Genomic DNA, 121896 nt, shown 5'->3' on the forward strand with positions numbered 1-121896 from the left:
GGGAGCACTGAATCCAGGATGCTAGACTACTAGGGAGTCCTCAGACACAGGGAAGATTACCTGCAGAGAACTCTCATAGAGCCCTGTATCAGAGTCTAAGACTCGGCTTCGTCTGACTGTCTGCAACTGCCAGTGTTGGACACCTCACACCAAATTACAAACAAGATAGGAACACAAACCCACCCATCAGCACACAGACTATCTAAAGCCATATTAACCTCACAGATACCCTAAAACACACCACGTGACACGGCCCTGCTCATCAGAGAGAAAAGACACAGAGCCACACACCAGAAAGCAGACACCAGACCCCCCCACCAGGAAGCCTACTCAAGACACTGGACACACCCCACTACAGGGGGCAGAGGGCAGAAACAAGAGGAATTACTACTAGGCAGCATAGGGAAAGGAGACAGCAAATCCTATAAATTAGACAAAATGAGAAAACAAAGAAACACCATGCAGGCAAAGGAGCAGAAAAAAACCCCACAAGACCAGATAAATGAAGAGGAAATAGAAAAATTGCCTGAAAAAGAATTCAGAGTAATGATAGTAAAGATGATCCAAAATCTTGACAACAAAATAGAGAAAATACAAGAAACAGTTAATAAGGACTCAGAAGAACTAAAGAGCAAACAGTAATGGACAACAAAATAACCAAAATCAAAAATCCTCTAGATGGTATAAACAGCAGAATAACTGAGGCAGAAGAATGAATAAGTGAGTTGGAAGATAGAATGGGGGAAATAACTGCCACAGAGCAGGAAAGAGAAAAAAGAATAAAAAGAATGGCAGACAGTCTCAGAGACCTTGGTGACAACATTAAGCACACCAACATTCGAATCATAGGCATCCCAGAAGAAGAAGAAAAAAAGAAAGGGTCTGAGAAAATATTTGAAGAGTTTATAGTGGAAAACTTCCCCAACATGGGAAAGGAAATAATTAATCAAGTCCAAGAAGCACAGAGAGTCCCATACAGAATAAACCCAAGGAGAAATACTCCAAGGCACATATTAATCAAACTAATGAAAATTAAACACAAAGAAAAAATATTAAAAGCAGCAAGAGAAAAGCAACAAATAACATATAAGGGAAAACCCATAAGGATAACAGCTGATCTTTCTACAGAAACTCTGCAGGCCAGAAGGGAATGGCAGGATATACTGAAAGTCCTGAAAGGGAAAAACCTACAGCCAAGAATACTCTACCCAGCAAGAATCTCATTCAGATTTAACGGAGAAATCAAAAGCTTTACAGACAAGCAAAAGTGAAGAGAATTCAGTACCACCAAACCAGCCTTACAGCAATTGCTAAAGGAACTTTTCTAGTAGCAAACACAAGAGAAGGAAAACACCTACAAAAACAAACCCAAAACAATTTAAAAAATGGTAATCGGAACACACATGTCAATAATCACCTTAAATGTAACTGAATTAAATGCTCCAACCAAAAGACACAGACTGGCTGAATGGATACAAAAACAAGACCCTTCTATATGCTGCCTACAAGAAATCCACTTCATACCAAGGGACACATATAGACTGAAAGTAAAGGGAGGAAGAAGATATTCCATGCAAATGGAAGTCAAAAGAAAGCTGGAGTAGCAATACTCATATCAGACAAATTAGATTTTAAAGTAAAGACTATTACAAAAGACAAGGAAGGACACTCCATAATGATCAAGGGATCAATCCTAGAAGAACATATAACAATTGTAAATATCTATGCACCCAACATAGGAGCACCTCAATACATAAGGCAAATGCTAACAGCCATAAAAGGGGAAATCGACAGTAACACAATAATAGTGAACACACCACTTACATCAATGGACAGATCATCCAAACAGAAAATAAATAAGGACACACAAGCTTTAAATGACACATTAGACCATCTCGACTTAATTGATATTTATAGGACATTCCATCCAAAAAGTACAGAATACACTTTCTTCTCAAGTGCACATGGAACATTTTCCAGGATAGGTCACACCTTGGGTCACAAATCAAATCTCAGTAAATTCAAGAAAATTGAAATCATATCAGGCATCTTCTCTGATCACAACGCCATGAGACTAGATATCAATTACAGGAAAAAAACTGTAAAAAATACAAACACATGGAGGCTAAACAATATGCTATTAAACAACCAAGAAATCACTAAAGAAATCAAAGAGGAAATCAAAAAATACCTAGAAACAAATGACAATGAAAACAACCCCAAACCTATGGGACGCAGCAAAAGCAGTTCTAAGAGGGAAGTTTATAGGAATACAGTCCTACCTCAAGAAACAAGAAAACTATCGAATAAACAACCTAACCTTACACCTAAAACAATTAGAGAAAGAAGAACAAAGAAACCTCAAAGTGAGCAGAAGGAAAGAAATCATAAAGATGAGATCAGAAATAAATGAAAAAGAAAGAAAGGAAACAATAGCAAAGATCAATGAAACTAAAAGCTGGTTCTTTGAGAAGATAAACAAAATTGATAAACCATTAGCCAGACTCATTAGGAAAAAAAGGGAGAAGACTCAAATCAACAGAATTAGAAATGAAAAAGGAGAAGTAACAACTGACACCGCAGAAATACAAAAGATCATGAGAGACTACTACAAGCAACTATATGCTAATAAATTGGATAACCTGGAAGAAATGGATAAATTCTTAGAAAAGCACAATCTTCCAAGACCGAACCAGGAAGAAATAGAAAATATGAACAGACCAATCACAAGTATGGAAATTGAGACTGTGATTCAAAATCTCCCAACAAACAAAAGCCCAGGGCCAGATGGATTCACAGGCGAATTCTATCAAACATTTAGAGAGGAAGTAACACCTATCCTTCTCAAACTCTTCCAAAATATAGCAGAAGGAGGAACACTCCCAAACTCATTCTACGAGACCACCATCACCCTGATACCAAAACCAGGCAAAGATGTCAAAAAAAAAAAAAAAAAAAGAAAATGACAGGCCAATATCACTGATAAATATAGATGCAAACATCCTGAACAAAATGCTAGCTAACAGACTCCAACAGCACATTAAAAAGATCATACACCATGATCAAGTGGGGTTTATCCCTGGAATGCAAGGATTCTTCAATATACGCAAATTAATCAATGTGATACATTATATCAACAAATTGAAGGATAAAAACCATGATAATCTCAATAGATGTGGAAAAAGCTTTTGACAAAATTCAACATCCATTTATGATTAAAAACTCTCCAGAAAATGGGCATAGAAGGAAATTACCTCAACATAATAAAAGCCATATATGAGAAACCAAAAGCCAACATCATTCTAAATGGTAAAAAACTGAAAGCATTCCCTCTTAGAACAGGAACAAGACAAGGGTGCTCACTCTCACTGTTATTATTCAACATAGTTTTGGAAGCTTTAGCCACAGCAATCAGAGAAGAAGAAGAAATAAAAGGAATCCAAATTGGAAAAGAAGTAAAATTGTCACACTTCGCAGATGACATGATATTATACATAGAAAACCCTAAAGACTCTACCAGAAAACTGCTAGCACTAATTGATGAATTTAGTAAAGTAGCAGGATACAAAATTAATGCACAGAAATCTCTTGCATTCCTATACACTAACAATGAAAAAGTAGAAAGAGAAATTAAGGAAACTCTCCCATTTACCATTGCAACAAAAAGAATAAAATACCTAGGAATAAGCCTGCCTAAGGAGGCAAAAGACCTGTATGCAGGAAACTATAAGACACTGATGAAAGAAATCAAAGGTGATACAAACAGATTGAGAGACATACCATGTTCTTGGTTTGGAATAATCAACATAGTGAAAATGACTATCCAACCCAAAGCAATTTACAGATTCAACGCAATCCCTATCAAATTACCAATGGCATTTTTCACAGAACTAGAACAAGAAATCTTACGATTTGTATGGACAAGCAAAAGACCCCAAATAGCCAAAGCAATCTTGAGAAGGAAAGATGGAGTTGGTGGAATTAGTCTTCCTGACTTCAAACTATACTACAAGGCCACAGTGATCAAGACAGTATGGTACTGGCACAAAAATAGAAAGGAAGATCAATGGAACAGAATAGAGAACTCAGAGGTAAACCCAAGCACATATGGGCTCCTTATCTTTGACAAAGGAGGCAAGGATATACAATGGAAAAAAGACAGCCTCTTCAATAAATGATGCTGGGAAAATTGGACAGCAACATGTGAAAGAATGAAATTAGAACACTTCCTAACACCATACACAAAAATAAACTCCAAATGGATTAAAGATCTACATGTAAGGCCAGACAGTATAAAACTCCTAGAGGAAAACATAGACAGAACACTCTATGACTTCCATCAAAGCAAGATCCTTTTTGATCCACCTCCTAGAATCATGGAAATAAAATCAAGAATAAACGAATGGGATCTAATGAAACTTAAATGTTTTGCACAGTGAAAGAAACCATAAACAAGACAAGAAGACAACCCTCAGAATGGGAGAAAATACCTGCCAATGAAGCAATGGACAAAGGATTAATCTCCAAAATATACAAGCAGCTCAAGCAGCTCATACAAGCAAATAACCCAATCCACAAATGGGCAGAAGACCTAAATAGACATTTCTCCAAAGAAGACATACAGATGGCCAACAAACACATGAAAAGATGCTCAACATCACTAATCATAAGAGAAATGCAAGTCACAGCCACAATGAGGTATCACCTCACACCGATCAGAATGGCCATCATCACAAAATCTGGAAACAACAAATGTTGGAGAGGGTGTGGAGAAAAGGGAACTCTCCTGCACTGTTGGTGGGAATGGAAGTTGGTGCAGCCACTATGGAAAACAGTTTGGAGGATCCTTAAAAAACTAGAAATAGAACTACCCTATGATCCAGTAATCCCACTACTGGGCATATACCCAGAGAAAACCATAATTCAAAAAGAAACATGTACCATAATGTTCATTGCAGCACTATTTACAATAGCCAAGACATGGAAGCAACCTCAGTGTCCATCAACAGATGAATGGATAAAGAAGATGTGGCATATATATACAATGGAATATTACTCAGCTATAAAAAGGGATGAGATGGAGCTATATGTCATGAGGTGGGTAGAACTACAGTCTGTCATACAGAGTGAAGTAAGTCAGAAAGAGAAAGACAAATATTGTATGCTAACTCACATATACGGAATCTAAAAATGGTACTGATGAACTCAGTGACAAGAACAAGGATGCAGATACAGAGAATGGACTGGAGAACTTGAGGTTTGGGAGGGGGCAGGGGGTGAAGGGGAAGCTGAGACGAAGTGAGAGAGTAGCACAGACATATATATACTACCAACTGTAAAATAGATAGTCAGTGGGAAATTGTTGTATAACAGAGGGAGTCCAACTCGAGGATGGAAGATGCCTTAGAGGACTGGGGCGGGGAGGGTGGGGGGGACTCGAGGCGGGGGAGTCAAGGAAGGGAGGGAATATGGGGATATGTGTATAAAAACAGATGATTGAACTTGGTGTACCTCCCCCCCCCCCCAAAAAAAAAAAAAAAGATGTGGCACATATATATGATGGAATACTACTCAGCCATGAAAAGGAATGAAATGGAGCTATATGTAGTGAGGTGGACAGACCTAGAGTCTGTCATACAGAGTAAAGTAAGCCAGAAAGAGAAAAATGAATACTGTATGCTAACTCATATATATGGAATCTAAAAAAAAAAAAAAAGTGGTACCGATGAACCCAGTGACCAGGCAAAAATAAGGATGCAGATGCAGAGAATGGACTGGAGGACATGGGATTGAGGGGGATGGGGGGCGAAGGGGAAGCTGGGACGAAGTGAGAGTGTAGCATAGACATATATACACTACTAACTGTAAAATAGATAGCCAGTGGGAAGTTGCTGTATAACAAAGGGAGATCAACTCGATGATGGGTGATGCCTTAGAGGGCTAGGACAGGCAGAGCGGGAGGGAGTCACGGGAGGGTGGGGGTATAAGGGTATATGTATAAATAAAGCTGATTCACTTCGATGTACCTCAAAAGCTGGTACAAGAGTGTAAAGCAATTATATTCCAATAAAGAGCTTAAAAAAAAAAAAAAAAGCTTGTCTTACCAAGTCCTGCAGCATCTTCTCTGTAATTACCCTATTTTCTCCTAAGGGGGCTCATGGGCTTCCCCAAGACTTGCCCCTTTCCTGGTGGGATGGTATCTGTCAGACACAAAGGCCAACCTCAGGGACCAGCAATTCTCTCTCTCCCTCTTTAGCTCTCTCTCTTTCTTGCTCTCCTGCCTCTGTGCTCCATCTACTTGTTTTGTCTTTGATCCCCTGTGATGAGTTGTGCTCCTGGAAAGCTGCCCTGTGACTTTCTTCTCCTTTGCGTTCCTGATGATAGCATTTCCCTGGAGGCGCTTCAAAGAGGATGGAGTGAATAAAGCATGCCATGCCCTGGCAGTGCCATCCAGGACAGAGCTTGACGGTCGGGCTGAGGCTTTGGGCATGAATCTTTCCTCTTGTAGGACCTCCTTCTGTGCGCACATGTGCAGGTGTGTGTGCACGCACACACACACGCACATTGTATTGTTTAGAACAGGCAGTGATATGACTGAAGCACTGGGTCCTCTGGGCAAGAGGGAGCTCAGTTGTGATTCCCAAGGCTGATTTGCTGTGGGCTTCTCATTGTAGCGTCCTCCGGCAAACTTGGTGTATTTGTTTCCTATGGCTTGCTGTAACAAATAACAACAAAATGAGTGGCTTAAAACAACACGAATTTATTATCTTATAGTTTGGAGGTCAAAAGTCTTAAAATTGAGGTGTTGGCAGGGCTGTGCTGCTTCTGAAGGCTGTATGGGAGATTCTGTTTCCTTGCCTTTTCTGGCTTCTAGAGGCTTCCCTGGCTTGTGGCCCCTTCCTCCATCTTCAAGGCTAATAACAGCTTTGCTTTCTCTCTCAATCCTACACTCCATTATCACTGCTCCTCTCTGACCCTCCTGCCTCCCTTTCCCTTTATAAGAATTTTTGTGATTACATTGGGCCTACCCAGATAACTCAGGGTAATCTCTATCTCAAGATCCTTAACTTAATCACATCTCTAAAGTGCGGGTTTGCCATGTGAGGTAACATGTTCACCACTTTTTTTTTTTTTAAGAACTTTATTTTATTTATTCTTCTTATTATTTTTGGCTGCATTGGGTCTTCATTGCTACGTGCGGGCTTTCTCTAGTTGTAGGCATCGGGGGCTACTCTTCATTGTGCTGCGCAGGCTTCTCCTTGCGGTGGCTTCTCTTGTTGCAGAGCACGGGCTCTAGGCGTGTGGGCTTCAATAGTTGTGGCATGCGGGCTCAGTAGTTGTGGCTTGTGGACTCTAGAGCACAGGCTCAGTAGTTGTGGTGCACGGGCTTAGTTGCTCTGCGGCATGTGGTATCTTCCCTGACCAGGGCTCAAACCCGTGTCCCCTGCATTGGCAGGCAGATTCTTAAGTACTACGCCACCAGGGAAGTCCCTCACCACTTCTGAGGATTAGGATGTGGACATCTTTGGGGGCCATTATTCTGCCCCACTTGCCAAGTGAAATGGGAACATTCTTTCTTTCTGGGCAAATTCAGCACCATTTCTTTGGTAGACAGTAGAGCACACGGGCCCTGAGACAAACTGTTCAAATTCACATCCTGCCCTCCCCTCTCTTCCTAGCTGTATTATCTTAGGCACATCACCTGGCCTCTTTGTGTCTTATTTCCACACCTCTAAGATGGGCAAATAATGTGGTACAACTTCATTTCACTGTTATAAGTCATGAATTGTGCCGGGGTGATAAAACGTGTCACCTAGTGAATCATAAGCGCCCAAATAAGTGGAAGAGGCACTTATAACTAGGATGCCATATAGCATAATAGTTATAAACTTAGAGGACCTTGGTTCAAATCCCAATGCCACCACTTGTGAACTAAAGGGCTAGTTGTTTTAGGCAACTGAGTCTCAGTTTTCTCATTCATAAAATGGAAATAGAACAATTACCATCTTAACACATAGGATTGTTGTGAGGATGAAATAACAGCATGGTGCACACGAATCACCCAGAACGCAGAGGGTAGTTTTTGTTATAATTACCACCACCATCACCCATGCTTGTCTACCCTGGAGGTGATGGAGAGTCCTAATGGGCTGCCTCTGGCCTCAGCAGAACAAGGACAGGACAGGGCAGCTTGCTGAATCCAGGGCCCTGAGAAATCCCTTTGCAGTGCTCCATCCTTGAGAGGATCAGAGCCTGGCTCGGCTCAGCCTTGGGGTATCTGGTTTCCAGGCATCTCCCTGCTGCAGAGCTGTCAAAGCTTACAGAAGCATCTGGTTCTCTGAATGAAGAGTTCTCCAGAAGCTCTCAGGACAGAAGAGGGATTTGGAGATGGTGACCAGGGAGGTGGGATGGCTGGAGGCAAAATCCCCGGAGAAGGAAGAGCTAGTTCCTAGATGGCCTGGTCACCAGGGAAGGTACAGAGCTCCGGTTTCAACCATATTATTATTTTTTAATTTTGCTGCAAAGCTCTGTTCCAATGAAGGCTTGGGCAGATGCCCAGTATGCAAAACATTTAAAAGCACAACTGCTCAGGTTGAAACCAAAGGTGGGGGAGGGGGGATCTCAGGCCTCATTTACACTCCAACAGGGGCCTCTTGGGAGGTGCAGTTTGAGAAAAAACTAAGGGTGGCAAAACTGGGGCCTTGAAGTCAGACCCAGGATTTGCATCCCTGCGTGTGGCACTCCCTACCTTTATGAGCTTCGGGGGTTTACTTTACATGTCTAAGTCTCAGTCTCATTAACTAAAAATAGGACAGTAATAGCACCCACCTCATAGATATGAAGACTGGTGGTAGCAACTGTAAAATGCTTAGCACAGGTGGTAGGTGTCTAGACATTTAGCAGGTGGTAGCTGTTTTCATTCCCTAAGGGCAACCTGAATTCATGACAGACCCTCCCAGAACACGTGGCTATTGCCAGGGGAGCTATGAGTTGTGGGTAGACAGACATTCCTTGGGACTAGAAAACAAAAGGCCTGAGAACCAATCGGATTTTGATTCCACCACCAGCATTCTGTGTGGGCTTCTTGAATCAGTCTTCAGATATTTATTGAGCACCTGTACCTGTACCTGACACTATTCTAGACACTGGAACACAGGCCCTGGCATCTGAAAGACCTGAGTTCCAGACTCAACTCTGCCACTTTCTAGCTCTTGGGCTAGGGGCAATTCACTGTCCCTCTCTGGTCCCCATTTTCTCCATGTGTAAAGTGAGGGCATTGAATCTATGTCATAGGGTCTTCGTAGAAAAGATTCAATGAAGTCCTGCCAAAAAATTGTAGAATGTATTTGAACTTGACTGAGGAGACATTCTGAAGCATGGGCTTTGGAATCATACAACCCTGGGTTTCAATCCTGTGTCTGCCACTTACTGTGTAACCTCATGCAAGAGACTTAACTTTTGAGTCTCAGTTTCCTCATCTGTAAAATGGGGATAATAATAGTTCCCTCAAAAGGTCATGTTGAGGATTCAAGGAGATGATACATGTGAAGTTCCTAGCAGAAGGGCTGGTATGTAGTTGATTCTCAGTAAATGATAGCTGCCATCATCAGTACCACCACCATCATCATCACCATCATCATCACAAGACCAGCACCACCACCATCATCATGATCATCTGTAAAGTGAAGCTCTAAATAGTCTCTAAGATCCTGACATTTTAAGTCCAACTTTTCAAGGGGGGGTGGATTAAGTGACAAATGTCATAGCTCATCCTGGGCCATCTAAGTGGGACCATTTAGAGGAGGGTCCCCAGTAGAGAGTTCATATTTACTTTGCAGAGGAGTTCTAAACAGATCTTGGTCTATTTGATATTTCCTGCCCTTTCCTCACAATAAGCAGGAATAAGACCCTTGAGATCTGGAACACTGGAAGCCATGGGAATCAATTTCTCTTTGTATATTTCTCCTTTTAATAATTTTATTTTCTTGTCCATATAGTGGTTTCACTTCAGAAGATGAATCTGGTTCTTTTGGGGATAAGTCTTTGGCCGTGGCTGAGTTGTCTGATTTAGACCTTCTGTAATCTCCCAACTTCATCCCACTCAGACCACAAGCTGAAAGGTGAGGCTGGGCACATACCATTCTGGATTGACTGTCAATTCCTTTCTCCTTTTGTTGAGACATTTGAGTCACAGGACAGGTTATGAATCATGGGATTAAAGCAGCCCACAACTTGGGTGTTCTTATTATTGCTTTTTAACTTCTTGCTTCCTATCTTTAGGAAAATCAGGGAGTCATATGCTCATTTTGCAGATAAGACTTGGAGATGTTCCGTAACTTTTCCAAGGTTGTATGGGGACTAGACTTGGTTCCAGAAACTTGTCAAGTGCTTATTCAACTAAGCCATTCTTCCCCATAGAAATTTCCATTTCCTAAGCCTCATCTTCCTGCTCTGAATTCCGAGGCACCTGAGGTATAGGTCAGAAATCTGCAGCAATGTGGGTGAGGACAGGTCAACTGGGCTGATCTGGAGGGGGGAGAAGCCACTTGGAGGCTCCCACACTGGGGTCAAACTCTTTTCTGAGCAGAGCTGAGCCGTGAAGGTCTGGGGGCGTCTGTGGGAAAGGGGCTGTGAAGTTAGAGCTTCTTTGCTCCGAGAGTGAGCGACAAGATTAGAACAAGTGTGTGGTAGGTAGGCTGTCACTGACTTCACTGCGTGATGTTGGGAAGTCCCGTCCCCCCACACCTCCCCTGGACTCTCCCGCTTTTCTGCTCTAACCATCCAATAACAACTTCTCAGCCTGAGGGTTCACTTCCCGCTCATCCCCTCCTCCGCCGCATTTTAGCGCTGTCCGCGGTGCTGATCGCCAATCCCCTGATTGCCGTTTAGACCGCCTAGGATCTCTGGTGCGCCCAATCTCTCCTCCCGGCCTCCCACCTCTCTTTCTCCAGGCACCTCATACATAAATCACGGGTGGAAGGCAGGCTTGGTTCCCCCTGCGCCGGGAAGCTGCTGCCCCCTCCCTTGATCACATCGGGTTTTGCAGCAGTGGTGGCAGGCGCCACTGATTCCGGCACTGGGGAAGCAATTGATTCGTCTCTACTGCCGGCAGCTTGGAGTTGCCTACGCGCGGACGACAGAGAGAAAGAGAAAGAGAGAGAAAGGCAGAGAGGAGCGGGAGAGAGGAGAGAGAGAGAGAGAGGGAGAGAGAGGAGAGAGAGAGAGAGGGAGAGAGAGAGAGATTCACGGAGCAAAAACCTTCATCCATGTGGAGGGCAGTCCAAGGAAGCCACTCTCTTTGCCTTGTCCACTGACTGGTCTGAGTTTTCTGCTCTTCTGGCAGTGGTATTTCTTTTCCTCTTGGACCTGCATGATTTAGGAGTTGTGTATGTGCGTGTGTGTGTGTGTGTGTGTGCAGTTGCTTTGATTTTATTTTGGGAAGAGTAGGAGAGTCAAATGAACAATTTTCTTTCAGGCACCTCCGCTGAGCTTTCAAACCGAGTCATCCGGAGTTAGCATCTTCCCACCCGGCAGGGAAGAGAGGAGTTGGCAAGAATTTGGCTCACCCGTTCCCTCTGCAATCCTCTGGTGTCGTGGTAAGTGATATTCTTCTCAATTGTGTAAATGGGCTAGGGGTATTGGAATCCCAGTTGCGATAAGGTGTGTACATGAGCCAGTGGGATAGAGAGTAGGTGGGAGGGGAGGGGTGTTGAGGAATGACCACGTTTGTTTGCCCACATTCTGCAGTATTTGATCACCTAAGCAGTACCCCAAAGCCAAATGAGATTTCGGCTCACTGCCCAGGGTGGGGGTAAAATATGCTCATGTTTTAGGCAATGCGATCAAAATTGTGGCTTCTGCCCAATTTGTCCTCTCCCTTGCAGCAGAAGCTGTTGAAAGTAGCCAGCAGTTCTCTGAGTGAATTAACCCTTTGTGGGGCTGGCCAGCCTGTCATGGAGGGTCTCTGGGTGTTCTGATCTAGTGGGTGGGCACCTTGTCTCTGGATGGGAGAGAGTCACCTAAGGCTGGAGGGTTAACCCTTGCCTAGGTAACCAAGGCATACCAAGTGAGGCTTGCATAGGACCGGGCTCAGATTGTACCATCTTCTAGGGACAGTTGAGTAATTTAATTGTGGAGGTTTTTTGCAAGCTTGGCTGTTCTAATCTTCCTGAGATGAGAGACCTGGGAAACATGAAAGGACCATATTTTGCTTGGAATGAGTGGTCAGGCAGGACAGAGGGGAGTAGCCAGCTATCTGCTGAGCAGCCAATGTTTTATTTTCACAGGTGGCATAACCTGTAAGTGATTGTATAGAGGATACACCAGCCCAGGGAACTTTATCCTTAAGCCTGTCTCACGGTAGGTAAAGAAGGGAACAAGGTTTGTTCAGATTGTGGGGAGGGGTTCCAGGCTCCAGCTTCAGATCTCTTCCAGGGCAGACCATATCCTGCTTTAGTTTCTTTATTCTGATGGGATAAGCCTCACCAACCTGTTAGTGAGTGGGAAGGGGAGGTCCCTTGTAACTGAATCCAAAACTCACATTTAATTTTAAACGCCTTTGCTGCTGATCTGTGACCCATCAAAAGGGGATTTTCTTTGCTTTCTGCTTTGATTACATCTATCTTTCTGGAAATGAATGTCCTTATTTTTAGCATCTTCGCTGTTATCTCATGGGCCACTTCAGCGTTCTGCACCCCCAAGGATTTCCTCTTTCAGTTCTTGTTCTTGGAGGTGGGAGGAATAAACATCAGCCCCAGAGACTGGGAAGCATAAGCAGGGCCCACTCAGTCATTTTCTCCAGCCCCAAAGCCAAGTGGGGACACCCAAATCCCGGGGCATGTGACTGCTCAGGCAGGACATGTGAGGCAGAGGGGGAGGGATGCTTGGTGGTTAGTACTAAAGATTTGGTCCCCAAAATTTTAGGCTTTCCTTGTTGGGTGACCTTGAGGAGAAAGTTGCCTTAGTTTCCTCCCTGGGAAGCCTAAGTGTGAATGATGAATGTGGGGAAATTTGATTCAAATAAGGAGCCACAGGTCTGTCCATGGGTGATACTTAAAATATCGAACTTTGGCACTAACTGGTCAGATTGGACCATGGCTGGGGCCCTGGAGTGGGGGATCTTAGGGGTCTCCTGCTGTGCTGAATGTTAACTCTTTCATTGCTGGATTATGGGGAGGTTTAGGGGGACAGGGGAGTATCAAGGGAACCCCAGGGACCTCAGTGCAATATAACCATTCAGTACAGGAGTGTGTGTGTGTGTGTGTATTAAAAACATGAGTTGATTTACAGTACTGTGTTAGTTTCAGGTGTACAGCAAAGTGATTCAGTTCTACAAATATAGCAACCGGTTCGGCCATGCAGTGCATGCCAGCCCACCTGAGGTAGCTGGGACTGGGTAGTCCCCACATGGGTGCTTTTTGAACACCCACTTGCTGCCTCCCAGCCTTACTTCCTTGGGGGTGGCTAAGATCCAAGAAGCTGCCCTTCCTCCTCCCTCATCACATTTGAATTGGTGCATTGTGGTGCACCAAAGAAAGGGAAACAGAAGCTTCTGGAAAGAGCCTTGGACCTGGATCAGGAGTCCTGGTTTACAGCCCCAGCTCCTCCTCCCCTTTCTGGGCCTCAGTTTCCCCCTCTGTGCTATGAAGAGGTTGCTCTAGGTGACCCCAAGGCCCCTTCCAGCTTTGAGGTTCTATGCCTGTGTGATGAGGGTGCATACCTCCTGCTTCTCAGAAGGGTTAGTGCTGTGTTTGGGAATTTATCATATGTGCTGAAGAGGTTTTGTTCCTGTGAATTGGGATGGGGATTGACTCTTGTGAGAATGTTGCTAGGTTCCTAGAACCCTGTGCTCAGCTGGAGAGGGGTCTTCTTTGTTTATGGCTTCAGTTGCATAGATACCCAGATTTTGCAGCACTTGAAGGCCCTATAGAGATTTATCCCAGTGAGACGCCAAAGGCCCCTTTGAGAACCTCCACTCTGAATAGATGCATATACCCTATAGCCCACCTGAGCACTTCAAGTTCAAAACCTCTGATCTAGTCTGACCCTTCAGGGGGCCCAGAGAGGGAAAGCAACTTGACCAAGACCACACAAGGCATTATGCCCTCATTTCTGGCTCCAGCAGCCCCCACTCCCCCCACCCAGCCAGGGTGCAGGGGGAGGACTTTCAGCAGCTCCTCTCCATCCTGTGCTAGTGATCAAGAAGCATAGCCATGGAGAGAAATGTGGACATTTCATTTCTCACTGGTGGGAGGGCGGCAGTGGCCAGAGATTCTGCAGTCCAAAACGGTGGCCTGGGAATCAGTGGCCCCAGCTTGCTCTGCCTTTTCTCTTTTCTTGCTGCCTGGACACATCTTGGCTACTGGCCTAAAGCTTGTGGGTCTGGTCAAGGTAGCTGCTCTGGAGGTTTATTTACAGGCTGTGGTATTTACTCTTTATTTAACCCTCTTTTTCTTTCTCTTTCTGTGGGTCATAGAGGGTTTGTGACTTTCTAATAAAAATCACCGTGACATAAGGACCTGTCTTCTGCTCTTTATCCCTTTCAAAAGGGGAGCTGGTCATAAATGCAGACAAATCAGGAGTTGAGGTAGAGGAGATGAGAAGCGAACAGCATGGTTTATTTCTGTTAAGTACTGTGGCTGTAACCTGGGATAAAAATAAATCTGGGACCCAGTAGTGGTGGGCTGGAGCCGATGAGCTTAAATTATTCAGCTGCCACCCAGGATGGAGATCCTTGATGTGCTGGGAGAGTGAAGGAGGCACCACAGAAATAGCCCCCTCTCCTTCCTGTTCCCCACTCTGTCTGCTTTAACCAGTCTTTTTAGCCTTCAGGGGCTGCAGTGTGGGACCCTGGGGGCAGCCAGACCTGAGTTTGAATCCTGGCTCGCATGCTTACCTGCTGTGTGACTTCAGGCAAGACCCTAAACCTCTCTGAGCCTTATTTTCCTAAGGTGCAGTAAGGGAACACAGTGTGGTGGTTAAGAGCATAGGCTCCGGAAATAGATCTCTTGAATTTAATTCCTGGTTCTAGCACTTTCCAGTTGTGTCACGTCACCTCTCTGGGCTTCAATTTCTCCATCTTTAAAGTGAGGATAACAAAAGAAATGTGAGAATTTTGAGTTAATGTTTGCAAAGTACTTAGTACAGAGCCTGGCAAGGAGTAAGTGTCCAACAAGTGTGAGTGATGGGGATGGTAACAGTGAAATCATTGTGGCCAAAATAAGACTGGGTTAGGATAGAGGAAGGTGAATCCTTTATGCCAGGCATACAGCTCTGGGACCCAGGAGAGAGGACGTGGCTTGGAGACAGGAGACTTCCAGTCCCACTTACTTTGTGTGTGGTCTTTGTGCAGTTGCCGAGAGTCCCCAGACCTCAGTTTATCCACCCATGTAATGGGCATAATGACCTCCTTTCTTTAAGCCTGTGAAGCCCTGAGGAAACAGGGCAGTTGTGAGTGTGGTGGGCAGGCCCTGGAGGAAGGCGTTCAGGAAGAGAAGCCTTCCTGACTATTCTGAGTCTTTTCTTCCTCCAAATCCTTGGGAGGCTTTTGCTGAATCATCTCAATTCACCAGCTCGGAGCCCAAGGATTTTTCCTAGGAGACCTGAGCTTTCCCTCTCTTCCCTGCTGTGATGCTTTCCCTGCCACGGTGCTCCTGCCTACGGCTCCTGAGATGCTACAAGGAGAGATCCTTACGGGCCAAGGCTGTGCTGTTTTCCTTTTTGGAGTCAGAGTTAGCACACAACAGATGCTCAGCAGTGACTTGCATGAATGAATGAATGAAACCTCAATTGACTAGTTAACTGGTTAATTTGAGGAGGTGCTTTGGCCTATGGCCCAGCCGGAGAGCTGCATGCAGTAGGTGCTTAGTTAGTGTTTGTTGATTATGTTGAGTCATTGGTGAAGAGTTTAAAAGGGCTTGGTTTTCCTCTCAGATCTGCTACAGGCAGAGGACTGGCCTCTCTCTCCTGTCAGTGTTAATTGACATTTATTCATGTATCATATATTTCTTGAGTACTTACAGTATGCCTGGCACCATGGTGGGCGTTGGCTAAAAAGTAGTGACAAAAACATAGTCCCTTTGGGACTTAGATAAAGTGAGTGGCTGCCTACAAAATGTGATCTTTTGAGAGGTTGGTACAAAGAGGCTTCCTTCATCACCCTAAAACACTCAGCTCACTGATATGTGAAATTCCATCATTAAAGTTTCATTTTTTGTCTTTAGGCTTTGCTCTTAGATAAAGAACAGATGCTTTGGGTGGAATAATGCATCCAACCTTATTAGTCACTTACACTTTGGTGAGGAGGAGTTGTAAAATCCTTTCTGAGAAGTTAGGGGAGTGCTTTTTGGGAAAGGGGAGAGGAGTTTGCACATACTAAGCTTGCGGTTTTACCTGAGAGGGCAAAAGGCAGAGAAAGACAAACATTGCCGGATTTACATTTTGCCGTAAAAAGCTCTCAATGCTCAAGAAACTGATTCGCCTGAATTGCGTGGTTCATCTAACTCAGTGGTTCTCAAACTAAAGTCCTCGCCACCTCCCACCCTACCTCCAGCCATATCAGCAGTCACCTGAGAACTTGTTAGAAAGGCAAATTCTTGGGTTGTACTCTGATCTTATCTCATCAGAAACTGAGTGCTGGACACTGGGATCTGTGTTTTCCTAAGCCTCCAGTGCTATAGATAATGGAGTTTTTTGAAATGCAAAACACTTTTACAGGTGTTAGTTATAACAGCTCTAGGTGTGTTGTAAACTTCAGACTTTTTGCCAAGGTCCCCCACCCTCATCATCCCCCAAGGGGCTGAGAACTAGGTCTGTTGCACATGTCATTTACTTTCTGCTACTGGATCCCTTTGTTTCGCATAGAGCGTGAGCTGGACCTAGCAGGGTTGACCCCATTCCCTGCTAACCTGAGTGCTCCAGGGGGCCGCTTCTCTCTCAGGCAGGACCCAGGGACTCAGGGTGGCCCATTGTCAAGCTGGCAGTGATCGGCCCTCCAGCCTGGCCAGGGAGCAGACGTGGTTCCTCTTAGCCCAACGCAGCTTCCCATTTGGGCCAGGGAAATGTGGGAGACCATGGTGCAGTGCTGAGGCACCAGACTGCCGTATGCAATGTCACTATGGTTTCTTTGAAGTAATTGTCTTGCTGTCATTAGTTTTAATGACATTATGCACGTTTAAATCTCATTGTAATGGAGCTGTGTCAGACTCTGGCTTAGGAATCCAGCTAGTGAGCAAGATAACATGCCTCAGGAAGCTGGGGGTTTTGCCCACCCCCCTGCAATTAATCAACAAGAGGAAATGCATCTGACAGCATCATAATGATGTTTGATTTGTGAAGGATTTATTTGGAAAGCAGAAGAAAAAATATCTCTCCGCATCTCTTAATATAAGCTTTAAAGTTCATTCACCTGCCTTTTCCTTTCTCCTCCCTCTCCCTTCCTCCCTTCCTCCCTTTTTCTCTTTCCCTCCTTCCTTCTTTCTTTCCCTCCTTCCTTCTCTCTCTCTTTCTCTTTCTTTCTTTCTTTTCTTCCTCTCTCTCCCTCCTTCCTTCCTTTCTTTTTCTTTCTTTCTTTCTTTCTTTCTTTCTTTCTTTCTTTCTTTCTCTTTCTTTCTTTTTCTTTCTTTCTTTTTCTCTTTCTTTCTTTCTTTCTTTTTCTCTTTCTCTTTCTTTCTTTCTTTCTTTTTCTCTTTCTTTCTTTTTCTCTTTCTTTCTTTCTTTCTTTCTTTCTTTCTTTTTCTCTTTCTTTCTTTCTTTTTCTCTTTCTTTTTCTTTCTTTCTTTCTTTCTTTCTTTCTTTCTTTCTTTCTTTCTTTCTTTCTTTCTTTCTTTTTCTTTCTTCCTCCCTTTTTCTCTCTCTCTCTTCCTCTCTCTCTCTCTTTCTCTTTCTTTCTCTCTCTATTTCTGTCCTTTCTTTCCTCTTGTAACACATCTACATCATGATAAGTAGCAACTTGTGAATGGAAGCAGCTTTCAGCAGAGACTAGATTAGGTAAGCAGGTTTGGTGCCAGCCATTGATGGTGGGGCAGTGTTCTGGCGCTGCTGACAAGAGAGATGATTTCTTAAAGTTTGTCAGGAGACCCTCCACGTGAGACACTGCCAAAAGGCATCTGTGTGGTCCCTTCTGTCCCACAGCCCACACTTGCCCCCCTCCCGTCCTCCTCTACCTGTCAGTTTTTCCTCTGTCACCGTAGCACTGTGTCTCTAAGTCTCTGTCTTTCTCTCTCCCCTTTTCACACCCCACCCCATCCCCTTCCCCATCGTTGCCACCCTTTAAATATTCCCTTTCTTTCTTCCTGTAGTTCATCTTTCCTCCCATTCTTTCCCCCTCATCTGATCTCTCCTGTCTCCCTGCCACTGGCATTTTCTCCCAATCTCTTTCTATATTCCTCTCTTAATTCCTGTCCATCCCCATCCCATCTTTAGTCTCATCCATGCAGATATACCAAACTGACTTGGGAAGGGAATGCATTTATGAATCCTGAGACCCCAAGTCAGGCCTGCAAGTAGGGTGACCAGCTGTCCCAGTTGGCCTGGGACTGAGGGGATTCTTGGCAGGCAGAACTTTCTGTATTAAAACTGGGAGAGGCTCAGGCAAACCAGGATAAGTTGGTCATCTTACTTCTAAGTCAAATGCTTGGGATTTTGTGGAGCTTGCAAAAGGCCAGAGATGTGGCTTTCTGGGCAAGTTGCCTGCCCTCCTGCTCTGGGGAGCGACACAGTGCTCTCTGAAGCCCTCCCTGGCCTTGGTGTGCTCTGCATGGCGCTGGGGCCTGAAGACTACCTGGGCATGCAGAGGCCAGTGGTCAGTCAAGGGCGTATGAGGCCGACTCCTTCCTCCTTCCCAACTTCCATCCCCTGACAAGACTGACCACCCACTCAGTTAATTATGCATTCCTTAGTTACAAGAGAGTATCCGGTGAGAGACTGCAGGTGGTTCTATGACAGACATTCCCGAACTTAAGCCTGTGTCAGAATCCCTTGGAGGGCTGTTAAAACAGAGTTTCTGATTCAATGGGAATAGAGTGGGGCCCAAGAATTGGCACGTCTAACACATCACACCCAGGTGCTATGCATGCTGCTGCTCCAGGAACCCCACTTTGAGAACCACTGCTTTCTGCAAACCACTCCCTTTCATTCATTTATTCCTTCCTTCATTCATTCTCTAATTTTTAAAAAAAATTTATTTATTTATTTATTGGCTGTGTTGGGTCTTTGTTGCTGCACACAGCCTTTCTCTAGTTGCGGCGAGTAGGGGCTACTCTTTGTTGTGGTGCGTGGGCTCCTCATTGCCTTGGTGTTTCCTGTTGCAAGCATGGGCTCTAGGCATGTGGGCTTCAGTGGTTGTGGCACATGGGATCAATAGTTGTGGCTCACCGGCTGTAAAGTGCAGGCTCAATAGTTGTGGCACACGGGCTTAGTTGCTCCGCGGCATGTGGGATCTTCCTGGAGCAGGGATCAAACCCGTGTCCCCTGCATTGGCAGGCGGATTATTAACCACTGCGCCACTGAGGAAGCCCCATTCTCTAATATTTACTGTATACCACCATGTGCTAGGCACTGTGGACTTAGCAGTGAATGAGACAGAGTTCTCTGCCTTCCTAGAGCCTACAGTCTAGTGGGGGACAAAGGCAATAAACGAGGAAACACACAAATAAGATGGTTTCAGAAAAGTGCTATGAAGGAAATAGCATGACATGATTGAGAGTGATAAATGGTGGGTAGGGGGAAGAGAGAGAATTTAGTTATTACAATTTAGCTATAAAAAGAATGGCCAGGGGAGATGGTAAAGTTTGGATTGAGAGCTGAGTTTCTAGAAGGAGCCACAGGGATCCAGACTGGGGGAACAGTAAGTGCAAAGGCAGAGATAACTGTGGTGCTTTGAGGGAACAGCAAGAAGGCCAGTGAGTGGGATGAGGGGAAAGTGAGGGGGACAGGGACAGAGGAGCGTGGGGACTGCAGGACCTGCCAGGGTAGGCAAGGAGTCTGGATTTTATTTCATGAGGAGGGTTAATCAGGAGAGTGACATGACCTAATTTACAATTTTGGTAATGATCATTTTGGTTTCTGAGTGGAGAGTGGACTGCAGGAGGCAGGGGTGGAAGCCAGAAGGCCGGGTGATGGGGAGCAATGATGGGGCCTGGGCCAGGTGGTGGAAGAAGGAGGGTGGTCAGATTTGGCAGCAGGGAGCTTCTGCAGTAGCTCAGTCAGGTTCTACCCATGGATCAGATGTGGGGGCGAGGGAGGAACCAGGGCCCACACCAGGGGACGGGACCATTCTTGGCAGTGGTTCAGCGGTTATGATTCTGGGGACGTGGAGAGGGGCCTGTGGGTTAAAAGGCAAGACCAAGGGAGTGTGCAGAGAGAGGGGCCTTTCAGGGAGGCCTGCCAGTGCCCTTCCCACGCCAGCTAATGTGCACTTGTCCCCCCTCCCCAGAGGAAAAGGCAGCAGCTCAGTGGCCGGGGGCGGGGGGGGCGGGGAGGGGGTTCTCCCATGAGCAGTGGCTGGATTAATCTGTCAGCGTTAAGCAGGATATTGGCGGAACTTTCCGAAGGCGAGGAAGCCTCTGGAAGTGGTTGCCGCCGCCGTGCCAGGCTGGGGCGTAGGGCCAAGTCTCTCTTACAAAGGCCTGGAGATCGGGGGCTTGTGGGAAAGGCTGTTGGACAGGATGGCTGATGCCAGCTTCTGGTGTCTACAGCTTCCCCTCTGATCGTTAAAGACCTACCTGTAACTCACCGGAGCCGGGAACCCAAGCCAGAGGGACTTATCGACACTGAGCATGCGCAGAAGGACCATTGCAGGAAGACCCTCATCCCAGGGCGGGGGAAACGCAACTTTCACACCAATGACATGCCTCCTATGCCTTTCAGAAAGGGATCTGCTGCTGTTTCTTTCGATTTGCTTTTTCTCCTTTTTTTTATCTCTTGGAAGGGCTGATCTGTCCAGGGCCGGCCTGCGTGTGTTCGCTAAAGAGGGGTCTGAGCGCGAGTCCTTCTCCTAACAGTGCGTAAGCTGCTCTGGGGAGAAATCCCCAGGGAAAAATAAATAGTGCTTGTATGTTGGTGATCAGGAGGGGGCTTTGCTTCTGATTATAGTGGGAGGAGAGCTGGCCTCATTCTTAGCCTCTCACTTTTCAACAGAGGACTCATCTGCTTTGCAGATGAGCACGGAATTTTCGTTTTGGCATGAGGTGCTAAGAGTGAAGTTATTCTTCTTTCTCATTTCCTATTACATGACCATCACTGATCCTTGCAGGCTTCTTTCTCAATTTTTCATCATTTATTCTCTTTTATCCCCTTACTCCACTCCCCTCCCTTCATAGGCAACCCTTCTATTCTGTTTAACGATTATCTTGTTGTTTATGCATCTGAAAAACATGTGTTTTTAATTTACATAAATGGTATGGTGCTATAGATCTCATTGTTTCTCACTTTTTTTCACTCAGCACTGTTTTTAAGATGTTGTGAGATGTGCATCTAATCCTTTGCTTCTAACTGTTGCTGTACTCCAAAGTGTAAATCCCTCATATTTTACCCATTTTCTTGAATTATAGTAGTTTCCCTCCAGTTACCCAGAACATTTCTGGAACTTCCCCTGCACTGGCCAGCTGGGATTCTTTCAGGACATAGAGACTCATTTTAATAGAGATTTAATGTCATTTGAAAGGTACAGGTTGATGCTTCACTGTTTTGCTTTTGATTGTTTGTTTAACAAACATTGAGCACCAACTTATAATGCCAGACCTCATGGGTGTGTAGAGGGAAGCAGAGGTCAAGCTGATGGAGTCTGGAGCCAGGGAGATCTGGGTTTGAATCCTGTCTCTGGTACTCACTGGCTGTGTGACCTATGGCAAAGTGACTTTGCCTCCCTGAGCCTTAGTTTCTTCTTCTGTAAAATGGGGATAGTGGTAGTATTCATTTTATAAGTTTGCTTGAGAGTGAAAGAGATTTTGCATGATGTGGTTTGTGTAAGGAAACTTTTCCTTAAATGACACCTTTGGGGAGGGGGGAGGGGGATAAACAGATGTGTATATCCCCTCCGTGTTCTGTGGGTTTAGCCTATGTGTGTGTGGGGGTGGGGTGGGGGTGGGCGGGGTTGGGGTGGGGGAGGTATGTATGTGTTGGGGAGCAGTTCCCTGGCTGAGGCTGAGGCAGTGCCCCCCATTGAGTAGTTATTTCCCCAACTGTATGGAGAGACCTGGGTCCCATTCCAGAGTCAGCCACATGAGCTGCTCTGTGCACTCCCCAGGACCTTGGTTTCTTCCTCTAACACTAATGTGGCCTCTGGAAATAACACTGGTGGCATCAGAAAGGCTCATCTTGGCCCCAAATATGCTCAGAGGGTACAACGCTACAGAAGCTGTTAGTTGGCATCCTCAAGTGGCCATAGAGGCCCCTGGAGCCACCCCAAGGCCCTGGGGTTGGAACAGCCCCCAGCTCTGGAAAATTCTCCCTCTGGTTGTCATGGCAGCAGATCTGGAATGGGAGCCTTTATCCCAATGGGGCAGCACAGGGCTCTGATTTCTGGTTGACACAGACTGTAGAGCAGCCTCCGGTCTCCACTGTAGGGTGGCCTCTGATGCCCTGGGGAGCTCCCCACCTGTTTTCAGTGTTCCATCATCCTCTTGCTAGAAAGATCTCTGAGCTGAAGTCTATCCAATTCGGTTCAAGTCCCAGCTGTGCCATATGGTGGTTATATCCTGGAGCTGCAGTTTCATACAGGAAGCAAATGAATGAGGGGACTAGACAAAACAGTCATGGGGGACTAGGCCTTGTGCTTTTCGTTCACATGAGTGATCACCTTCAATCCTCAGGTAGCCTTGGGAAGGAGGCAGTATTATTCTGCCCATTTTGCAGACTAGGACTCTGAGGCTACAGAAGAGAGAGAGGTCTCATTTCCCCCAAATTCATACATTAAAATGTAGATTCAGTGACTCAAACCCAGATCTTTTGAATATTAAAGTCAAATTTTCATAGCAAAGAAATGAACTTCCCAGGGCCTCATTCTTCTGCTCTGTAAAGTGGGATAATAATCAATTACCACTTCACTTACTATTCAGAACTGTTGCAAAGATCAAGCAACTTAGAAATGCTTTTTAACAGTATAAAATTCTACAGAAATGGATTCTCTAGTCTTCTGCTTCTCCTTGTTTGAATCCAAAGCATGAACCTCATTCTTGTAAAGGACTGGATCACACTGGCCAGTAGGAGGCAGTATTCTCAGTGGTTAAAACACAGCCACTGTCTAGGCTTCTGAATTCAGCTGTGCTACTTGCTGGCCTGTGACCGTGGGCAAATTATTTGGCCTCTCTGGCCTCAGTTTACTCACCTGTAAGATGAGAATAATAATAGCACCTCCCTTGTATAGTTTACGTGAAGATGACATGAATTACACTCAGAACAATGGTTAACTATATAAATGTTAGCTGTTTGTTATTATATAGCACTTACATTTTAAAAATTACTTTTAGGGTCAATGGTGTTTCACAATAACCTTCTGAGGGGGAGAGTTGGAATTACTACTTCTATTTACAGGTAAATGAACTAAGCCCCACAGACGTGAACTAATTTCCTAAGATCACAGGGTAAGTTGGGGACCAGAAAAAGGTTCAGTCATTAGGGATGACAATGGCTAAGCCACAAAGCTCTAAAGCATAGCAGGTCCAGTAGGTCAGTGATACAGCATAAATCCAATAGAATGTGACAAATTGTGGGAAAAAGCCGACGGTTAAAATTGTGGCCTCAGCATCCTTCCTGGTGGGCCCCAGCAGCTGGGGTGGTGAGCACTTCCAGGTGGGTGCTCCAAGTCACAGAACACCTGGCCACCAGCAGGTGGCTGATTCCCATGTGGAGCTGGGAGCCCCAGGGTAAGCACACAGGGCTACTTATGCTTTGGGGGAAATTGGGTATCTCCCCCTCCTGCTTGGCTCAAGCTGGGGGTGTGCATGTACCAGGCATTTGTAAAACCTGACGTGCTTGTGGGATAGCCCAGCAGTTAGAGGCTCAGCACTGAGAGCTAAGACTCTTGGGTTCAAATCCCAAAGAGTCTTCATCCCTTTTTAGCTGTGTAGACTTGGCCAGTTACCAAAGCCCCCTGTATCTCAGTTTTTTTCCAGCTGTAAAATGGGGATGCTGTTAACAACAGCACGTATTTTATAGGGTTCTCAGAAGGATGAAGCAGGTTCACCCAGGCAGAAATCCCAGGACACTATCGTGGTCACCATTGTTGTTATTTCTTAGTAGCTGATGCAAACTCGTTCTCAGTTCTTTGGATCATCCTAGTTCAGGAAGGCTTTTTGAGGTCACTTACTTATGCTAGTGGTTTCCAAACATGGATCTGGCCTGTAATAAAAGTTCCCACTGACCTAGATGAAAGGAAGAAAATTAGGCCTTTACAAATAGGCAAAATATTGCCAACTGAATTTTCCTAGAACAGATTTTCCTTTAGTCTGAGATTGTCTTTTCTGCTCATTTAATGTTAAAATGTATCTTTTTAAAAATGAAATATTGGCAATAGTTGATGGTAGTTTCTTTCTTAAAAAAAAAAAAAACTTTTAGTGCCCTTTCTTGGCAAATTAAAACAACAACAACAGAAGCTGGCAACACTAGGGTGGGCTCCCCTAAAATGTGGAAGAGAATTTTACTCATTTGAGAAATCCAAATGTCTGGGAGCTAATTTTGCTTAGTCATTAACTTTAGGGGTTATCAAATTTTAGTGTATTCAGTAATCTCCTGGGGTATTTTTTTTTTTAATCTCAAGGCCCATCCCTAGAAATTCTGATTCGGAAGATTCGGGTTTATACCCAGGAACCTGCAGGTTCCAAACCTGACTGATTTGGTTGCAGCCGGTCCAGGGTCATTCTGGGAGGAACACCACTCTTTCCCATGAGTGAATCCTCTTCATCACTCCCTGAGCAATGGGCTTGAATACCTCCAGGATGGTTGGCTCAGCACCTACAAATTCATTCGCTACATTGCTGGACAGGTCCAATCAGTGTGGCTGCCCTTCTTGACGTTAACTTAGATCTGACTCCTGTCGCTCCTGATCCTTTTACCTTCCAGTGCCAAATTGAAGGAATAAAAGTCCTAAGACAGAACATGATCCTTAATAGTTAAGTGCACATTAGGAGGTGATTGCAGGAGGCTGTAAATCCGAGTTCGTTTTTGTTAGGGGGATAATTCAGAAATGAATGTCTAGTCTCCTCTGCGTTGAATTTAGGGGCCCTCTCAACCAACATTCAATCATTTATTCATTCAGCGTGCAATTATCAGTATTCAGCTGATAGATATTTATTGACTATCTGCTACCATGTAGGTCAGATGGCCCCAAAGACAAGGTGGACTTTCAATTTCTACATTTTCCCAGTAAAACAAACCCCTCCTGACTCATACAAAATGTTTAGCCAGACTTTAAAACATAACCTATTAGGAGCTGAAAGAAAGAAAACAAAACTTATTAGGGACGTAGATGAAATGGTCAAATGTCCATTTATAGTATTTGATTCATCAAAATATTATACAAACATACTTAAAATCACATATATAAAATAATCAATCCATAAAAACTATTTTTTTCTGCCACTGACACACATTTTAAAAACAATCAACAAACCAGAAAAGTAAGGAAAGTTTTATAACTTTAATAAAAGTCATCTACTGCAAAAACCTTTTGTTGAAGAATGGGAAGAGGAAGAGATACCATTTGGAGCCTGATGGTTGAAAAGTTTAGAAAGAATTTACGTAAACTATTTTATTATTCACAAAAATTAAATTGAGAGAGATAATGAGAGATGCTTAAAGTGTAAAAAAATATTTTAAGAACCCGGATAGAAGGTGAATTTCTATTTTCTGAGGAATATTTGGTTGAGGGATCCTTATCTTCTATTTGGTCATTTGTAGTCTTTGTTGGGCACTGTGCTCACTGTTGGGATATAGTAGAAAACAATTTAAGAGTTGGTACCTTCCCTCAAGCAGGTAGACATAAATCAGTAATGATACAAATGGATGTACAATTAGAACCTGAGGCAAGGGTTCTAAAGAGAGGAGCACAGGTCTATGAAAGCATGTCACAAAGGAATCTGACCTAATCTGGGAGCGCTTCCCTGAGGAAGTGACATTTGACCTGGAAGCCGAAGGATGAATAGGAGTTAAGCGAGTAAAAAGAGAAGAAAAGAATATTCATGGTGGGGAGAACAGCATTTACCAAGGCCCTAAGGTGGTGGTGTTCAAGGATCAAAGAGGACCAGCCTGGCTGGTGCACAGGGTTGGAAGGAGCTCAGCGTGAGATGAGGTTGTCAGTACCTGCAGGGCCATCGTGTGGCAACTTGTCTTTATCCTGAGAGCAATGCAGTTTCACAAGCAAAATGATGACTTCCTCTGATCTGTTTTGAAAAGGGCTCCCTAGCTGCAGCATGGGATTCACAATCAGGGGAGGAAATACTCTAAACTGACCCAGAGTTCCGTGTGTTGGCCAATCCCCCTGTGCCCCACCCTCTTTACAGCACTGATTCCCTAGAAAGGAGGAGGACAGTGGGACCCCAACCAGGGAGAGATTATGTTCTGCGATTAATCATGGTACATGGTCCCTTTCTGAAAATGTGGGGGATGAGAGTGGTGGGAGGAGGTAGGGACAGTTGCCAGTCTGCCTGGGTTTGAATCCTAGCTCTGCTGCTGTGTGACTTTGAGCAAGTAACTAAATCTCCCTGTACCTCAGTGTCCTCATCTGAAAATGGGGATGACAATAACATCTATCTCCTAGGGTTGTCTTGGGAATTTAACAAGTCAATATATATAGTCTCTGATTGAAACAGGCATGAGAGGTGCTCAATAAGCATTAGTTACTGTCTGATTGATTGATTGATTGATTTGTTTTTTAATTGGCTGTGTTGAGTCTTTGTTGCTGCACACGGGCTTTCTCTAGTTGTGGCGGGCAGGAGCCTACTCTTCGCTGCGGTGCACAATTGCGGTGGCTTCTCTTGTTGTGGAGCACAGGCTCTAGGTGCACGGGCTTCAGTAGTGGCACTCAGGCTCAGTAGTTGTTTCTTGCAGGCTCTAGAGCACCGGCTCAGTAGTTGTGGCGCACCAGCTTAAGTTGCTCCGTGGCATGTAGGATCTTCCCGGACCAGGGCTCAAACCCGTGTCCCCTGCATTGGCAGGTGGATTCTCAACCACTGCGCCACCAGGGAAGCCCTTAGTTACTGTTATTTTGATGGTGAAGATGATGAAATCTCAGAGCTCAAAATTCTAGAGAGGCTACTCTTAATCCTTTCCACTCTCTGCCCACTGCCTCACTTCCTTTTAGACTTTGCTTAAACATCGCCTTCTCAGTGAGGACTTTTCTGATCATCTTATTTAAAATTGCACCACCCTCCAGAATTCTACTTCTTCTTTCTTTATTTTATTTTTCTCCCTAGTGCTTAGCACCATGTGACACGTGATTTTACTTATTTATTTCGTTTGCTGTCTGTCTCCCCCCACTAGAATGTCAGCTCCACCAGCGCAGGAATATTTGACTGTTTTATTTATGACTATGAGCTCAGTACACTGTACCCCATAGCGTCTGGCACACAGTAAGTGATCAATAAGTAGTATTTGTTAGATAAATGAGCACTGACAGTGTCAATCTAATGCTCCTTGCTCTTGTTTGAAACTGACCCACTCCCCAGGCTGCTCTAACTCATGCTATGGTTCATTAAACCGTAAAAGCAGTAAAAGAGAAAACAACCTCCATGCCTTGAAAGGGGTGTGGGACAGTCAGGGAAGGTGTTGAGGCAACAGAGATTTTAGTGATAGGAAAGAAAGTGAAGGTCTTTTATAAAACCAGCTCAGCAGCCTGATCTTTGTAACCTGGTTAATCATATTAAGCCTTTGTCAATATCAACATTACCTCAGCCCTGGCTGTGGCAGTCGGTGGAGCAGCAGACTTATTCAATATTTAAGAAGACCTGCATTGCAGGAGAAGAGCTTGGGCCGTGTATGGAAGAACAAGCAGCAAATGCTTAGTGACAGTCTCTTAAGTGGTGGATTATTTTTAAAAGGAGAAAAGCAAGAGAAGAAAAAGACCTCAGCCTCCCCCTGGCCTTCCTTGGTTTCTGGTAACATTTGCTGTGACTCAGAGCAAAGAGAGTGCTGTCAGCAGAAGGGACCAGGAAATTTGGTCTCCTGGGTTCTGTGTTTCTAGCGTTGCATACAAGGGTGGTCCCCAGAGTGTGTGTGGTCTCTAGCCCAGCAGCATAGCATCACCTGGAACTTAGAAATGCAAATTTCCGGGCTCTGTCCCAGACTTCCTGAATCAGAAACTCTGGGGCTGGGAAATAGGCATCGGTCTGCTTTCCTGAGCCTTCCAGGTGACCCTGATGTACATTCAAGTTGAAGGTACCCTGACCAGAGGAAAGGGAGCCTGGAGAGAGTGTGGATAGGGGAACGTGGTTCTAAGCTGGTGGTTCTTAGCCCCGGCTGCACTTTATAATCACCAAGAGGACTTTCAAAAAGTATGATGTGGGTACCCACCATGAGCATCTTCTTTAGCTGGTTTGGTTGGGATTCTGGAATCAGCATTAACTCCTCTCGTCCCCCCACCATGACTCTGGGGTGCATCCGGGGATGTGACACCTTGTTCTAAGGCAGTCCCTCTGTTTACTGCTGATGTGCCTTTGGTGAGTCATCGTACCTCATGTGTCCTCATTTTTGACATATTTAAAGTGGGCCCTAAAAGTCCCATTTTATGTGACCTGCAAGGAAATGATGAAGCTAAGAGGGATGCTACTGTGAAATCTTTGTAGGCTGTTAAGGTGCTGTGCAAATAGGAGAGTTGATGAGGGTCTCCTGGAATATGTCAGTGCCTTTTAACAGTTCTTGACCATTTCCGTCTGGTTGCCCCATCAGCGCCCTTCATCATCTTGGGGATCTAGGGCCAGAGAATGCTCATCCCCAAGATTTTAAATAAGGTCCGTGAGCCTCCTCGATTTGGAGATTACTGCACCTGGGAGAGGAAAGGTCAACACAAGGTGCAATAGGCAAAAATACCCGAGAGGACATGGGTATTTTTCATTGCCAATCACAGCCTGTAAAATTCAAACTTTACAGGCTATGATTGACAATGAAGACTTTGTATTAGGATTATCACTGTTCTGGAACGAGAGCTGCCAGTTACTGAGCATTTAATGTGGGCCAACACCGTGCTGGGAGTACTATGTGTCTGACTTCATCCAATTCTTCCATTAAGCCCCATTTTCTGGACAAGGAAAGTGAGGGGCCATGGAACTTGCCCAAGGTCCTAGGCTAGCAAGGGATGGAGACAGGAGCAGCCCCAGTGAAGTGTCTGGATTTAGATACTTCATATCCAACGAGTCCCTAAACTGAACACAGGTTGGCTTCCTAGGAGAGGTGGTTATTGACCAGAGCTTCTGAAGATGTCCCCAGAAGCACCAGATAAAATGACTGTGGGAGGAGTTGAGCACCACCTCCTTTTCCTCTTGTCTCTAAATTCAGACCCTTAACACAATGCCTCCTGCTGGCTTCAGTTTTACAGCACAAGAGCTTGTTTTTTCACTCAAGGCTTCTCAGTCCCCAGGTCCCACAAAGGCTTGTTGGGGATACTGTTTTCCTTTCTTGATTTTTCTTGCAGCTAGGCCATACAAAAACCAGACCAAAAACTCAAAAATAACTGCAAATCCTTAACTCCTCTATTAGAGAGAAATGACCTTCAAGTTTTCCTTTCTTTCCCAAAGAAGGAGCTGGAAATCAGGGCCAGGAGGGCTCAATCCTCACTTGTCCTCAGCTTTAAAAGATGAGGACCATTCTAGGCCCTCAAATCAGCCCTCATCAGTGACCTACTTTATTGCAGAAGCTGAGTTTGCAGACTGGCTGGAGAGGAACCACTTGCAACTACCCCTGGCTCACTGCAAACCTTCTGCCTGCTCTACGGATGCTAGAGATTGAAAATACACTTATAAATCCATTTGCTTCCAGCCCTGGTTTGTTATCTGATTAGACTCCAGAAAGGCTGTGTACTAGATGATTCCTGCAAGTTTTCTATCCCCAGTGAATCCCCAAGTCAATATGTTCACTCTTGGCTGGTTTCCATTCTTCTGCTTTACCTCATTCTGCCCCAGAAAGGTGATGGCGTAGGAACAGAGTTTGAAATGCACCTTTCGTTTTGCATGGGAGAAATTGGCCAGGAAACAAGCCATAATGCTAGTGCTCTGCAGGTCCTTGGCACTTTTCCTCCCACATTGCCTCTTTGTATTAATTATCTTATTATCTGCTCTTTGCCTCTACCACACTCTGAAAACAGACCAAACTACTAAGCATTTGTCCCAATTAATAGTCCTTATTGTAAGAGCAAAAGTGGAAAGGTAGGAGTGCTTGCTGATTAGTCTAGTATTATACATATATTTACATATAATACACATGTATGTATATGTGATATATAACCTCATTACATTTTATGTATATATTATTTTGTATACATGTGTGTGTATATATGTGTATATATCATATATGTGTGTTTGTGTGTCTATAGATGTATAGGGACACATATATATGTGTCTCTATATATCTCACTAAAATAAAATAGTAGTGTTGATAGCAGGAGAAGGAGGAACAGGTGTCCACTTCCCATCCCCCCATCTGTGTATATGCATACATATATATATGGAGAGAGAGAGTCGATTATCATTATTTGCAGTAGTTATATTCTGTGCAGTCACCATGATCACTGAATTAGCAAATACTCCACCATTGCTCCCAGGGGAAAAACAGGGTTGGGTTCCTGCAAGCTTCTGGTCACACGCATCAACCAATCCATACATATCCTTGTTTTACGTGTTTCTGTTTAAAGACAGCTTATTTAGCATATGCCTTAGTCTGTTCAGGCTACACTGATGGCAGACCTAACCCAAACTAACTCAAGTGATACAAAACGACATCTATCGGCCAATGTAATCAAACACAGCACAACACAGCTGAGGCGTGACTGGATCCCTCAGCTTAACAACAGCTCTAGGACGGAGGGCTGGCCGTCTATTAATTCTGCTTTCCTTTGGGTTAGCCTCAATCTCAGGCAGGCTTTCCCCACCATCACCAGAATCATATGAAAGCTGGAGATGTAGTTATAGGAGAGGGCCTTCTGACCAGAGCTGTGACCTTTGTCACACTGCAGTGAGGGAGCCCTGACCTCACTCTCCTACCTCCATCCAGTCTCCTCTAGCGCTCTCCATGGGAAAAATCAGAATGGAAGCCAGAGGACAAACGAGTTGATTGAAGTAATATATACAAGTCAGCCTTCTGCAGAGTAGAGAAGGGTAGGTAGTAGGTGTGGAGGGGCAAGCAGAAGATATAGCACACTACCAGTATCAGTTAGCTATTGCTGCAAAACAAATCACTCCCAAAGTTCATGGATTAACACACAACCATTGATTTGCTTGTAATTCTGCAATTTGGGCTAGCATCAGTTAGGTGGTACTTTTGTAGGTCTTGCCCAAAGTCACTCACATGGCTACAGTCATCTGAAGGCTTGATAGCTGTATAGTACAAGATGGTCTCACTCACCTGTCTGTTGATTATCTGGGCTCTTGGCTGGAAGCCTTAGTTTTCTTCCATATAGGTAGACTGGATTTCTAATATGGTGGTAGGAACACTCCAGAGGGCAAGTCCCATTAGGCAAGCACTTATCAAAGCTCTGTTTATGTCATATTTATTGGCTTCCCATTGGTGAAAGAAAATCACATGCTAAACCCAGAGTTAATGTGGAAGGGGCTACACAGTGTGGAGGCATGTTCATTGAGGACATCAATTCAACAATATACCATGCTTCCCCAGTACAAATAGAATCGTGGCCAATATTTTACATTTTTGCTGCTGGTTTCATATACTTTTGCCAGTGCATGCAAGTTCCTTACGGTTAAAATAATGATTCCTGGAAAGTTGGATGTTGAGAGGGTGTGTGTGTCCCTGTCTGCCCCTCGTGCAATATAGATGCTTCACTTACTAGAGTGAGTAGCTTTGGAAAGAAGAGAAACTAGACCAGCTTCAGACGTAGTTTTGGTGTAATGTCTCCTCAGAAGGTCTTAAGTCGGGGAATGGACAGTGGCTTATCTGGTGTAGCTTAAGGTAATGTGTGTGTGTGTGTGTGGTGTAGTACACGTATGGTGTACGTATATCTCTGACATCTGGGGTTTGAATACGGGCTCATTGTTTGTGACTTAGGTCTAATACCTAACTTCTCTCTCTACTTCCGTTTCCTGGTATAAGATGGGGTTAATGATTGAGTTGAGGGTTAAGTTAGGTAGTACTGTGTTAAATACCAACATGTGGAAAGCACTTAGCACTGTGCTTAGAACAGGATGAATGCTCTATATTTATTAGGAGTTCAGCGAAGAAAGATGAGAAGGAGGAAGAAGATGGTAGGGGGTGATTTAGAGTCAGTCGGGACTGTGTTTGAAGAAGCACTCCTTCTCACTGGTTCTGATTCAGTCTTGGGGAAAGCCAATTAACCTTATGAAACCTCAATTTTTCTATCTGTAAAATGGACTCAGTGGTGGCTCTTTGCAAGTGTTATATGAGCCAATGTATGTAAATCACTTAGTGTGGTCCCTAGCACACCGTAGATGGTACATACCATTATAGCTGTTATTCTCAGCCTTTATATCTTGGAGATGTGAGAAGGGTAACTTACTTCTCTTTATTTAATTCTGTGTACCAGACACTGTTGTAAGCACTTTACAAGTATTAACTCTTTTAATCCTTCAACATCCCTATGAGGTAGATACTATTATCACTATTATTGTGAAGTTTTTCATATGAGGAAACTGAGGCACAGAGAGGTTTAGGAACTGTCCTAACATCATACAGCTAGAAAGAAGCAGGGCTGGGATTTGAACCCCGGCAGCGTGGCACGTTTCAACCTCTGCACTCCTCTGCCTCCAGTGATGAGGGTCTTAGCACCCACCTGCCTGGGTGATTGTGAAGACCAAGGGCTTTGCTCCATCTCCACTTGATGTGCTAATGTCCGTTTTCATGGGGAGACAGGGAGAGGAACAGGAACTTTGAGGTTCATTCGTGTTTTCTAGCCAACACTGACCAAGATTCATTTTCTTTCCCCGCACCTGGTGTCCGGAGGGCCTGGGCAGGAGAGAGACTAGATAGAGTCAAGTCTTCAAGATTTATTATTCAGGGGAACGAAGAGAAGCTCTTTGTTCTTTCTGATGTGGTCTCAGATTTCTTAGAATCCACATCCCAGGGAAGTAGCCATGGCTGAACTGTATGAGGCAAGAAGTATCCTTGCTGGCCAGAGACCCTATAACCTATGTTATTTTGGAGGGTGGGGATTCTGCAAGAGCCCTTGGGTAACACCTAGTGCAGCTTTGCCCTGTACCAGCACTAGCCTTGATACTCTGCACGGCTGTATTTTCCACTCCAACCTCTCAGCAACCCTATGAAGTAGGTGCTGTAACAGCCCCCATTTTATAGACAAGAAAATTGATGCTCTGAAATGTTAAGTAATTTGCCCAGGCTCACCCAGTTTGACTTTAGCTGGGGGTTGAATCCAGGTCCTTGTGACTCCAAAGCCTGAGCTCTTGATGGGAGATACTGTCATGAAATTTACACCATGGGTGAAAATGAGGGTGGGGTGTGTGTGTGTGTGTGTGTGTGTGTGTCTGTCTGTCTGTCTGTTTTGGAACCGAGGGTGATTGGGGTATAGGTGCAGTGGGTATGGGGGTGACTGGCATAGATGTGGGTGTATTGTGGGTGGGGATGGTTCTGGGGGTATGGGAGGAAAGGTTGAGTAGGAGCATGTGGAGTGTGTATGGTAGAGGGTGTGTGGATGTGTAGCGTGAGTGCAGGTGGGAATAAGTGCAGGAGAATGTGTTGTCAGTGGGAATGGGTGGGTGTAGGTGTGTGGTGTGGGTGGGTAGGAAGGGAGCTGTAGCGTGGGTGTGGGTGGGTGTTGGTGGACAGTAGTGGAAGGTATGGGGGTGTGGGTGGAGGTGAGTGTGAGAGCGGGTATGTGTGTTTGTGTGTGTGTGTGCGTGCACATGTGTGCTGAGGTGAGAAGACAAGTAAAGCTCTTCCCTGGGCTCTAATTGCCTCTTCTTCAAGGATGAAGTGAAATATGCATTTTCCCAGGGCAGGGAGCATCTAAGGCCAGCGTATTTAATCTTTCTGTCTTGTAACCTGAGACTGGCTCTGCTTGCTTGAAAAGAGAGTCAGACCAAGTCAAATATGAGGAGTTTTGCCCACATATGAGAGAAAAGTCTATGAGCTTGAATTTGGAACGTTGCTTTCCAAATGCAGAAAGAGGCCATTTCAGAAAAGCACATTGCCCCTTTTACGACAGCCCCAACAAGTAGTTTTGCTGTTTGTGCTTGATTACCTCCAGTGACTGGAAACTCATTACTTCTCAAAGTAGCGTATCCTCCTTTTGATACCTCTGATGGTTAGAGAGCTGTTCTTTACCGTAAGCCAGACTTTCCCTTACTGTACTTTTCACCTGTTGGTGCCAGGTCTGCCCAGGCAGCTGTTTTATGAGAGTCGGTGCTCAGAGTAGTGTTCAAGAGTGTTGGTATCAAGGGGAGACACACCTGGATTTATAACCTGGTTGGCTCCATCATTCCTGGCTGGGACCTTGGGCACGTTAGTTCTCCCTTCTGAGTCTCAGGAGTGGAAATAACCTCATAGGATCGTGTTGAGGATGAAATGAGGTGGTGTATGGAAATTGCCCGCCTGAAGCCTTCTGATGTTGATTTCTCCACTACCCCACCTTTGCTAAATACAGACCCTCAGGGCGGGAGAGTGAGTTGGTCAAGAGCACAGGCTCTGGAACCACACTGCCAGGATTCCAAATGTGGCCCCATCATTCACTAGCTGTGTAACCTGGGGGAAGCTACCCAACCTCTCTGTACTCCAGTTGAAAAGGGAATAATCTAATCATTAGATCATTGTGAGGATTAGGTGATTCAGTACCCAGAACAGTGCCTGGCGTATAGAAGGCACTCAAATTCGTCACATACCCAGAGGAGTAAATGAAAGGAGTTTAATTGAGACTATTTATAGTCATGTGAACAAACCAGCAAGGTCAAGGGAAACCAGGGTGCTGAAACACCCCAGCATCCATCAAAGGAAGCCATCGCCATCTGCAGGCCTGGAGAGGCAGCGGAAGGAATGCTTAAGGACCCAGAAGAGAAAGGCTTATATGGAGAGGTCCTCCTGACAAGAGTTATGACCTTTCGTGTAGGGCCGCAGCCAGTCCGTGGTGAGCAGCAGGGGCGTCCGGGGAATGAATATCCCAGCCTCTTGCTCTTTCCTCCCTTCAGTCATCTGCAGTCCCTCCAATTAGACAAATCCAACCAGAAACCAGAGGGTAAGGGAGCCCTGATGCTGTCCACACAGGCCAGCCTCTGGGTACAGAGTAGGGTGGAAGGGTGAACAGATCTGGAAAGTAAATAGAAAATATCCAGCAGGACTTCCCTGGTGGCTCACTGGTTAAGAATCCGCCTGCCCATGCCAGGGACACGGGTTCAAGCCCTGATCCAGGAAGATCCCACATGCCATGGAGCAACTAAGCCCGTGCAACGCAACTACTGAGCCTGCGCTCTAGAGCCCACAAGCCACAACTACTGAGCCCATACACCACAACTACTGAAGCCTGCGTGCCTAGAACCTGTGCTCTGCAACAAGAGAAGCCACCGCACTGAGAAGCCTGCGCACTGCAACAAAGAGTAGCTCCCGCTCACCACAACTAGAGAAAGCCCACGTGCAGCAGTGAAGACCCAACGCAGCCAATAAATAAATAAATAAATAAATTTATTAAAAATTAGTTTGGCATAGTGCTGCCACTTTTAACCATATTTGCCATATAAAACCAGCAAATTAATATGCTTAACCAAATATTATATTATTTGCACCAACAGTCAAGATGGCAGGGTGGTCAGAAGACTCATTTATACAAGACCCAGATCAGGAGTATCTTTGGATATATTCCACCTGCTACCATGTGACCTTGGCAAACCAGGGCCTCAGTTTCCTTATCTGTAAAATGGGAGTGCTGTCTCTCCCATCTGTGATTTGTGAAAATGCTCCTCAGATGAGAGGATGCCATATTTTTAAGGGATAAACACCCCTCTCGACTCTATTTCATCCCTGAGGCAGAGGAGGGATCAGGGTGACACTTGTGGTCTCTGTGGCATGAGAGGGCTGCCGATAAGTCAGTTCCAATTGAGTTTTAATCGGAATGAGTGTCACTGCAACTTGAGCCTGAGTGGCAGCCAGAAGCCATTAACCTAAATGACTTGTTTTAATACGCAGACCTGTCTAATCACATTTTCCTGTTTGAGGCCGCGTGTATCTGTGCATGCTTGCGCAAGTGCAGAAATCAATCTTGAGCTTTTCCTCTTCTCCTTACTCGTCACAATGTAGTTGTAGCAGAGATAAGCTCAATTAACAACACAACAAAGGCAAGCTCTTCCACATTATCAAGGAATCAGGTAATTGGCTGGACTGTGCAGGGAGCCCTGGAGAGTGTTCTGTTAACAATGTCTACCTTTGTGTTTTGTTGTTTAGTATTTGGGTCTGTAGACTTAGGGCTCAGAGGGACTCATAAACCAGGGGAAGAAGGAAATGTTGATGGGTACCTGTGTCCAGCAGGAGACATTCTCCCTAGGAAAATCAATTCTGGGTGTTCTTCCCTGCCTTCGATGTGTGTCATCTGTTTTCTGCTGTGGACTCATTTTGAATGCATGCACTGTTATGACTTACTGGCTGTGTGTCCTTGGACAAATGACCTTACCTCTCTGGGCTTCAGTTTCCTGATCTGTAAAACTGGGTAATAAAAGATCCTATTTTCTAGGGTTGTTATGAAGTTCCAACAAGATGTTGCATGCCAAATGCTTAGTGCAGTTCCTGGCCCACAGTGAGCACAGACAAGATGGGTTAAGTTGTGCTCCAGTAACAAACAATCCTCAGAGTTTCAGGAACTGAAACAACAGAGGTTTGTTTCTCACTCACGCTGCCTGGATATGGTGGGTTGGCAGGGGGTGTCTGCTCTGCATTTGACCTCACACAGGGATCCAGACTGAGCAGGGGCTTCATCCTCAGACATCCATGATTGTCAAGACAGGAAAAGGAGAAAGTGGTGAAGTGGGCACCAGTTTTAGAGTTTCCACCTGGAAAATTTTATTGGCCAAAAAGGTCCTGTGACCACTCCCAGCTTTCCAGGGAGGGGGAAGGGCAATCCTATCACATGGTAGAAAGCCAGAAATATTTAGTTATCAGCACTAATGACAGCCACAGCACTCTCAAATGACCCTTGCTATAGTACAAGTATATTGTTATTATTATAACAACAGAATACATTTTGTTGCTGTTGTTTTTATTTCTGCCATTCATCATTGTCATGCTTCATGTACTTAATCTGGCTTCAAGAATCCTGAGACATTTCCTTCTACTGCTGACATTGGGTTCCCATCTCTTTAGGAAAACATAACTGAGATTATTATTAATAATAACATAAGTTAATGATAGCTCCCCCATGACAAGGGGGTGATTTGTGTCAGGCCCCAGAACAACGACTTCACATATACCATCTCATTTAATCCTCACAGTTCTATTTTGAGTTGGGTCCTATTATTGTCCCCACTCTACAGAGGGGGAAACTGAAGTTCAGGAAGGTGAATCTACTTGTCAGGCTCATAAATGGCAGGATGGCCTTGGCCCCCAAACCCATACCCTAAGTCACCTTGCTGAACTGTCTGCTAAGAATATGTGGTCTTAACCTCTGGATCTTTAAATGGGGAAGCAGCGGTTGTCTGGGTGGAGAGTGCTGGAGATGCTATGTACTGTCATTCTTGACCCACAGAAACAAGGGTTCATCACTGGGACCTATTCACTCTTTTCTGTCCTGTGTTCCCCTCTTCCCAGCCCTGCAATCACCCCAGGCTCCACCCTCATGAATTCCTCCATTTCCTAAATATTCCACGTCCATTGACACCTCTGAGCCTTTGCTCACTCAGTTCCCTCATCCTTTCCTGCATCCTTCATGTCTTGCACACCCCAGCTCATCCTTCAGGGACCAGCCCCAATTTTCCCACTTTGGGGGAGACTCACCCCACCCCCACCCCCACCCCCAAGCAGAGCCAATCCCATGACCTGTTTAAACATTTTCTAGACACTCTCTCTCTCTCTCTCTCTCTCTCAGCCACTCACAATACAGTCTTTTTAGAGGAGGGAAGAAATTAGTCTTTGTTTTTAATTAATGCCAGCTCTCTCATCCTGACTTTTAATACTGCCACCTCATTTGTCTTATTAAGCACTTAGTTTTGCTTTTAATTAGTGCTGTTTATTGTCACTGAATTTTAATTGTCAGTGCAGGGTCTCGGCAGGCCTTGGTGAGAGTGCATTACAAATGTTTCTTGTCCTCCTGCACCACCTCAGCTTGGGTGGCATTGCCTCTGAAGTAAAGGAGGGGGGATTTTGTGGGGTGGCTGAAGGTGGGTATATTTTTTCCAGACTTCAGCCAATTCTGGTTGCCTTTGAGATCCCTGTTTGCTCCAAGGTAGCTGGTTTATGAAGATACAGAGAGAGAGATTAGGAGGGTTGCAATGGCAGAAATTCAATTCAAATTTGCCTTTAGGAGGAAAAAAAAGGAACATATTGGCTCATATGTTCAACATACGGTAGCCAAAAGACCATGACAGATTCAGGTATGGCTGGATCCAGCATTTCAACAGCATCATCAGGAATCAGTCCCTCTCCATCTCTCAGCTCCACTTTCATCCCTTGAGAGACCTTTCCCATCTGGTGGTGAAAGTGACCAATAACAGCTCCAGGCTTCTGTTCTACCAGTTTAACATCCCAATGGAAAAAGAATGCTTTTTTCCACATAGTTCCAGCAGAAGTCTTAGGGCATGCCTTCACTGGTCCAGACTGGGACATGTGCCTATCCCTGAACCCATGGGGCGTCATACACTGATTTGTCAAAGATTGATTATTGGCCCACCTCTAGGGACCAGGTTTGGGTGCCCCCCATCTGAGCCACACAGATTGATGCTAAGAGAGGGATGGTTTCCCAAAGGAAAATTGGAGTGCTGTTCTTCAGAAAAAGAAGGAATAAGTGCTGGACAGGCAAAACCAAGAAATCTTTACCCCAGGTATCACTACAGCAGGGGTCCCCAACCCCCTGTCCATGGCCTGTTAGGAACCGGGCTGCACAGCAGGAGGTGAGTGGCAGGCCAGCGAGTGAAGCTTCATTTGCTGCTCCCCAGCATTCCCCATCTCTTGCATTATCACCTGAACCATTGCTTGCATTACCCCCTGAACCATCCCCCGCAACCCCGTGTCCGTGGAAAAATTGTCTTCTACGAAACCTGTCCCTGATGCCAAAAAGGTTGGGGACTGCTGCACTACAGTGTCTCACTCAGGCCTAAACAAGCACCTGGAATTTAGACATTTGTTCTCCTCCCCAGCCCCATCTTCAAACAACACTAACAGTGACCTCCTTGCCTAGTGTTTAAAAAGCATTTTATTTTACCAGGCCCCTGCATATGTGTTAACTCTTCAGCTCTTCCCAACAACCCTGTGAAATAGGCATGGCATAGATGGGAATTTTTATGTCTTCATTTTACAGATGCAAAAACTGAGGCTCAGAATGACTAAGCAACATGCCAGGAAATGAATAGGGGAGCTAAATTTGGACCCCAGGACTCTGGGTCCAAGGCTGGCAATTGTTCTACAGCAATGGGCTGCACTATCAGCCAGCTTTTGCTGTATAACAAAGCAGCCCACAGATTAGTGGATTAGAACAACAGCCATTTATTTATTTCAAGATTGCTTAGGTCAGCGATTGGGTTGAATTCAGCTGGGTGGGTCTTCTGGTCCAGGCCAGGATAACGATGATGATCTTGGATGGGCTTGTTCACATCTGTTGGCTGGGACTGGCTAATTTATGATGGGGCAGCTGCAGCAGCTAGGACATCTGTGGCCCCCCACGACGTGGTCTCTGCAAACTGCCAAAATTGCAGAGCAGTGTGGGATGAGCTCTGTGTCTTCCTTAAAAACCCATAAAATGGGGACTGCCCTGTGGGATTTCTTGAAGATTCATGGCAGGAACCATCTGTTATTGCTATATGGTGATGGGAGACCCATAGGGAGGTGACAGTGAATTTGCTCTATTTCAAGGCCAGGAGCACAGAGGTGCCTTCATCTCGAGCATCTTTCAGGCCTGTCTCTGTCCTTGTCTTGGACACCAACAAGCTCAGCATGGAAGGAGTCAAGACCTTGTCATTCTAGCCTTGGCCAGGTTCAGGGGAGGCTGGGGATGTCCCATCTGGCTCTAGGAGCAGAGATAAGCCAGCAGCAGCCTGTTCCCTCTAGATGTAGCTAGATGTGTGAAAGATGCTGGGGCTCTGAGAGAGGAGGCTGGAATGGCAAAGGTATGCAGGCACATGGAGGGGCACTCAGCTTTGTCAGTAGTAGGCAAGGCAGGAGACCACCATCTGTCTCTTTGCTGGACAAAGTGTCCTTGCCTTGGCAAGGATGTGTAGAAACCCCAAGTGACTGGCAAATAGTCAAAGCTGGATGCATGGTTGGGACAGAATAGAATATATTCAGTTCACTTCTCAAAGCCCTTCTGTGGCTCCTGCATCACTCAGAGTAGAAGCTTAAATGGTCCTAATGATCTGATGTCCCTCCCCACCCCCACTACTGCTTCAGCTCCCACTCATCTTTCCCTTGCTCACTCCACCCTAGCACTCTGCCCTCCTTATCATCTCTCCAGCTAACCAACACACTCACCCCAGGGCCTTTGCACTTGCTTTCCCCTCCACTTAGAATGCTCTGCCTCAGACATCCACATGGCTCAGTCCATTACCCCATCAGGTCTTTGCTCAAATATCGTTTCTCAGTGAGCCCCCATCTGACCATGACCAGATTTTTTTGTTGTTGTTGTTTTGTTTGTTTTCTGCTGTGCTGCACGGTTTATGGGACCTTAGTTCCCCAACCAGGGATTGAACCCAGGCCCCTGGCAGAGAGAGCGCTGAGTCCCAACTACTGGACCGTGAGGGAATTCCTTGACCACCTATTTAAAATCAAACTTCCCTCTCAACCACCAATCCTCCTTCCCTGTTTTTCTCTAAAGCACTCATCACCAGCTAATATGCTTTACACTTGACTTCCTGTTTCCCCACTAGAAGGTAAGCTCCGTGAGGACAATGATTTTCCTTTTTTATTTGTTTTAATGCTGTATCCCCAGTGCCTGGAACAAGATCTTGTACATAGTAATAGATGTTCTATAAATATTTTTTTATTCTTTCCACTTCTTAAGACAAGCTGGCAATCTGTATTTTTAATTAAATCTGTACTTTTAAAATATTGGCTTAATTTTCCTTTTAAAAAGTACTGCATGGGAACTTCCTAGGTGGCACAGTGGTTAAGAATCTGCCTGCCAATGCAGGGGACATGGGTTGGAGCCCTGCTCTGGGAAGATTCCACATGCCGCGGAGCAACTAAGCCCGTGCGCCACAACTATTGAGCCTGTGCTCCAAAGCCCGTGCACCACAACTATTGAGCCCATGTGCCGCAACTATTGATGCCCATGTGCCACAACTATTGAAGCCCACACGCCTAGGGCCCGTGCTCCACAACAAGAGAAGCCACTACAATGAGGAGCCTGCGCACCACAATGAAGAGTAGCCCCCGCTCGCAGCAACTAGAGAAAGCCTGTGTGCAGCAACGAAGACCCAATGCAGCCAATAAATAAATAAAATAAATAAATAAATAAATTTATATATAAAAACAAATACTGCATGGGGACTTCCTTGGTGGCACAGTGATTAAGAATCCACCAGCCAATGCAGGGGACACAGGTTCGATCCCTGATCCAGGAAGATCCCACATGCTGTGGAGCAACTAAGCCTATGCACCACAACTAATGAGCCTGTGCTCTAGAGCCTGCAAGTCACAACTGTTGAGCCCACATGCCACAACTACTGAGGTCCACGAGCCTAGAGCCCGTGCTCCACAGCAAGAGAAGCCACTGCAATGAGAAACCTGTGCACCACAACAAAGAGTAGCCCCCGCTCACCGCAACCAAAGAAAGCCTGTGCACAGCAACAAGGACCCAATGCAGCCAATAAATAAATAAATTTAATTAAAAAAATACTGCATGGGCCAGACAAAACATAGTTTCAGCCTGGATGCTGTTTGTGGAGGTCCCCCACCCCCACGCCACCCCCATTTGGTATATGTTGTACTTCCCACCCCATCAGACAGTTTGAGTGATTTTTATTCCAGATTCCTAATTGAGCAGAGATAGGCTGGACTCAGGGGAAGAGGAAAGGGGCAGGAAAAAAGACAGAGAGATGGAGCTGACTGGGTACCATCCAAGCCGGTGGCTGCAGGTTCTGCTGCGAAGCATCTGGTTTAATTTCAACACCGTGGGGCTGGGAGGCTGACTGTGACATTGAACTCCCCGCAGACAGCTGCAGCTCACGCTGGCTCCCTGCGGTGCTCTGAGGTGCTTTGTATGGCCCCTGCCAGCCCAGCCCAGCCCAGCCCCACTGTGTCACGCTTAGACACATACTGTGGCTCTGAAGCTAAATGGGTATTCAGGGTTGTTTTTTCAGTTCAACTAAAACCAGCAGAAGACCTTGGAGGTTCTGGGGGATGGAGGCACAGTTCCTTAACAAACTGTGCTAAAGGGAGCCAGGGGAGCAGTAGGTAGAACAAAATGCAGAGGGAGAAAGGCAGGTTCTGGAACCTGGCTTTTCTGGGCTTGGGACAGCGTCTTCCTGCTATTTTAAGATGCAGGTGGCATAAAGATTAGTACCAAGCTGTGGAGGTGGGCAGATCTGGAGCAAGGCCTGGCTCTGTCACTTAGATGCAGATTTATTGAGTGCCCATTGCACTCACTGAGCTCTGTGACTTGGGTGAAGATTTATTGCGCATCTACTATATACCACACTGAGGACTGACTGCAAAGTGAAAAATGCAAGGCCCTGTGTTCAAATATTATAAAGAATTTCAAGACGACAGCAGCAGAGCCTTGTGGCCAAATGTGGGCCTAAATACATGGTCCTTCTAAGCTCAAGATCCTTCTAAGCATGGGGCCCTGTGCAACTATATAGGTCGCAGGCCCATGAAGCTGGCCCTGCATGCACTGGAGTTACAACTGCTGAACCAATACACACCCGGGCCCTGCTTTCATGGCTCTTACAGAACAGGTGGGGAGACCAACAGCGAATAAGTAAAAAAATAATAATAGTTGCAAATCACAGTAAATATTATAAAGGAAACAAACAGGATGCAGTGAGAGTAAGTAAGGGGTAAGAGGAGGTGACTTAGAGAGTGTAGTCAGGGAAGGCTTCCTGGCGGAGGTGATGTTTGAACAGAGATCAGCAGAGCATGAGGAGAAACCAGCCATGCAAGAGTGAGAGGAAGATGTTATCAAGGCAGAGAAAAAGCAGAGGCAAAAGCCTGGCAGCTGGAAAAGCCAGCGTGACTGGAGCATGGTCCGAGATATAGGAAGAGTAGTAGGCAGAAGGTTATGACAGTTCTTTGAGGTCATGGAGAGAGTCTCAAATCTTATATGCAATGGGAAGCCATTGAAGTGCTTTATTAATTTAAGATGATCTTTTAAAAAAAGTCACTTATTTTTGAATAGCTAAGATATCCACGTACAAATTTGGGGGTATCATGTGAAAATTATTCCCCTCTCAGTCCCAGCTTCCTAGTTTCCCTCCATAGAGGCAAACAATGTTGTCCGTTTTTTGTGTGTTCTTTGCAGAGATACTTTGTGTATATACAACCCAAAGTCACACGCACATATCCTGCTTTCCCTTGTGCACACAAATGGTGTTGTTCTGGAACATTGTTCTACCTCTTGGCCTTTCCACTGGACAATTAATCTTGGTAATGAATCCACACCCATCATAAAGTGTCTCATTATTCTTTACAGCTGTGCAGTCCTCCACCGTACAGAGGCACCAACGCCCGGCTACCCAGAGCTTGCGATTAGGCATTTTGATTGCTTCATTGAAGGACTTTAAGCAGGTCCTTGGGAAGCCCACTTAAACTCTCTGTGACTCAGTTACTCATCTGTGTAATGGAATAAGAAGAACATCTACCTTCTAAGGCTGTTGTGAGGATTAAATGAGATAAAACCTGAAAGGCACTTAGCAGATACCAAGCCCTTGATATTTGAACTAGCAATTGTTGCTGTTGTTGTTTTGTTCCTGAAAGCAGACTGTTCCTTGGGGCTCACACCAAGGCTGTGGGGGATCCTGTGCCCAAAAGAGAGCTGAGCCTCTGGCTTCTGGGGGAGGCAGTTATTTTATGCTTTCTGAACTTGCAGCTGCAGCACTAGATTTAAGCCAGGGCTTTGGCCCTGACGGAGCCAAGGTATGTGAGTCTCTAGACAGGAGTCTGGGTAGGCAGGTCTCTGTCCGTTGCTGAGACTGAGAGGTGAGAATGTAGCCAGCAGCCGATGGCCACTGAACACTCTTCAGAACCCAACAATATGAATTCCAGGGAGGAATGACCTACAAGTTTGGACAGAGTAGTACGTAAGCACCTGGGCTTTGGAGACAGAGTTCAAGGACCGGCTCTGCTACTTGGTAGCTGTGTGATTTTGAGCAGGTGGCTTAACCACTCTAGGCCTCAGCTTTCTCACCTATAAAACGAGGATAACACCACTAACCTAGGAGTAAGACTGTAAGGATAAATGTAAATAATAAAGCTATGGAATTTGGCACGTAGGAGATGCCCAAGAAATGTTAGTTATTACTGTTTGATAAACTATGATCTAGGAGAAGTAGGAAAAGGGAATTACCATTCTACAAGTGCTTACTGTGCATCAGAGACTGGGAGGTGCTTAAAATCATCATCTCAAGATTCTGTGGTGGTCCTGGGGCTGGGAGCCTATACTATTTATCTGACACACATATCTCTACTTCTGCTCCTGGCATCAATGGTTGGTTTCCCTCTGCTAGTCCTCCCTGGCTTCCTGTCCATTATGGTGATGCTTTCTCTGTAGTGGGCAGTGAGAAAGATGGGATGATCTGAAAATGTCAGAGGCTCACCATTGGAGTTCCTCCATCTCTGCTAACTCACCCTCGAACCTGAGATCTTGGCTGGACTTCATGGAATATTATTTGCAGGTGGGCAGGGGATAACTTAGGATCTAGCTCTGTCAGATTGGAAATAATTAAGCCGCTTGCCCTGGGTGACATAATGTGCTCGGGGATCAGAACCCTGCTTTCCTAACATTCTCCCTTCTACTTTCACATGAAGTCAAGTTCTCTAGAAGCAGAACCTGAGACGGGGTATTTTTTTTTTTAAGTTTTATTGAAGTAGAGTTGATTTACAATGTTGTGTTAATTTCTGCTGTACAGCAAAGTGACTCAACTCAGTATATATATATATATACACACACACGCACACATACATATATATGTTCTTTTCCATATGGTTGATCACAGGATATTGAATATAGTTCCATGTGCTCTACAGTAGGACCTTGTTGTTTATCCATTCTCTGTGTAATAGTTTGCCTCTGCTAATCCCAAACTCCCAATACTTCCCTTCCCCACCCTGCTGCCCCTTGGCAACCACAGATCTGTTCTCTATGTCTGTGAGTCTGTTTCTGTTTATAAGATAGGTTCATTTGTGTCATATTGTAGATTCCACATATAAGTGATATCATATGGTGTTTGTCTTTCTCTTTCTGACTTCGCTTAGTATGATCATCTCTAGGTCTGTCCATGTTGCTGCAAATGGCATTATTTCATTCTTTTTTATGGCTGACTGATATTCCATTGTGTGTGTGTGTGTGTGTGTGTGTGTGTGTACACCACATCTTTTTCCATTCATCTGCCAATGGACATTTAAGCTGTTTCCATGTCTTGGCTATTGTTAATAGTGCTGCTATGAACACTGGGGTATACGTATCTTTTTGAATTAGCGTTTTATCTGGATATATGCCCAGGAGTAGAATTGCTGCATCATATGGTAGTTCTATTTTTAATTTTTTGAGGAACCTCCATACTATTTTCTGTAGTGGCTGCACCAATTTATATTCCCACCAAGAGTGTAAGAGGGTCTCCTTGTCACTTAGACATGGCTTTGGGCTGCTCCCTGGGGGTGGGGGTAGCCTCCTAGATGTCTCTGGGCAAAGCTGTCATTGGCTGAGGACAATTCTCTGGAAAATGGGGCTATCGTAAGCCCCTAGTTGCTAACACTCCTAGAGGCTGGGGGTGGGGTGGAAGCAGCACCTGTGAAGAGCATCAGCAGTGTCTGCTATACCCATTCACCTTCACCTGCATCTCCACCCCTAGCTGCGATGTGGACACACGACCTTCTTCCTCTGGGCTGTTACTCCAGTTGTTCAGATAGCCTCGATTACTCAGGCTTCCCCCTCCAGGCCCAGGCTGCTTGACTGGGGCAAGGAGCCCATCCTGGGATGTTACACTCTGAGAAGCCTGGGTGGCAAAGCTGACATAACCAGTGCTGTCCAGGGTGGCTTCTGGCCTGGAGGGACAGAGCTGGGTGATTTCCTTGGGGCAGCCAGCCAGTGAGTTTGGACTTTGCAGGCAGAATTTTTTTTTTCTTGGATCTACAAAGCACTTTTTTTTTCTTTAAGAACCTTTATTGAGATACAATTGGCATACAATAAAGTGCATATATTTAAAGTGTACAAATTGATGTCTTTTTCCTTGTTAGCAGTGTATATATGGCAATCCCAGTCATCCCACTCCAGTGCAGGCAGAATTTTAATAGGAGATGAGCTCTTGGTGTGCCTGGCTGAATGCAGGAGAGGGTGGGCAAGCCACAGTATGCCTTGAGGGCAACAGAATTTGGAGATGGGAGTTCCTGGGAGGGGACTGTGTATCCCTTGTTCCAACACCCCCACCCCACACCCCGCCGCGGAATCCTCCAAGGGCACCGTTGCATCTCTGCCTCAAAGCAGGAGGTGAGGCATCCAAACGAACGTTCGGCTGTCCAGACCAAGGGCAGCCAAGGAAGCTCATTACCGAGGACTGAGGCTCTCGGTACCCAGCAGGGGCCAGGAGTCCCCAGGGGGCCCAGGGCAGCCTCGTTCAGTCTTGGCACAGGCAATAATGAGACGTTGAGGTTCTTTTCAGCAGATTTCCTTCACAATAGGAGTCATCTCTCCTTTCTTTCTATTTTCAAAGTGGAAACAATGAAATGGTCATATTAATCCGGGAAGATTATGTTAACCACCCGGGGGCAGATGGAATGGCTTTTCTGTAAGGGGCCTTTCCTCCCCTGTGTCCAACCATCAGCTCCCCCCAGTCCTGGCTTCACCCACACGAAGATTTAATAATTGCACTGGCTGTGGAATAGGAAAGAGAGTTCTCTCCCTGCTCACCTACCAACTGCTCATCTATTCAGCTTCCTGAGAGAAAAGACTGTGTTGTAACAAGACCTTCAGGGAAATCAGGACCCCACTGGACACAGTCACCTACCTTCTAAAGCTTTTTTAAAAAATAAGTGTGATCGCCATGGTCTCTTTCCCCTTACTCCTTGGCTAGACATGAGGGAGGCGAAGGAGGGGAGGTTCAGAAAGGACATAAGCTTGGCTGAGTTCAGCTAAACTTAGCATTGACAGAGACTCACACATTCAACAAATATTTATTTACTTTTATTGGCGTATAATTGCTTTACACTGTTGTGCCAGTTTCTACTGTACAACAAAGTGAATCAGCTGTATTTATATGTATGTCCCCATATCCCCTCCCTCTTGAGTCTCCCTCCCACCCTCCCTATCCCACCCCTCTTGGTCATCACCAATCATCAGGTTGATCTCCCTGTGTTATGCAGCAGCTTCCCACTAGCTATCTACTTTACATTTGGTAGTGTGTATATATATGTCAGTGTTACTCTCTCACTTTGTTCCAGCTTCCCCTCCCCACCCCCATGTCCTCAAGTCTATTCTCTACATCTGCATCTTTATTCTTGCCCTGCGATTGGGTTCATCAGTACATTTTTGTAGATTCCATATATGTGCATTATCATACGGTATTTGTATTTACTTCACTGTGTGACAGACTCTAGGTCCACCCACCTCACTACAAATAACTCAATTTCATTCCTTTTTATGGCTCAGTAATATTCCATTGAACAAATATTTATTAAGTGCCTTCTACATGCCAAGGGCTATGCTGGGTGTTGGACCTTAAGCAGAGAACAAAACAGAGAGAGTTCTGCAAGAGGCTTATATTTTATTTATTTTTATTTGTTGAGTCACAATCTTCCAATGTTTTAAATTTAAGAATTATCTATTGTTTCATTAAGGTAATTAAGAATACATTTTTTCAAAGATTTATTTTATTATTTATTTATTTATTTATTTATTTATTTATTTATTTTTGGCTGCATAGCGTCTTTGTTGCTGCGCATGGGCTTTCTCTAGTTGTGGCAAGCTGGAGCTACTTGTTGTTGCAGTGCCCGGGCTTCTCATTGCAGTGGCTTCTCTTGTTGCAGAGCACTGGCTTTAGGTCCTTGGGCTTCAGTGGTTGCAGTGCATGGGCTCAGTAGTTGTGGCTCACAGGCTCTGGAGCACAAGCTCAGAAGTTGTGGCTCACGGGCTTAGTTAGGTGGGTTTGTTTGTTTGTTTTGACCTGACCAAGTCCAAGTTGACTAGTACATGAGTCAGATGACATCCTCCAGTAGAAAGACCTGGATTGGAGTTAAGAGCTCTGACCCTACCCCCTGGATATGTGGTCTTGCATCAACAATGAATGGGAGGGGCTTCCCTGATAGCACAGTGATTAAGAATCTGACTGCCAGTGCGGGGGACATGGGTTCAATCCCTGGTCCAGGAGATCTTTCTCCACATGCCTTGGAGAAACTAAGGCTGTGCGCCACAACTACTGAGCCCATGTGCTGCAACTACTGAAGCCCGTGTGCCTAGAGCCTATGCTCTGCAGCAAGAGAAGCCACCACAATGAGAAGCCTGTGCACCACAATAAAGACTAGCCCCCTGCTCGCTACAACTAGAGAAAGCCTGCGCCCAGTAACGAAGACCCAACCCAGCCAATAAATAAAAATAAATAAATAAATAAATTTATAAAAAGCAAGCAAACAAACAAATAAACAAAAAACAATGAATGGTAGGAACACAGATTAAAGGGAGGGAGCTCTTCCCTCTGATCCATTTCTGCCACAAGGGAGCTGTGACAGTTTCCCTCTTGGGGCCTGAAGGTCCCCATCTCTAAAGCAGAGAAACTGGTGGAGGTTCTGTTTCTTTTCCATATCCCCCAGAGTGCTTGGCATAGACCAGGGACCTGAGAAATAAGGAGTGATTGAATGACTGTTTGCATGATGTCCTTTCTGTGCTTATGTTTTCCAGGAGCACTGGGCTTCGGCCATGACAGACACCGTGTTCAGCAACAGCTCTAGCCGTTGGATGTGTCCCAGTGACCGACCCCTGCAATCAAAGTAAGCCGCTGGGTGTTCCTGGGAGTTGTTTGCTTTGGGGCAATGAGGTACAAATCTACACTTGAAGGAGGAAAGGAATAGCAAGGAAAGACATTTCCCTCGCTGGGATGGAGGAAAAGGAACCCGGTGGGAGTTCTGTTGTGGAAGCTTCTCCACTGATTTTACTGCTTTGCAAGGTTGGAGTAACAAGATTAAATTCTGAGCTCCATGCCATAAATGAGAGGTGATCTGGTGGAATGGAAAGAGCACTGACCTGGTGGTTAGAATCTGACTTGATTCTGGTTCTAGATCTGAGCTAATTTACTGGGTGAATCTCTCTCTTCTTTGGGCCTCAGTTTCTTCATCAATTAAATAAGGGAGTTGGGCTAGAGGAGAGGCTGCAAACTGGCAGGCCACTGGCTGACTCTGACTTGCAGAAATGTGTTTTTTATTTTTGGCCTGATCATTTAAAAATTGGGAAATTTCACATAAAATAACTTCACATTCTGTGTCCAGTAGTTATACCTGAATCAGTGGTGTGCTGGATCTCTACCATGGTGGCCCCTGAGAGCTGATGTTAAATTTTCAGGAATTTTGCAAGTTGGTTGTTAAACATGGCCATTGTTAAAAATTAAGTTGCATAGTTTTACAATTAAATTATATTAAGCCCAAAGGTGGTGAACACTCAACATTAATCACTTCTTAATTATTTTACTACATTGTGTTATTCTTTTTGTTATTTGTGTCTGTGATACCTGTGTGGTGAAAGACCGTATAATGGTACACTACTGCATGTTTCTTCCCAGTTTTGCATTTAGAGACATCACATAGGTACTCGAAATCAGCTACAGTGTGGCTTTTCCTCCAGAGGTTCAACTGTTAAACATTTACCAGAACACCCTTGCCTGAAGACCTTGACAACCTAAGTCTCTTGTTTATCATCCCTGCAGATTTTCACTCAAAGGTCTTGTTTTTTGAATGCTTGGTAATTTTTTATTGTGAGCTCAGCTTGTGAGAATCCTGGGGATCTACCATGGGAATATTTTCTTCAGAGAGATTTACATTTGCTCCTGCCGGGAATCAGGTGTGCTGCTCACCCAGGATGTGACCCGAACTCCCTTAGAGGGTCTTAGATTCAGCTTCCCCACCTTGTTCGGAGCTCAGAGTCAGCCTCTGGAACACAACGCTGGTATCTACATTGGCTTACTGCTCACAGCTCCCTGTTCTGGATGCAGTTTGCTGGGTTTTCTTTTTCTTTTTTTAAAAATTGCCTCATAAAGGTATAATTAACGTACCTCCAACATTACGCAAAGTACAACTTGATAATTTTTACACATGTGTACATACTCATTCCCCTTTGCAGTCTCTCCTTCCTGCCCTTCCCTCTCCCCACCCATCCCTAAATAATTACTAGTCTTCTTTCTGTAGCTATAAGTTAATTTGCATTGTTTAGAATTTCATATAAATGGAATCCTTCAGTGTGTACTCCTTTTTGAGGGAAGATGTCTTCTTTCACTTGGCATAATTATCTCATGATCCATCCATATTGCTTTTCATATCAATAGTTTATTCCTTTTTATTGCTAATTAGTATTTCATTGTGTGAATATACCACAATTTGTTTATCCATTCATCTGTTGATGGACATTTGGGTTGTTTCCATTTTTTGGCTAGTACAAATAAAATTTGTATAGACATATACTTTCATTTCTCTTGAGTAAATACCTAGGAGTAAAATGTCTCAGTGGTGTAATAGGTGTATGTTTAACTTTTAAGAAACTGTTTTCCAAATTGGTTGTACCACTTCAGATTTCCACCAGAAGTGTACAAGAGTTCCATCTCCTTTCTCACCAACACTTGACGTGATTAGTCTTTTTCATTTTAACCATTCCAGTGTGTGCATAGTGGTATTAATTTTGTGATTTTAATTTGCACTTCTCTAATGACTAATGATATTGAATGTCTTCTTATGTAATTTTGCCATTCATAAAACCTCTTTGTTAAAGTGTCTGTTCAAATACTTTGTCCATTTAAAAATCAGGTCATTTATCTTCTTGTTATTAAGTTTTCCAAGCTTTTTTTCATGTGTTATAAAGTTCTTCGTTGAAGATACATTTTACACGTATTTTTTCTCAGGCCTATGACTTGCATTTTCTTTTTCATAACAGAGTTTTTTGAAGGGAAAAAGTTTTTTTTTTTGACGAAGTCTATTGTGTTTATTTGTTTCGGAGTGGGGAGGGGTGTTGGAAAATTCCCTTACTTTCTGGCAATCCTAGAACTGCATTTAAAAAGGCTTGCCTTCACTTATCAAGGCCCTAATTATATACTGGTATAGGGTCTTTGGGAATATTTAGTCTGCCTGTATTCTCTGAAGCAAAAGTCCCTATTTACTACTTCTACCTAAAACCTCGTCTAGTTCTACAAGTTTTACAGTTCTGTAGACATTATTGAACTCTGTTGGTTTCCTTTTTGAAAGCAAACTTCTAGTTTCCAAGCCCTTCCCATGATGTCCTTTCGAAGCCAAACTTACTTAGCAGAGAATATTCTATCCACCAAAAATTGTGTCTCTGTAAGATAAACAATTGCCTGAAGGTGGATGGGATAACATATTTATTTTATTTAAGAAATGTCAGTTACTTAAAACCCCACCCATCAGAGTTTACTTTAGTCAATACGAAGCCAAACAACCTGCCTTACAATTGAATTACAATTATTCAAACAGTCTGGATGCAGTTTCATTAAAGTGCTCCCGGGCTCCTGTGAAGCTTCTTGGCATTCTGAATGCATCCGGCTGCCTTGATTGCTACTGCATTTTCTCCAGATATTAAAATTATTTTCCAATAAATGGTAATGGGTGAATTATAGTCATCACACATGCTATCTAGTCTGCGGCAGTGGTGATGTGCTAATGCAGACGTGTCTAATGTCTTTCTCCAGTAAATTAAGAAATCTAGTCTTAATTAACCGATGGCTAGCCAGATACACTTACTGCCTTTGTGATTTTCAAACAGCTTCCTCTCTCAGTCTCCTTGAATCTAATGATGGTGCTTGGACCACAGTTGTGATTGTGTTTGAAAGAAGAATGTATCTGCTTCTTGCATGGGTAGGGCAGGAGTTCTGCTCTCTATGTTGGGGAAACACGGGGAGAAATGCTGGTCTCTGATAGTTGATATTTCTCTATAGTTTTCAAGTCTGCAAGACTGAGCATGTCAGAGATCAGAGGTGGAAACTGGGGCAGACTGGCCTATGGTAGCATGTCTCGTACATGGAGATGCTGGTCTCCTTTTTAGAATGGAAGGACTTGCTTCCCCCAAACTGGGGCACTGTGGCTTCTGCTTTTGGATGACCCCGTCACTGTTCAGGACTCACTGCCCTGCCTCAATGTGCTCCTTATCCCCCAGTGTTTGAAGCAACAGAAACCAAGAAGGATGGTCGCCCTGTTATCATTAAGTGATTCCTCTTTAGTGCCCAAAAAACATTATTCAAATACACAAATGATCAGATTGGTTAATTAACAAGCTGTGGATTATACAACCCTACATTGCAGCAGCCTTGTTTTAGATGTGCTGGTATAAGGTAATAATGGCCGACAAAAAATGGAAGTAGGTCATCGTAATTTAAACTGAACTGTGTGGTTGTTGCATCCAGACAGGGTTGATGTTGTTATGAGATTTTTGTCCCCCTAACTTTATTCATTTTTTTTCTTTCTCTCCTTTCTTTGCCTTCCTTCAGTGATAAAGAACAGTGAGTACTTTATGATGTTTATTTTTCTGCAGACTGAATTTTAGCTTTTCCTGATTAAAGTGGCTTGTCCCTAAAGAGAGATGGTTCAAAAAGGAACTAGCATGTTTTACATATCTAAAAAAAATCCAAGTTGTTTAAAAAAAAAAAACTGCACACTCCTCTTGAGAAAAAAAAAATATGAAATTTCAAAAAAAAATTGTTGATCAAAGGATGGAAAGTACTCCTTAGGGGAGCCCTCAATTTAATTTTTGTTAGTAATTTGTGGGATTTAGCAAGTTTATTAACCACGCTGTGCCTCTGTTTCTGCAACATTTTACCTGGAAACACTGTCTTTAGATAAAGAAAATATTAACTCATGTGATTTCTATCATTAATCAAAGGTGATGGTGAGCAGAACAGAGCTCGTGGGAAGTTATGTGCCGTACACGTGGTCTCTGTCACCTCATGGGAGGTCAGCCTGATTTCCCAGTGAAATGCCTTTGACTCAGAGGTCCTATCTTTGCTCATAACTTTTGTTTTAAATTGGATTCATTTTCTAAATATGCATGACAGATTGGATGCTGGGTCCAATAAATGAACAATAGTCAGGCTGCAAAGCAGATGGGGCTTCGGTTGTGTGTACACATTGGGAAACTGTGGGAGGTCATTTTTACCGTCCCTGTGATGGGGAAGTTATCACAGAACCACAAGCAGAGTGCTGAGTCCGGCCTCAAACACCCAGGTCTGAGTCCTGCTCTGGGACTGAATGTCAGTGTGGCCTTGGGACACTGCCCTTTACCTCCTCGAGCCCTGGCAATCTCCTTTATGATGTGGGTATGTTAACCCTGCCCTTCCACCTTCAGTGGGAGGTGGTACCATCAAATGAGATGCATGGGAAAGCTTTGTAAACTGTAAAGCACCAAAGTCACAGGAAGGTGTGGATCACAGCCTTGCCTTACTCTTGTATGTATACATTGTGTGTGTGTGCAAGTATATATGATGTGTGCTCTACATTCTGTGGTTGACTGGTAAGATTCTGATCTTTTTATGAATATTGTGAGTGTATCATTCAGACCTGCTAGGGAGAGATGCTGAGATGTTGTCCAGTTATAAATATAAATACTGCAAGAGAGAAGTTCATGACTTCAGAGGGTCCCAAGCACTTAAGGCTTCCTGAATGCTGAAAGTTGAAAGGTAGGGTGTATGTTCATCCTCCTTCCCTCCCTTCTTCATCCTCTCCCTCCTCTCCTCTTCCCTTTCTGTCTCCCTTCCTTCCTTCATTAACAAATACCCAGTGCTTACTACATATCATGCACTGTGCTAAGCACCAGGAATACAAGGTTAGCCAAAGTCTGAGTGGGTGTCTAGAAGGGTTTACAAACAAATAAATAGTCAGTCATCAACAAACACACTTTATAGTGCAAGGAGCTATAATAGCAGAATCACAGTGGCCAAGACAGCACAATGATGGGCACCTGGCCAGACTTTGGGGTCATGATGGGAGAACTTCCTGGAAGAAGTAATGTGTAAGCTGAGACCATGTAAAGCAGGTACAAAATAGACAACAGACAGGAGTTCCAGGTAAGGGAACAGCATGTGCGAAGTCCAAATAGGAGAGAGAGCATGGGATTTTAGAAAAGCTGAATGGAACTCAGTCTGGCTTATCAGGAGCCCGAGATTCCCTTAGCTCTCTGAAGGGAGTCAGAGAAACACTGCATCCTTTTGGCACCCCCTTTAGTCTGGTAGGGGTAAATTTCATCCAAAAGGGCCTTTATACCAGCAGGGCCTGTGTAAAATGTTTTGTGGTGTGGATGCCTCTCCTTCCACTCCCTCCCCTTCAGGATTCATTAAAATCTCATTCACTGAGCTGTAAACAGACTTCCTGCTGACACCTGCTTCTGTCGGCATCCTGGGGGGGGGGTGGGGGGAAAAAGAAGAAAGGAAAGAAAAAGGATTAATTTTCTGCACACTGCCGCTGTTTAATGCTTCAGAGCTTTCGTGCCCTGACAGCATTTCCATCATCCCGCTCCTTTTGGGAGTTATAATATATTAATAGAGACATCTGGTGGGTATTTATTATGTGACTATTGTGTGCATGAAATGAAGAATCAAGATGGGAAGGAGGAAGGAGCTGGGAGGCTGCCCTTTGCAGTATTTTTTGGGGGAAACATCTGTGAGGGGCTTCCACCTGGAGTCAGGACTAATTTCCTTTTGTATTAGAAGCCACTGGCACTGGTTTGTTTGGAGGGTCCCTTCTGACTGTCTCTAGATGCACCTCAACAGGTACAATCAGGTCACAGATGAAGCACGTCCAGAATGCTGGTTTCCCGAACCTCTGACCATATTCTCCCCACACATCTTTCTCAAAAATTCTCTTCCCTCTTCTGAGTGTCAGGCATCTGGAAGATGAGCAGGTCAACTGCAGTGATCTTTAGACTTTTGTTAGCAGCAAAATTCTTTCTTTGAATACTGTTTTATTCAGAAGCTAAATATATAAGACAGATAAAGAATGGGGCTGGATAAAGACCATTAGTGGCTGAAAGCATTAAACATATCACACAACTGTAAGTTAAAATAGTACCAAACTATAAAATAAATGTAGGGAGTATAACAAGCTTCACTTTGTTTTTGTTGTTGCCACAATGGATAGTGTATCAGTTATCTTTTGCTGTGTAAAAAACCACCTTAAAACTCAGGGGCATGAAACAATGATGATTTATTCTCAGGGACCTGGGCTTGGCTGGTGGCTCTGCTGATCTTGGCTGGGCTCTCTCATGCATTAAAAGGTTGGCTGATCTAGGATGGCTGTGGCTGGAATGACTCAGCTCTGATCTACATGCCTCTCACCCTTGAGCTTTTTGTGATGGTGAGGACAGAGAGTAAGAGAGAAGGCAGAAATCACAAGAGCTTTGCAGGCTTAGCCCCAGGATGGCACAACACCTCTCCCCTGTGTTTTATTGGCCAAAGTAAGCCGTAAGTCCAAGCAGGATTCAAGGGGTAGGGAAGTAGACTCTGACCTTTTGGTGAGAGCATCTTCAAATTCACATGACACAGGGCATGGATACTTAGAAGGGTGAAGTATTGAGGTTATTGATGCAATAAACCATATTTCATGCTTTTATTGAATATCAAATGTTAAATTCTTAAAAATTTTTTCTCTCTTTTTTTTTAACTGGTATCCTTGCTTTGCTTGTGTTGGGAACCCAGCATTGCCATCTGGGCTGAAGTGAGGATGGAGGCCTGTTTCCCTGCCCACTCTGTCCCTCTACGACCCACTCACCTGCAGCCCTTTGAGATTCCTTGAGGGAACTACAGACAACAGTCTGAAAACCGTGGCTTAGACAATTTGGGGAAATAGGAGGCAGGTGCCCTTCAGTGATTCTCCAGGGAGCATTGTCCTAAGTATGTGAATAAGAGCAGAGACGGGCCAGCCCTCTTCACCCTGAAGGCTCTCAGCCAGTAAGCCAGGGGTCTCTCCGCATGCAGCCCCTCAGGGTCAGGAGTAGCCTCTGAAGGTCCCGGCAGAAAACAAACATGAAATCATTCCCACTTAACAGATCTGGAAACTGACATTCAGAGTGGCTCAGGGCCCCAGCACACACTGCCAATAATCCACAGGTCCAGGATTCCAATCTTAAACCCCGCCAGGTCAAGGAGGGCTCAAGGTGGCACACAGTAGGCCCTCTGGGTGTTTACTGGACTGGATACAATGCTCTGAGTAACTTGTCCAAGGAAGCAACACTTTGGTCTTCCTTCACCTTTGGTTTTTACAAGATCCCAACATTGGGCTCTGGTCTTAAGGACGTGGAGCTAGAATCCTGTGCCCAGGGGCCCTTGGCAAGGGTGCCACCATCCTGTCATCACAGGAGCATTCTCAAGACCCCCATGTTCACAATGCTCCCCAGCTCAGAGGAGGCCCAGACAAGCCCATTCTCTCCCTTGAGAGCAAAGGCTTTGGTCTGAAAAATCATCTCGTCTCCCTCTGTTTGCTTTTGGAATTAAAACATGAAAATCCACAGGAGGCTTGCGAGTCCCCACTGAGACCCATCGGTGACATTTTCAAACACTAGATGAACTGTTTGTCAACTGCGTGTTTTCGAGCAGAGGACGGGGTGGGCAGGGTTTGGAGAGATGCCGCCAGCCTCTAGAAGGCCTTCTGCTCATCCACAGATGGAGGCAATTATCTTAGGCGGGCCTCTTGGGGACCCCCGTTCCTGCTTATGTTTCTGGAATTGTGCATTTCCTGTGCGTTCTGACCGCAGTGAGTTGTGTGGTGGGTTGAGAGGCTTTGGCTTCAGATCTGACCCATGGCTAACCATACCCATGACCAGATTGTGAGCTGTGAGAATGTGCCCTTGAAAGGGTCTCCACTGGGTCTGAAGCCCAGCATCTCACCTGTGCTCTGTCTTGGCCCCAGAGCTGCTTTTTAAAGGCAGGAAATAAATGGAGGGGGGATCAGAAGAGAATGAAGGAAGCAAAGGGGATATGAAGGGAGGAAGAATAGGGGCAGCTGGGACATCCATTTCCATGGAAAACCAGAGGGACCTGTCGGGAGGAGGCTGGATGAGGTTATGACTAAGACTTTTGGGGAAGAAGGGGTGCTTTTCGTTATGCAGGAGTCCAGTGTATCCTTTACAGTTATTGGGAAGAAACATCAGACTGAGGGATGTTAGCACACAGTAAGGAAGATCTTTCCAACAGAACAGCTTAGACTCCTAATGAGAGAGGGAGGTCTTTATCACAGGGAGCATTCCAGCAAGGCTAGAAGGACCCCTGTAGGGAGGCTGTACAGACAGGCTTTCAGGTGATCCTCAACAGCCCTCCCCTCCGCGTGTTCATGCCTGAGTGTGGGCAGGACCTGGGGTGTGTCTCTAACCTATAGAATATGACATACGGGATGGGACATCACCCTTGCGATTACATCATGTTATGTAAGACTCTGTCTCATTTGCCCGGAGCTGGAGAGTCACCCTGCATACTTGATGAAGAAAGTGGCCTGCAGGATGAGTTTGGGGAAGTCTGCTTGGTTAGGAATTGCAGGCTGCCTCCAGGACATGGAGGTGACCTCTTGCCAAGAGCCAACAAAAAGCTGGGGCCCTAGGTCACATGGCTGCCAGGAAATGAATTCAGCCAACAACTCACATTTGCCTGGAAGCTGATCCTTCTCCAGAAAGGCTCCAGATGAGAACCCAACCCAGCTGACAACTGATTGCAGCCTTGTGAGACGCTGAGCCTGGACTCCTGACATGGAAACTGTGAGATAATAAATGTGTGTTGTGTAAAGCCCCTAAGTGTGTAATAACTTGTTATGCAGCAATCGAAAATGAACACAGACACTATAGAGATGGGGTTTTGTGCCACCCTGTCTCTGTCCTCCAGCTGGGCTGATTTTTCCAGTTGACCTAATGCTACAGAACAAGTCACATCCAACTTAGTGGCTTAAACAACAGAAACCACTTATTACCTCTTGCAGTTTTTGTTGGTAGATAGATATTCGAGAGTGGCTTGGCTGGGTGGTTCTGGCATGGTTGTAGTTGTACGTCAGCTAGGGCTACAGCCGTCTGAGGGCTTGACAAAGGCTAGAGGATCACGTAGCTGGCAAGTTGGTGCTGGCTGTTGGCTGGGGACCTCAGTTCCTCTCCACAAGTGCCTCTCCAGGGGGATGTTTGAATGTCCTCGTGACATGGCATCTGACTTCCCCTAGAATGAATGACCCAAGAGACCAAGGCAGAAGTTGCAATGTCTTTTGCAACCTAGGCTTGGAAGTCACCCACGGTAACTTCCATTGTGTTTAGCTGGTCACATAGCACCAGCTGAGATTCAGTGTGGGAGGGGACAACATAGGGAAGCTGTGAATACCAGGAGGCTCCTTGGGGACCATCTTGTATGTGGCTACCATAATGATCTTCCTTCACCTCCTCGGGCACACTGCCCACTCTCTTGACTCCAGGCCTTTGCAAAGACCATTCCTCTGTCAGGCTCAGTTTCTTCCTCTGCCTTCCTCTCACCAACTCTAGCTTATCTCTGAGGTCTTAGTAGGAGCCAGTCATACCTTTCTGGGGCCTGGAACTTATGTAATTTAGGGGAGCCCTCTTCAAAATAAAGACAAAAATATCGTGCTTTTACAAATTTTTCAGGACAGATTGTCATTACAAGGGCTTTTCCCAGGGTCTTGGAAGGTGCCTGTGCCAACAAAGGGTCCCAAATTTAAGCCTCACCAGCATCACAGGAAATCCTCTTCAGGTCTCAGTGTAGATGTCACTCTCTCGGGGAGGTCTCCTTCGTCCCCTAGACTAAGTAACTTCTGTTGCTTCACGCTTGCTGTGGGTCACCCTTATAATTAGACATTTATCATCCCTTTCGGCCATAAGGGACTGTGTCTTATTCAAAAACTCTTTCTGTGCTTACTCGCAGACACTATTCTAAATGCCATTGACACAATAGTGACCCAGACCCAGACAAGGTCCCTGTCCTCCTGGAACCTACATTCAGGTGGGGGGAGAGAAGCAACAAATGGGTAAACAACAAACTTCTTTTAAAAAATAATTTCAGTTAGTGATGGATACAGGTGACCCTGGGCAATGAGAGCTCAAGGAAGGCCTCTCTGAGGAGCTGACATTTGAGCTGAGACCTGAATGATGAGAAGGGGGAGATCTGGAGAGATAAATGTCCTGGAAGCTGGGACAGCAAGTGCAAAGGCCCTGAAACAAAAACAAGGTTGCGGAGGGAGGCCAGTACAGCTGGAGTGTAGTGAGAGGGGGCAGAAGGATGGAGAGGCAGGTAAAGGACAGGTTGGGTGAGACTGCAAATGGGCAAGAAGCTGAGTTTTACTTTTATTAAGGTAAAATTCACTTAATGTACAATTAACCGTTTTAAAGGGCACAGTTCAATGGCATTTAGCACATTTACCACGTTATGCAACCATGACCTCTATGTAGACCTGGGTTTTGTTCTAAATCAGTGAGAAGCCATTGGAGGGTTTAGGGCAGGGGGTTTGAGTATGTTTAGCATTTGTTCATCCCCAGAGCCCCCTGATCCAAGGCAAGATGTGTTTCCACCAGAATCTCCCCAAGCTATCCCCCTGCTTCCCTTTCTCACAACGAGACTTGCCCCCGAGACATCTGCATCTGTTGCTCTCAAACTCTTCCTTCTGTGCTCGTCTGAATAAACCAGCTAAGGTGGGAGGATGCAAGAGGAGGCGGGAGCAGGGAGGAAGATGGGGCTTTTAATTTCCAACTTTGAGTGTCAAAAGGCAATTTCATGCCTGCTGATGTGATTAGAGCAGTGGAAGTAATAGAGGCTGGCAGCTAATGGGGCGCTGGCTCTGGGGGATTCGTAGTTACTGACTTGTTTTTCCCCCAATAAGGACAAGAGTTTCTAGTGGTGTCGAACCCTGCATTCCACTCAGGCGATGCACCTCAGTGCCCTGGGGTGTGGACCGTGTTACTGGTGGAAAGGATGATAATTTGTCGTAGATCACAGCACCATCACCGGGGCTACCCGGACAGGCATTCAATTCTCTCTGTATTGTGGAGGTTAAGGGTGCAGGCTGCCCAGGTCTGAATTCCACCTCTGCCACTTCCCAGCCATGCGACCTTGGGCTAGTGGTCTTATTTCTCTATACCTGAGTCTCCCCACCAGAATATAAACAATAACCATTCCTGCCTTGTAGAAGTGTTGTGAGGATTAAAGGAAGTAATGTGGGCATCCAGTAGGTGCTACCTCAGAATTTACTTTTTTTATTTTAAAAAAAGATCAAGAGCACAAGATGGAACTCAGAATGCTATAGGAGCTTTGGAGGCAGGAGAGCTAAATGTTTATGTGAAATCAAGAGGTTTTTATAAAACTAGTTGACAACTAGTTTAAACTTTTTTTTAAGACTTTGTGTCCCACACCAAACATATCTGTGCCAGATAGGGGCTGGGGTCAACCTGGGATCCAGGGCTTCAGATGGTCCTCCCAGAATTGTTTCCACTCCAGCTGTAGAAGTCTACTGTTTGGACTCCTTTCCTGAGAACATCATTACCCTCCAGGTTTCCATGAGCTTCCCGCAAATGCTACTTCCAGAGTGTCTGCCATATGCTAAACACTTAATAAACTCATCAGAACCCCATGAGGGAGATCTGTGTGTGTTCCATTGTACAGATGAGCAAACTGAGGCTCTGAGAGATTGGATTCTCTTGCCCAGGGTCTCCCAGCAAGGATTTGAACTTGAGGTTTACCAGACTCCAGGAGCTAGAGCCTAACCACCACTCTACAACTGCTGACTTTACCTCCAGCCTCACGTCTTCCCAAATTACCCCTCAGGCTCCAGACAGGATGGTCCGTTCACCCCAGTGGTCAGCCGGACAGACAGAAGAAGCAGGAAGAGCTGACAGATGAGGAGAAGGAGATCATCAACAGGGTGATTGCTCGCGCTGAGAAGATGGAAGAGATGGAGCAGGAGCGAATTGGGTGAGTGAGGCCTGATGCTTCCCATCCATCCTGAGAGCCACCGGGGGCCAGGAGGCTGTGCTATGCAGGGCGGGTGTGCTGGGCGGGGGCAGGGCTGCCTTTGGGGTTTGTGATCTGTGATGTGCCAAGCCACCCACCCAGGCAGAACTGGAATCCTTGGTGCACAAGATGGGAGAGCTGGAAGAGGAGAAAAGAGAACAGAGGAGAGAGTGGGCTGGGGGCTGGCTGGGGAGGGGACTTTCAGAGAAGGGGGGAGCTTCTGAGAGGGGGATGGGAGATTGTCTCTGGAGGCTGGAGATGTGTGTGTGAGCGCAGGTGTCTTACCCATTCCAACTGCAGAGAAGTATGTTCTAGAGACATCGGCCATGCAGATGCCAGAATGTACAGTTGAGGGGGAGGGGAGGGGGAGGAAGTGTATGTCAAAGAGACAGTACGTGAAAGAGAGAGCACATGTGAAATGAACTGTGTGAGAGAGCAGGAGAAATCCACCCTGGGGGGGGCGGGGTGCCGCGTGAGAGCGAGGCAGCAGAGGTTGGGTCTGGGCGCCAAGAACCCGGCTTGCATCGCAGCCCCCTGCTTGCTGGCTGTGGGTCCTGGGCCCGTTGCTGCACCCTTCGGGCCTCCGTGTGCTCACTTGTAGAAAGGGAGAAATAAAAGGGATAGTCCGCAGGGTCATCACAAGGAGTAAGTGAAATGACGCTTGCGTGGTTCCCGGCCCCGGCCAGGTTGTACTTTATGTTTAATGAATGGTAGGAGGAAGGGAAAAAGTGGGGTTTGGAGGACAGAGGTAACAAAATCAGGTAAGGGATGTGAGAAGGAGGTATGGTGTGTGTGTGTGTGTCAGAGCACCAGTGAGCCAGGACGGCGTTAGGGAGAGAGGAAGGGGTAGGCGGGTGCGCTTGGGAAGGGGGGAGTGGGGAAGTGAGCGGAGAGGAGTGCCTGGGAGAAGAGGAGAGTGAGCACGTGTATGGGGGTGGGGTGTCTTGGCATGGGTGGAAGCTACCAGGATGCAGGGAGGCCACCAAGGGGTCCTCTGAGATTGAACCTCAAATGGGAAATGGCAGGGGCTGCTGGGATGCCACCTCCCCCCCGCCCCGCCTCCTCCCCAGACCCTTCTTCCAAGGGGCAGTCTTTGTCAACTGCTTACCACTGGTTTGGACACTAGGGTGCCCTTTCATCTCCCTACGCACCCACTCAGCAGGGGGTTAACAAAATTCTTGGATGGAAAATGATGCTGTGAACACATAGGAAGTGGGTGCCTTTGATTTCAACCTCTGCAGATAATTTTATTCGGGGGGGGGGTGCTGGGGAGATCAGAGGTGCCGTTGACAAGTGACAGATAACCTGGTACAGGAGTAGTCAGCTTTGTGCTTAGCCCTCTGTCAGCTTCTTCAGTGGGCTGCTAAAGGGATGGGTCTTGAGGGGTCTGCTTATAGGGTTGAGTTTTTATTTTGCTTTTAAAAGATATGTCAGGAGTGAGGAGTTGTCCAGGCTGGAGGTCTGTGAGCGTGTGTGTGTGTGTGTGTGTGTGTGTGTGTGTGTGTGTGTGTGTGCGCGCGCGCATGTGTGTTCACTTCAACAGGGGGCTTCAGCCTTCCAGGAAGGAAGGATATAGATGTTAAATTCTGGCTTGGAAGCAAGACCTTTCAGCCTTTTTTCCTGCATAGCACTTTCTACCAGCTAACACTGTTTGTATTTTATACATCGAGTTTGATTATTGTATATCTCTCCCCATTAGATTATAAGATTCCCGAGTTTAGAGACGTTTGCCCGTTTTATTCACTACAGAATCCCCAGACCTAGCACATAGTAGGTGTGCGGGAAAATATTTGTTGGGAGACTGAGTGAACATGGTCGGTGATGCTGCCCACCCTGTTTCTTTCTGCATCTCCTGTGGCCATGAGGTTGGAGATCTTAGAATTTTGTAGTCCAGCGTCCAAGTTCCCGGGGAAGGCACTATGATTGGCTGGCTTAGATTTATATCAGATTCTGTCCCTGTTAACTGCACTGCCTTTGGGTGTAAAGTTAAGGGGATCTCTGTGAACTGAGCAGATTCTGGCTTGAACGTTCTAGAACAGGATAGATGGGTTCCCTGCCTTGTCCCCCATGTCCTGCCACATTGCCTGGCCTGGTGCCATGGTAGAAGAGCACAGTGGTTAATCCCTGGGGCCCCAGAGTCAGAGAGACCAGGCTTCAAATTCCAGCCCTGCCTCAGTTTCCTCAGCTGCAAAATGGGGATAATATTAGCACACACGTCTCAGGGAGTGTTTAATTTGCATGCGAAGGATTATCATGGTGCCTGTCACAGAGCACGTGCTCAGTTAATGGTGACAATCATTAATGACAAATTTGCTGAGGAAACTTTTTTATACCAGCCAAGGTCTCTGTTCTAGAAGTATGCCTGAGACTCCTGTTTGGCAAGCCCCCGGCTTCCTCTGAAGGAGATTTGAGAGCCTTCCAGGGAATCTGGGGCCAAACCCATGGTGACAGAGTGTCCCTTTGCTGAGACAGTATGTTTTCTGCCTGAGCAGGGAGGATAGTCCTGGAGGATTCTGTCTGTGGCCGTTTCCCCACGCCCTTCTAGCTGCCAGCCCTTGCTGGTAGCATCGCCAGAGGCAAACCCGTGCTATTTGTGTTTCATGAGCTCGAACCTGCCCTCATTCCTGTTCTACCCATGCTTCCCTGAGAGAGGATCAGAGTGGAGTCAGATGAAAGGAGAGAGACACATCAGACACAGAACAAGGCTGAAAATGGGGTGCCATCGGGGCTCCCCCCCAGAACCTGAGGCTCAGTTAATGAGTCTTGCGGGCTTCAGCTCCCCACTCATCCAATGAAGCGGGTCAGTCTGTCTCATGATCCTTCCTGATCCGATGCTACAGTATTTGGGGGTGTCTGATGGAGGACCCTGTACCCCATTGTTTGCTGCACTTCTCAGAACAAATGAGCTCCTTTTAACTGTTAAAACTCCAGGTGCATCTGTGTCCCCTTCTGGGTCCACACACCGGCTCTATGATGCTGAATTTTCTTTTCTATTACCCGAGTAACAGTCGTCTGGGAGACACTTGAAGTCGTTTACATAATAAACGATCATTATAATGGGTACCATTTATTGATTGAGCACTTACTATGTGCCAAACACCAAACCTAAAAACTTCATATGGATTTAACTCATTAACTTCTCCTCTCAATCCTGTCAAGTAGGTGCTATTTTGCAGGTGAGGAAACTGAGGCTTAGAAAGGTTACGTTACTTGTCCAAGGTCACACAGAGCTGAGATATATGTCCCTGTCTGGCTGACTCTCAGAATTATGCTCTTAACTACTAGGTGTGTTTTCTAAAGGCCTGGCCTCAAATTCTTAGATTGCAGAACATGAAAATTTTTAAAGCTCAGGTTTGGAGGGACATTTGGGGAGCTAGAAGCTAGAATCCCTTCTGTGCTGGTCCAGTGATTCCTTCCCAGTGATCTTATTAACCTGCTTGTACCTCCAAAGCTTCCAGAACTTCTGGGTCTCCACAGTCCCAAGGCCATGGAGATTTCCACAGGGAACCATCCTGGGGCATCCCAGGAGGGGCTGCTTCCCTAGGGCAGTTTTGCTAGAGTTAGCTGCTCCAGGGAGCCCCAGGTGATGCAGCGGACCAGAGCTGCTTCTCACCTGGGAGCCTCTTTGTTTTGCCTAAGGGGGTGTCTAAACCTTTACTTACCACTCAGCCCACAACCAACCTCTGCTCTCTTCAGCACCCTCGGAGGGAAAGATGATGGACAGAAGGGAAACTCATTAAAGAGCCTCATTTTGCCCCACATTCTTTATTCAAGGCTAAGTGGGATCTCAGAATTTATTTTGCATGCCCTGACTGCTATACTTTCTGTACTAGTTAGGATACTTGGCTTGCAAGAAAGGGAATTAGTTCCAGCCAGGTCGTTTCAGCTATCTATCACTGCATAACAAACCACCCAAAACATACTGACTACAAGCAACCACAGTATACTATTTTTCATGGTTCTCTGGGTTAAGAATTTAGGCAGGGCTCTGCTGAGTTGATTTTCTGCTCCATGTGGCATGGGCTGGGGTCACTCACTCAACCGCGTTCCATGGGTGGCTGGGCTGGACTGGAAGGACCAGGAAAGCTCCAACCCTTCGTCTGTGCCTCCGTGCGCTCTGCATGGCCCCCCTCTCTCCACGGAATCTTTGCTTATTCAGTGGTCTGGCCCAAGCTCCTTTACATGGCAGCTGGCTCCCAAGAGAGCAAAGTTGGAAGTCGCCAAGATTCTTAGCCTGCTCTGGAACTGATGAGGCATTACTCCACTGCATTCTATTGGAGAGGAGAAATAGATCCTATCTCCTCCTGGAAGAATGACTTCTGCATCCAGGGAAGGAAGAGGTTAATGGTGGTCATCTTTGGAGACTCTATTCCATTAGGCAAAAAAGGGGAATTTAATATCAGGATTCAGAGGTATCTCAAGGGATACCAAGGGCAGGCACACAGCCCAGCTTCATGAAAAGTCTGCTTCTCATCCCACTTCTTAGAAGACATACTCGCATACTATACCTTCTCAGTTGTTATATTTCTTCTTAGTCCTAATTCCAAATCCCCGGGGAAGGAACTGATTGGTCCAAGTCACCCTCAGTGCCCACCCCTCATCCAATCAGCTGTGGCCAGAGGTGCCAGGCTCTATAAACAAGGCTGTTGAGCGCTTCTCCAGAGAGTGCAAAGGGCCTTTGTGAATTGAACAGACCCCCAGGGGGTGTCCACAGGACTTTTAAAACATATTAAATCTGGAATTAAACATTTGCCTGGGGATATTTGTGTGTGTGGGTTTTGTTCTTGTTTCGTTTCCTGGTGGTAGGTTCCTCTGTGTCTTTATCATATATTTCTTTCTATCCAGAGCCTCTCAAAGGCAGTTGCTCATATATTCTGCCTGCAAGGGGACAGGCAGCTTGGTGGCTTCCATTTGAGGTCAATGTCCCTTAACAGATGGGTCCAAAGAAGTAGTTAGGATTTGTCATTAACCTTGGCGTCCAGATGCTGTGATGGAGGAGGAAGTCGGAGAGACACAGGGAGACCTGTTGTTGACAGAATCTGTCACCTCCCCATCTTAGTTCCACCATCCCCTCTAGTTTTGGCGCAGAATTTTTCCAAAATGTGGACAGAGGGAGAAGTGAGTAATAATGCTTGGAATTTGCTACATCTAATTAGGTAGGCATCTTTCCTATGGTTTGACAAGATGACAATAAACCAGGTCATAGTCTCCTCTTTCTAAAGGAAGATTCCCCCATTGCCCTGCCACTTTTTTTTTTTTTTTTTTTTTTTTTTGTGACTTGGAGTCCTAGACATTCTGTGGGTAGAACTCAAGGGTTCTAGGGCATCCTGATGTTATAGACATAGTTATCCATGTGTCTGTGTGCATTTTTAAGGAGAAATAGTCATAGATTTCAGGTTTGGGGGGACTCTGAAACCATCCCCCAATGTTGAGAACCACTGAGTAATACCTCAGTTTTCCCAGGGATTGGGTCAATGCTTTCTAATATCCATCCGGCCTTAATTATTTATGGAATCTGTTTGTACAAGATGAAAACGGAAGTCTTCTTAATTCCTTAAGCAGCCCAGTGCCTGACATAAAAGAGAGAACAAAAGAATATATATTGGATGAATTCTAAACCCAGCTGACTAAGCCTCTCATTGAATGTTTTTAACCTCAAGGTTTACCGGACCTCATCTGTAAAATGGGGAGTTGGACCATGTGGTCTCCAAGTCCCTCTAGCCCAAGGTTCCTGAACTTTGGCGCTGTTTACATTTGGGGACAGATAATTCTTTGTGGTGGGTGCTGTCCTGTGCACCATAGGATTTTTTTAGCAGCATCTCTGGCTCCTACCAAGTAGGTGCCTATAGTAACCCGGGCTGTCACAAAGCTGTGACAACCCAGAATGTCTCCAGACATCACCACATGCCCCCTGAGGGGCAAAATCACCCCCTGTCGAGAACCACTGCTCTAGCCTTTTTGTTGAGTGGCTCAAGAAAGGAAGAAGATACAAATGAGAATTTCCCGGCAACCATACTCAACTTCTAGGGAAGCAATAATAGCCCACCCTTACAAAGCACCATGTGTGGGCACTGTACTCAAAGCTTTATGTAGATTCATCTATGTAACCCTCACAAGACCTGCGCATTAAGCCATATTATTTTCATTCCCATTTTGCAAACGAGGCCACTGAGGCACAGACGGGTTAAGCAACTTGCCCACAGTCACACAGTTAATAAGCAACACAGCTGGGATTACCCACCCAGGCTGGCTGGCTCCAGGGCTAGAGTCCTATTCTGCTATTCTGTAGAGGGATAAACATGGATAGCCAAGCACTGCGTTAGGAACATTCAAATATGTTGTATTTCCTTTAATCCCTATTATGTCCTCTCGGAGAGACAGAGTACTGCCTCTGCTTCGCAGATGAGGTTAGTGAAGTTCAGGGAGGTTAAGACACTTGCCCAGGGGCACACAGCCTTTACATGGCCAAACCAGACTTTGAATTTGAATCTGCCTTTCCACATTATTCTATTGCCTTCTGGTGGTGCAGGTAAGGAAGGCAATTGACAAACGATGTCAGCGTTTCAGGGAAGTCAATAATTTACAGGGTGTCTCACATATTCAACCAGGTTAATTGGTTCAGTCTCACGCTTCTTCCTACAATGGGACAGTTCACTCCTCTCCACTGCAGTGACCCTTGTCCCCTGAGGGCCTTGACACCACATTCCCTCAACTCTGCTTTCCATGACAGGGAAGGGCAGGGGGTGGTTAGAAAGAGCCCCAGCTGTAAGCACCGAAATGCAACAAAGGCTTCATTCTTCCAAAGGGGGTAACAGCGTCTGGGTAGCTAGACCTAGCCTCCAATCCCATCTCTGCCACTTGCTGGCTATGTGCCCTTGGCAAGTGACTTCCTGTCTGTGTGCCTTGGTTTGCCACCTGTAAAATAGGAGTGAATAATAGAGCTGGCCTCTGTATGGCTTAAGGAAAACAATGCACATGGAATGCATAGCACAGCTCCTGTAACTGTTGCTGTCCCTGGGTTTAAACGACCCAGCTCCTTGCCTGAATGACTACATTAGCCCAGCAGAGCCCTCTAGCTGTCTCTCTCTCTTGGCTGCAACTCTGACCTGGGGTGAGCCCCTTCCCCAAAGTGCTGAGGTCCAGACAGGAATCCCGTTCATCAATCCATCAAGGAGAGAGATTAGGATCAGCGGCTCCCCAGGTCGTGACGGTGATGAACAATGGTGGGAATTAATGAGTCTCAACTGCACGCATTCTGCATGCCAGCCGCACGGCTGCGTGACAGAGGGACTTAGTCATTTAAGGACAGGTTCCCGAGAGACCCTGGCGTTGGAGTCTCAGACCAGCCCCTTTCCGAGCAGCCATGTCCCTGTTCACAGCCAATGGCACAATCTAGACTTCGGAAAATGCCAAGTTTAATAAATTTAATGGTAACATCCCCCCCCCCCCCGACTTGGCAATTAGGGTGACGGGAGAAGCAGCACGATTCTGAAATTAATGGTGTATGTCTGCGGCGGTGGGGGTGGTGTATGAGAGAGAGGAACAGAGAGAAAGACAGAGGCAGAGACAGAGGCAGAGAGAGACAGAGAGACTACATGACATTCACTCTCCTACTTTGCTGCGTTTTATGAAGTGTTGTGTAACCATGCTCAATCACAGCTTTAAAGGCAGCTCCCTGTCTCCGTACCATGAGGGATGGAACCCCAGCTTTTCGCCATTTCCCTCACCAGTTCAGGAATCGGCATGTAAAGCGAGCACACCTTCACAGGCAGGGTGTCCGTCCCAGCTCTGCAGCTCGCCACATTAAGGCTGCTTCCTAGAGCAATTGTACATCCATTAGCCTTGTCTTCAGCATTCCTCAAGACACTGCAGCAACACTGGTTTGAAAGCTCAAAAGCAGTTGCCTGAATGTTTCTGAGGCCAGCCTGGACTTTCTTGAGGGAGCCCGGGCTTAACGAACAAGCGCTGTCAGATCTGCAGTTGGCTTATATCCTTGTCTGCAGAAGGCGGCCAGCTAGGGCTGGGCTCCCTGCAAGAGCGGAGCATGTACAGCTGTGTGTGTGCAAGCGTGCTCTGTATGCACGTGTTCCTATGTGGGTATCTAAGCCATCCGTGTGTGTGTATTAGAGATGGGCACGTGAGTCCTGTCAGTTTCTAGCCACTGCAGCTTTTAAGCTTTAGAAAGGTGGATTTCATGGGCAGATTTTAGCACCCTGGTTACATAGGGGGAAAAACTGTGAGTATAGGGAGCTATAAAAGACACAAATTTCCAGAAGAAATAATTAGCAGCAACCACAACTGAGTAGTTACCATGTTCCAGGCATTTTACAAACATTCTCATTTTATCTTTGCAACAATCCTAGGAAGCAAGGACTTTGTTTTCCCCAATTTGCAGATGAAAAACAGAGGCTCAGAAAGGTTAAGTAACTTTCTTAAGGTCACAGAGCTAAGAAATAACAAAGTCCAAATGGGGACCCAGGCAAGGTCACTCCAGAACACCACCTGCATCGTAAGTGCCTCCTATTTCTAAATTCTGAAAGTGTGTGTGTGTGCAGGTGTGCATGTGTGTGGGCGTGTGTGGAGAGAGTCTGCGTTTTCCTGGGGTTGAGTACTGGAGAAGGTGATTAAAATCTCACAGAGTCCAAAGCCTAATTTGTCTGACATCCACAGCCAGGCAGGGAGGAATTGCCCAAATCTTGCTCCGGAAAGGAGGACTTGAACCTGATTCAGACCTGAATCAGGTGGAAATAGAACCTGGGTGGCAGATGGGGCAGGAATGTGGGTGTGGTGGGTAGAATAATGCCCACCACCGCCACCCTCCCCCCACAAAGATGTTCGCATCCTAATCCCTGGAACCTGTGAATATGTTACCTTGCATGGCCAAAGGGACTTTGCAGGTGTGATTAAGTTAAGACTCTTGAGATGGGGAGATGTTATCCAACGTAATCACATGGGTCCTTACAGGAGGAAGGAGGGAGGGTCAGAGTCATAGCGAGATTGAAAGATGCTACACGGCTGGCTTTGAAGATGGAGGAAGGGGCCACAAGCCAAGGAGTGCGGGTGGCTTCTAGAAACTGGAAAGGGCAGGGGAACAGATTTCCCCCTGGAGCTTCCAGAAAGAACACAGCCCTGCCTGCCAGCACCTTGACTAAGTGAAACCCGTGTCAGATATCTAATCTCCAGAACTGTTAAGATAGTAACTATATGTTGTTGTAAGCCACTAAGTTGTAATTTGTCACAGCAGCACCAGGAAGCTAACACACAGAGTGCCTCCTTAAAGCCAGCTGGCGTGCAATGGCATCTTGCGGCCTTCCTGCGACTGTACACTTTCACCACTACTGACTTAGACCCTTTTGGGACAGTCTTGTAGTTTCAAGGGATCTGGTCCAGCCCCATGTGTAGACAAAGTCCAGGGACCTGCCTGCCTCATTCTACCTGGAACCACTGCAGCATTTGAACCTCTCACCGCTCTGAGCCTCCCCAGGGCTCCGTTCATATGTCCATATGTTGTCTCAAAATGAGGGAAGTCGAGTCTCCTCTACTTAAAGTCCTTTCAAGCTGTCCCGTCACTCTGAGACGCAAGACCCTGCATGGAGTGGCCCTTGCCCACCGCTCCAGCCTCATCTTCTGCCATCCAGCCCACCAGCCCTGCTGAGCAGCTCTCAAGTCCCTTGCACACGCTGTTGCCTCTTCTTCCAGTGCTTTTTCTCACCCTCCTTACTGGGCCAGCTCTACTTTATCCCCAGGTCTCAGCTCGGTGATCACTTCCTCGGAGGCCCCATCCTACAGTCCACCTCCCTCTCTACGAGTTCTCACAGCTGCCTGTACTTGTCCTTCAGCGCACTTACTCTGAGCGTAACTGTAATGATCAATGTGATCATTTATATAATGTCCCTCACTAGAATGCCAGCTCCCTGATGGCAGGCATCTCGTCTATTTTGCTCCCTGTTGGGTCCTCACTGTCTACTTTCTCATTCGTCAAATGACTGAGTAGCCCATCCACGTCTATTTGGACGGCAAGGTCAGAGCAACTGGGGAAATCCACTGCCCACCACCTCCAGAGGTCGTCTGTTGGTGCCCAGAGGAGGGGATATAAACATTTTGGTGCCTACGGGAGCATCCTGGGAAATGGGAGATGCCCACCCAACTTCACTGAGAAACCATCAGCTCCCCTTAAGCACCCAGCCCGACGATGGATGGGTTTCCTGGATCTGAGATGTGAGTAGGAGTCATAAAGTTAATCAGGCATGTAAAGGCATAACTAGAGAGTGACAGCCACTTACAGTGTCCAGCTAATTGGGTGCTTAATGTGGAAACATTAGACAGGCAAACACAACTAGGCCTGCCAATGAAGACAAGTCCTCTCTTAGTCATTGAAGGTCCTTCCATTTCAAAACACAAGGGGAAATCTTGATGTTTCAGCCTCAGCATCTGAGAATCCCTGAATGTTGCCCCTGGGAGGAAGCTTGAGGTGCGTCTCATCTAACCCCTCACATTATTGTCTGGGAAGAGGCCATGCAGAGAACAAAGCCTTTTCAAGGTCATTGACTGAATAAGAGGTAGGATTCAAAGCCATGTCTTTTAACCCTTGGCTTACATGTTCTCCATATTCAAAAATGCACTTTATTATCTAATGTAACATGTTTATTGTAGAAAGTTAAGAAAGCATAGAGGAATCCAGCTAATTGGTGCTTAAGGAAAGGAGTAGCAGAGGCATTATAGAAGTAGATAAAACTTACCCACAATCCCACCACCTGGCAATAATCACTGCTAATATTTCAGTGTGATTCCTTTCTAATTTATTTTGTCCAGTGCACACCATGAAGGTATTCAGATGAGCGTGTTCCAAACCCAACCTCATATCATGATCACGATTCTACATCCCGGGTTTGGGGGTTTTTTCCTGCACTGGACATAACAAGGAGAGCATTTTCTCATGTGATTTGTCCCACTTCTTCCTTCCTTACTGAGGCATTTCTCGAAGTATGGCCAAGAATTCACCAGCATCAGGATTGTACAGGGAGTCACTTCGAAATGCAGACTCTCGGGACCCACCCCCGTCCCGTAGAATCACTGTCTGAAGGTTGAACACTCTCCCCAGGTGATCTAGATGGGCCATACATTTTAGGGACGTCCCCCCATGCAGTGGCTCTCAACAAGACTGCATACTGAAATACTGGTGCCCGGGCTTAACCAGATCCACAGCTGAGAAGTTTTAGAGCTGGGGCCCCAGGCGTTGGTATTTTTAAAAAATTCTTCCTGGGTCATTAACAGGCCTTGAGCATTGCAGGCATCTTTCATAATGCGTATAGGTCTCTCCTGCCAAGACTGGTAACAACAAACATTCCTTATGGGGTGAAGAAAAGGAAATGTTTTATCCCCAGGATAAAGACCCACCTGTGATTCATGGTCTTCCATGACATAATTTGGATTTAGCTTCCTGCAAAGTTTTATTTCCAAGTTGATGCTCCTTGGCGGTTGGGGCCCTCCCAGTTGAGGCCCTAGCATTTGGGGCTGCAGAGAGGATGTCTGAACGGGCAGGCTACAGGAACCCCCCTGCTCATCCTGAGCTTTGAGCTGAGAAGGAAGGTCTGCCCATCCCCACTCCACTTCCTTGTCTCTTCATTGGTCTGGACTGAATTCACAAATAACAGGGGTCTCTCCACTGAGAGACCTGAATACTGATCTTCAATCTGTTGTTTTTCCATGCCATTTGCTGCCACTCAGAAGCCAAGGAGACACTCCCAGTGTGATGCGTGTTAATGGGGCCCTTTGGAGTTGAGGATTGAAGGGTAGAAGGAGCAGGCATCTTGGTAGGGATGCTAGAGTGTGGGTTTGCAAGTGGTGGGTAAATCCACTCCCTTATTTTCCAAGAAGAGGCAGGTAAGCCTTCCAGGTTTCCTGAGCAAAGTAGACTGCAGTTTAGAATTGGGTCCTCTATCCCATGCTCTCTTTCTGAGCTCTGTTGGCAAAGCTTGACTTGAGGCCATGAGGGGACTTCGTGGAAAGCAAAGACGGTTTACTGACACAGAGAACTAAATTCTAGCCCAGGCTGAGTGACCCAAGGCAAGCCTCTCTCGTGCTCTCTGTCCTTTGGGACCCTCATTGATAGAGTGAGAAGAGCAAAATCTAAACACTTTCCGGCTGGGGCAGTTGATGAAGGAGAAAAATAGGTGAGAACAAAAGTGTGTACGAAAAGAAAAAAAAAGAAAAATATACGTTACTATGCAATATATATCCCCTGCCTCCATTAGCTTACCTTATTGTCTCTTGACATTTCATGATTCTATGGCATTGAGAGTCATCCAGAAACTTACCTGCTCCAGACAACTTTGAACTGTTTCTTTAAACGGAGGAACCCGCTTTCCAAAGGAAATCTAATTAAACAGCTCAAACAAATGAACGAGATAAGGACATATGTGCTCCGGATGAAATAGGGGTTTTGGCCTCTCAGATCCGCTCCCACCATACCACTTACAGTGGGTGGCCCCAAAATGGTCTCTAAGGAACCCCTGGGGTGCCACAAAGCACAATTTGACAACCACCGATTTAGCCCGACACCTTCTCTTTTACGGACGAGGAAAGTGAAGCCCAGAGAGGCAAAATTCAGGGCTAAAATCGAGATTCCTCAACCCTACGTTGGGGATTCTTTAGGAGGGTAAGACAGCTGTTGGCTGTCTTGTCCCAAGCTCTGCAAAGTCAGAGGCAGATGAGATACAACCAGCTGGGGTGACTGCATGTGTGCAACTTGGTACCTACCAGTAATGGAGGGTCCTTTGGTGTGGGGAAGGCAGGGGAATCAGCAGGGTGGAGACTGGACTATTCAAGAAGGTCCCCATGGCTCTGCTTGGCAGTAGCGGCAACGAGGTCTGATTAAGAACAGGGACTCGAGAGCCAGACTGCCTGGGTCTGAGTCCAGGCTTTCTCTACCTCCCCGCTGTGTGACTTGGGTACCTCACTTAACCTCTCTGTGCTTCACTTTTCTCATTTGGAAAATGGGGACAAGAATAGTCTTTAATTTACACTGCTGCTGGAAGGATTCATTAAGAAAATCCACGTGGAGTGCTTATCTCAGTGCCTGACACATTGTAAGTGCTCAGTAGACGCTGGATACTGATGTTCTGAGACAGAGGACTGGGAGCTCCTGGTTTCTGCCACCTCCCACCACCCTAATCAAAGCAATTTCTAGGGAAAATGCGGGGAGGGTTGGGGTGAAGGAAGAGGGGGATCAGGAAGAGAAGAGCGTGCTGCCTTTGGTTCTGCACATCCTGCCTTCCCAAGCAGCTCTGTCCCATCTGGGTCACAACAGGCGTTAGAGCCTACAGGCTGCTTTTGGCTCCTTCTTGGGCGTCTCTGTTGAATGGAACACAAAGGGAGACGCTGCTATTTATAACACAGCAAGTAGAGCACTTTGGGGGGATGGCAGGAGTGAGGAGGGCCTATGGGGAGAGTCAGCATCAGGTGGCTGCTGGAAGGGCTTCCAGGGACCTTCTGGAGCTTGTGAGACCCAAGTCCCATTCCAGTGGTTCTCATGCCTGAGGTGTCCGCAGCTGAGAGCCAGTGCCTGGAGGGGTGGGCAGGGTCCAGCTGCATCTGGGTCCACTGGCTGTGGATGGAATGGGACAATAACATTTTTTTTTGCGGAAAAGGCAAGGAGATGACTTCAGGCTGGTGGGACGTGTCAACCCATCTGAGATGGAAGCAGGAGGCCCCCACAGGTGTAGTCATTATGTGTAGCCTTGCTATTCAGCATGTGCCCTGGGACCAATAGCATTGTGTGGAATCACTTGGGAGTTTTCTAGAAATGTAGCACCTCAGGTCTCAGTTCAGATTTGATGCCTCAGTATCTGCGTTTTAACAAGATGCCAGTGTGACTTGCGTGCAAATTAAGTTTGAAAAGTGCTAGTGTAACACACATGATACGTGCCTTCCAGTTTTAGCTCTGCTACTTCTTAGCTGTGTGACCTTGGGCAAATCATTGACTTCCTTGTGCCTCACTTTCCTTACCTGTGAAATGGCTTATTAATAATCTCCTGGGGTGGGGTGGCAAAGCACTTCATAGCATGCCAGTCGTATAATAAGCACTGTATAAGTATAAGCTGCTATTATATGTCACGTGGCGTTCAATTCAGCTTGCTTTTGCTGGACACAAATTTGGGAAGTGGGCTGCCTTCATTCATGCATGCATTCGTTCATTCATTGGTTCGACCATCATTTGTGAGCACTCACTATGGACCAGGCACTGTCCTGGCCCTGAGGACACAGCAGGGAACAGGACAGACAAGATCCCTGGCCCAGGGGAGCTCATAGTGTGGAGAAGCAGCCAGATATGGACTCACGATTAACTAATTACTTAAAGCAGACCATCCCACAGTTACTTACAAGTGTGACAAGTGCTGTGCAGAAGGGTTGCTATTAAAGTAAATAAAATGGGTGGTCAGAGAAGGCTTCTAAGAGGAGGTGATATTTGAACTGGAATATGAAGGATAAGGAGAATCTAGGCAGGAAAAATGTGTGTGTGTGTGAGAGATAGAGAGAGATCACAAAGGTGTGTGATGGGGGGAGGCTACATTCCAGGCACAAGGAATAGAACGTGCAAAAGTGCTGAGGCAATTAGGAGAACTAGAACTCAAAGAAGACCAGTGTAACCAGAGCAGTGGCTCTTAAACTTTTGTCAAAATCCTCTGACTGCTGGGCTACTGCCCCACCTCCCCGCCCCCAACCCCCTGGGTAGTCTCTGATTAGATTGTTCTGGGGTGGGGCCCAAGAATTTGCATTTCTAACAAGTTCCCAGGTGACACTGATGCTGATGGTCTGGTCATCACACTTAGAGAACCACTGAACTAGAACATTCAAGCAAGACCAAGAGGGAGAAGAGGTTTGGGGTTTCATCTGGGTCCAGACCATGTAGGATCATGGAAACCTCATGGAATGGAACCAACTAAAGGTTTTAAAGGGACGTGGGAATGGCATGATCAGATTTATGTTTTAGGAATATTATCATGGCTGTGGTGGGGAGAACAGACTGTAGAAGGCATGAATGAAAGCACAGAGACCAAGAGGTTACTACAGTCATCTAGGGGAGAGATGTCAGTGGCTTCGTCGAGGTGACGATGGAGAGAAATGAGTGGATTCAGGAAACGTTAGGGAGTTAGACACGATAGGATTTGGTTGGGTCATTGAATGTCCGGGGAGGAGGGGCTCAGGAAGACCCTCTAGGGGTCTGCTTTGAGCACGTTAGCAGATAGTGGTGCCAGTTCCTGAGAATGGGAGCAGATTTTCTGGGGATGGGGATGGAGAGCAACCAAGATGAAGAGTCCAGCTGAAAGCACAAGTCTGAGACCCAAGTGAAGACATCATGTCAATAATTAGATAATCAGATCTGGACCACAAGACAGTTTCTGGAGGACGTGACACAAGAAAAGACTAAACTACGTTCTTAATCTGAAGTTGGTAGAATAGATGGACTTTGGGGGATATCGGAGGGGTTCGTGATGTTCTGAAAATATATGAGAATGCGTGTGACTTTTTCTGGGGAGGGTCCAATAGTCATCATGAGACGCTCAAGAACCTATGACTCAAAGAAGGTTAAGACCATCGGCCAGATATTGAGGGAGAAGCTGGTGGTTCCTGGTCCCATAAGGTCTGTATAACCCTGACTCTGCTTCCAGGCGCCTGGTGGACCGTCTGGAGAACATGAGGAAGAACGTGGCTGGGGACGGGGTGAACCGCTGCATACTGTGTGGAGAACAGCTGGGGATGCTGGGCTCTGCCTGTGTCGTGTGTGAGGACTGTAAGAAGGTACCATCGCCCTCCCCTTCCCTGCTTCCCTGCTTCACAAGCAGAGGGGTTAGGCCTGGGCTTCAGCCTTTGGGGGCCTTGGGTCTTGGGGATGGAGCTTGGGTTGTGAAAGAGTTGCCAGAATATGATTCCTCCTGGGATGACCCCATGCCCTGTTGTATTCCAAGGTGTCCCTGATCCTGGTTCCTCCCCCTTGAAGTCAGTCCGACCCTTCTGTCCCATTAGAGCTCAGCTCTATCCAGAATGAACTTGGGAGACTGAAGTAGGACATGAACTATGGTTGAGCCTGCAAGTATCCTGTTACAGGTCAGGCTAAAGAGCATGCTGGGGAACGTCCCTGGCGGTCCAGTGGTTAAGACTCTGAGCTTCCACTGTGGGGGGCACGGGTTCGATCCCTGGTCGGGGAACTAAGATCCCATATGCTGCACAGCGTGACAAAAAGAAAAAAAAAAAAGGCATTCTGGGTATGTGTCTACACACATATGTACATGGAAGCCCTACCCAGCATTCTTTACCCTGGAGTATAGTACAAGCCACTTAGAAATCCCCTCTCCAGCCAAATTAGGCCAAGTTGGACTTTGGTCTTCTTAAGCATTCACTCTTGAAGGGGAGTCTCCCTGTGCTGTCTCCACCCTGTACCGTCTCCTCAAGCTGTCTGCACTTGACGATTCCAGAACAGAAATATAACTGTCCTTGGGTGTGTCTGATTCCCAGGAAAGGAATTCAGGGGATTGACCCAGCTGGAGACATCCATAACGTCACTTGGCGTCTCCTACTTGGGGTCCCATTTAGCATATAGAATGGAATATTGGAGAAAGGTTATCCACTGCAAAACTTGCCTTCTGTAGTCAACTAGATGGTGAGCGTTGTGTGACCTATTTGTTTTGACTGATGGAAAACTCAGCCGAAAGTATATTGTCCCATCATATAGTCATGGCGTTTACACAGATAACTGCCTTCTCCATAAGGAGTTCAACCTGTAGTCATAGTCCAGGGTGTCTCAGATTCATTTGGGAAAGAAAGAAGAGATAAAGTAATAAACAAAATGGATATCTAGTCTCTCATGATTAAAAAAAATCACGTCAACAATCTCTCTTGTATGGATGCTGAAAACTCAGACCCCACAGGGACTCTTGGAGAATCCCTTCATCTAGTGCTTGGGAATGACTCCAGTTCTTGTTGTCAGAAATCAAGACTCAAATTGGAACTTTATTCTAACTGGCCTTGGTCACGGGAGGGAGATGAGGAAAAGAGAGTTCTGTCTCTTTACATCCACCAAGGGAGAATGGGGCTTCATTGCCACTCTTCCCAGCCACTTCTCCTGATCACCGGCAGCTCTGAGTGTGGCATATCTGAGTGTGCACTGGGCTATGTTTTGTCCCCAGAATGTCTGCACCAAGTGTGGGGTGGAGACCTCCAACAACCGCCCGCACCCCGTGTGGCTCTGCAAAATCTGCATCGAGCAGAGAGAGGTGAGTGGCTCGGTCCCCTTCAGCTCCTGGAGCATCCTCCCTTCTTCGTGCAGTTCCCCCGTCCTTGCCGTAACTAGGGGGGGTAGGGTGGCAGTTGAGGGGCTGGGGAACCTGTTCAGGTACATGTCTTAAGGGGTTGGTATAAAAGGAACCAGCTCAGCTGTGAACACGGGTGGGACACAGTATTTGAGCAAATTTCTTTTCTCCTCTCTCGCTTCCGTGACTTTTCCTTCTCTCCCTCCCTGCTCTCCTCTTACTCATTGCCCTCTGACATCCATTATTCCCTACTCCCCATTTCTCATCTTCTAGGTCTTCCTCTACTGCCATCTTCTCTTTCTCTTTCCCTCTATTTCACTTCTTGTCTCATACTTTCCCTCATTGTCTTTTCTTTCCCTATACAGATCTTCCTCAACTTACGATGGGGTTGCATCCCAATAAGCCCATTTTAAGTGCAAAATGCATTTAATACACCTAACTTAGTGAACATCACAGCCTAACCTACTGTAAATATGCCCAGGACGCTTACAACAGCTGACAGTTGGGCAAAATCGTCTAAGACAAAGCCCATTTTATAATGTGTTGAGTATCTCCTGTAATTTATTGAATACTGTACTGAAGGTTAAAAACAAAAAAAGAATGGCTGCATGGGTACAGAATCATCGTCACTGTATCAGTTGTTTCCCATGTGATCACGTGGCTGACCGGGAGCTGTGGCTCCCTGCCCCTAACCAACATCACGAGACAGTATCAGACCAACTATCGCTAGCCCGGGAGAAGATGAGAATTCAAAATTTGGAAAGGACGTCCCTGGCAATCCAGTGGTTAAGACTCTGTACTTCCACTGCAGGGGGCGCGGATGCGATCCCTGGTCGGGGAACTAAGATCCTGAATGCTGTGTGGTGCAGCCAAAAAAAAATCAAATCAAATCAAAATTCGAAGCATGGTTTTTACTGAATGCATATCGATTTTGCAGCACTGTAAAGTCAAAAAAATCACAAGTAAACCATTGTAAATCAAGGACCATCTGTGCTCTCCTCCTCAGAGCTCTTTCCTCCCTCTCATCCTTATCTCCTCTGCCTTTTCTTCGTTCTCTCTTTGCCTCTCACCCTTCACACTTCTTCCTCTGCACTGTATTCTCTTTGCCTCTGTGTTTCTTTCTCCCATGGAATCCTGCTCTTACCTAGGCTTGCTTTTTTAATTACCCACTTTGTCCCAGTTAAGTCCTTTTGCCTTTTCCCAATTTCTTCATCGTTCATCTTCTGCTGCAGATTCCTGCCTTGGAGACTGTTCCAAGGACCATATTTCCCTCAGTATCAGGCGGGGTCCTGGGAGAACAGATGGCCCCATGCATCAGGATTATCAAGGAGGCTTGGATAAAGGTGCTGTGTACAGAGGTCTGGGCAGGGATACGGAAGCTCCGTGTGGCATGGTGAAATGCCACAACACCAGCACAGCAGGCTCACTGTTACCACTCCTGAGACTGAAGGAGTGGAGGGGGAGCAGTCACCACACTGGACGCTAGGTAGCGACTAGCAGGAAGGCAGCCGCTGCCTGCCTAGCAAGGAGGGAGCCAAAGAACTCAATACCCTGACTCCACTATCTTCTTTCCTCCAGTCCCCCACGCGTGCTCTCCTTGATCAAATCCACCTGAAAGGTAGAGATCAAGAAAGTCCAGTTACTGCACTTCTTACTGGTCAGCCTCCTGGGGGCACAGAGCAGGGTGAAAAAATGATGTAGAACCAATCTGAAGGGGCAACGGAAGGTGTTCCACATACTACCCCCGGTGGAACGCTAATGCACAAGGCAGGGGAGAAGGCTGGAGGTCTTGGGGAAGATGTACGTGGATCATCCTCTTCACAGCAGCTAGTGCAGTAGGGAGCACAAGACATTTAAGAGGTGGGAGACTTGGTGTCCCGTCCACTCTGGCTGTGTAACCTTATACCTGTTCATAACCTTTCTGATATTCAACTGTTTCCATCAAGAGATAGGTTATTCTCTATTGAGTGTTGAGGGATACTGCATGAATCAAATAAGAATTGTGGAAGACTGTGTACTGATGAGAAAATGCACTGCCTGTTGTGAAGGTGCTCTGCAAGCAGGGAGGAGAGTGAAAAATTGGCGCTCGTGAAGGTAGGAGCAGTAGTGCTTGGCTGCCATGTCTTCATCTTCTACCTCTCCTCCCCTAGGTGTGGAAGCGCTCTGGAGCATGGTTCTTCAAGGGCTTCCCCAAACAGATCCTCCCACAGCCTATGCCCATAAAGAAGACCAAGCCCCAGCAGCCAGTCAGTGAGCCTGCTGCCCTTGAGCAGCCGACCCCTGAGCCCAAGCACCCTGCCCGGGCTCCAACTCGAGGTAGGAAAATACAGCTTCTCCTTTCAGAACCAAGGACAGGTCTTGGCTAGCTGGTCTACCTGGAGGGTGTCCTGACATCATGTCTGTGTTTCTAGCCTGTTGATGGACAGCCAGCCTCTAGGCTTTGGTCTAGGACTTCTATGTCCCCTTCACAACTCATCACGAACCCTTATCAAGAAGGAAACACAGGGCTTCCTAGGTGGCGCAGTGGTTAAGAATCTGCCTGCCAATGCAGGGGACACTGGTTCGATCCCTGCTCCAGGAGGATCCCACATACTGCTGGGCAGTTAAACCCGTGTGCCACAACTATTGAGCCTGTGCTTTAGAGCCCGTGAGCCACAACTATTGAGCCCATGTGCTGCAACTACTGAAGCCCACGTGCCTAGAGCCCATGCTCCACAACAAGAGAAGCCACGGCAATGAGGAGCCCGCGCACCACAACAAAGAGTAGCCCCTGCTCACACAACTAGAGAAAACCCATGTGCAGTAACGAAGACCCAACACAGCCAATAAATAAATAAATAAATAGATAGATAGATAAATAAATTTATTAAAAAAAAAAAAAAAAGAAGGTAACTCAGGGAACTCTCCAGCAATGCCAGGCTGCCAAAAGGCTTTATTGTCATCCCTGATGGAGTATTTAGAGGTACAACAGAGGTGGAAATCAAAATTAGGAACTGAGAGACTCCCAACACCAAAATACACACTGGAATCTGGGGAGTGGTGGGGTTGGAGACTTACTGAGAAGTCTTCCTTTGCTTCTGATATTCCTTCTATCAGTCATCAGCAAGTCTGAAATTGGACTAATTAAAAATGAAAGATGAATGGAAAGGAAATTAGTAAAAGAAAATTACCACTACTGTGGATATTATCACTATTATCTAAGTATTGTTATTAATTATTAAAATGATGATAAAAAGGGAGAGACAAAACAGTAAAAAGAAAAAATATAACTCCAATAAAAACACTTTAATTTAATAAGGCCACTAAGACTGACCAGATAAAGCCCTTGCAATACTTTCAATTAACTAAGTGATAAAATCTGGTCTGAATGACAGTTCCGGAGTTGAGCGCAGGCAGTGCTTCTGGAAGGAAGGTTATAGTTGAAGGTCTCAAACATTGAAGTGCCCAACTATAACTTCTCAAGGTGCCCAGTACAGTGTCTGGCAGTCAAAAGGCACTCAGCAAATACTTTCATCCTGACAAGGCATGAGCAATTTCTGCTTCTTGCAGACACTCACCAAGTTGTCAACGTACACTGCATCCCTGAGGATCCCTGAGTTTCCACCACTAGAACATCTTTCTTCCTGGTTAAGCATTACTCCCTCTAGGCGGAGAAGACTGCATAGCATTACTGTCAAGATCTTGAACATCTGAGCCCAGGAAGACCCGAAATTGAATTCCAGCTCTGCCACTTACAAGTCATGTGAGTTTGGATGAGTGACCTAACCGCTCTAAAACGCTTTCCTCATCTGTACAATGAGGTTAATAGCTCATTGGGTTATTTCGAAGATTAAATGAGATCTACAGGCACACCTCGTTTTATTGGACTTTGCTCTACTGCACCTCACAGTCACTGCAGTTTTTTATAAACTGAAGGTTTGTGGCAACCCTGCATCAAGCAAGTCTGTCGGTGCCATTTTTCCAACAGTATCTGCTCACTTCGTATCTCTGGGCCACATTTTGGTAATTCTCACCATATTTCAAACTTTTCCATTCTTATTGTATTTGTTATGGTGATCTATGGTCAGTGATCTTCAGTGTTACTTTTGTAATTGTTTAGGCATTTTTTTCACAATAAAATATTTTATATTAAGGTATGTACATTTTTAAGACATAATGCTATTTCACACTTAATAGACTACAGTATAGTGTAAACATAACTTTTATATGCACTGGGAAAAAATACATGTGACTCACTTTTTTTGTGATATTCACTTTATGACAGTGGTTTGGAACCGAACCTGCAATATCTCCAAGGTATGCCTGTACATGTAAAGTACTTTGCAGAGTGCAGCACTTAGTAAATGTTGACCAATATTATATAATATTAATCACCTATACACAGACACATCCACACATAAATAGTATGAATTAGCTTATATAAACTCTAGACAAAACAAATAACTCTGAAAATATTCACCTCATTGGAAAGAAGTAATATCACCTGCACTCCTAAACAATTATTGGCAGTAACATCTAGTGCTGGTGAATATGTGGAGAAATGTTGGTATAAGCTGTTGGTAGGACTATAAGTCACCTCCAGCCTCTTGAAAAGTAATGTGACAGATGTTATTAAAATTTGAAGTGGATATGCAATTTGATTCAACAATCCCTCTCTGGGAATATATCTTAGAGCAAGAAAAGTGCCCATATAAAAGACATATGTATAAGCATATTTATTGCATCATTGTTTATGATAGCAAAAATACTGGAAAAAAACTAAGTGTTCATTAGCGGGGGAATTGTTGAGTAGATTATGGTGTATTGACACCATGGTGTGTTAAGCATCTTTTAAAATTGAAAGATGTAAATGTATATTGTAGATTTGGAGTTATGCCTATGAAATGAGCGTTCAATATTCTCTTAATGAACAGTTACTGAACACCTAGTGAGTTCCAGGCTCTGTTCTATACCCTAGGGAGTCAGTGAATGGAACAGATAAAATCCATGCTCTCACACAGTTAAAATTCTAGTGGGGGAAACAGATGCTCAACCAAGAGCGAATGCAAATATAACATAATATCAGGTAGTGATAAGTGCCAGGAAGAAAAACGGAACTGGTAGAGGGGATAGAGGCTTCATGTTGGACAGAATGGCCAGCGGAGGGCTGTCTGAGAGTTGATATCTGGGGAGAAACCTGACCAAGGCGATAATGAGGGCTTATAGAATCTTCGGAAATACTGTGTGTGAAGGGCTTGAGGTTGGAGTGTGCTTGGTGAGTCCTGGGGAAATTCAGCTTAAGTGAACAAAGCACATTCTAGAAACAGTACATAGCCCATGATCCCAATTTGTTTGCAATGGAAATAATGTGAAATTGTAAATAGGCTCTACATCAAAGGGGAAGTTGGAAAAGGAAACTTTTAAATTTTTTTTAAAAAGTTCTTGAGAATGGTGGATAGGCCCCTTTGTGAGCTCCTTAAGTGATGGGTCTCTAGAAAACATCAAATATTGGGGGTTTGCCAAAAAGCTCGTTCAGGTTTTTTCCATGGAATGTTACAGAAAAACCCGGATGAACGTTTTGGCCAACCCAATACATACTCCTCATCAGTTTTTTCTCTCTCCAGGTGATGCTGAAGACAGGAGGGGCCCAGGTCAGAAGACAGGTGGGTTCTGCCGACTCTGTCTTCTACTTTAGACACAGGAGTCCTTTCCCCCTTCCTCCATTGCCCTTTCTCCATTCAATTCATGCTCTTCCTTCCAGGCCCTGACCTGGCCTCTGCTCCTGGGCGAGGAAGCTATGGGCCTCCTGCGCGCAGGGCCTCCGAGGCACGAATGAGCTCATCTGGCCGGGACTCAGAGAGCTGGGACCAGAGCCACGGCGGGGCTGCTGGTGACCCCAGCCGGAGCCCAGCAGGTGAGAGAGATGGGCAAATCCAGACAGGCTTCCTGGATGAGGAGAATCAAAAGGAATGGAGAGAGCAGTGTTCTTATTCATTTATTCTTTGGCACTTGGTAGACATTCAATGAACATTTGTTGGATGAGTGAGTGAGTGAGTGGTGAGTGAGTGGATGGATGGATGAATGGATGGATGGATGGAGGGATGGATGGATAGATGGGTGATTGGATGAACAAGGACTCAAATGAACAAGCAAACAGAAGTGCTAATGCAGGACCCTGGGACAAGACCTGGGGACTGGTAAGCCCGAGCCAGAGGTGGCAAAGCACTTTCTGTCATGAGCATTCAAGCATCTCTCCAGTGAAAAATACTTGAAGTCAAGAAAGGTGGGATCCAGCCCAGTGAGGTGAGAGAGGACAGGGTATTCTTCCAGGAAGGTCATACCTTCTCAGTACCAGGAACTGCTGTGTCTGTCATCCGCATTTGATCCCCTAACAGCTCTATAGGAGGCAGTAGCATCTAGTAGTTCAGGTAGACTCCAGAGACCAAATGCCAAAGTTCAAACCCTGGCTCGGCTACTGACCAGCCAAGAGACATTAGGTGAGCTCCTTAAACACTTCTGTGCCTCAGTTTCCCCATTGGTAAAATGGAGCTCATAAAGCACCCACCTCATAGGGTGTAGAGATTAAGTAGGTTATTATTTTATTTTTATACATTTATTTATTTATTTTTGGCTGCGTTGGATCTTCGTTGCTGTGCGCGGGTTTTCTCTGGTTGCGGCGAGCGGGGGCTACTCTTTGTTGCGGTGCGCAGCCTTCTCATTGCGGTGGCTTCTCTTGTTGCAGAGCACGGGCTCTAGACACGCGGGCTTCAGTAGTTGTGGCACTTGGGCCCTAGAGCACAGGCTCAGTAGCTGTGGCACTCAGGCTTAGTTGCTCAGCGTCATGTGGGATCTTCCCGGACTAGGGCTCGAACCCGTGTCCCCTGCGTTGGCAGGCGGATGCTTAACCCCTGTGCCCCCAGGGAAGCACTAAATAAATTCTTATAAATTAATGTTAACTCATTATTATCAAGTGGGTAGAGTTGTTGCCTCCATGAAGTATCTGAGGTTCAGAGAGGGTAAGAGGCCAGCCCAAAGACACACAGCTTATAAAAGAAAAAGCTGGGAGGCAAAGCTAGGTCCACGTGAAGATAAGAACAGTCTTTCAATAACAATAAAGTGATATCGACATCTGCAAGATGTTGAGCGTTTACTACATGCCAGGCACCGTTCTGAGCACTTTGCATGTATCGTATCTTTGGGTCTCCACCACAACCCTACGAGGTAGGTACTTTTATCTTCATCTGACGGATGAAGAGACTGAGACCCAAAGGGGACAGATGATTTGTGCGAGGTCACAGATGTCAGGTGTCAGAAGCAACGCTGCAGAACCTGGGCTTTTCAACACCCGTGTTGCTGCTGTGACTGGCCCGGGGGATCTGAGTATTGGAAATGGAGAACACACTGAGGGGAGGAGAAGAGGATCCAAAAACGCCGAGAATGTCGAGGGGCTACATCCAGTTCACACCTGGAGGACCGTGCCTCATGCAGGCTGACTGGTCCCAAGCTTCTTCCTGCTTTGACTGTGTGTGCGTGTGTGCATGTGCGTGTGTGCATGTGTGTGTGTGTGTGTGTGTGTGTGTGTGACGTGACAGGCTCTTTCCTTTCCCCTGCAGGTTTGAGAAGGGCCAACTCAGTCCAGGCCTCTAGACCTGCCCAGGGCTCGATGCAGAGCCCAGCGCCCCCCCAGCCTGGGCAGCCAGGTACCTGCCACCCACCCACCCAGGCTGTCACTCAGCTGTGACCCCAAGGCCTCCCACCCGTGCTTGCAGAACCTGCTGGGATTTCTGCAAAGCTGTAGCCACCACCAAACCCTAAACTCTTCAAAGACCCTGAGAATAATACTCTGGGCTGGGAAGCTGGGGGTGGGGCGGGAGGGAGGGTAGCATCGTATCCACCTAAATGCAAGAAGTGACAGTACTTCATCCCTCACTGTTTCCCACCTTCCGACATCATCACTCCACTCTCACAATGTTTACCACGTGCACCTCTGATCTGCCCTCTTATTTCCTTAATATTGTCTTCAAATTGACCTCCTTTAAAAACATATTTGAGAGACGTTGTTATCATAAACTCTCTTTCAAGGAAATTTTAAGGACCTTGGACTTTAAGGAAAAGGCAAATGTCCCCAGACAGATATGTGAGATTCAGGAAGAAATGGTGGGCAAAGAGATTAGTAATGTGAGAAAATCTGAACATATATGTCTTGTGTAAAACAATGGAAATAATTCCTAATTGGTGCAGTTAAAAATGTGTTATTTACAAGAAATCTATAATAATGGCAAAAGTGGGAAACCAGTATTCCATACCAGGACAAAAAGAGAGTATGCTAGTTTGCTAGGGCAGCCATATCACATATCACACACTGGGTGATACAGAAATGTATTGTCTCACAGTTCTGGAGGCCAAAAGTCCAAAATCAAGGTGTTGCCAGGGTTGGTTCCTTCCACGAGCTGTGAGGGAGAATCTGTCCGGCCTCTCCCCTTGCCTCTAGGAGCCTTGGGCATTCCTTGGCTTGTGAATGTTTCATATAGTCTTCCTTCTATGCATGGGTCCCTGTGTGTCCAAATTCCCCCTTTTTATAAGGGCATAGTCGTATTGGATGAGGGCTTACCCTAATGACCTCATCTTAACTTGATCACCTGCAAAGACCCTCTTTCCAAATATTCACATCCACAGGAACTAGCGGTTAGGACTTGAACATCTTTTGGGGAACACAATTCAGCCTGTTGCGGGGGTGGGGGGCTATTGTGAAAATTAATGTACTGAAAATAAAACGGTGCAATGACTTTCTCAGTACTCTGGCCTTCTGAAGGTTCGGAGCCCAGGCTTCTCCTCTTTTGCTCAAAAGGGACATTTACAAAGGTTAGAGAGTTGTTAAAGTAGCACCTAGATGAGACTTTTCCCAATGACTTTCTTTGTCATTGCATGTTATTTTATGCCCCATCCTTGTGGCTCTCCCCCACATCCCAAGCTTTGGAAATGTAGTTATATAGAATCTTCTGGACCAGTAATGACCCTGTAATAATGATGGACTCAAAGCCTGGACTTGCCCAGTACCTTGCAAGCAATTCTTGCTGTATTCGTTTGTCAACCTCATAACAGCCAACAACACATGTAGAGCAGCAGTCATCATCCCCACTTCACACAGGAGGAAGCTGAGGCCCAGGATGGAAGGATTTGGGCTTGAAGCCAGCACTTCCCAACCCCAGAATCTGCTCCTAGTAGGTCTGTTCCTGCAACCCTGGATACCTCTGCAGATCCCCTGCTGTTCCTGGGCCTCTGTCCACACCAGTGAACTGACGGGGGCTCAGGGCAAACACCCAAATGATGCTGCCTTCTCTGTTCCAAACTTCTTTCTCTCTTTGCCCCACTCAGGACCCCCAGGAGGCAGCAGACCCAGTCCCGGGCCAGCGGGACGCTTCCCAGATCAGAGACCAGGCAAGTGTTCACTTCTTTCTGTGCCTGTGTATGTGGCCACCTCTCTCGCACCAACCGAGAGGCAGAGAGACAGAGACTGAGAGAACTGGGGCTGCCAGACATTGGCCCATTCTGCATCCTGAGACCTATCTGATGAGCTCTAAGGGATTTCCCTAATTCTAAAATTCTAGAGAGTCTGCACTAAGATTAGATAGATAGGAAATAACAATACATACAGTGGTTAAGAGCACAGGCTGCCTGAATTCAAATCACTGCTCCTTCACTTCCCAGCTCTGTGACCCTGGGCGAGTCACTTAACTTCCCAGAGCCTCAGTTTCCTTATCTCTAAAAGGGGAATAATACAAGGACCTACCTCACAGAGTTGCTGGGAGGATTAAGTAAACCAATACATAGAAAACCTTAGCATATGGCCTGCAATGTATGAAGACGACACCAAGTGACAGTGATTATTACACATGATATACATGCAGCAGCCCCAGTCACTACAGTGGATTCACTGCTTTCTAATGTGCCAGGTACTGTGCTAAGTGCCTATATTAGAAAAATTTTTAAATAATAGCTACTACTATTTGAGCACCTTCAGGTCTTAAAATTCCCATTTTACAGATGAGAAAACTGAGGCTCAGAGACAAGTAACTTGCTACAGGACACACAGCAGAGATTGAAGTCCAGGCTGTCTGGCTTCAGAGCTCGTACAGTGAGGGCTCTCAGTGAGGTCTGTTATGCTCATGGAACTTGTTATAAAACATAGATTCCAAGGCCCCACCAGAGGACCTACAGGTTCTAGATGGAGCCCAGGAACCTGCATTTGTGCAAGCCTTCCCTGGATGGCTTTGACAAAGGCAACATTCTGAGAACCGGCGAACGGCGTGCTGTGCCGCCCTGCCTCCCCCGTCCACTGGAGGTGACAGTCCCCCATTGCAGGGTAGTGGGCGATTCTGGCGCAAAGCTCACCAAGCACCTGCGACACAGTAGGTGCTCATCACTCGCCATAATGCTGCGGCAGTTGTCACTGGTGCCGTTATGACACAGGGACTCAGCCTCTTTCCCACCCTCTTCCCATCTCCCCCGCAGAGGTGGCTCCAAGTGACCCCGGCTATACAGGGGCCACCGCCCCACCCCGGGAGGAGAGGACGGGGGGAGTTGGGGGCTACTTGGCAGCTGGAGCCAGAGAGGACCGAGCAGGCCACCCACCAGGCCCCTATTCCCAAGCGTCTGCTGCTGCTCCCCAGCCAGCCGCGGCCCCGGCCCGCCAGCCCCCACCCCCGGAGGAGGAGGAAGAGGAAGCCAACAGCTACGATTCGGATGAAGCAAGTAGGTGATGCCTAACGAGAGGGGTGGCTGGAAAGGTCACTTCAGGGGTCACCTCCAGGGAAACAGGAAAGGCTCTGGCGATAGTCCTATACACCCCCAGCCCCCAGTATGCCAAGCCTAATAAACGTATTAACCAAGTTATAAAAATACAAATTTGTGTTACTGAATTCATAAAATGACATCAGCTTTCTAAAGTATACGTGCTGTATATTTTTTCATTGTTGTAAAATGCACATAACATCAACGTTACCATTTACATCGTTTTTTAAGAGTACGATTCAACTATACTCACAGTGTTCCATTTGGTGGTTCCATAGAATTGTCATATGACCCAGCAATTCCACCCCAGGTGTATCTACAGATGGAGATGTATTTTAATAGTTTCCCAAACTCTTTAGTGTATGTCTTCTAAAAGTCATTTTTAACCATGATATAAAATTTTCCATTTCCTCTTGCATCCATCCATTCAATGATTTATAAAGTGTCTGCTCTATCACACACACACACGTGCACACACACACACATACACACACACACCAGTGGCACTTCTCCTGAGCGTGGCTGGGAGCAGCAAGGGAGAACCCGGGTGGCCTTTGGGAGCTGGAAGGAAGCTTGGATGAGTCATGTCTGGACCTGATACATGTTGCGGGACTGGGGGGATGTTCCAAGAGCTCCTGGTCAGATGGGGAGACTGGACCCGTTCCGAAGAAATGGACAAAGGGCTGTAATTGGCAGAATGGCTTTGGCCCATCATGTTACCTCTCCTTGTTGTGAAAGAGGAAGCAAAAACTGCCTCCCATGCAGGGCTGAGCGGAGGGTACACTGAGGTACCTCCTGAGAAAGGGCTTCATAAACTGGAAACCATTATTACATAGTGTGAAACACACATGAGCAATTATTATTATATGACATGTACATCAGAAATGACCATAGTCAACACGTGAGCACTTCTTTTGTGCCGGGCACTTTTCTAAGTGTGTTACGTGCACATGCTCAAATTAATCACCCCAGTGAGCCTGGGGAATAGTTGCTTTTCCTATTCCCATTTCACAGTTACGGAGACAGAGGCTTGGAGAGATTCAGGGGCTTGTCCAAGTTCACAAGGCCAGTGAGCGGAGGGGCTGACAGCCAGTCTCATTGCTGCAGCAGGTCAGAGGCCAGACCTGGAGGAAACATCAGCTGTCCTGTCTCTCCTAGGGGTCATGAGCCTGCAGGCTCAGGGGAAAGGCATCTAAGCAGCCCACCCCCACCTTGTCAGCCACAGGCTGCTTCTGCTCTGGAAATGTACCACGTCTATCCCACCTTTCTGCCTTTCTGCATCCTGGTCCTTCAGCCCTTCCATCTGCCTTAAGTGTCTCTTTGCTGACCTACCAAGCCTAGAAGATCCCTCCCAGCCTGTGTGTGTCCCTGTGAGGAGCTGTCCCTAGTGATTTATAACAGGCCCGTCTCTGTATTCAGCTCCCTCCCTCACTCATCTCTATACTTGACAAGTATTTATTGAGCACCTCTCAGGTCCCGCAAGCTATTCTAAGTGCTTGGGATACCAAGGCAAAAAAAAAAAAAAAAAAAAAGAAATGACCGACAAGATGGCTGATCTGATGGAACTAATATTCCAGTGAAGAGAAACAGTTAACATACCAATGAGTTCATTTCAAATAAAGGTAGAGCACCGTGAAGGAAATAAAATAGGGCGATTGACCATGAGGGTGGCTGCTTTAGATGGAGCAATCAGGGAGGGCTTCTCTGAGGAGGTGACATTTAAGCTGTGATATGGATAATGAGAAGGCAACAGTCACATGAGGATCTAGAGGGAGAGCATTCCAGATAGAGGCAACAGCAAATGCTAAGACTCATTTATTCCTTCAGCAAGTAAGTGAGCACAAACTGTATGCCCTGTGCTGTGCGCACTGGGGACATAGCAGTGAACAAGAGAGTCACAGCCTTGCCCTCATGGGGCTCTCAACCTAACGGATGGAAGTCATTAACTAGGCAACCACACAAATGATGAACTCATCCCAGGTGTGCTGAGGACTCCAAAGAAGCGGATCTGGCAGGATGGGAAATCCAGAGGGTCTGAGTCTTCCTCTTCTCTCTAGGCTCAATGCCTAGCCCAGACTGGGTACATGGTAAGTGCTCAGGAAATGTTTATTGAATGACTGAATGAATGTCCTCTTGGTACCTGCCTCTATCCTCTTCAGCCACCTTGGGTGCCCTGGAATTCAGCCTTCTCTATGACCAGGACAACAGCTCCCTGCACTGCACCATCATAAAGGCCAAGGTGAGTGAGGGGGCCAAGCTGGGGACCGCTCAGGATGCTCTGGCATTTCTAGGGGACTCGGAGAGTGCATGGGTTACCAGGCCTGTCTCCTGTCACTGCCTTCTCTGTCTGTGACAGTGACAGTGATGAGAAAATAGCAGGAATTAGCCATGGCCAATTCCTTTGGGGGAGGACTTCCTCCAGGGATGGTCCCAGAGGTGTTTCACTTACTGCAGCAGCCTCCCGGGGGTGGAGGCAACCAAGCTTCAAGGGCAGAGCCAAGATCTTCCCAGCCCCATCCACAGTCTCTGGAGGGGACTGCAGAGGTGTCACCCAGGAGGCAGTGAGAGCCTAACTTGACAGCTGACATGCCACTGAACAGTTCCTTCTACTGATGTGGCTGTCAAGCTGGAGCAGCAGACTGAGTCGGGACCTATTGTTGCAGATACAAGGACAGTAATCTGGGCTTGTGAGGGGCAGGAAAGGGATACCAGGTTGGAAGAGCATCTCCATGCTGCAGACACCAGTGGGGAGTGAGCTGACTCCACTCCAGCCCCTGAGGAAAGTTAGATGAAGCCAATGCCAATCCCAGGAATAATCGACCAGGATCTCCCCCACACCCCAAATCTGGTCTATAGAGAACAATAGGCAAGGTTCAGGAACCAGACTTTCTGGGTTCAAACACCAGCTCTACTGCTCCTAGCTGTGGGATTTGGGGGAAGTTACTTAACCTCTCTGTTCCCCGGGAATAATAATAGAGCCTGTCCCATAAGGATGATGGTGAGCATTACATGGAAGGTGGCTGGGTGTCCCAGTTTGCACAGATGGTCCCTAGCTATGCCCATTGCCTTGCTGAAATAATTAAGAACTCCCCTTCCCACTCACAAAATGTCCAGTTTGGATGATAAATGATGTATGAAATGCTTAACACAACTTCTAGATCAACACACCCAGGTAGCTTCTTCGGCAAGCACCGAGATGCATTTACAACCCTCCTCCAATAACACAGTGAGGTAAAGCCCTATATTATCTTGTTTCATCTTCATAGGAACCTCTGAGGAAGCAATTATTATTAGCCCATTGTACAGATGGGAAAAGTGAGGCTTAGAAAGTTAAAGCCTGATGCCACTCAGCTGGTAAGAGATAGAGCTGGATTTGAATCCAGATGTAACCACATCCAGCTGCAGAAATGGGGGAAAGCCATACCATCACAGGCCCCTTGAGACAGGGGTACAGAGAACTCAATGGCTCAGGGGCTGGGCTGCTAAAGAGATGAGAAAAGCGTGTGAGATGCTAGGGGATAGTAGTAACTTTGGTAAACTGGTGTGAACAGGACCCAAACAAAGATGTTCAAATTCAAATTTGAAAAACACAGTGTCTGCCAGTTTGCAACCACGCAATCCAAAAGACATTCCAGAAATGTTTATTAAATACCTACTCTGTACCCTAAATCCTGGGGAATATTAAAATGAGCAAGAATAGACTGTGCCCTCATGGACTCTGTTGGAGAAATAGATAAGAAATCATCACTGTAGCATCTCCTGAGTATTATACACCCTCTGGGGCTTTCTATGGATTATTTCCTCTCACTTAATCTTCACAACAAACCTATGAGGAAGGTTGCATCATCATTCCCATTTTATAGATGGGGGATTTGAGGCACAAAGAGAGCAAGGGACTTGTCCAGATCACACAGCCAGGAAGTGGTAGAGCTGGGATTTGAACCATTGTTGTCCAGCTCAAAAGCCTGTGCTCTTACTTTCTGAACTACCCAGCCAGATTTCCCCCTTGCACCCCACTCTGTGGCCTCCTCTCCCCTTCTAGTAGTAGCAAACATTGTTCATACTTAACTTGTGCCAGGGCCAGAGCTCAGCCTTCACAGGTGAGCTCTCGTTTAATCCTCCAAGAATCCCATGAAGCAGGGGCTGTGATCAGCCCCGTTGAACAGATGGGGAAACTGAGGTCCTCAGAGATCACAGGACACAATACATGGGATTGGGGATTAGTGCTGTGAGAGGAGACAGTGGGAGCCCAGAGATAAGACACCTGCCTCAGCCTGGGCCTGGGGGCATGGACAGAGCATATCTGAGCCCCAGGAATTTTGGAATTGCTCATATTAACAAGCCCAACTTAACTCCTACCCCAGACAAACTTGTCTCCCCTGCAGTGGCTCACCTGAGCCCCATGCCAGCTGTGTGAGGGGGGCCCAGCACGACTGTGATCCCCTTCATACGGATGGAGAAACTGAGGTCTCAGAAGCGAGTGCAGGGGCCAGGACCAGAACTCAGACCTCCTTTTGCTAGCCTTTCCTCCTCTCCCACCCATTCTGGGACATGTCCTCCCATCCCAGCAATAACAATCCAGCCTCGATGGAGCACATCCTGTGTGCCAGGCACTGTGCCAAGCACTTTACAGGTGGGATCACATTTAAGTCTCACCAGCCCATGAAGCACCCCATTTGGCAGGTGAGAAAAATGAGGCTCAGAGAGGTTAAGAAACTTGCCCAAGGTCATGCAGCCAGTAAGTGACATGGCCAGGCTTTAAACCCTGTCTGCCTGATTCCAGTGCTCATTCCAAGGTACTGCATTTCCCTTTTCTTTCTTTGGAAGAGGAAGCACACAGGGTGGACTGATGGCTGTGCCCATTGTCTGTGATAGCTGAATGCCCCGCCCTCCCCAGGCCCTCACGCCATTGCCTTCTTCTCTTCCAGGGACTGAAGCCCATGGATTCCAATGGCTTGGCCGATCCCTACGTTAAGCTGCACCTCCTGCCGGGAGCCAGCAAGGTACCATATGGCCTGGGCCTCTCTGCAAGCCAGGCACATGGGCTCTGGAAAGCACCCAAGGTTCCCAGCTCAGAGTCTAAAATAACCTTATCTGCCCCCAGACCCCCTCTTCCCTGATTAGCATAGTTCTTGCGAGGGTAGGTGGGCCAGAGCCATTCTCCTTCAAGAGGCAGGGGCTCTGCTCATTTCTCCAACTCAGAAACCTGGGATCCAGGAGAGAAGCAGATGCCCTGATTATGCCCTTAACCTGCTCAGACGCCTTCCCAGTGTTGACCAGGGTCCACCTCCCCCACCCGTTTTGTGCCCCAACCAAACCTCTCTCAACAGAAATGGCTCTCTCCAGATAACTTGAGAAAATGTTCCATTATTAAAAGAAAACGCACCCCCACCCCTCCCACCTTTCTCTCCCATTCCAGCCTACCTGCTGCCGGCTGTATTGCTCTGGGGAGGGAGAGGGGGATTAATTCTCCTCTCTTTGGGTTGACCCCCACTCAGAGCACATGGCTGGAAATGGAAGTGTGCCCTCTTGGATTTTATTCTTTGCTTTGTTGTGTTAATTTGACATGGATGTCCTAAAAACAAGGCTGACTATATACTTGGTTACATGATCTTAGGAAAATGCCTTTCAATAATCTCTGCAAGGGAATTCCCTGGAGATCCTGTAGTTAAGACTCCACACTTCCACTGTAGGGGGCATGGGTTCGATTCCTGTTCGGGAAACTAAGATCCCACGAGCCGTGCGGTGTGGCCAAAAAAAATCTCTGCAGGTATCAAATGTCCCATAAGACAAAAAAAGGAAACACACACGTGCGCGCACACACACGCACTTTATCTCACTCTTTTTTTGTTTGGATCCAGGAAAGATGGTCCCAGCTGGCCATGGCCAAACTGGTTGGCCACTACTTCTACTAACTCCCCAGTGACATTTGCTTCTCCTGACACTCTCTCCTTTGGCCACTTCTAAATCCAAGCCTGCTTTGCCAAAGAATCCAATTAGTCATTTACATGTTAGTATGAATTAGATTTGTCACCAGGCCACCAGGTGAATTTCTAGCCTTCTCTCTTAGAGTAAAATGAAAAATTTTGCCCCCTCTAAGGAATTTCAGGCATGGAGGATGCTATTTGGGGAAACAGGGGTGACCATCCCCATACCCCCAGAAATTATTTCTTCACTGTCTAGGAGTGGGTGACTCTCATTTCTGCCTCCCTGGCCTAGAAATAATAATTTTTCTCAAAGAAAGATATCTTAGCTTTCTAATTTTTATGAAAAGTTCAAAGAGGGGGCCCAGTGCCTAGAGGGAGGGCTGGCCCAGTGTCCAGTGCTGGTGATGAACCCAGCGGATGCCCCCCACTCCCTGAGAACATGCATTTGGGGGCAACAGCCCCTGGACACTCTTAAGGGAAGTGGACTCTGAAGTCACCCACCCACCCCAAATGAGCCCAACGGATGGGTCTGCAGGGCTGCTCCCCACTGAGGCAGATGTCTGTCTGTCCATCGCTCTGGGTTCTAGTCCAACAAGCTTCGTACGAAAACCCTGCGGAACACCCGAAACCCCATCTGGAATGAGACTCTGGTCTATCATGGCATCACGGACGAGGACATGCAGAGGAAGACCCTCAGGTACTTGCCAGGATGATGGGCAGAGAGGGGGCTGAGGCTGGGCAGACTGAGGCATGCGTGGTTCCTGCGGGCCACACTTTAAAACATCTCTGGGGAGTTTTTTGTTTCTTTTTTCCTTCTGAGAAACAATATCTATTTCTGGTAGACACTTTTGAAAATACGGATAAGTGAAACTGTTAACATCTTGGTGTCTGGACATCTGGGTTTAGGATGTGTCTGTATTTGTGTGTGTGTGCAAAAGTTTTTTTAAAAACAAAGTTGAGTGTTTTTTTTAAATGTTTATAAAAATGGACCATCCTATTAAGTAATCAGCCGATTTCCCTCAACGATATACTGATGCCACTTCATATTATTCTACAATGTTGTATTAAAATTCATTTTAAATCAGTAATAAATGAGTACTTTCTTCTTTCAAAGAATTATAGAGAAAACAAATCTACTTTTAAATATTAGTCCCCTCCCCCAGCCTGGGTCTCCTTTCTCGTTCACTATATACGTGTATGTACTACACACACACACACACACACACACACACACACACACACACTGTCGTTTACAGTATAAGAAATATCATGTCAAATATATCTGAAACTTGCCTTTTTTCTTAACAATACATCTTGGGGTTGTGGCCATGAGAAGACATGTAGATCTACCTAATCTTTAACTGCTTCAGAGTACTCCATAGCATGGATTTATCACAGATTTTTTTAATGTTTTATTAAATGTTATGAATATACAGAAAAATATAGACTATAATAAAAATAAATACCCATGAACTCAATACTCAGTCTTTCAAAAATCTTAATATTTTATTATATTTGCTTCAGTTCTCTTTTGTAAGGAATACAGCACTGTGGACGCAAATTGAAGCTCCTTTTGCATACTTCATCCCCCACCCCCTTCTCTTGTTTCTTCCTCAGGGCAAAACACTATGCTGAATTCTATGGATATCATTCCCAAGCATGTCCTATGCTTCAGCTACATGACTGTGTATCTATAAACAATATAGGATATAGTCTGGCATGTCTTAAAATTTTATGTAACTGTTTACCACTTTATTTATCCAGTTCCCTATGGACAGACATTTAGATAGCTTCCAGCTTTTCTCTATTATCAACAAATTTGCAGTGAGAATCCTTCATGCTTCCTTGTGTTCATATAAGTATTTCCTTAGGATGGAAACCAGGGAGGAGTATTTGCTGGATCACAGAATATGGGATGTGGGTCTTTTTAATTTTGTAAGACATACAAACTGCTTTTCAAATGGGCTGTTCCAAGTACATCCCTATCAGCTACAATGTTATTTTAAGTAAATATTTTTTATTGCAGCGTAACATTCACTTAGAAAAGGGCACACAGAAGAAGTGCACAGATTGATTATTTTCACCAGGTGAACACACTGGGTTAAGAGAACAGAACATTCCCAGATCACGGAAGCCCTCTCCTTGTGCCCCTTTCCAGTGAGGACCTTTCCCCCCAGGGGATTCACTACCCTAACTACTAACAGGACAAATTAATTTAGCCTGGTTCTGTGCTTTATACAGATGAAATCATGCCACATAATTCTTTCATGTCTGTCTGCTTTCATTTAATAGTGTATTTGTGATATTCATCTAAGTTGTTGTGTGTAGTTGTAGGCTGTTCTCATTGCTACTCAGTATTCCATTGTGTGAATATAACACAATTTTATTTATTCATTCTACTGTTAATTGGCATTTGGTTGGTCTTCTGTTTGGGCTATTAGAAATAGTGCTGCTGGGAACATTCTAGTAGCTATTTCTTATGCTCATTTCTGTTGTATATACACCTGGGAGTGTAATGGCTTAGCCGTAGTGTGTGTATATGTTTAACTTTACTAGAAACTGCCAGTTTTCCATAGTGATTGCACCAATTTACCAGCAACATCTGGGAGCTCCAGTTGCTTCACATCCTCATCAACACTTTTGCAATTTGGCCACTCTGGCGGGTGTGTAGTGGTGTTGCATTGTGGTTTTGCATTTCCCTGATGAGCAATTACAACATTATTTTCAGTGTGTACTGTTACATTTATAGGGTTATGTCATAATTTTCTTAAGGAGTCCTGCCATTATAGCATACTTATGTTATTTCTGCTTTTTCACAATTATTAAAAAAAAAAAACTATGGTAAAGGTCTTCACAGTTACGTATTTTTGCACTTATGTCTTCAAGATAAATTCCTAGAAGTGGCATTACTAGGTCAAAAATGGTGATTATTCATAAGCCTTTGGAGACATATTGTCCAGAAAGGATGGTATTGTTTACACCCCCACTGACTGAATGGAGACAATTTCTTTCTCCAGTTGTGTGCAGTGTGATGCGGGCTCAGCAGAAGGGTGTTCTGACCCTCCAGAACTTTGGACCTTGTTCAACAAATGTTGATGGCCAGAAAGGGAGGTGCTGTTAGTTCCTGTCTGTCCCCCATGGGGGAAAAAGTCCTTTCTTCCTCTTAGTATATGTCAGGATGAATTATCATGCCTTGACTGGTCCTTCTGGCTTCCTGAGGGACCTTTCTCAGGACTTGCCCTTTTTGTGCCGCTAGTCTACTCAATGCTGTGCAAAGTGGATAGCAAAAGACAATATAGTGTTCTGGGATTCAGGAGCTTCAAAATTCTGGTTCTGCCCTTTTTTGGGGAAAAATTTTTCAACCTTTCTGAGCCCCAGTCTCCTCTCCAAAGTGGGAAACTCAGAGGTTTGGGGGGAGAAAGAATTAAATGAGAAGAGTCAGCTAATTTCCTAGCCTAAGTTTGCAAAAGATGATGCTGAAATGACCATAAAGTAGATTAAAGGGGGCTGAATTATCAGAGCAATGTATTGGGTTGGCCAAAATATTCGTTGGGTTTTTTTCCATAACATCTTATGGAATACTAATGAAGAACTACTACAAGGATACTATGGCCCACTCAGAAAGGCTAAAATTAAAGACCAACAAATTTGAAATTAGAATAAAGAGCAACCAGAACCTACATAACTGCTGGTGGGAGTGTAAATGGTGGAATCACTTTGTAAAACTGTTTAGAAGTTTCTACTGAGGTTACACTTGCGCGTAGTCCATGGCTCGGCAATTCCACTCCTAGGAAGATACCCAATAGAAATATGTACCTGCGCACACGAAAAGCCATGCACATGAGTGTTCCACGGCAGCAGTATTCATAACAGCTAGAAATAGCTCAAAACCGAATGCCCGTGAGTAGCAAAATCATAACAGTATATTTACACAATGGAATACTATACGACCCCCAAAAGGACAAATTGCTATAGCCATGGATGAATCTCACAGACATAATGTTGAACAAAAGAAGCCAAATGTAAAAGGGGCTATACGTCGATTTTATTTAGTTAGTTAGTTTGTTTGCTGATTAACATTCCTTTTACTAGTGTCCAATTGAATCTCCATCTCATTATCCCATTTTCTTCATGCCCATTCTAAACCATTTGCATTCTCTTCTAGTCCTGGATTTCTCATTCTTTTTTTTTTAATTGATTGATTGATTGAGTGATTTTTTTAAATAAATGTATTTATTTATGTATTTATTTTTGGCTGCGTTGGGTCTTCGTTGCTGCCAGTGGGCTTTCTCTAGTTGCGACGACTGGGGGCTACTCTTCGTTGCGTTGCACAGGCTTCTCATTGCAGTGGCTCCTCTTGTTGCAGAGCACAGACTCTAGGCATGTGGGCTTCAGTAGTTGTGGCTCGAGGGCTCTAGAACACAGCCTCAGTAGTTGTGGTGCACGGGCTTAGTTGCTCCGCGGCATGTGGGATCTTCCCAGACCAGGGCTTGATCCCGTATGCCCTGCATTGGCAGGTGGATTCTTAACCTCTGCCCCATCAGGGAAGTCCCATCTGATTTTATTTAAATGAAGGCCAAAAACAAGACACTGAATCTTGCCAAGAGGACAAGATAGTGGCTGTCTTTGAGGGAGGTGGTGAGTAGGAGGGATCCTGAGGGTCTTCTGGATGCTAGAATGTTCTATCTCTTGATCTATCTGAGTGGTGGTCACATGGGTGTATGCAAATTCAAAAATCCAACAAGCTAGAAGTTTAAGATTTGTGCGTGTTATTGCTTGTTAAGTTATATTGTGATCAAGAAGAAACTAAATGTACCTGGCCTAGCACTCAGTGAATAGGAAGTTGTATTATTCCAGCGCACATTACACATTCTTTGCCAACATCAATCAGAGTTCTTGTTACATAGTAAGAGCTCAATATATGCTCTTCTTTCTTTCCCCATCCTTTATGTCGATCACAGGATCTCTGTCTGTGATGAGGACACGTTCGGCCATAACGAGTTTATCGGTGAGACCAGATTCTCGCTCAAGAAACTGAAGCCCAACCAGAGGAAGAACTTCAATATCTGTCTGGAGCGGGTGATCCCAGTGAGTCTTTGCCCCCAGGGTTCAATGGGGGAGAAGAGTTGGAGGGGTGGGTGCTGCCTTCTTCTGGGCCTGTAAAGCATGTGATAGATCTGTAGGGGACCAGGCAGGAGAGGGGCTGTGGCAGCTGTTGGAAGAAGGGTGAAGATTTCAGGTCAGAACATTGGGGTTGCATCCTGGCTATGCCTCCTACCAACCCTGTGTTAGCATCACTTCTGAGGGGCAGAGTGGTGTGGCAGGGTGGCCTGCCTGGGCTCATAGCCCAGCTCTGCCATTTCCCTGCTCCCTGGCCTTCAACAAGGGTCTGAACTATTCTGGGCCTCAGTTTTTCTTGTCTATAAGATGGGCGTTATAACAGCACCTGCCTCCTAGGAGGCAGAACCTAGTACATAATAAGCACTCATAAATTAACTGTTGTTATTATAGAAAATAATACTGCCTTACCCACCTGTCAGTCAAGAAGTCATAAAGCATCGCAGAGATACACAGGAGGCAGGATAGCGTAGTGCTTAAGAGCATGGGCCCTGGAACCAGACTGGGTTTGAGTCCCATTTTCTGCCACTTATAGTATAACTTGAGTCAAATGAATTAACCTCTCTGTACCTCAGTTTTCTTATCTGTAAAATGGAATAATACAGTACCAACCTGCTAGGGTCTTTTAAGGATTAATGTGAAAGTACACGTAGAACTGTTATGGTTAGATGAGATACTCACCTTTTGAGAAAGAACAAGGTTGTCCAAATGGGTTACACCTAAGAATCAACTAGAGATTTTAAAACCAGAGCTTTACAAAATAGATTTTGTGGGGGATCTCCCTGGATATTCTGACTTAGCACGGTAGGGTGAGACTTAGCCATCTGTAGTTTTAGAGATAATCCAACCTACCCTTTTATTAAACATCTGAACCACCTGGGGCTCAGAAAGAGGAGCCAGTTGCCAAGGTCATACCACAAGTCAGTGACTGTGTTCTCAGGCACTGGCCAGAGCCCAGCGTTCCTGCAATGACCAGTGTGCCTGCTTCCCCTGGGCAGTGGGCCAGCGCCCCATGGGAAGCCGTGGGGGGTGGGAGGGGGAATCCTGCAGCATCCTCCCACCAGATGGCCAGCCTGAGGATGAACTATGTGCACTGCACCATATCTTACAGCACAGACAAAAGAACAAGGCGCAACAAGGAAAATCACAAGGAAGAATTTACACTGATTGCCAGCCTCCCAATAAATCATTAGATGTGCCTAGGGGTGAAGCCTTTCCTCTGGGTCTTTGCCTGGTAACAGCCTGCTCTTCAGGCTTCATCTCCCTTTCCTCACTCAATGAGTCCAGCTGGTTAGGATAGGGACCAGGTCCCTGTCTGGATCTTCAGTTCCTGGGTCTGCCCATCTCGCTGAGATGGAGGCAGCCAGGCCCAGAGGCACAGAGGTGGCAGGACAGGCCTGCACTGACCTCAGAACGTTGCCGATCATTGCCTTTGCTCTTGACCCTCCCACCACCAACTCCCCTCATATGCCCCACCAAGGAAAGGGACCTCATAAGCTCTGACCTCTCTCCTCTGGACCTCAGTTCTCCTCATTTCTAAAGTGGAGCGTTTGGATTTAACCAGTGCTTTTCACATTGTGTTCCCCAGAGCCTTAGAATCCTGCAGAAGGTCCTTAGCCATGGGGAAAGAAGCATCTGGTGGGCCAGATCTCAAGGCCCCTATGCCGTTTCAACTAGAGTGGACAAAATCTTATCTGTTTTGAGTATGGGGTACTCTGCCACGTATTGGTTGTGGCGAGTGGTTTACCCACTCTGACCCTCAGTGTCGTCATCTGTAAGATGGGGATAGTAATACAACCTACATCGTAGGCTGTTGTGCATTACCATGGTCTCTCAAATGGTTAGCATTGTATACATTTTAGCCGAGAGGGGGAAAGCTGGAGGGCCACAGAAGCTTGGAGAACCCATCCTTACAGCTCTGGATGCTAGTGCAGGGGGAAGGGGTTTCTGGTCTTTCTTGTGTAGGGAGATGAGCCCCATCAACAACGTTCTTTTTCCTTTCTGTCTCCTTCCTCAAGATGAAGCGTGCCGGAACCACCGGGTCAGCCCGAGGCATGGCCCTTTATGAGGAGGAGGTGAGCACTGAGTGGATATTGAAGCCACAGTCAAGGTCCGGCATCTCCCTTTTCCCTCCCTCCCTGGTCCCTTTCCCATTCTTTCTCCCCAAACCACCTGCCTGTGGGTTCACCATGAGAGGTGCCCTCGCCCAAGGCATTAGAATATGAGACCAGGAGCACGCTTTTCACACCTGAAGCCCCCAAGGTAGAAGTCCCATCCTCTCGCACCCGGAAATACCCTCGAGTTCCTTGGCCTTGTTGGCAGAAGCTCTGCTGGCATTTCTGCTGTGCTAGAGCAGTGCCACACTCCCTCCGTGGGGACGTAGGGCAGGTTCTTTGAGCTGTGTGTCCGGCAGAGCCTGGAGCTGGGCTTCACAACCCTACCCTCGGCCTCGGGGGACTACACCTTTGAGAAATCTGGTCATGTGGGGGAGCCTGAGCTGAGTCTGGCTGGAATCAGGGTCAAGCTCAGCCTTTGATCAGAGTCAGGGTCAGTCTGTGTCTAGTCAGAGTAAAGCCACTGGCCCCCACGTGCCTGGAACTGGGCTCTTTGGCCTTCATCATTTGCTCCTCCCCGGAGGCTGGGGCATCTGCTGTCCGTGGTACTGATTGCGCTAGCGCTGGCCCAGCTCCTCCTACTTTCCACAGACTCTCCCTTTAAGGACCACCATCCACATTGCCCAGATCGCTTCCCTCCTAGGCCCACACACTCTCTTCTCCTACTGCAGCAGGTGGAGCGTATTGGTGACACAGAGGAACGCGGCAAGATCCTGGTGTCCCTCATGTACAGCACGCAGCAGGGAGGCCTCATTGTGGGCATCATACGCTGTGTGCATCTGGCAGCCATGGACGCGAATGGCTACTCAGACCCATTCGTCAAGCTGTGAGTCAATGTCTGGGGACTGTAAATGGGCCCCAGAGCGGGGGGGGGGGGGGGGTCTGTCCTCGATCCTTGCAAAGGGAGAACCAGAGAGCCCAGAAAGAACCTGCCCAAGGTCGCACAGTGAGACAGATGCCCAGAGCTCATGAGTGTGAGTCTCGAGTCTCGGACAGTCAGCCTGGTGTGTCACCCACCCGTAGGAGAAGTCCTGTGGCTCTGTCTCCTCCTGTGGGAGAGGAGCGGTCAGCAAGTCTACAGTAACCCCATTTGTAGCCACCAGGAGTCAGCAACACATCCCTCCAGAGTCCAGAGCCGCTCCACCAAAGAAGCAACCTGACTTTTTCTGGATTCAGTCTGGAAATGGTCAAAGAAAAGACCTTAGACTTTGGAGTTGTTCCAGTTATCTCAATCATGGAGAATAAGACTTTGTGATCTGCGTCCTCTGAGAACATGTCAAGAGGGGATTAAACAGAGGAGAAATGCCTGTGTGAGGGAAGGTAGGGGAGAGTCAGGAGAAATGGGGCAGCAGTTAGATGGCCATTTGAGTCTGACCCTAAGTGAGGGAACGGGGGAGGGAGGGAGGGATGGGTGGAAGCATCCCAAGTGCAAGTCCAGCAAGGCCATCAGGAAGTCCTCAAGCCAAAACTGGCCATCAGATGAGGCCCATGTCTCCTAGGAGCAGGCCTGCCATAAGTATGCCTGCCATGTTCAGTAGTCAGCTGGGAGTGTGGCTTGGCACAAACGTGGCGTGGATTTCCAAGCGCGGCAGCTGGGCCTTAGTTGGTTACGTTTCTTGTAGTTGGAGGTCCTCTAGGCACATTCTCCAAGCCACCATTGAATCAGACATGGGATGCAATTCCCATCTCTGCCAGCTGCTAGCTCTGTAAGTATAAGCAAGTTATTTGACTTCCCTGAGCCACAGATTCTTCATTGGTAAAGTGGAGGCGACAAGTCCACTTATTTCCAAGAGTAGCCCTAAGGCTCAAATGAGATCATATAAAAGGAATAAAATTGCGCCTGGTAGAGAAATATTCAGCTACTCTCAAAAGAATTCTGCCTTGCCTGTGGTAGTAAATGTGTGTTTACAAGGTTGTAGTTGAGAGCCTGAGCCCTGGAACCAGACTGCCTGGGTTTGAATCCCAGATCCAATAGTCTTCAATTTTTTCCAACTGTGTGACCTTGGGCTCAAGCCTTAACATTTCTGGGCCTCAATGTTCTCATCTATAAAATGGGTAGAGTAATACTGGTCATTAGGTCCTGTCCTCCAAGAAGCAGATACTAAAGGGATTTGTTGGGGAAAGCACCTGGGAAGGAAAATTGAGAGAGAGAGCTGGAGAAGGACCATGAAGACAACTGGCCTGGCACAGGTCTGCTCCCTAGGGGTAGGGTTGGGGGTATGGTTAGGCAGGAAGAGTCTTAGACTGCAGCGCAGTTCTGTGTAAATTCCAACCATGGCGGTGGGAAACCCTTGAGTGCAAAATTGCCTGTCAGAGGAGCCCTGCATCTCCCAGAAATGAGGCTGCCTACTGTCACTGCTGGCTCAGATACTGGCTGAGAGCAGTCTGTGGGGAGCGGGGCCACATGAAAATACAGAGGTGAATTCAGAGCCCAGCAGCTTGTCAGTCTCCGCCTGTAGCTGGAGATCTGAGAGGTACATTTTCATGGAGTCTGGTACATAGTAAGTGCTCAATAAAAACCTGTCATTATGGTTATAAATGATTACTATCACTCTCTCACTCATGGCATAGTGTTAATTAACGATCTCCCCAGCCTGGGAGACACTCTTCCCCCACCCCCACTGCCTCTGGCAATGGAAGGTAATGCTTCCCTACAAACCAGGCCAGGGTGGACTTCGCTCCAGATATTCTTTGAACGAGGATTTACTTAACAAAAGAACACACGTGTCTGGAATGTGTTTGATTTCTAGGAGTAATTTGGTGGAATTTTCTCATATGGTCCAATAGAGAACATTAGCTCCTGGGCTTCTGTCCTGCACTCCATTGAATCCCAGCCACATGGAAATTGTTTTTCTTACATAACTCTCCCCACCAGCCCTTTTCCCATCACCCAACCCTTCAGAAGAAGTAGAGTTGCAGTGGTCACCAGTGAAACAGCTGGCCTTTGTAGAAAAGAAAACAAGATCATGAATCAGTTTAAGATGCAATAAAGATTTTTAAAGTCAGAATTGCCCTTTATTTTTGTTCAGCATCTGGTACCTTTCAAATCCCCTTTTGTATCTCTTCTTTCAGATTATCCTCAAAAGCAGTTCTGTGAGTGAGAAAGAAAAGTTTGCCTTCTTTACAGATCGGGACACGTAGGCGTGCCGAAGTTACGCTCGTGTTGAGAGTTACACAGCCAGTGACAGCTTGCATCAGAATCCAAATGTCCAAACTCTTAGGAATTTTTAGCCTGTTTTATTTATTCGCCTAGAAAATATTGATTGGACACCTACTATGTGTCATGCATTGTGTCTACACTGGGGAAGAGTCTTCTAGGTGGAGGAAATAGTATATGCAAAAGCCCTGGGGTGGAAAGGAGAGTGAATGGGGTGTGGGGTGAAGCACATGGCACAAGATCAGGCTGGACAGGAGCAGGGACCCAACCGGATGCAGCCTTAAGGCCACATCAAGGATTTTGAACTTCACCCTGAAGTCAAAGGGGAACCATGGAATAGTTTTGAACAGGAGACTGATTATAATCAAATCTGCATCTTCTCCCTTCTGTCCATACCCTCATCATCTCTCTAGGACCTGAGGGCAGTTTAAGAGATAATCAGTAGTGAAGCCCCAGGCACCATCATCCAGGTTCTCAATGATCCACTGGGAGAAAGTCCTGGCTAAGAGAACAGACTCCAGAGGCAACAGCTGGGTTGAGTCCCCAGCTGTGGGACCAGAGGCACAGGTCTCAACTTCTCTGGACCTGTTTTCTCAAATGTAAATGGGTGGTTGTACCATCTAGGGTTTGTTGAGGATTAAATATGCATAAGGTGCTTAGGTAATGCCTGGCACCAGGTAGATGCTCTGATGCACAGTGGTCATTATTAATGTTGATGCACTTTCTGATCTGTTCATTAATTATCCTCCTGACACTGGGAGGACTTTTGGGGTCATCAACAAGCTGTTCTTATTCATTAAACTTCATCCATAATAGCTCTCATGTCTTCTCTCAGCTGGCTGAAACCAGACGTGGGAAAGAAAGCCAAACATAAGACTCAAATTAAGAAGAAAACTTTGAATCCTGAATTTAATGAGGTATGGCTGCCCCAATTTTTGTCATGCTCTAGGATAGTTCCTATATGTGAGGGAGGAACAAATTCCCTGCTAGAAAGTTGTAAAGCACATTAAAAAAAAAAAAAAAAAAGCTTTCTTTCATAGATCACCTTGAATTATCTAAAGGAGAAGGAATGAGTTCCTTATCACCAGAGGGAATCAAGCCTAAGACAAAAGCCTATAGATTTGGGATGTCATAGGGAAGACACTGTGTTTGGAGAGAAAATGAATTAAATCATCTCCAGTGTCTTTACCAACCCTAATAGTATGTAATACTGATATTTGAGGAAATAAATAGGGGCAAGTGTCCCCTTTACCACCCACCCAGTTGGCACTGTCCTCTCCCTTTCCCTCAATCCCCAGGTCGATCCTGTGTATCCAGTCCTGCTAAAGCCACTATCTAGGTACCCAGTGAATGTGCTCGTTCCTCTGTATTCACTCTGTGACTTGTCAGGCATCCATATACTTCACTGTTGGGCACTAGATTATGGTCCAGCCACACAGCTGTTAGATGAAACCATTAAAGTGGTGATGTAGGAAAAAAAAATCTGCTCGGACTTCCCTGGTGGCACAGAGGTTAAGAATCTGCCTGCCAATCCAGGGGATACAGGTTCGAGCCCTGGTCCGGGAGGATCCCACATGCCACAGAGCAACTAAGCCCGTGTGCCACAACTATTGAGCCCACGCACCTAGAGCCTGTGCTCCACAACAAGAGAAGCCACCGCATTGAGAAGCCTGTGCACCGCCATGAAGAGTAGCCCCCACTTGCCACAACGAGAGAAAAAGCTGGCGTACAGCCAAAAAGCAAAACAAAAGAAAACCAAAAAAAACTGCTAACATGCGAAGTTGGTTTTTACCATATGTTATAAAATGCAAAAAGGAAGCTGCAGTATGGTATATTCATATTATATTTCTATAATACAATATTCAAATGTCATAGGATATAAAATTCAAATTAATATTCATATTAATTTTTTAAAACATACATCAATATGGCCACACATGGAGAATATTGACAGTGGTCATTCTTGGACAGATAGATTACAAGCTTCAGTTTCCGGTTTTTGTGTGGTTTTGTTTTTGTTTTTGTTTTTGCTTCCTCATTTGTCTTAAAGTTGAACATGAATGAATTTTATGAATAGGCAGAAGAATTATTGAAAAAATCAGATTATATGAAAACATAAACACCTAACCCTCAACTACCTGTAATCTCTGAATGATGAAGAGGGAGGAAAAGCACTTCAGAAGCTATCAGAATGGAAGGACTGAGTTCATGGCTATCTGCCTTTAAGGAAACTTGACCAGAACCAGCCTTCTTAGAAAAACCCCACCAGTCTTCCAAACTTCATGTGGAGTCATTGAAAAGAGAACTATAGGGCCTGGGGAGCTTTGATATACAGGGTGTTTGTTGAAAGGGGATTATCAGGCCCAGGGTAAAAGCCTTCTTGATTCCAGATACCCAATACGAGGGCCTCCTCTTGGTCCATGAACCCCTAGGACTCAGCCTCTTAGCTCCTGATGCCGAAGGCTCAGAGAACCGTGTTGCTCACGTGTCTTCCTCTGCTGCATCTAGGAATTTTTCTATGACATCAAACATAGTGACCTGGCAAAGAAGTCATTGGACATCTCAGTCTGGGACTATGACATCGGCAAGTCCAATGATTACATTGGTGAGTGCTCCCAGCTCCCAGGGAAAACCCTATCCTCTATCCTCCCAAGAGAGGAGAGCCTTACCCAGGGATGCAGAGGGTTGAGGGCACTGCTTTACTTTGGTAATTACGTTGTCCAAATGCTAAGTTGGGACCCATGGTCCTCATTTGGGTCCAGTTTGGGTTACAAAGCTGGGAAGATTGGATCATGATTTGTTACTTGCTGAACAAATCACCTCCAGCAGAATAATTAAATTACAGAGAGTAGAGTGTGTGGCCTCTGCAGAAAATAGAATGCAAAGGAACTCTTCTTAATCTGTTTGCAAGTCCAGGATGTTCCTAGTCCCCCTCCAAATAACGAGAAAGAACAGTCATTACAGGTGGAGCAGGGAGGGACTTCCAGACAACGGATAGAGCGTGAGCGAGGCTGTGCAGGCAGGACTGAGCAGGGTGGTGAAACTGACTCTTTGGAAACAGATGATGAGACCTAGAAGAAGTGAGAGAGAATTTCAGTGAGTGGAGTGGTGACTTAAAGAAGGTCTTAAAAGATAGACGATAAAGTTATGACTTGATGCCAAAGTCAGGAGCCATTGCAAGTTCTTGAGTAGGTAGTCTGTAGGCAGAGAAAGCCAGCAGCAATAATAACATCAGAGCAACAAGCTCCAGACAGAACGGATCCCAAGTGGCTGAAAGGGGGTGGGGGTCACTGCTTGGTTGCATTTTTTCCCCAACTAGACATTTGGGTCCAGAATGAGAGTCCCGTGCGTCCCTCCACTCTGACCACCTGCCCCTGTCTTCCCATATTGTCCTCCAGGAGGCTGCCAGCTGGGGATCTCAGCCAAGGGAGAGCGCTTAAAACACTGGTATGAGTGTCTGAAAAACAAGGACAAGAGGATCGAACGCTGGCACCAGCTACAGAATGAGAACCACGTGTCGAGCGATTAGGGTGGCGCCCAGGTCCCCACCTCCATGCCCCACCCCGTGCCCCGGCACCCCCCAGCCTTCCCCAGCTGCCCGTTGCACCCTGGTCTCTCTTCTCCATGCTTCCCCCACCCCATTCCTCCTGGAGCCTGCCTTTGAGGTCTCCCCCGCACCTAGGACATTACCACCAAAAACCTGCCCTCTCCGCAATGCTGCGATGCGGGCCCTGAATGCAGTCCCGTCTGATCCCTCCACGTTGGAGCCGTAGGGATGGGGATGGGGAGAGGGAGATCTTCACAAGGAGGTTGTTAATTTAACAACCTCTCAGCCTGGGTACGTTACAGAGGCTTTTCATCTTTGGGACTGTTTTTAGACCCTCCTGGCCTTGGACACACACACACACTTGCACAACTTCTGTTTCCTATGTCACATCCGCCTATACCCACAGTTGTCAGCAGAGCCAGACAAGGCTGTGAGGGTGAGAAATGGAGCAGAAATAGAGCATCCCAGCTCCCTCCACCTCTTTTCATCATACACCCCAATCACCACAGGACAGACCCCTGTGTTTAAACTCCCCGGTGACTAGGAACACACCCTCCCGGCTCCAGGTGCATCCACAAATGACCATGCAGAGCACCCAAAGGGACTGGGCAGCCCCCCTCTTTCAGGATGTCCCCTGTTTGCTTCCTAGCAGAAACTAGCTCCCATTCTCTGCCACCCACCTCCCCACTTCTCCTCCTTCCCTTCCCCTAGCCCGGACGCCAAGTTCACCTCTCCCTTCCTCACCCTCTCACCTCTTCTTTCTGCTCCCACCTCTCGCCCCTTCTCCTTTCTCCCTCTCTGAGGGGATAAAATAGCAAAAGCAAAAAAAGTGTATCTTAACACAGCCTCACCTCCTCACCTCCTCTCACCAGCCTGACCAGTGAATGCTGAGAAACTGGCAAAACCCTGAACTTACACCTAGGCCCGCGCTTCTATAACTGCCCACTTCTCCCCTTGGCAGAGCTGGGTGTCCCTGGGGCTTGGGCCGCTGCTGGCACTGCCCTAGGTGCATGGCAGCATCCTGCGAGCTGTGTAGACGCCCCAGAGAAGGGCTTTCTCAGCCCGTGGGCTCCCCAAGTGGGCGCAGAAGGTGTTTAAACCAGAGGCCTGTGTTCCAGGGGGCGTCTACAAAGCCCCCAGCCTTTCTCCTTCCTTGCTCTTAGCTAAATGAATATATGACCCCCCCCACCCCCCGCCTTGCATCCTGTCTCACTCAGAATCACCTCTGGTCTCTCTGTCTCTCTATCTCTTGCACCGTCTTCATGGTGTCGGGAAAATAACACACCATCATGGACATAAATCTTTAGAGAGTGACAGATCCTGACACCAAAGGCTTTTGTTCCATCATGAATTGTTCAGTCTTTCTTCCTAAAAATTAAAAAAAAATTTTTTTTAAAGGAGGAAAACCAACGAGGACAAACATTATAAAGTTCAGATTAGGTCATCTTCAGTGCCCTGTGAGAAAGGCTTGATTTTTCCCAATTTCCAGCAAATCTTCCCACATGAAAATCGCCCCCTTCTGTCCAACACCCCACCATTATCTATAGAAGTAGCCAAATGGACACTAAAACTCTTTCTCCAAACACACACCTTTTAACCTTCCATTTCGGGGCCCTCCACCCCTAGCTCCCTTGGCAAGTCATTGGAAGTCATTGATTTCTTGCCTTGAATAACCATTTTCTGGACACCAGGTACTTCGCCTTCTCCACGATGGCCAACAGCTTCCTGGCTGCCATCTTCCCTCCTGACCCTCTCTCTCCCCAGTCGCCCCCTTGGTGCCCACTCTCAGCCCACCTCCTGTTCACAGTTTGCCCTTAGGAGAAAGCATGCCAGCTGTGTCGCCCAGGCCTAATGCTGGCATTGGCACTGGACTCAGCATGCAGCTAGCTCACAGTGCCTCGGTCCAGGCCCGCCCCCTCTCTGACAAATGTAAGCACCTCCCTGCCTAGAACACACACACACGCCCTCTGGTGCATGCAAAACCACCCATCGCCTTTCTTTGTGATGATGTAGCCAAAAATAAAGTAGGAATATCCGGGAAATACGGTGGCCTGGGCTTTTCCTCTCTGGTTTCTGGAAGCTCTTTCTCCCTACCGACATACATGATGTTACTTGGTCAGTATTTAATGAGCAGCTACTATGTTCCAGCCACTGGGGATACAGTGGTGAACAAGGCAGAGGTGGTCCCCGCCCCTGTGAAGTTTGCTTTCTGGTGGATTTCATCTTGGAAGGGTGGACTCAAGCCAACTTGACTGACTTCATGCCCTCCTGGAAGAATGGTTTTTGCTGATGTCCACCCAATAAGAAGGTGGCATCGTCATCTTCTCCTGCCTAACCCAAGCTTGGCAAAAAGTCCCTAGTGGTTGTGGAATCAGATAATTTCAAGGCTGAAAGAGACCATAGAGTTGAGCCAGAGCCTAGTTCAATCAACTCACTTATCTGACAGATGAATAACCCAAAGTCCAGAGAAGGGAATGGCACATCCAACATCTCATGGCTGCAATGCCAGGAAAGGAGCTAGGTCGTTGGACCCCCTGTGCAATGCTCTTAACGCACCGATTATAAGAACGCAGACCACCAGACACCTCCTTTGTATTCTAGCACTTTCCATCCTGCAATGAGCCTTTTCAGAGATGACCCCTCACTTGAGATTCTCAACAGTCCTGAAGGTGAGCTAGTAAGTAACTAACTTTCCAGAAGGATTCTTAAGCTCACTATGAGTGAGGTTTTTGGCTTATGCCAAAGGTGCTTAAGCAACTCATCAGGAAGTTTGGTTAGTTCTCGGAAGGAGCTGACGGTTGCATCAGACGGAAAACTTTCTTCTGTGCCAAGTTTGAGCCAATTTCCTTTTCTCACCCCCAAAAGGGTGGTTCTTAACATTGGGGGCAGAAGTTGGCATATTAGAATCTCCAGGGGAGGTTTATTTATCAAACTACCCATGCTCTCCCTGCCACCTTCCCCACTCCCTTCAGATTCATGATGGGGTGGGCTTCCCACCTCCATCATGACTTTGCAAACCACTGCCCTAAAAGTCCATCATTTTACCTACAATTGTCAGCTGCCACCAGGTAGAAAGAGGTGCCAACTAGGGCCACTCAGGCCTCTTGGGAAAGGCAGCAGACCCTAGTTATCGCTCTCTTTCCTGTGCTCACGGTGGATCACTAATCAACATGGCATCTTTCCTACAGAACCCACTAGCAGCATCTGCATCCTTCTCAACACAGCAGTCTACACCCAGCAGCCACCACCAGTCTGTCATGAGCAGCTGAAAAGAAGCCTAACTTCCACCTCTAAAATGGTCCATCTCCTTCCCTACACAGGGGGACATGCTTAACGGACAGATGTGAATATACATGAGGAAAGTTTTCATAAATATCAGTGTACCTAACTTGGCTAATTTTCTTTTTTCCCCACTAAAACCAAACACATCGTAAGAGGCAACGTGGTGTGATAGAAATCACCTGACCAGAAAAGTGCGCCAGCTTTTCAGTCCATTCAGTGCAACATTCAGATCCTGACTGTCATTTCCTAGCTATGGAACCTAACCTCTAGGAGTCTCAGTTTCCTTATCTGGAAAATGGGGACAATATGTGAGCTTGAGCAAGTCCCTTCCTCCTGTGGGTCTTCAACTCTGTAGACAGGACATCATTTGTGGTTCCCCAGGCCCACAAATGTGCCTTCATTTCCCAGTCATTCAAAGAAGACCTAGACCTGCAGGTTGAAGGCAGAGCCCCTGACTGCAGTCCTGCATTATCTGTCTTGCAGAAAACATGCAAGAATGATCTATCTGTAATTTCCTGTTCCTGTTTCTATAAAGGAAACAACAATGTAAAGCCACCTGCACAGGCATGAGGGCCTAATTCAGGATTTTTCCAATTATGCCCTCAGTTCTTTTCCAGTTGTCTCACTCAAACCTAATTCTATGCAATAGTTTATGGAACTAGGCTTTATTACGTTTTTCCAAAGAATTCAGCGCTGGTTTTCTAAGGACAGGTCGCTTTCACACTCATGTTGGATTTGTGTACATACATTTTGTCAAAAGTATATGTTTCATTAATAAGTACGATTGTCCAAAAAGGCATTTGGGAGCAAACAGAATCTTTGATAGCATAAGTTACAACTGTATGTATAGAGTGTCACATAGACAGACGCCCATCCCCAGCATGGTTCCAAATGCCTTAGGCATAAGTCGTTATGTTATACAGAAGGAGTGGAGAGTATCAGGTGATGAGCTGGTTAAGACAAGGGTGATTCAGAAGATAGCTAATTGGCACTTATAGACTACTTCACCCAACAACAGCAGAATACACATTCTTCTTGAGCTCACATTGGACGCTCATCCAGATAGACCACCGTCTGGGCCGTAGGATGCACCTGAACAGAATTCAACAGAATAGATAACATACAAAGTATGCTCTCTGCCGCAGAGGAATTAAACAAGAAATCAAGATAAGAAAGATATCCAGAAAATTCCAACATCTTTGGAGATTAAATAACACACTTCTAGCTAATGCCTGGGTCCAAAAGTCTCAAGAAACACTGAAAAAATATTTTGCACTCAAGGAAAAGTAAAAACAATCAACTAAATTTTAAGACGCGGTGAAAGCAGCACTTAGAGGAGAATTTTTAGCGCCGAATGCATATATTAGAAGAGAAGAAACATCTAAACTCACATGAATTGGTGGAGCAAAGGTGAGACTGTTCTGCAGGGATTTCATAATTGATGGCGACAAGACGTGATGATTTGGCAAACCCATAAAATGTACAACACAGGGTGAACCCTAGTGTAAACTTTGAACTTTATTTAATGATAACATTTCAACAAATGTACCACATCTCGCAACAAATGTACCACATCTCACAACAAAGGTACCACACCGAAGCTGATAAGAGGGTAAATTATGGGTGGAAGGAGAGGGGACATAAATGAACTCTGTACGTCTATTCAATTTTTCTGTAAACCCAAAACTTCTTTAGGTAACAAAGTCTATTAGTCAAAAGGGGCGGTGGCGGCAGTGGGGGGGGGAGTATAAGACAATGCCATTTAGAAAGAAGAGACACGTGGTGAGAGTTTGTGTGTATGTGTGTGTGCGTTAACCTAGAAAACAATATCTGGAAAGATCTTTACCGAAGTTGTAGTCTTTGAGGATTGGGATCCCAGATGGTCTTTATGCACCCTGATTTTCCCAACATTTTTCTTTTCGTAATATGCAGGAACTGCTGTAAAGATCATAGGAGATCATAAACCAATTTTGTAGACAAAAACAAAAGATGAAACCCCCCCAAATGTTTTCACTTGTGATTTCTCTTGGGTGAGGTACTAACCTGGATTAAAAAGCAACATTTTCAGAACAGTCTGAAGAAAGAGCTGATGTTTTAGGGGGTTGGATAAAGGCCAAGTAAGTCTCAGAAAGCAAGAGAAAGAGCTGGGAGACACAGGTCACCATCAAAGGGGTGTTTGATTTCCTAAAGGCAAAGAGCAAGGGTATGGCTCCTGCCTAACAAAGAAAGGAAATCAGCAGCCGCCCAGACTCAGGGCACAGCTCCGCCCTTTTCAGGAAATGAAACTAACAGCAGCCTAGACCCAGGCAGCAGAAGATATAAAAGCTAATAGATTTCGGCGGCCAACTCTGCCTCACCTGGCTCTCCTGTCCCTGCCTAAGCATGATGAAGAAGCTCAGAAAGACTCCAGCCAACCAACTAGACGAGTTCATCGAAGTCCGCCTCCTGCCAGACAAGGATTTCCGCATGCAGGTCAATGAAGCCATCGACATCATCTGCAGTTTCCTGAAGGAGAGGTGTTTCCTATACACCAGCCACCGGGTTCAGGTGTCCAAGGTTGTGAAGGTGAGTCCAGAGCTGCCTGGAGGGGGAGAAGGGGGCTGGATGAGCAAGGGTTTCCACAGAGACAGACAGACAGCAAAAGGCTGAGGTCTCTGGGGCTGGTGGCTTCTGAGTTATCCATGCCAAAAAAATAACCACACCTTGTGAAAATCACTTCTGGGGGGAAGGCCTCCATCTGTAAGCTTTTAACAAATGCCCAGGTGAAGTTTATAAACCACCTGTGTCATGTCCACTCCAGAGACAGGCAAACTGAAGCCCGGCTGTGTGGATACTAATCATTGACCTGGCTGGGGACTCACCATTTCTGCAGAGACACGAGCTGGTTCAGAGCATACGTTTTGAAAGCAGGTAGCACCTGCTGGCTGTGAAATCTTGGGCAAGTCACTTAACCTCTCTGTGCCTCACTGGCCTCATCCATAATTCCCAGTACCTTCCAGGGCTTGCAGATCAAGTAGAATAATGCCTGGGCCAGTTTACGGTATCACTCACAGAAGGCCATAAAGGACAGGGAGTAAAGCACACAGACCCTGGGAAAAGGCAAGCAGGGTGTGAATTGCATCTCTGCCACCGACTAGCTGTGTGATTGGGCTGAGACATACTCGCTCTCAGCATCTCTTTCCCCATCTGGAAAATGGGAACAGAAAATAATAGTAGCTAGATCAGAGCGTTCTTGTGAGCTTTGTAGGAGTTACGACGGGTGATGGCGTCAGGACAGTGGCTGGCTCTCAGGATGTTAGTGATTCTTCTCAGCATTTTGTGTAGGGAGGCTCTTCTCAGTGACCAGTGTCCGTTCTCATTCTCATCACCTGTTTTAGGGCGGCTCCTCAGGCAAAGGCACGACCCTCAGGGGCCGATCAGATGCTGACCTCGTCGTCTTCCTCACCAATCTCACAAGTTTTCAGGAACAGCTTCAGCGCCGAGGAGAATTCATTGAGGAAATTAGGAAACAGCTGGAAGCCTGTCAAAGAGAGGAAACATTTGAAGTGAAGTTTGAGGTCCAGAAACAGCGAAGGAAGAAGCCCCGTGCTCTCAGCTTCGTGCTGCGGTCCCCCCGGCTCCACGAGTGGGTGGAATTCGATGTGCTGCCTGCCTTTGATGCCCTGGGTGAGCGCTCCCAGCCACAAGGTGGTTCAGCCTTTGTCCCATATCAGGGCTGCTTCTGCTCTCTTTTCATGTTTCTGAGCAGAAATCTCTCTCACTGTGAGAGTCTTATTAAATGGGGTATCCCTTCAAGTGGGGAGAAGATCGTAGCATCTCTTCTGGGGCAAGGAGGACTAGGGTCATCCTCAGCCACTGTAGTGATATTAAACAAAAATAGGTACAGTTGAAGGGGAAGACATTTCTTATAGAACAGCTGCCAGGCTTACTAGTTCTACTTACAGCAAAGTGTGTGAATCTTCTCTTTCTAAAATCGAGGCAGCATAGAGCTGGTGTAAGCTCAATATGTCAGTTTCATCATTATGCAAAACATGAGGAAACCTTGTGAAACTTATGCTGAGGGTTGGAATGTGTAGATAATCTGCAGGAAGACTTGGACAGGAAGCAATGCATGTCTGGGGCTCAGTTTCCACTGGGTACCGTGCATGTGCAAGGCGCTGGTCTGTGGCCATAAATGAGACAGACAGGGAACCTGTCTCCTGGAGGCTGACAACAGAAGCACCATAAATGAAGTGAGAACTTGTTGTGAGAAGCACTAAGGCTGATGGTCCCATAGAGAGCAGTGGGCATCAGAGGACTTTTTTAGACAGGGCGGCAAGGGAGGTGACCTCTGACCTGAGGCCCAAGGGATGAGAAGGAGCCAAACATGGGAAGATCTGGGGGCTCCAGGAAGAGGAAACAGCAAGTGCAAAGGCCCTGAGACAGGACTGAGCTTGGCATATTTGAGGAAGTGAAATAACCAGGGGAGTCAGTGGCAAAGGGATCAAGGCAGGGGGTGAGATGGCAGAGGTGGCCGGAGACAGGTGACACCAAACCTCCTGGGCCGTGGTGAGGACTTTGGGTTTTATTCAGATGTCCCAGGAAACAAGAAGTGGAATGAGGAGGGTTTAAAAGGCCTGTGTGGGTGCTGGTAGAGGATGGGCTGTGGAGGATCCAGGAAGGAGGCTGCGGCCATCGCTGCTGTGTCCAGGTGAGAGATGATGCTGGCTTGGACGGGGAGGCCGCAGTGGAGATGGGAGAAGTGAGGACCGGGGATGGACCTCAGGCCTCCTGGCTCTAGGCCTGCTGAGCTTTGCACTGCACCCCATGGCCAGTGAGCCTGTGTCCCCAGGGCGACTGAAAGAAACTCAGAGAATAGCTGATGCCCTAAAGTTATGGCTGTATCCCTAATAGGTCACGTGACCGAAAGCTACAGACCTGACCCTGAAGTCTACATCGGGCTTATCCAAGAATGCGAGGCCCTGGGGAAAGAGGGCGAGTTCTCCCCCTGCTTCACGGAGCTGCAGCGAGCCTTCCTGAGGGACCGTCCAACCAAGCTGAAGAGCCTGATCCGCCTAGTGAAGCACTGGTACCAACTGGTATGGCTGGTCCTACCCAGAGAGAGGAGGAGGAGGGAGAGAAGGAAGAGAGTGAGGACAAGAGGAGGAGGGAGGGGTGGAGAAGAGGGAGGGAAGGAGGAGGGAGGGGTGGAGAAGAGGGAGGGAAGGAGGAGGGCGAGGAGTGGGGAGGAAGCAAGGATGAGGCAGCCGGAGGGGGAGAAGGAAAGGGAGGGGAGGGGAGAGCAGTGGGGAAGGGAAGAAAGAGGAGAGGGAGCAGGAGGAGGAGAGGAATCAGAAAGGATGGTGGAGGAAGGAGAGAGATGGACAGAGATGAATGGAGAGGAGGGAAAGAGCATGAAGGAGGAGAGAGGGCAGGGAACAAGGAGGGAGAGGATGAGAGGAGAAGGTGGAGGAGCAGAGGCTGTGGGGAGGAGGGGAAGGAAAGCGGGAAGAAGGGAAGGGCCAGGGATGGATGCCAGTGGACCCAGGTATGTCTTTTGCCTGGTCTTCCTGTATCCGGAAATGAGAATGCCACCTTTCCAGTTACTCTGGACAAAACCATGGGTCTTTCTTATCTTTTACACACACACACACACACACACACACACACACACCCGCGTCCAACCAGTCTGCAAATGGCTTGGTCTTGTATCTAAAAGGTATCCATTATCATCAACTGTCACGTCCTCGGTCACTCCCACCCTGGTCCAAGTCACTTGAGAGGCTCAGAGGATCTGCCCTTGACCTCTCTGAACCCCCATCTCTGCACCCTCACCACTACCCCAGGCCATGCTCTCCTCTTCATTAGTCCTCCAAAAGAGAAACTCTACTCCAGCTTTAGGGCCTTGGCGTGGGCTTCTTTGCTTGTTTATTGCCTGTCTCCCCACTAAAAATGTACATTAAAAAAAAGGATTTGTATATTATATTCACTGCTGTATCCGCAGAACCTAGAACAGTGCCTGGCACAAAATAGAGTCTCAGTAAGTAATTATTCATTAAATTAATGAGTGGAACCCCCCACTCCCCATCCCCAACACACACTCTTTTGTTCACTTCCTAGCTGTCACATGTGGGCAAATGAATTAACCTATGTGCTTCCCGTGGTCTCACTTGCCAAGAGTAACGTGGCACAGCCGTCGTGAATCACATACCATGGTGACATGTGTGTAGATTGCTTTGGGTATAGGCAAATTTTAACACTATTAATATCTTTCTATTTCTTTTTGTCATCTTCGATTTCTCTCCTCAAAGTCTTATAGACTTCAGGGTATAGGTCTCTCACCTCTGTGGTTACATTTATTCCTGGCTTTTTTCTTCTGTTTGATGCAGTTGTAAATGGGATTATATTCAGTTTTTAGTTCGAAAAGTTTTTTGGGGACGTCCTTGGGGTTTTCTATGTAGAAAATCATGTCATCTGCAAAGAGCAAGAACTTCTTCTGTTTTAATTTGGATGCATTTGGGGTTTTCTCACGCCTGATCGCTATGGACGGACTGCCAATGCTATATGGAATATATGTGGGGACAGTGGGCATACATGTCTCATTCCCGATCTTAAAGGAAAAGCTTTCAGCCTTCACCACTGCGTGTGCTGCTAGTTGTGGGTTGGTCATATATGGCCTATATTGAGTTATGTTCTCTCCACACCCACCTTGTTAAGAGTTTGTGCCATAGATGGCTGTTGAATTTTCTCAGATGTTTTTTTCTGTATCTGTGGAAATGGGCATATGCTTTTTATGCTTTGTATTGTTAATGCAAACATATGATGATGATTGATTTGTGGATACTGAAGCCTCCTAGCATCCCTGGAATAGATCCAACATGATCACGGTGTATGATCTTTTCATATAATGTTGAATTTGCTTGGCTAATATTTTGTGGAGGATTTTTGCATCCATATCATCAGGCCTATAGTTTCCTTTTTTTTGTAATATCGCTGTCAGGTGTTGGTATAGAATGGGTTTGGAACCATCTCTTAATCCTCCATTTGCTGGAGTAGTTTGAGAAGACTAGGCATTAACTCTTTGTCACGCAAAAGCCGAACAAACCCGTTTTTCTAATTTTTCTTCTGCTTTTCAGTGTAAGAATAGGCATGGGAAAATACTGCCCCCACAGTATGCCCTGGAGCTCCTGACTGTCTATGCCTGGGAGCAAGGAAGCAGGAAAGAAGACTTTTGCACAGCTCAGGGATTCCGGACTGTGTTGGAATTGGTCCTGCAGCACCAGCATCTCTGCATCTACTGGGAAAAGTATTATGACTTTAAAAACCCTGTTATTGGACAATACCTGAGACGACAACTTGCAAAACCCAGGTACTCTGTCCCCACGTGGCTTACCTCCCCACATCTGCGAGCCCCCGATTGCAGCGGTGGCACCTTGGAAAGGAAGGAAGAGGGAGGGTTCCGTATTTATCGATCATTGTTTATCGTCGATCGCTGTGCTGGGGACTTTACTCCTAGCATCTGATTTAAATACTACATTTAAAGAATAACCTCCAACCCTGCGAGGCAGGCACTAGGCTAACCATCCTACACATGGCTGAGGTCTGGAGATACAAGAGCCTGTCCAAACCTTAAGAGTAAAATGAGTGAGAGAGCTGAAATTTGACTAAAATAACAATAGCTACAGCAGCAATGATACGTGCTCCCAGGAAGTAAGAGCTTGCTATAAGACTCACACACTCTAATAGAATAGTCAAATTTGGGTTATGAAAACTGACAGATATGGGCCATTTATTATGTGCCAGTGACTGTTCTGAGCTCTTCACGTGCTTGTCTAGGTCCTCACACATCTTCCTTTGAGGCAGGGATGTTCCAATCTGCCCATTTCACAGATGAGGATACTGAGGATTAGACATTCAGGGCACCTGCCCAAGGACACACCACTAATAAAGAGCAGAGGTGAGATCCAAACCCAGGTGTATCCAGGCCCAAATTCAAGGCCTCCTTCTCCTTGTGTTCAATGCCCACTGTAGGGCAGGGCACTCAGGTCACACCCCAGGGAGCAGTGCCCCCTGGACCCTTCCTGTTTCCCCGAGTCCCAGTCGGCCCCAGTTGGTATTTCTTTCTGTCAGGAGCTCTAGTCACCCCCCCAACAAAGCCCAAGTACTCACCTGTCTCTCTCTAACTGTTGCTTTTCAGGCCTGTGATTCTGGACCCAGCTGACCCTACTGGAAATGTGGCTGGTAGAGACCTATGTAGCTGGTGGCTACTGGCACAAGAGGTTAGAGTCTGGCTGGGGTACTCATGCTGTAAGAACAGGAATGGGTCTCCAGTCAGCACCTGGAACGTGCCTTGTGTGCTCTCCTGATTCCTTCACGTGAGCTGATATTGATGGCACGTTGAAATAACAACTTCTAGAAATACTGCGTTCAATCAGATTGACACAGACGTAGAGAACAAGTGTATGGATACCAATGGGAATGGGGTAGGGGGAGGGAACTGGGATTGGCACATATACATTATTGATACTATGTATAAAATACACAGCTGATGGGAACATAAAAAAAAATGCTATATGCCTGCCTTATAATAAATGAATATCTGCCCAAGAGCGTAAAAAAAATTGATCAAATTGAATTTCATCTCTGCCTTTGTACTCTTTTAATGTGGTTACTAGAAAATGTAAAATTACACACGTGTTCTGCCCCAGAATGAATCATGGGATTAGACAATAGGCTTACCAACTCACGTTGTCACACTGTCTTGGTACCAAAAACAACATTTCATTTACAAAAGTCCATTCTGTAAAAACTCCCTTAAGGATGCACAAAAGATCAAGCACGTTCTTACCACCTGAATCACTGGTCACCTGTGTGGCTGGAAAACCGTCTTTGGCTTCTCCTTATTCCTATTCCTCCTTTGAGTCCTCCTGCCTCCCTGTGAGACGGGTCTTATTCTTTTTTTTTTCCTTTTCCTTTTTTATGGGCACGATTCTGCATCTTTTATTCTGTGGAGAAAGAGGAAAAACACAAAGGAAGTCTTCAAAGGAGTC

At 46.3% G+C, this 121896-nt stretch overlaps 2 protein-coding genes across 4 annotated transcripts; both read left to right on the forward strand.

The window, feature by feature from the left end:
* The first annotated feature begins 49365 nt into the window (after window positions 1–49365).
* RPH3A (rabphilin 3A) lies at window positions 49366–109567 on the forward strand. 2 transcript variants are annotated; one of them, XM_057745984.1, is made up of 20 exons: window positions 49366–49449; window positions 53160–53171; window positions 61458–61604; window positions 77315–77444; window positions 78830–78916; window positions 81103–81268; window positions 84556–84594; window positions 84693–84845; window positions 86545–86631; window positions 88307–88369; window positions 89444–89683; window positions 91882–91961; window positions 94651–94725; window positions 96237–96346; window positions 100611–100737; window positions 102786–102842; window positions 103553–103707; window positions 106874–106955; window positions 108547–108643; window positions 109437–109567. In XM_057745984.1, exons 1-20 carry the CDS (start codon window positions 49379–49381, stop codon window positions 109565–109567), a joined length of 2109 nt encoding a protein of 702 aa, XP_057601967.1. In that variant the 5' UTR covers window positions 49366–49378. The 2 variants fall into 2 exon arrangements, with proteins under 2 accessions (XP_057601967.1, XP_057601968.1); XM_057745985.1 differs by lacking the exon at window positions 53160–53171 and having other exon boundaries at window positions 49379–49449.
* A 5609-nt stretch (window positions 109568–115176) lies between these two features.
* On the forward strand, window positions 115177–121454 carry LOC130858434 (2'-5'-oligoadenylate synthase 1-like). 2 transcript variants are annotated; one of them, XM_057744839.1, is made up of 5 exons: window positions 115177–115432; window positions 116245–116533; window positions 117761–117945; window positions 119983–120215; window positions 121044–121454. In XM_057744839.1, exons 1-5 carry the CDS (start codon window positions 115250–115252, stop codon window positions 121210–121212), a joined length of 1059 nt encoding a protein of 352 aa, XP_057600822.1. In that variant the 5' UTR covers window positions 115177–115249; the 3' UTR covers window positions 121213–121454. The 2 variants fall into 2 exon arrangements, with proteins under 2 accessions (XP_057600822.1, XP_057600823.1); XM_057744840.1 differs by lacking the exon at window positions 121044–121454 and adding an exon at window positions 120683–120779.
* Window positions 121455–121896: the final 442 nt, after the last annotated feature.

Source organism: Hippopotamus amphibius, chromosome 8 (assembly GCF_030028045.1).
Source record: "Hippopotamus amphibius kiboko isolate mHipAmp2 chromosome 8, mHipAmp2.hap2, whole genome shotgun sequence".
Lineage (NCBI taxonomy): Eukaryota > Metazoa > Chordata > Mammalia > Artiodactyla > Hippopotamidae > Hippopotamus > Hippopotamus amphibius.

Coding starts and splice junctions, on each gene's coding strand:
- LOC130858434 (XM_057744839.1), top strand. CDS start 115,250: ATGATGAAGAAGCTCAGAAAGACTCCAGCCAACCAACTAGACGAGTTC. Junction 115,433..116,244: donor AGGTGTCCAAGGTTGTGAAG/GTGAGTCCAGAG, acceptor CACCTGTTTTAG/GGCGGCTCCTCAGGCAAAGG. Junction 116,534..117,760: donor GCCTGCCTTTGATGCCCTGG/GTGAGCGCTCCC, acceptor TATCCCTAATAG/GTCACGTGACCGAAAGCTAC.
- RPH3A (XM_057745984.1), top strand. CDS start 49,379: ATGACAGACACCGTGTTCAGCAACAGCTCTAGCCGTTGGATGTGTCCC. Junction 86,632..88,306: donor CCCCCAGCCTGGGCAGCCAG/GTACCTGCCACC, acceptor TGCCCCACTCAG/GACCCCCAGGAGGCAGCAGA. Junction 96,347..100,610: donor ATGCAGAGGAAGACCCTCAG/GTACTTGCCAGG, acceptor TGTCGATCACAG/GATCTCTGTCTGTGATGAGG.